General features: G+C 35.3%; 1 protein-coding gene across 1 annotated transcript; it reads left to right on the top strand.

Annotated features, from left to right (window-relative positions):
• Positions 1-35,856: 35,856 nt before the first annotated feature.
• On the top strand, positions 35,857-119,984 carry LOC128676342 (ATP-binding cassette subfamily G member 4-like). The gene is made up of 11 exons (XM_053756403.2): positions 35,857-36,672; positions 74,468-74,585; positions 78,609-78,798; positions 84,104-84,249; positions 94,401-94,560; positions 110,209-110,396; positions 111,888-112,041; positions 114,471-114,639; positions 115,523-115,623; positions 118,413-118,568; positions 119,381-119,984. Exons 1-11 carry the CDS (start codon positions 36,429-36,431, stop codon positions 119,768-119,770), a joined length of 2,016 nt encoding a protein of 671 aa, XP_053612378.1. The 5' UTR covers positions 35,857-36,428; the 3' UTR covers positions 119,771-119,984.
• Positions 119,985-121,896: the final 1,912 nt, after the last annotated feature.

A 121,896-nucleotide genomic window follows, 5' to 3' on the forward strand; every position in this document is an offset into this window, starting at 1 on the left:
TCAGCGATGCCTGAGCATCGTTGATGGTGTACGGCAGCCAGCCGACCAACCAGCCCAGCTCCTTCAGGAAGCTGACTTCCTGAAGAAGCTGGGCTGGTTGGGATTGTCAGCAGCTCAGACTCCGCACGCAGAAAGGGCCCAGACAAGAGGCCTAATCGCGGAAAATAGTCCTTGAGGGAAGTAATAAGAATTAAGTAAAATATTCTGTTCACAGAGATAAAATATACAATTTAAATCTATAAATTTTGGTAAACCAAAAAATCCAATACATGTCATTGTTTTATATTGAGCTCATACCTTTGTTCTTGTAGAACACGATTCCTGTAAATATTTATTTTGTTTGCATCTTTATTTATTTTTGTATTAAATTATTGTTGTATTGTATTAAAAAATCTGTACGGATATTAATTTCGATAAAAGTATTTTTTTTCAAACATACCTTTCCCGGCATTATATACCGTAATATTTGCGTTCCACGAAATTAGGTTGGTTCAAGGTATATTTAAAAATAATGTTTCAATGACATCGAATAAAACAACATCTTTCTTATCATATTATAATTGAATCGAAAGGAAAGAGCATTAACTATAAAAAATAAAGACCCGAATACACGAGGCACTTTTATGCGCAGTGATGTACATCACAAATCAAGTACCGCAAAATAATTGTGTGCGGTTATGAAAAGCTAATTAAAAGGCATATTGATACCTGCTAAGCATTATATAATAGTAGCTTTTGCCTAAGGATCCGCCTCGAATCGTCTGATAATATGATCTGGACTAAAAGGAAATCCTCACAAGTAACTGGCTTTAGCCGGTATAATAATCTTTATGTCATTGAAATAGGAGTGAGAGATGCAGACATTCCTTGCCAACATTAAGCGAGCACTTCTTGCCTCCTCTGGAAGGACATAGAGATTTTCCTTGTAATCTTCGCTGTGGACTAAAAAGTCAACGCCGCGCGCAGCAGTTTGGCGACTTTTGTTCAGATGTTTATCCGAACTTTCGTACGAACTTTTCTCCGAACTTTTCTCCGAACTTTTCTCCGAACTTTTCTCCGAACTTTTCTCCGAACTTTTCTCCGAACTTTTCTCCGGACAAAAGTCCCACGTATGTTCAAGACTTAAAGCAAACAAAATAAGAAAAAATCACTGCGACCCGACCGTTCATATATAATGAAGGATAACGCTGTCACAGAGGTGGAATTTGCGGGAATGGCCGATTGCGAGGTCCAACGAACCGTTCAGTTTTCTGGACTACCCTGGCATACTTATGCTTGAATAAAATGGATCAAGAGCTAAAACAGAAAATACGTTAAATATTTTATGATTTATCTACGTATTTATAGCTTACTCGCCTTTGCGTTCGGCTTCGCCTCCGTGAATTTTACATGAGAAAAGTACTTTTTCCGAGATGAAAATAAATAATAGACTATGTACTTTTCCGTGCGCCTAACTATATGTATAAGAAATTTGAAGAACATTGGTTAGTAAAGCCTGAAGAGATAACAAATAAAAACGAAGCTAACAAATTAAGTTAAGATTTGATAAGCGAACCGATTTTTTTTTTAATTTAATGGCTCTCTTTTTAATTTGCAGGCCAAATAGTACCAACCTTATTTTACGTACGAGTACTATTATATAGTATATCAAATAAAATCGAAATCCGTCCATAAAAATTTGCGTGATATCCATCTCTTACTTGTCTCTTGTTGCATTAATGATGGCAAGGAAGATACATCAGTTTTTCAGTCTGCGCTGAGACCATATCAATTCTTAATTGTCCAATCGCCCGCGCCGCGCCCCGCCAATCATAATTTCAAAAAATAATCTCTTCGTACGAGTATGAATAATAAATAGCACAATAATGACTCGTGAATAATTAACAATTCAATATCTGAAACTGAAATCGATTAACTATCAATTTTGGAGCCACATTAATTAATCATTTTTACGATTTCAATTTTCTCTTTGAGTATTAAACTAACCGGTGAGGCCTGTTTACACGCATTCCCAAAGGTATAAAGTCGATGTGTCGACGGTCATAGCATACCGTTTGTGATTTTATACAGTCAACCGCGTGTAAAGTTACCGCACTATTCCGCGATAATAGCAGCGAACTTGCATTCACGATTATTTTAGACTAGATGTTTCCCGGGGCTTCGCTCCTGTGGGAACTTTGAGATAAAATATAGCCTATAGCAATCTTGGATAATGTACCTTTCTAATGGTGAAAGATTTTTTGAAATCGGTTTGGAAGTTTCGGAGATTACCCGCCTCAAACATACAAAGTCACAAACTCACTGTCGCTTACCTCTTTACCTCGTGGCAACACGTAGTTTTTATTAAAAATCAAAAAATTGAATGAATTATCATAGAGTTTCTTTCAACATCGAAGGAATACCACTTTATTGACGTCATTAAAATTACTTAAACAAAGTCTACGGCTAATTTACAATGGTGGGTCTTACAATGTTGACTGCATCAAATGTATTATTAGTATTGTTTATGAATATTAACTCCACCAAAGTATAATTTTCTTTTACACATTGAATTTCCACTCGTAGGGAACGAGTGAAAATTCTCCGGTTGGTTTAGTATCCGAAGTCTTTTACTGCGAGTATAATTTTTGTGTAATTTTTCACTTCGACGGAGAGTTTCGAATAATGTTTGCACGTATGATTTAATGCAATGTGCGTTTTTGTTTTTATTTTATTTTCTAATAGTAGTGTAATTTTATAGAAAATAGTATTTGTCCGCGACTTCGCCCGCCTAAATTTCCCACGGTAACTGTTATTTTACTGGGACCTTGATCTTTGTCCTTCTCCTCCAAACTACATGTATGCAAATTTTCAAGAAGATTGGTCGAGTAGATAGAACGTGAACAAGTAACAAACAGACTCACTTTCGCATTTTAAATATTAGTTAGGATTTCTCTCACATAGGGCAAAAGATTTGTTATTGTCGAATTATAAAAATATATATTCTTAGCTTCTTTCAGTCATTCCTTCATCACACTCGCACGAGGTACTTTTTATCCCGAAATTCCCACGGGAGCGAAGCTCCGAGGCGTAGCTACTTAGCTCATAATTTTTAAGTAAATGAAATTGCAACCGAAGAATCTAATGCAAATAATCTCATTACCAAAATATAGTGTTATACATTATGTAAATAGGGACTCCCGCGTTCCATTAGTCAAATTATTATACCCTTCACTACCCACCTGTGAAATTGTCCCCAAATACCTATTCGAAATTCAGAACATTCGGACTTCCAAGAAGGTACAGCAATTAAACGGAATACATTATGATTATCCCCATATTTGCATAAGTCCACCATCTTGTATGCTAAAAGGATTACAAGCCCTTCTTGGCTGTTAAATTTTAGAATGCCTTGAACACAGAATCCATACTTTCGTACTTATTAATGCGATAGTCTGTCTATCTGTTCATCGCTTTCACGGCTAAACCGCTGAATCGATTTTGATGAAGATTGGTTTGCATGTAGTTAAAGAACCCCTTTCTTATAGTAATAGGTTCTTTTTTAAATCAACCCCCAAATTTTAAGTTAATATGAAAGACATGTCTGTTCCGCTTGGCTAAGAACTGATTTGGATGAAATTTGGTATTCATGTAGTTTGATTTCATTTGGTATTCATGATGTAAGACCTTGTTTAAACATAATTCCGAATTTTAAGAAATAAACAAATGTGTAATGCTCACTTTTTCACATCTTTTAATTACATTTTTAATTATTTTCAAACGCGTTTCATTGTAGCTGTGTTATGCTATATGTCTTTGTCATTGCACTACATATTTTCTAACAGAATCATGTAAATGTTTCGATTCAATTCGCCACATAATAACAAGTCGTCAATATAAGATATATTATTGTAGGATAACTGGAATAAGACAGGAAGTTTTTATGATTTAAACTGAATACTTAATTAGAAGCAATGTTAAAGCCCCAATTTGTCTGCAGGTGGACACAATGTTGTGCCAATGATGAAAATAAATGTGTCAGATACGCTCTCGAGAATGGCTACCTATAAACCAAGTTTTGCCTTTGTGTTGGTATATTAGGATATAACAATACCATTGTATTCGATATATATTAACCATTGTAAATGAAAATGAAATTTAAAACCGGTTTAATTAAAAACTATAATATTTAATACCTTTTTTAAACTTCATCTTTTCTAAATCTATTCATTCATTTTTGATAGGGAAACAAAACAATATAAATCCTTGCAAATCCAACCTCACGAATAAAGCAAATGTTTGTGATATTATTTTTGTTACCATTCTTAATTTAAATTATATTAATTATCAAATATGTCTGTGATATATATTGTTACGAGTTAAACTACATAGATATCAGGGCAAACCAGTTCAGAGTTTTCATTTTTCAATTTTGGTTTTTAATGCTTTTTCATCGCTACAGTATCCTTTTTTAATTGACCCATGGTGTCCCACTTTTGAGCAAAATCCGTTATAAGTTAAGCAATAAAATATAGTATCGTTGAATTAGTATCCCATAACACAAGTCTCGAACTTACTTTGGGGCTAGCTCAGTCTGTCTGATTTGTCCTAATATATATTTATTTAATTGCCTCCAATATTTACAATCACGCGTCTTCGTTTTTCACTCAAAGTCAACCATCATGTTTAGCACAGGAATCCCGAAGACCCGAAAAGTTTATTGCCTCCCCAGACTGCTCTCGGAACTTGTTCATTTTCTGAATACCGCAAAATAAAGTTGAAATATTATATCTTCAAGTTACGACGCTGCTCAAACTTGTCACGCAACTTGCCCAAAATTGTGATGCCATTTCTTTTAAGCGATCCAATGTTGCTTCTCGTGTTTGTATCGTAAATACCGCCAGTACAGTCAACAGCGCATTGAGTTACCGTGCATGAACCTCTGTAATGGTGGCGCGGTAATGAATTTGGGTAGGTTACTATTAGGTTTTTCATGCCGTTTTCGCCAATAGATTGTGTGATTTACGAGAAATGGTTATATATGCAGCATGGACGGTCCCTTAGTATCTCTTCATAGTCGTATTCCTCATGACTGAGGGTCATGGTCATTGGAATTAAGCGAACACAACAACTTTCTTGACATTAGTAATGGAGTGGTTTGCATTGCCTTCTCCATTTCACACACAAGTTAATAATCAACCAGTGTGCAGGTTTCCTCACGATGTTTCCCTTCACCGGGAGCAAGTGGTGATCGATGAAAACAACTATACATGAGTCAGATTGGTATACAAAGTCATGTAGCACGAGTAGGATTCGAACCTGGGACCTTTCGATTCACAGACGGGCGTCTCAACCATTACACCACCACCGCCCCTAGTAGCTATATTATAAAAAATCATCAGAATTATTAATTGTTTTTAGTCCAATTTTCTGTATAAAGCCAAAAGCATTACCTTTATACCACTACACCGCAATCTTTATAGGAACGTTATACAACCTGGAATATTGTATGATGTGGTGACGTAAAACTTGAGCAAGTGCATATTATAATATGCATCTTGCTTATACTAAGTTGCCGCAATATTTACGTAAGCGCAAATATTTTTTTATTCATCGTACTAATATCCTACTGACATCATAGATGCAAAAGTTTGTGAGGATGTGTATATGTATGTTCGTTACTCTTTCACGCATGATCTACTGGACGGATTATTATTAAATTTGGTACAGGGATAGAATATAACCTGGAATATCACATAGGGTACCTCTTATCCCAAAATTCCCACGGGAGCGATGCCCCGGAGCGAAGCTAGTTGTAAATATGTATTTTGATTGAGAAAAATAAATAATAAATTATGTATTATCATCGTAGGTTGAACAAAGAAGTTTCTTTCATAATGTAGTCTCATTATAACACAAGAATTTATAAGCAGAGAAAATATTTATATCACATAAGAAACGTAAATATAACGAAAATAAATATTTAAAGAGTGGAAAATATTTATCATTACTAATATTATAAATCGCGAAAGTAAGTTCGTTTGTTACCTCTTCACGCTCTATCTACTCAACCAATCTTCTTGAAATTTTGCATACATGTAGTTTGAAGTACGGAGAAGGTTATAGGGTAATAACTGTAACAATAATAAATCTCACATTCATTCCTACCTTAATAATAAATTTTCGCATTTACAATAATAGTTAGGATGAATATTATGAAAACTATCCAATAAAGATATATAGACGTGGAAAATACATTAAAATATACAATGGTATATTTTAACTGATTTATTTAAACTATTGAGTCCAAATAAATCAGTTAATGCCAAAACTAAAGCCGCAAGTACAGCAGCCGTACACAAATTACGCAAACTTAGTCTGAATTCTGAGTCAGATAGGTATTACACCCAAACCATACCCATTACCTACGAACATACGGTTTCAGATAACATAATTGGGACATAAAGGACATATCACAATGGAAACATAATACCTCGAAACTTTGAAGGAACAAAAGTGGAACTGGGAACAATGCTTTTCCGGATCGCGTCTCGAGACTTGAATTTTGTTTATCTACAATTTTATAGCGCTATATAGCACGCTCTAATGTAATAGAATACAGTATCTTCTGCATAAAATCTTGCGCATGTTTGTTTAACATATTTCAGATTTAGAATTTTGAATTTTGGAATGGAATCTTAAAATGCAAGCTGTACAAATAGTAGTTTGTTATACAAGGTTCGAAAGGAATCGTTTCCTATACGAGGTATTTACGGTAATATCAGAGTTCGAATTTTAAATACTTAACGAAACAGTTAAAATCTATATTATATATATACATATATATATATATATATATATATATATATATATATATATATATACGCCCAGCCTAAGCCATCGAAGTATACGCTATTCAACAAAAATAGGATTTCATAACATTTGACCTCTATAGTGTAATTAAATGAGGGTGAAAAGAAAAACGAATATTGAATTCACGTTGTTACTGTTGATGGTTCGAATCCTGGACTTTTTTATTTTTTTATGTATAATGTAAAATTGTTCCCAATCTATGTTGTCCAATCTATTCTCTTTTTAAAATTTAAAAAGATAGGGCGGGGCGCGATAGCGCTATTTTCACATTAAATCGAATAAAATAATTGATTTCTTTTTTTTAATAATTCGTTTTTATTAGTTCTAATTTATTTTAGCTGTATATAGTAGCTTAGGTTCAAATAAATAAACGTATATTTAGTTTAATAAAACCGAATGTTGAAAATATTAAATTTTAATACTATTCCAATTCTATCCATGCTGCGCCTGCTACTTGCTTTATGTCAAGCATATATTACACAGCTACTTATATTAAATAAATTATATACAAAAATATTATAATGAAGAGCAGGGCCCCATCGCTAAGTTATAACTTCATTTACATACTAGACAAAGTCTCAGTAAACGCATAATCAAAAATGAGACAATTTTCCTAATTGAAGATTGAAAATCAAACAATCAAAGCAATAGAAACATTTCATGGAAAATGTGACGAAATTTGAAATGTGCGCGAAACGAATCGGAACGAGTCGGGTCGAGCACATGCCAACTTCGAAAGTTTTGACAATTGCTCTTCGGAAAATCTGTTTTGTCTCTTGAAAGCGAAAAGTTCGCGAAATATTTTACGGATTAACTTAACACCATTTTCCACGCCATTTTGTGTCTTTTATGTTTCTTTTTAACCACTTTCACGATAAACATTGCGTTTGTATAATACTTGTGTATATCATGTCATATTGTGACTGCAGACGAGAGAATCGAATTTTTGAAATATACTTTGTTGATAATATTTTTAAAAAAATTATATTATAATAGTAGTTATTTTTACTTAGTATATTATGTGCTAGTTTTTGTATTTGTATGCTTTATATTCTGCCAAGCATGTAACTTTTTATGTCAACATTACTACGCAAACATAGCATGGAGGCACAAAGGATAGCTATCCTATATCCCGGTGCCAGCTATTTCCAACAAAAGCGATTCTTAATGGCACGATAAAATCTTTTATTTATTACTGTACTTACAACGCTGGACCTATAATCTAGACTTGGCTCTGTGAACACAGAATCTTATTTTGGCGTGTAATAAAAAATATAAAAATGCATGCAATGCGTGTGCATTTTTCAATCTAAATCAAGTATTTATTCAGAAACTAGCGCTGATGCCCGCGACTTCGTTCGCGTGGCCAAACAATTTTTGGTAAAGAGTCAAAATTGTTAGAGAAATTTAACTGTACAGACTATAAAGAAGATGCTCATCAGACTGAAACAAACATTATATTTCCTATAGTTTAGTTTAGTTTAGGATCATTATGACTCTTCTTGTAGTGATGATGTACTGATATTAGATGATATTTATATGATACTAGCGTCTCACCCCGGCTTCGCTCTGGTAAAAGCATAATGAAAACTAGCCAATGTCACTTCCGACTTCTTTTTTTCATTTTCAATTTGATCAAAATTGGCCCAGTAAGTTTTTGAGTTAATTTATTACAAACAAAAATACAAATCTTTCCCCTTTATAATATTAGTATGCATTGATATTTTACATATTTTTTTTAAAAGACCTCAACCCTATTCAACCTCATAGAACGTAAACCGCTCAATAAATTTGCCTACTGAAGTTGACGAGCAAACAATTAGTTTGTGTGTTTAGGACCATGGTCTGGTTGCTTACGGCCTAATTTGAGGTTAGAACCCCATATGTTTGTCTAGTATATCATATTGTGGGAGAGTAAATGATATTCTACAAGGCAACACTGTCTCTCTCGTGTGATCTCGATAGATTTTTACAACCGATGGTATTGTTAACTTGTATTAATGACTAGCTGTCACCCGCGGCTTCGCCCTCGTAAATTTTTCACGGGAACAGTTATTTTTCCGAGGTGAAAGTTACCCTATGTCCTTCTCCATACATCAAACTATATATATGAAAAATTTGAAGATGATTGATTCAGTAGTACCGTGAAGAGGTAACAAACAAACTTACATTCGCATTTTCGTTTGTTTGTTACCTCTTCACGCTCTATCTTCTCAACCAATCTTCATGAAATTTTGCATACATGTAGTTTGAAGTATGGAGAAGGACATAGGGTACATTTCATCCTGGAAAATTATAGCTGGCGAAGCGGCAAAAGCTAATATCGAATAACCCATTCCATAGTATCCATCCGGAAATAAAATTTAAACTAGATTAAACCAAACAGAACTTTGTCACTCAGGTGCATATGATTAACTCACGTACTAATTTCATACAGTTGCCTGTTCGGAAAACTGTAAACTAATTTTGTGCATGTTGAAACCTAATTTCAGCGTCAAAGCTTTTGTCTTTTCTATAACATTATATATAACATTTGTTGCGTAATAAAATGTATCACGCGAAAGAGCAATTTATCAATAGAATCTTTAGTTTTATCCGTCTATGTGATAAAGTATATTTATTTGTTTCTATACATCAAATTTTCATTCTGGATTGAATTTCACGACTGTTTGAACGGGGCGTGTAGCGTTTCATTGGTGTCGCATATTTTTTTGAATAAAGAATCTTTTAAAAAAAATTAAACATTTATAAAATTAACATCGTACCAGTACTTTACTTATTAATAAAATAATATAATTAAATTGATTACTGTGTATGGTACAATTTAATAAACACTAATGATAGCCCACGGCGGCGTTCAGAACGCTCGTGAAATTTTCCCCTTTATAGAAGTGTCCGCACTTTGACCTTTGCCCAGCACTGGGACAAGAAATACATTAAAAAAATATATATCCATGAGATTAAAAAAAAACTAATATGATAATGATGCAATATCAGCAGTTCCATACAGAATTAAATAAATATTTACCTAATTAATTAATTTGACGACCTCGGTGGCGCAGTGGTAAGGTTCTTGCCACTGAACTGAGAGGTCCCGGGTTCGATCCCCGGTCGGGTAATGATGGAAAATTATCTTTTTCTGATTGGCCCGGGTCTTGGATGTTTATCTATATATGTATTTGTTATAAAATATAGTATCGTTGAGTTAGTACACCATAACATAAGTCTCGAACTTACTTTGGGGCTAGCTCAATCTGTGTGATTTGTCCTAATATATTTATTTATTTATTACATAAATTTATGGATCAACCGATGACGTTTTGATATTAAATCCACCTATGTTACATATATATTTTTTTATTAAGTATAATAATTTTTTTATGTTGTGTAATAAATAAATATATTAGGACAAATCACACAGATTGAGCTAGCCCCAAAGTAAGTCCTAGACTTGTGTTATGGGATACTAACTCAACGATACTATATTTTATAACAAATACATATATAGATAAACATCCAAGACCCGGGCCAATCAGGAAAAGATAATTTTCCATCATGACCCGACCGGAGATCGAACCCGCGACCTCTCGGTTCAGAGGCAAGCACTTTACCACTTCGCCACCGAGGTCGTCATAAAGTTTAAATAAATAAATATATTTCGGGGTTACCTCTATACAAAGGGTGAGTACATGGTCAACTTTGACGTTAACTTTAATATTATGGACAGAGCATGTAAACCAACGGATCCCAATAATAGCATATTAAATTATAAATAGGTATTATACATTAACTACACTGGATACTCGAATAACTTGGGATGTTCTTCCCTCTGGTATTTTTTCTAGTGAACTGAACGTCAAATATTAAATAAAACTCCCAAAGTTAACTGAACTATATTTCCATAATCACAGCGAAAAATGTAACAATTCAATTGATCACAAAGAACTAAAATTAGCGGGAAAATATAGTTCTTTTTTTTTACATGTCATTTTTATTTTTTAAACTATAATCCTATTTTTTAATTTATTTGCGGCCAATGTATTTTTATAACTAAACTGAAAATTTATACATACACTACGTTTAGTTAAATCTATATCTGCGGTTCCACCTTCTTGCTTCACTTCGTTTTATGATGGTATTGGCCTATATTTTCTTTTAGATAAAGATCGTTGAGTTTTGTTGGACAGTTTTGGATTTCCCCACGGTAGCCTTCGGGTTGGTAACTTAATTTTTATTGACTGTGTGTGTACGTTACTTACACAATCTCAGGCCTACCATCAACTTTTACAGAACGATTCCAATGCAACTCAGTTCAATTTAGGCACCTAAAATGAATCGCATTCATACAAAAAATCAAGTCGATGGTACGAATTTGCGATGCAGTTCAGTTTAGGTCGTAAAGTGGATCGCGTTAAGAGATGATAATGTAAGCCCCCTGGTCTTTATATGTTACAGCTAAACTTCGAAGTGTGACTTTATACATTAGGTCCAATAAGTATATTTTGCTTTTGAGTCGAATGTTGAAAGTCCAATAATAATAATAATACAGTCGCAACTGTGTTGTGTACAATATATAATACATGTAGAAAGAAAGAAAACATTTATTTGCCAAAAACATACAAATATACAAATTGATGTCAAAATGAATTAGACCTACACGTTTTACCGAGTATAGGTATGCAAATATAAACAAATAAAGAGGAGCATGCTATCCACTACAAATCCAAAACAAAAAAAGAATTATAATGTATACTAGCACTAAATTCTATCCGAGTCTATCATTAAAGAAATCATTTAAAGTGTAATAACATTTATCAGTTAATAAAGACTTGAGGTGCTTTTTGAATAGATTTAAATTTAAGCTTTTATATTGATTTGGAATTTTGTTGTAAATTTTCGGTGCCATACATACTATGCTATTACCGAGTAAAGCAGTTTTTGATGATGAAGATGAAGCATAATCGATAGATATCTCGATGATTCCTCAATACAACATCAGCTAGACGAGGGAATAAATGACCATTGGTTTTCACAAATGCGATATATATATATATATATATATCGATATATATAATCGATATTTGTGATGTTTATTGCGTGATATTAGGTTTAGCCGGTTAGATAAGTCTAACGGGGCGCGGTGATTTATTTTCACATTAAATCGAATAAGAAGAACAAGAAACAAGAAATCAATTATTATTGATTTCTTTTTTTTTTAATAATTTGTTTTTATTAGTTTTAATTTATTTTAGCTGTATATATTAGCTTAGGTTCAAATAAATAAACGTATATTTAGTTGAATAAAACCTAAGGGTGCTACCGGATTTCGATAGATACATCTAGGTGAACGGATTGTTGTGAAATTTGGTACACGGGTAGAATATAACTTGGAATAACACATAGGGTACTTTATATCCCGAAATTCCCACGGGACCCAAGCCTCGGGGCGCAGCTAGTCCTGTATACAAGGTGTTTGGTCAATGGTATATAAAGCCGAAAATGGTAGATAGGGTATCGTATCCACATTCTCAGAAAAACATTTCCATGTGGGTAAAACGTCACAATAGGGAGTTAATTAAGATTTTAGATTATGGTAAAATTAGTGCAGTGCCAACCCTGGAACAGCTGATTTCATTCATCTGTACAACTTATTGTTCATTGACCTCAGTACCAGGATTGGTACAAATTAGCAGAGAACCAACATGAGAGCACCGTTTTATCTACATCCACATAAAGACTAAAATAACTAAAGCCTATTCTCAACATGTAACAAATTTCGTTATCAACCTCCGCTTCACAATACCGCACAAGACGCGATAAAATTATTGAATTACATGTATCTGTGTTGTACCTATTGGACCTTCAACATTCGACCCAAAAGCAAAATATACTTATTGGACCTAATTTATAAAGCCCCAGCCCCTGCCTTAAAAATATATAATACCAGCTGCGCCCCGGCGCTATCCCGTAGGAATTTCGAGATAAAAATTACCCTGTGTTATTCCAGATTATAATCTACCAGTGTAACAAATTTCATAACCATCGGTCCAGTAGATTTTGCGTTAAAGAGTAACAAACATACATGCACACATAAATCCTCACAAACTTTCGCATTTATAATATTGGTATCATAATAGGAAGCAGGATTTGATCATAAATTCTTCTTTTAATTAGCCTCGTATGTATTAGATTCTATTTTCAAGATTAGATCCTGGTACGGCTTAAGCGTCAAATCGAGCAACAGAAAACTAGAAAATCGGCATGATTTATATGTTTAAATATGGCGTAGTAAACGAAAATTCGCCTCATGCCGCGTTCACAACTCACGAAAAATGCAACACAAAATTCAGCAAATCGGGTAAAGAAATTTTTTTAAAAGGGATTTTGTTTAATGGAACCTCGAGGCATATGAGGTCGAATACTGGTGGTCCAGTAGGTACTAGACCCATGTAACGACGTAGACAATGTAAGCGAACTTTATTTAAACTGCCAGCTGCCTTTATTAGAACAGATTATCGGCCGCCATTGTTTGGAGTTCTGGAGGTATTGTCTTTGTTAAAAACAGACACAAAATATTGTTAGTACCTACAGAAATATCCACGGGCCAAGACCAAGAAGAAAGACCTGATGTATCAGTGGTAAAGTTCTTGCCTCTGAACCAAGAGGTCCCGGGTTCGATCCCCGGTCGGGTCATAATGGAAAATGATATTTTTTCTGATTGGCCCGGATCTTAGATGTTTATCTATATATGTATTTGTTATAAAATATAATATCGTTGAGTTAGTATGTCATAACACAAGTCTCAAACTTACTTTGGGGCTAGCTCAATCTGTGTGATTTGTCTTAATGTATTTATTTATTTATATATTTACTGATGTCAAAAAATTAACTTAAACTTAAATTTACGCCAAATCTACTGACAACTTCCAAAGCGCAGGTGAAGAATCAAATAAAGGGGTTTATTTCATTTTCAATCGGAGCCAAAGCGCACCCTTGTATCTCACTAGTCTGCTTCAACAATATATATTTTAAATGTATTTGTGATTGTGTATCTGTACCCTACTTCATTTTGCACTGCAGGAACAGTGTTCCCGACACGAGTGTTACATTATACGTAGGTACTTTATGTCGTCGGTTACTTGGCCTTTACATAATATAACCAAATTCATGCTATAACTACGTTCATATTTCTTTAATCTATGATGTTTATCTTATAATAAGAAACCAGAAAGGTACCTAACTTTCAATCAAATTTATTTACGTAAAACGGAGAACGTACTTATTGTTTTAATCGCAGATCTATATTTAACAGTGCAATAGCCATTTTTGTTATGAATACATAACGGTAAAATACATATCTAAAGAACTATCATAATCAAATGAATCAAATTAAAAAGTCATCAAAAAAACATTTTCAATTAAAATACTCATCAACAAAATAGAACCAATTAACGATTAGCCACAATTGAGTCTACTTCTAATATATAATATAAGTTCTAAAAGCACAACGAGCTGTGGGAGTTTAGAGCGAACCAAAACAATAGGTACACTAACATTGGGCAGTTAGTTTTATCACCAGACATGTGTGGTTCTCAGCGCGTTGTCGCGCTGTCATTACTCAAATTATTCAAATTTTAACAAAGACAAGAATTAGTTTCACAATCTGACTTTAAAATCATTAATCTATACTGTGGTAATGTCAATTTTATTAATAATTAATTTTGAAAATATTATTCCTTCCTCAAGAAAATTGACGCGGATCGTAATGACAGCGCGGTTGCAGCGCTCGAAACGCTCTGAGAACCACCTACGTATATAATAATTACGGCAGATTTTTCAATGGGAGATTGTGAAAATCCAATGTTTAAAAATAATCGCTTCGAAATAAGCAAATGTCTACAAATCGCATTCAAAATACCTTCAAGTGACAACTGGAATTACCATAATAATACCCACAAATCAGAAATACACGACCCAGCACCAAACCCTCAACTTCTAACTGGGTAGGGATGTCAGAATTTCGATGAAAAGGTCACTTCAAAAACCAGCTTATCGATAGAACAGTCGATGTTTTCAACAGACTGGAAATAAATGTGATAATTTAGATAATATTAGTATTGGGTGTGTAATTTTGATGATCACTATGCATGATATCGATAATAATATGTTTTTGATATATTCACTATTATTTGTATCAATCATCATTTTGAAATAATAACTTTTTTTTCTATACTATTATTATTTAAATAGGTAAGCGTTTGTGACTTCGAGAGTTTGAGGCGGGTTAGTAATCTCCGAATCGACGGAACCGATTTCAAAAATTATTTCTTTAGGAAGGTATATTATCTATAGGCTATATTTTATCTCAAAATTCCAAGGGAGCAATGACCCGGTCAACATCTAGGTACTAAGTAATAAACGTACATAAACATGAGCAAAATATATAATCCTTTTCAATCGTAGAACGACCAGATTTCCAACACGACGAATTATGACGATTGTCACTAGTTAAAGAGAATCATCATCATTTGATTGGATCGATAGTAATATCGATGTTCAAGCATCGAGTGGCTTCACTAAAAGTGGCACAATTGTCGCAAATGGGCCGCCAAAATCCCAAAATCAAGAGCATCTTCCGATCCAATTTCACCAAATGCGTACGGTCTTTATAAGTGTAGGGTAACGTAATTGAGACATTGCAACCGACGGCAGATGGCGCTCTCGCGTAAACAAAACATTTTATTAGCTTGCGAACGGGTTGAAACTATTGCTTCTGTATTGGGACCTAATTTGGTATTGTGTCGTGTCTCGTCCTAAGTGTTATTAAACGTGGCTAATTGCACGGAAACATTTCACTGGGCTGGTATTATTTCAGTTAATTGTACTGTAGGTACTTTTATTTACGATTTGCCACACTTGGGACATATTTCACCGCTTATGATGTATCAGATAGTCTATGAATCTATGTGTCTAAGGTGCCCGATGGGGCACCTTTGACTAAAGTCAACCTGACCAGAAACACGCAAATATGGCGTTTTTTTCTAAACGATGTCCGCGCGTAGGTTGACTATTGCAATGTTAATTGTGTTTCACAATTTTTGATACGGCTAAATTCACATCAAGCTGATGTGGCAAGCAATCTGCCTAAATCCACAACAGATTTTAGGCATTAGGGTGGAGTCATGGCGGAACTGCGTACCCCACTCGTCTGCTTCCGCCGCGCGTTACACAACTATTACTAAAGATATGTATTTCAATAAAGCGTCTCCTCTATGTTTTAGCTTCGTGAATATTCTCTATTTCAAAGTTGAAATTAAATCGTTTTACATAGCATTTTTATATTTATGTTACGGTGGATTTCATTTTGGATAAAAATTAATTTTACTTTTAATAGAATATCTTTTATGAAATATATATATTTACCGTGACATACTGCGTGTTATACACTGTCGTCGAACAGATTGCAAAACATTGCTGATTTCCCGTTGCAGTAAATAAAAGCGCGTTCACGCATTCGCGTCGGCATGTGTCTGAATTCGGCGACAGTGTGGAGCTGGCATTAGAATACGTTTATAAAATATCCTGGTTTCCGCTTAACATTAATGGCCAGTGTTTGTTGTATGCCAATTATTTTCCCGCAGTTTATTCCCAGTCCAACTACAGACTTTTTTGGGAAGAAATTGGGACAATATTGGACCTAATCCACGCCTAACACTATCTATAGGTATACACGGCAAATTGTATCGTAAAATATGTGCTTATCCTAATGGAATATGATACCTTGGATTAACACATATTTAGGTTACTTTTATCCAGAAAGTACGCGATTCCGATAGGATTTGGTCAAAAAATCTAATAGTAAATGACGCTTTATACGAGTAAAGTAGATCCATAGGATTTGGTCAAAAAATCTGATATTCAATGGCTCTTTGATGTAGATGGCGTTACTGCGCATAAAATTAAAAACGTAAATATATTTTTTAAATAACTACAACGTTCAAATTATTACAACGAATGATAAAACATGGATAAAACCACGGGGTGACGTAGCGTTACGTTAGTAACTAACTTAATATACTGAAATTGTGTTTATTTACACTTTAGCTACTTCGAAGCAGTGTTGATGTTGATTACTTAACAACCAGATGCCTTCATTTTGAAGAAGTAATCATTTTAATGTTAATTTTATTTTCTTAAAAGGTTCGCTAACAGCTCTCTTTGTTATAACAATCAACAACATTCTTTGTCTAAGGAATGCTGTCTTAAAATTAAAGTTGCCGTTTCACCTGGATTATTATAATTGTTTATGTACATATATAGTAAAGACAGGCATATATTTTCCTAATCATACAACGTTACATAATATTATAAAAATAAGTACTTTCCCCACTTTCAAAAACGGATGAATTTTTGTACGGTTTTCACCAATAGATGGTGTGATTCCTGGTTAAAGTTAGAGGTTTAGATATACATATAATGTACTAGCCTATGCCCGCGGCTTCGCCCGCGTGAATTTCCCACGGGAACAGTTATTTTTTTCAGGGTGAAAGGTACCCTATGTCCTTCTCCACACTTCAAACTATACGTATGCAAAATGTCAAAAAGATTGGTTGAGTAGATGGAGCGTGAAGAGGTAACAAACAAACGTACTTGTTCGCATTTCAATATTAGTTAGGATTAGGGTCCTAATTCTTCAATTCAAAAGTAATAGTAGAGTAATTAATTACTTATACTATTTTGTCCGTGAAGAAAGAAGATGCGACACAAAAACATTTTTCAAAGTACATAATCTTTTCCAAAACGAAAATTGCATTTTATATGGAAACTAACCTCATAATTTTCATAACCTAATTAGTTAAAAAAAATCCGCTGCGGACAATCGGTAGTACCTATACCTATTTCAAAATTGTTCATAGTTTTTATTGAAAGCAAAAATACACGTTTTAGCGTTGCATTGCGACGCGCGAAATGTTTGGAATTATTTGCCCAAATCCACACTTAAAACCAAAGATACACGTGGAAATTCAGATAATATCCCTGCATCATATGCCTTTATCGTAATGCTAAATTGATGTACAGAAAAACTTAGGATAAGGCCCGTTGCGTTAGGAAGGTTTAAGAAAAGGAAAAATATGTATGGACAGCAGAAAAATTACAAAATATTCATATTAAGTATATACATAATTATATAATTCAGTTTCAAATAAATTTTCGCATGACCCAAATAGCCTTTCGACCTAACTTTCGTTTGTTTTTTTATAAAATTTTGCTGAGAAAAATAAAGATTTAAGTAGGTATTATTTATTTTTCAATGTTGCCACTTTCATTATTTAGTTACAGACATATGACATTTCTTCGCTCGGCGAAACCAATATACCTAACACCAAAACCTTTCTAAGGGATCACACTATCTATTAAAAAAACCCGCATCTAATTCCATAGCGTAGTTTTAAAGATCTAAACATACATAGGGACAGAAAGCGAGAAGCGACTTTGTTTTATACTATGTAGTGTGGATATAGTAACCGTCGAACGCCTACTTCGGGAGCAGACACCAGATGGCGCTTCGTAAATAAAACGTTTTATCGGCAGTACGACTCATCAACAGCTAAAATAAAGTTTTGTTTTGCCCGCGACCCAACAATGGGTAAGTGTAAACGGAGAGCATTCTGTATTGGTCACATAATACGGGTGTTATTGTTGGTGGAAAAGTAAATTTCGATTTCTATTTGTTTATGACGGGTAAAGGTAACTTTAGATAAATACAGGTGGGATTCAGGTGTCGATGATGTGGCAGGTGTCAGTGTGTCGATGCACACCAGTAATTATTGATACTTAGTTGGGCCAGTTTGAATTACCAAATAAATAAATATATGAGGACATTTCCTATAGTGTAGTTTTGTTAGATAGCTCTTTCAAAGATAAGGTGTGCTAAGAAAGTAAATTATTAAGCTTTAAAGTTCCAATGTTCATTAGAGTCAAGTGTGCAAATATATTTTTAACTAGATGTCGCCCGGGGCTTCGCTCCCGTAGGAATTTTGAGATAAAATATAGCCTAGAGCAATCTTGGCTAATGTAAAGTACAATCTAATGATGAAAAATTTATGAAATCGGTTCGGTAGTTTCGGAGATTACCCGCCTCAAACATACCAAACGCTTATATCTTTATGAATAGATTGGGATAAATAAAAAAAAACTATATACCTAGGTATAAAAGATCATTGCTGGTAATTATAACTCTCGATTTACCAGAGGTGGAACTAGGCACATATTAACATAATATTTAAACTCGACCATTAGGTAAACTATAACTAGACGGACGGAATCCCGATTGATGTCAAAAGTTACTATTTCTTGCAATGTAATCCTATAATCAGTTGAAATTATTTCTGGGCGTGTGTAAATCCGTAGCTTAAAAGGGCACACAGAGGAAAAAATTGAACGGAGAAAACCGATGAGACTTTATTTATTATTTACTAGATGTTGCCCGGGGCTTCGCTCCTGTGGGATTTTTGAGATAAAATATAGCCTATAGCAATCTTGGATAATGTATCTTTGTAATGGTGAAAGAATTTTTGTAATCGGTTCGGTAGTTTTGGAGATTACCCGCCTCAAACATACACAGTCACAAACTCACAAACGCTTACCTCTTTATAATAATAGTATAGATTTTTAGTTTTGCTGTCGGTACAAGTCCAAGAAGTGTCCACACTGTCTACTTTGTCATATTATTTTATGTAAATTTTCAGCCCTCACATACTCTGGGGAAATCTATAGGATGGCATGCATATTTTTATTGGAATAAAGAACAAAATCAGAGAGTTTAACGACTACAATGACCGCCATGTCGTAAATACCTACAAATGTAAAATTCATGTTGAAAAATGGTCCATTTCCCATTTCGTAGTAGCTTTGTTTGCCGTGTTTTAACGTGGGAAAACATTTTATACCGCTACGAATGAGTTTGTGATGGAGGAATGCTTTTTTAAGTAAAAACACCATTCGTGAAAGTTTAAATGTGGCCATTTTAAAAGTTCAGAGGAAAATCTACTTGAACATCTTACTGAAATAATATAAACGCGCCACTTTTTTGTATTTCCTTGACTAAACCTTCAACCGGGGGGATTTCATTCCATGGAAAATCTAAAATTTCAATCAAAGTACTCTTTGAATATATTATACGTAAGTACCTACATTATATTATGGGATACAATAAAGTTTTGCTATTTAATGTTTTTAGGTACCTACTTATAAATTTTAATCGCCTGTTAAAAATAAATAGCAAATGTTTACGTAAATAAATTGTTTTGCTTCACCCATGAACAGGCTCGCAGCAGGCGCTGCCAGTCGTTATTATATCATAGGGCTTGACAAGGCGCTTAAATAGACTTAACGTCACCAAAAATAAATAAAATAGAGTATAATTCATATCTTTTCCTAGGACTTCACCATTTTTGTAGATAAAAGTTAGTCTACACTGTTTATATAACTAGGTAGGTACCAATAATATAATTGAACCCTTCGTAATCTCTGTAGAGATTAAATAATGTAAATTTATTTACTTCATTTTCGGAACTGTCCAACCCAGTTCTGAAAATGATTGATCAGAAAGCAGCATTGTACTTGAGTTCCAAAAATGTTATTCTGATATTCTCACGAAGGCGAAGCGGAACAAACTATGGTGCCCAAAATTAATCAAATCTAAAGGCATCAGACACGATAGACTTCTGCCACTATTAAGGGGCAGGTAGTTGTTGTTCTACTTCACCTGGCAAGATTATGCGGTCATTTGATGGTCATTTCACTACCGATTCACCATCACATCCTGATTGATGGGCACACGTTGCGGTATACCATTTTGGCGCATAATGTCCAATTCGCAAAATGGCCGATGGCGCGTCGCAATTCACAATTTTAATTTAGACCCAGCACATGAATTTATGTTTTAATTTCTTCAGTTGATATACAATTGGACACGGATCGTCTGCTTAATTGTTTTTTTTTTCAGACTGATTACCGTATCATGTCATGTCATATATAATATATACCTTATTTGAGCGTGAGGTTCCCGCCCTGCAACAGGACTACCCGTCCGCCTATGGATGTCATACAAGGTGTTTACAGTTCAAAGCCTGTACCGTCTAATCGGCGTAGAAGTTATTAGCTTTTGCAACAGTTTAATGATATTTATTTAACATTTATTTACATAGTATGGTAAATAGTCAAGGTAGCTCAAATTAAGTATTTAAAAAAATGAATTAGTTACTATATGGTATGGTAAATAGCAGTGAAACGCAATCAAATTAAGTATTTAAAAAAAACACACCACCATAGAATTCATTCTATATCGAAATTGTATTTCTATAATCTAAGTCTGTTACTTGATTGAAATATAATAGGATGATTATACATCACTTTAGACATCAAACAATTACTTAAAAGTAAGTGCCGACTTCCAATATATAATTCAATCAGTGTAAATACGCTTTTGTCGCCGCCGCCACATAGAAAGTTTAACATGCACAATACAAGATACCAAAATTGCAATTCCGAAATCAAAATGGACGCTCACGTTCCATTACGCGTAATGAATCCCGCGCTACCACAGTGACAAATCGAAAATTTGTTTGTCCACTCTGCAGGTCGTCACATTTCATTCCACGCAAATATTTTACCCACTTCCGACAGAGATTAAGCCTTTGTTTATGAAAGTACTCTATTAATTTATGTGGAATGAAATTACGTAATTAACTTTTCCGACGATTTTCGGTACACATTAGTATTTTGTTCTTCTTCTAAGTATATTTAGTGTTCTTTACCAAACGAAATCCTACATTTATGAATGAATATAAGTATAAATATTCTTTGTGAGAACTTCCGTATCATTAATCTCGTTTATATATGTCACAGTAATAGAAGTTGAGTATATAAGTCACTGTAATATAAGAACACAGAAAAACTTTAATAGACAAAATATTTAAAATAAAAAATGTCTTCAAAAATTCAAATTCAAAATTCTTTATTCAATTCAGGATGATCACACTTATTGACGTCAAAAAATTACTTGAACTACTACCGGCTTACTGCCTACTGCCGGCTTCTAAAGCGCAGGTGAAGAAGAACCGGCGCAACAAACTTCACCGCAGCCTTTTCTCCAAACACGTCAATTAACAAATATAGGTCTTATACATTAGGAGTCTTATAAATATAGGTCTTATATATACTTATATACTTATATATTAAAAATTAGGAGGACGAATTTACATCATCATTAAAAATGACAAAATTTGATGAATAAACAAAATAAAAAAAAGTTGTATTTCCAATAAAATTATTGAAAATTGTCACACAAAATATATATATAAATAAAAAGCTAAATGTACAAAACGTACGTAATAATGTCATAAATCAATTACATATGTTATTAAGATACTGCACCATGCTTGGGCTAAACATTATTGTCGTTCACATAATCATCAGACTTGTAATATGCCTTTTTACAAAGTACCTACTTCTTTTATATAACTTCTAAATTTTTTGTCCGGCAAATCAAGAATCCATTTAGGCAATTTCATTTAAAAACGGATACAGTTCCCAACAAAAGACGATCTAACTTTGGCCAACCGATGCCCGGGGACAAACAATTTATTATTATGCATAATGTTATAATTTGATAACATTATGGGAATGAATAAATACTAAGGGAATGTTATCATTTGATAACATTATGCATGTCCGGATAAATTTAAACTACATATTTATGTATTGAGAGGGTAAAGTTAAAATATTAATATTTAAAAATACTCTAAGGGAATCCCTTCTCCTCAAATCATATATAGCACGGATTGCTCTTTTTTATAAAATGAAAATAGTGTTAATGGTGCGTTATATACCTAGAATTCCCTTTGTGAAGTGTTATTATCTTAAGTACTATTTTTGTCATTGCCCGAAAATTAGCACAAGTCAGACATATATATATATATATCTAAAAATGATATATATATATATCTATTTTAAGCGGTAAAAATGGAATCGCAAGTGTTGAATCAAAATTCCCTTGGTGCAGACAATGAGACGTTTGATCGGTATATTTTAATTAGACAAAGCAATGGATTTAAAATTGCCAAAAGGACTTTTACACTTTACGATCTTCTTCATTTTCGAGTGTGTTAATTTCTAACACAGGTGTAAGATTTAATATAAATCGCCTAAAGGCATGTGACATCACATTAACGACTACCTAATGCGTCTAGTGGCAAGTAGTCGTATTACTAATGAAATTAACGGTCAAACAGTGTATAAGTTCCCTCACGAAGTTTTCCTTTACCGGTAGCAAGTAATAGTGTACGAAAACTACTATAAACACGAATCAGATTGGTATACACACTCATGTGGCACGAGTAGGATTCGAAACTAGGACCTTTCGATCAAAGGCGGACGGTCTTACCACTTGAACACCACAGCTTCACGATGAATATTACTTTTAGCTAAAGGTGTCTACTTTTTTTATACGATTGTTTTATATTTTATTGTTATTGATCCAAACTAGATCAATAAAATAATCTGGAAGTACATTCTATAGCGAATACAATAGAAATAGTGTTTAGCACTTGCTGAACATTTTGACCTGGGGGCTTACCATCATCTGTCATGTCATGTTGTATTTAACATTTTAAAGCCATTAGTAATTAAATTGTTAAAATAGAAAGTGTAATCCTACTGCAGGCCTATCATCAACTTTTACAGAACGATTCCAATGCAACTCAGTTCAATTTAGGAACCTAAAATGTATCGCATTCATACTAAAAAGTAAGTTGATGGTACGAATTTTCGATGCAGTTCAGTTTAGGTCGTAAAGCGGACCGCGTTAAGAGATGGTAGCCCCCTTGATCCTATCTACCTATAGAATCTTAACTAATATTATAAATGTGTAAGTAAGATTGTTTATTTGTTATCTCTTCAGGCTCTATCTACTCAACCAATCTTCTTGAAATTTTGCATACATGTAGTATGAACTGAAGAGAAGGACTAATAGAGTACCTTTATCCCGGAAAATTAACGCGGGCGAAGCCGCGGGCAAAAGCTAGTGCACTACAAATGCGAAAGTTGGTAATGATGTACATGTATGTTTGTTACTCTTTGACGCAAAATGTACTGGACCGATTATTATAAAATTTGGTACATGGGCAGAATATAGCCTGGAATAATACTTTAGGTACTTTTTATCCCGAAATTCCCACGCAAGCGAAACCTAGTATATTATATAACTAAAAGTTAACATAATAATTTTACACTTTTTGAGTTGAATTGACATTTTGAACAGTTGACGAATCGAGCTGACACGATCGTACAGTGTAAAAGCCCTTATGGACGAACCGCCAAGCGGGTCGGGTCGCCACAACTCAGTAATTTCACAGAAATTGCGAGATGAAATTCTTATTAGGCGATGCTAATTTATTTTAAAATATATTCCATTTCACGCAAAATAATGGGGTAGCCGTCAAATTCAGCTGAGACGACTGTTGCGTTTGAAAGGCATTCGTGAAATGTTCACTCAAAGAGAATAATAATTGTAAGTTCTACTTTAAAGAGATGATATTTTCCCTTTGTGTTTTGATGTTAATTAATTGGTTCGTTCACTTACGAATTATATGCCTAATTAAAGCTATTTTTCTTATAAATTTGGATCAAGGATTAAATTTTATATAAGTTCCCTTAACCGACTTGAAAATATTCTGTTGTTACCTTTAACACACTAAAATAGAAAAAAAATCTTCCTTCTCGCCAAACCTACTACACATGAGTCAGGTGAGTATACAAACTCAAATAATATTAGTAGGATTCGAACCTTGGACCGTTCGGTTCACAGGTAGTCGTTTTAACCACTGGACCACCAAGGCGCAAGACAATAAAGTATGTTTTAAACTACAGCCCACCTTCTGTGACATGTATATTTCCTTGGGGAGAACCCACCGCAATTTACATAAAGCCTGTAATCGTACATCGTACATATAAAAAGGGAGTTTATGCCCAAAAGTTGAATTAGAAATATATTTATGCGTTCCATTATGCCACTCGTAATGAGAACCATAGCTCTTGTATTAAAAAAATATTTTGCGTCGAACATTTTGAGCTTATACGAAAATTGCAAATAAAATGGTATTATCTGTTGTTTTTCTTTCTTTAGGTATACCTACGTCACCGTAAAATTGCAAACACAGTTGTTTTGTATGTCATTTCGAAAATATAGTAAATTCTTACAGGTCGTTAGGGCACATAACTAGTTTTAACATATAAGTTTTAGCCTTGGCCTATTAATTTAGAGGCTTGACATGTTTAAAGCCGTTGGAACATCAATAGAATGGTCAATATAGGTTGATAAAACACCCAGTGTGAAGTACGCTAGATTTAATCCCAAATATATTAGTAAATAACTACTAAAATAAAAGCTTTAGTTGTAAAAACTGTTAAAGTAGGTGTTTGAAATTCTAAACTCGAAATTAAACCAGTCTAAGAACAGTGTCTCGGTAGGTAGATTAAACTAAAACTTCTTCTTGTTTAATTTAACTTTGCAACGCCCCCCCCCCCCCCCTCCACTCTGTGGGAACTTGCAACTGTAACAAATTTAATAACGCGGTAATAGTAATTTCAAATTTAGAACTGTTAGTTGGACTGGCTGGAATTTATCCGCACCTTGCACCCACAAGCCACAATTTAACCACAATTTAAATAAAAAAATAAGCTGAGAGAGTACAAACCATGGAATTAGTAGGTACTTGTACGAAGTGCTTACTAAATCCATGGTACAAACAAGTACCTAAACAAAAAGCGACTGTCAAAGCGAAAAACTGAATTTCGTCGAACAGTTTGCCAAATATCGTTGAAATCGGTATACATTGCTGGTTTCTCATTGCGGTTGTCGGCATGTGTTTGAGTTCGGCGATAGTGCGGAGCTGGCATTATAAGTACACAAGTTACTATAATCCTCGGCACATAAGTTGAACCAAAATGGCGACCGTCAGCGCAGGTTTAATTAGAGATAAAAGTGTTATTTATGGTATTTTTCGTGGTTACCCGTGAAATTCAAAATACTCTATAATATAAAGTTTATTTTTTCATAAATAATAACCCTTTAGAAATCCTTTCTAATACTTTCATCTCTAATTAAACCTGCGCTAACGGCCGCCATTTTGGTTCAACTTATGTGCTGAGGATTGTGCTCACTTAGATAACCAAATTCTTAATAAAAAAAACAAATGAATAATTGTTTATTCGAAGTAAACTAAAACACACACAAGTTATTTACAGTAAATACAAACAAAAAAAAAGTTTAATATCCTTTGTGCGTTACAGCTGTTTGAAAAGAACATGACCCAGCAATCACCATCAGCAAAGCGCTGTGATATTCTGTCATAACCCGAAAGACCAAACGTAACATGAAACGATGAACGTGAAATGATTTTGTATTTGTGCGTGTACACATAAAATTTTGTGTAATAAATGAATTGAATTCTGTGGAATTTTTCTCAATATAACTTCCGATGTCACAATACGCATGGAATAAATTGTCTTTTTCTTACATGTAGTTTATATTTTATCGCTTTTTTTACTTTTTATTGTGAATGTGTGTCTTTTTCGTACAAATAATAAATGCATTTATCTATCTAAAGTATTAATCAATACATATAAAAAAATTGAAGAAAGGCCAAATTTGTACATTGGATATATTGTTTAAATTCTTCATGGAATATACTTAGTTACTGATATAGATGACGACAATATAGTTTTGAAAATTTTTGTCTGTCTGTCTGAACGCGCATCACTCGAAATCTACTGGACCGATTTGTTTCAAATTTGGTATGTAGGTACCTTATATACCGAGTTAACATCTTAGATACATTTCATCCTGGTAAATGGTCAGGTTCCCGTAGGATAATTGAAAAACTAATTATGAATCAAAAATGCCTCAGAATCCCGGGTGTTAGATGTTAAGATGTTATCTTATAGACATTTAATCCTGGAAAATGAGGAGGGTCCTGTAGGAAAATTAGATACATTTCATCCCGGTAAATATACGCGATAAAAAAATTACTGAGATTTTGCTATGAAATTCACGCGGGCGAAGCCTCGGGCAAAAGCTAGTAATAAGTAATAATAAAATGCGAAGACTTTGTAAAATGTATTGCAAATTCTTTCTAATTCTCCTTTCTGATTGGTGATATTTCCCGCCAGATATTCGTCGCGACCACTAAAAGCGTGTTTTGTTCTTTTAGGTAGCAACTGCATTGAACAGTCAACTGTAAGTTACCCCGCATAGATCTCTATGTAGCGGTAATAGAAGCGATTTTGCAATGTATTTTTGTAATTCTGTGTGCTGCTGACCGTATAAGATATACAAGAACGCCCAAGCTTTTTCGTAGTTTCGGGCGATAGCGGTTACAACTTTGCTGAAAAGCTGTGTCCTAATATAGCGACAAAAGTAGCAAGACAGCGTGACGCTTCAAGATGTGGCAAGATCAAATGTGATCTTATTTTTGGGTAGCCTATGTGACCGCCGTATACTCGTTGTAGAGCCGCAAAAACACAGCGTCGTGAGTTCCGTCGCTTACCTAGGACGGCGGGCAAAGACCCCAGAACTCCCTCTTGGCCTTAGTCCGTGATAAATTGTGATAAAAGGATTTTGTTTCTAGTATTTTTCTGGATTTAACTAACAATCGCCAGTGATGAAAAACCTTTATTTATCGCGAGCAGGCGCGGTTTCACTTATATATAGAATTTTGGTATTAAATGTAACTGTATAATTTATTTCAAACTAGCTGTTCTCTTCTTCATAGTCGTATTCCTCATGGGTAAGGGTCGTGGTCATTACGTGGAATTAAACACACACAACAACTTTCTTGGCATTATTAATGGAGTGGTTTGCCATTGCCTTCTCCATTTCACACACAAGTTAATAATAATCAACCAGTGTGCAGGTTTCCTCACGATGTTTTCCTTCACCGGACGCAAATGGTGTTAGATGAAAACTACTATACATGAGTCAGATTGATATACAAACTCATGTGGCACCAGTAGCATTCGAACCAGGAACCTTTCAGCTGTTCTAGCTTTTCTATACTACATATATTATTATAAAGAGGTAAGAGTTTGTGACTTTGTGAGTTTGTATGTATGAGGCGGGTAATCTCCGAAAGTACCGAACCGATTTCAAAAATTCTTTCACCATTAGAAAGGTACATTATCCAAGATTTCTATAGGCTATATTTTATCTCAAAATTCCCACTGGAGCGAAGCCCCAGGCGATATCTAGTTATTAATATTATATCCATTATTAATATCATTAAAATCAGCCCATATGTTATGCCGTGAAAATGTGACAGACAGGCAAACTTCCGCATTTATAATTATATTTTATATGTAAAAAAAAAATTAAAAAACTCCTGTATTCGCGAGGTTTACGTTCGCGGCGAACGTCTAGTATTAGTAGAGTATGAAAGGGTTTCTATGCTTGGTCTCCAAAATCATCACTTTCATATAATGGCCATATAATAAATGTTCAATTATCAGAAAATATCTGACTTGATGAAAATTCACAGATCGTGATTTCATTAGTTTCGAACTCAATTTAAATCTCATCAATTTATACCAAACTCGGTTGTTTGGAATTGATATTGATATTCGTATGTGTGACTTGTTCGAAGTTTCAGTGGCATTGCTTCAGCAGTGTAGTATGATGAGACATAGACATATATATCACAATAGAGAGGACACTAGTACACTTTTGCTTGTTTATTTAGTCCACGATCCAAATTTTGTCCGGCCTTACGAGGAAAATTTCAAACAGCGAACGCATGAACGAATATTTGCAAGTATTATCAAATATCTATAGGTATATCTGAGGGCGAAGTGCGGGTTTCCATTTCACTTCGATCGATTCGAAGTGAGACGCAGCGAACCAATCACATTGCGGTGTGGTTGTCTTTACCTCACAATGGCGGACTATGATTGGTTAGCTGCTTCTCACTGCGAGTCGACTCGATGGTGATATGTGAATAGCAAACCAGCAAAGTAATAACTTTGCTTATTTTCCATAAACCCGGTTGTGAACCCATCTCTAATACTGATTTCATTTCATATTAATGAGTATTGTATTAGTAACGTAGTATTTTTGTATTGGATGGGTGACCAAAATTATCTTGAATTCCTCCATGTTTCGGAAGGCACGTAAAGCCGTTGGTCCCGGTTGTATTTGCAGGCGGTAAAACCCGCCAATCCGCAATGGGCTCACGTGGTGGGTCATGGACAAAACTCTTATCTATTTTAAAGGAAGGCCAGTGCCCCAGCAGTGGGGATATTTAAATGGCGATTGATGTTTAGTAAGAAAATAGCTACGTATTTTTAATCCATTTTTTAATAAGCTAAACAGTTGGTCGCTACGTAAACATTTATAAACATTTACTACTTATAAAATATGGCGACAGTCGCAGGGAAAATGGTCTCAATGACCACACAGCCGAAACAGTAACAGCTCAAAGGGCTTCCAAAGGGGGGGGAGCATTTCTTTTCTTACCATCAAATCGATTCGAAGTGAGACGCAACGCAACGAACCAATGATGTCGCAGTGTGGTTGTCGTGCGTCACAATGGCGCAATGTGATTGGTTCGCTGTGTCTCATTTGTAATCGATTCGATGGCGGGAAGAGAAATGCTATCCCGCACTTCGCCCACAGGTGGGAACGAACCTCGGCTTTGGGCGTTACTCGCAAAAATGTCTAGGTATATTGCTCAAAACGCCTGAATTTTAAGGACTGAAGAGCCATCGGGCGGTACCAAGTGTACGATAAAATTGTGATGGTTTTAATACACTTCGATACTCGTCTACCTCAATAAATATCTATGTTATGAGATGAGAGTTTACATTGGTTTAGTTTGATAACAATCGAATCGTAGCCACCCGAGTATTTTGCTATCTCGACTATTCCAGCAATTGGAACTACGCTAATTATTCTTGTGGCTAGAAGATTTGTGTCGAATTTCAATGGATATTTTCCCTTTAACTCTTCTTATCTCATCTTAACCATTACACCACCACCGCTTCAGTACTTACCTTAATAAAAAAGCCAATAATTTCTCACAAAAGGGAACTTTTTTTTAACATTTTCACAGCCAAAATTCGAGTTTTCTCATTATACTCGTTAATAATTCATTGCGGATTCGGAACGCCTAATTTCCCTCTGGGTTAAATACTTCGGTATAACCTGAAGATTTAAGGTAAACATTATATATTGAAATCTTACTTTTTCATTTTAATGTGTTTATCTGTTACGGCTGAACCTCGAAGCTAGGTTAAGACCTAGGTTAAGCGAGCGTACGTGCAGTGCAACCGATCTGAGTTGGTTGCACATAGGATAACGGCTAAATCTACTTTAGCAGCAATATATCCAAATCATCCTAAATGGACAAAGATTATTAGATTAAATTTGCAAAAACATAAGTTTACATTTTTTTAAATGTGGTTGTTAAAAGAAAAACTTAATCCTACATGTTTCACCGTCCACGGGTATGTAAATTTAAACGGAGAGCATGCTATCATCACACAAAACAAAATCGAATAAATAAAAGTAACTAAATTAATTAAAATTTTTATCTGTGTCTATCATTTAAAAAATCGTTCAAATTATAATAAAATTTCTCACACAATAAGGACCGGAGGTGCTTTTTAAATAAATTTACATTCTGATCTTTATATAGCTGTGGAAATAGACGCACATACACATGGAAGGCAATGAAATTATTATACAGAGTTGTTTTATCGATTTCCGAATGCTTTAAATAGGTACAGTTTCATAAAAATTATAAATTTTGAAAAAAATATAGAATATGTATAAACTATTATGTTACAAGCTGACCCCTTGTGCCGAGAAGTACACCAGTGTTGCCTAGTCAACAGTAAATAACAGTTGACAGTAAGATATCAATATCTGCCCTCTCTTTCCTATCTAAATTGTACCAAAATAGCCTTTTAAAAACAACAATCTTGTACACCTACTTTAAAGCGAAATATATGTACAGACAAAACTCACAAACTAACATAAAGATTCTAGAGTTATATGTGCGAAACTTCCAGCCGCTGCAACGCAAATGAACTAGCTTTAAAGCGGTGTGTGTATAGCTGAATAGCGCTGTATAATCGTTATTTGTAAAGGCAACCGCCAGCTTAAGTTCAACAATGTACACTCCACGATCTTGCTTAGTATAACTCAAACATGCTACTATTTAGGGTGGGTTGCACCACTCAACTTTGACGGGTGGATCTCCGTGGCGTTACGACCGCTGCGGACGCGCCGACATTACATTTTTTCAAATTTTAACATAGACAAGAAATAGTTCTACTGTATGACTTTAAAATAATTAATCTGTAATGTGGTAATATAATTTTGTGAATGTGATTAATTTTGGAAATGATTCCTTCGCCTAGAAAATAGATGGATCGTAATGACGCCGCGGCAGTCGCAGCGGTCGAAACGCTCGGAGATCCATCCGTTAACTTTAACTTTAATTTATAAATATTATAAAATGTTATGTTTAATTTATAAAATATAAAGTTGAATGCATAGGCAGGTTGGCTTACGTCAACAAAATTTTTTCTTCGCTGCTGATAGAGAGCGTTGGAGCCCAGGATCCGTTTTCCTCCTTTTTCGTCTCCACTTTGAACGTTTAGTACAGTCAATAGCATATCAAGTTACTGGCGTTACTTAAGTTATTAGCGCGCAATACCGGCAATTTGGGTAGGTTGATGTACTTTTGACTGTACACGGGTAGAATATAACCAGAAATAAAACATAGAGTACTTTTTATCCCCAAATTCCTACGGGAGCGAAGCCCCTGGGCGCAGCTAGTAATAAATACAGTTAGGAAATTACTAAGGAAATATTACAATCGTCAACAAAAGCATTTACTAAATAATGTTGTCGTATTACGTAAATATATTCAATGTTGTTAATAGCCATAAAACCTATTACATAAGAACTAGTGTACCTTGACTCGGGAGAAATACGGACGTGCTGACTGACAACCACGACCCGGAGACCTTGACCAAGCTCTCGTTTCAAACAAATAGATTTAACTGTTTATTTGTTTGTTTGTAAATAAAATTATAACAAATATCTTATAAATATATTCTTTATTTATAAATAAATAAATAAAATAAATAAATAAATATATTAGGACAAATCACACAGATTGAGCTAGCCCCAAAGTAAGTTCGAGACTTGTGTTATGGGATACTAACTCAACGATACTATATTTTATAACAAATACATATATAGATAAACATCCAAGACCCGGGCCAATCAGAAAAAGATCATTTTCCATCTTGACCCGACCGGGGATCGAACCCGGGACCTCTCGGTTCAGTGGCAAGAATCTTACCACTGCGCCACCGAGGTCGTCAAATATTATATATTTATATTTAATTTATATATTTATTTCTCACTAATTGTATCATTGAAACGGTGGTGGTGTAATGGTTAAGACGCCCGCATGTGCACAGTTTAGTTCACTAGTGTGTATGCGAATACCTGCCACTAGATGTCGTTAAGTAGTCGTAAAAGTCATGTCAGATGCCTTTAGGCGACTTGAATAAAATCTGACACCAGTGTTAGCGATAACACACTCGATATGATGATGATTGCATAAATAAATCACTTCTCATTCATGTGGTAGAAAATCATCGCTCTTACTGCAAGTTGTTGTTACTATTAATTTTTGACGACCTCGGTGGCGCAGTGGTAAGGTTCTTGCCACTGAACCGAGAGGTCCCGGGTTCGATCCCCGGTTGGGTCATGATGGAAAATGATCTTTTTCTGATTGGTCCGGGTCTTGGATTTTTATCTATGTATGTATTTATTATAAAATATAGTATCGTTGAGTTAGTATCCCATAACACAAGTCTCGAACTTACTTTGGGGCTAGCTCAATCTGTGTGATTTGTCCTAATATAAAATAAATAAATAAAATTCCAGAACAATTTGAACTCTAGTTGATAATTTGCGCCGCTGACTTGACGTGTTTTTCTGCACACGTTAAAGTTAAAGGTGCAACGCACCCGTAGTGTGTGAAATGGAGAATGACAAACCACTCCATTAAATATATAGCTAAGAGATTCGTTGTGTGTTTCATTAAACTTATACAATAATTATATACTATATTTTTATTGTCAAATATTTTAAGTTTGTTAACTTTATTTTATTTTTAGTAGCCTGTGGTGTCCCACTGCTGGGCAAAGACCTCCTTCACCAACCATCCATGCCCGTTGCGTAATTTTTAATTGTATCGATAAGATTTTTTTTTACTATACATATATTCCAATACGGAAGGTAATAAATAACAAACTAATTTGTCACGAATAATTAAATTAAATCCCTTTTTGTCAAAAGTAAGTCATAATTATAATCGCATGTAGGTATTAATAAGTTTATTTTGTATTAATAATTTTGGAATTTTATTCATTCGATATTGGAATGAAAATGGTAATTGGAATCTCTTTGTCATGGTCGAATCGAGGCAAAGGTCGAAGGGCGATTCATCTTCGTCGTAAACCGCGTACTGTCAACAAAACAAAGTTTTTACAAGCTTTTATTTAACTAACAATCTATGTAAGTCGGGTGGAATCTTGTAATTCAATTTTGAAGCAGATATCTTCAATCGATTAAACTGAAATTTTAAACACACGTTTAGTTTGGATAACAATGCAATATTATGATAAGCGTGTTCTGATGTTGCGCTCAGGAACGGCTCGCGACGAGGGAACTCCAAAACAGTTTACTGCACGCACATGACTTTTTGGGCACGCATTTAATTCAATCTGACAACAACAAAAGCTTGTGCCGAAATTGTCTTTTTTGTAAAAAAGAAACTTTTTTTTTACTATGAGTAACTACAAATTTTTTTGATTGTAGACAGACAGTCTATCGGTAGCTATACAAAAAGTAAATATAAATATATAGTAACAAATCACACAGATTAAGTTAGCCCCAAAGTAAGTTCGAAACTTGTGTTATAGGATACTAACTCAATGATATTATATTGTATAATATATACATAAATAGATAAATATCCAAGACCCGGGCCAATCTGAAAAATATCATTTTCCATGTTGACCTGACCGGGGATCGAACCAGGGACCTCTCGGTTCAGTGGCAAGAACCTTACCACTGCGCCACCGAGGTCGTTTTATGATTGGAAATATTTTTTTTGTGTAAATGTAAATATGTTAACACTCTTGATACCAAAACAATCGATAGCTATACAACACTACATCAATGCGAGGTTTGACATGTTGGCTGTACGCATTGACGGACAAGGAAACGATTTTTATATCGGTAATTTAATTCACGGTGTTTTTGAAGATCTTGCCGTAATAATATGGTTGTTTTCTGATATACTGCGTCTTCGGCGTACTTCCTTCATATTATGAACAATGTCCTCGACGACAGTTATACGTCTGTCTGAATGTATTTATCTGGAAAACTACGGATTGCCGCTTGGTTTTCCTTGTGGAGAATGTCATTTATTAAAAAAAAAAAAAGAGCTTATGATTCACTAAATTCTCAATGAAAGTCTACATCGGTCGTAAAACCACGGTTGATCTTCAAAAATTAGGTTTATTTTTCAAGCGGCCTCTGAGGCGTCGCAGCCGAGAATACAACCGAGAACACGTCCATATGAGGGAAAATTTTAAATTAAAATTCAATCGAATTGTCTGAGTAAGAAACTTTAGATTCCTATGACTTTAGATTTTAGAACTTTAGATTACTATGACAGGCGGCGGAAAAATGTATTATCATATGTACAGTCAATAGCACGTAAACCTACACAAATTCATTGAAATTTCGTCCTTATTACCGTGGCATATAGATCCATCAATGATAACTTGACACGGGGTCAACGGAACTTGCACACACTTCAACGCATTTTTGGAAGACATTATGATCACCTTTCATACTCACATATGTGTGCATTTCCATTTAATGGGATTTTTTTCAGCACTGTCAATAGCAAATAAACTGTCACATGTTCATTGCAAGTCACCGTTATTAATGCCATAGACAGGATCACGCCCGTCGTGATTCGCAGTAGACTGTGGCACAGATTATACAATACCCCCAGTAACTGAAAATAATTGCATTTTTTTTTATACCATACCTACATATCTATACACGAAATATTTTTTTGTGAAGACAAATCTTCACATAAAAATATTTCATGTAGGTATGTATAGTCGTTTTGATAGACCACCAAATGCTTCCAAAATTTAAATATCTTTAACGTGTGCTTCAAAATATAGATGAGAGTATAAAAAACAAATTTCGAACCCCATAAAAACTTAAACACAGCCAATTCAGTACAATATAAATCACTTAGGTTGGCCTTGACCTCGGCCTTCCCACACCGAAACACATCAAGGTCACATTCGTTATGGATTTATTGCATCAGGTTGACCAAAACAGAAAAACGAAAAATTAAAAAAGAAAACATAATTTTTGTGCTAATTTTTGTGGACTGGAACGTTATTAAAACAACAAAAACATGCCAAACCCGATTTGAATGGTGCCTGTAAGTGGTCAATATACAAGGTGTTACAAAATACCAATATACCTAGGTACATACCAAGTGATAAGATACACTACCTTGGGTAGATGTTTTAATCGAAGTTTCAAAATAATATAAACACTTTAAAACTTTGACGACCTCCGTAGCCTAGAGGTCATCGTGCCGGACTATGACACTATCACGGGTTCGATTCCCGGCCAGATCATGGTGGAAAATGATCGTTTTCCGATTGATCTGGGTCTTGAATGTTAATATGTATATATTATAGAATATAGTATCATTGAGTTAGTATTCAATAACACAAGTCTCGAACTAACTTTGGGGCTAGCTCAATCTGTGTGATTCATCCATATTTATTTCTTTTTTTTATTATTATTTACTTGTAATATGTAGTCATCAGTCGCGTCCACTTTAACGAACACGAAATCATTACGAGCACCCTTTATATTAACATTAAGGATGTGTTTATATTAACTTGAAACGTAGTCACACCCCGACACACTCGAAACATCAAAATTTTAATAAGATTCTACTCAAAATCCTAATTGGAGTATAACAACTCCGATTAATTAATCAGAAACATTAACAACAAATTACGACGTCGTTTGTATGAATTAGTATCGCAGCGTCTTTTTAACCGTTAACACGCATGCGTCGTAGACCTGTTTTGTTGTATAAAATGTCCGCGCAACTATGAACACTGGCCAGGTGTAAAACAAAACAAAATGTTCGAAGTGTTACAAAATAAAGTGCAGTTGTTTTCGCTTATAAAAAAAAAATAGAAACTATTTAAAACAACAGGAAGTGAAGTTTTTCTACGGCCAGTCACATGTAATTTCAAATATAAACGAATGAACTGTCAAAATCCTTGCCATAAAGCAATCCAATTTTTTTTTTATTAATACAAAAGGCGCAAACGATTCATCAGTTTGATTTTGTGTAGTGGAAATAGTTGTAGACAAAATGTCGGAAGTGCCCTTAGTACGTCGTGCTATCGTCCGCGCTGCCCATGCGCACGCCCATGGTAGCTCCAACCCGGACCAGGGGAACCCGCTGGTCATAGACAACAACCAGCCATCGGACCAGTGGACCCCTGCGGCTTTGGAAAGAGCTGGGTCCACTTTAAAAGCCTTGAATCGAATGGCTAAACGACCCCCTGTTCACATTTTGTTTGAAGATGTGGGCTTTACAGTTAGCTCTCATAAAGGTATGTTTTTTTTATTATTTATTTAACATTGTTACCCTTTACATTTACTTTAGATTTTTTTTTATTTATTTAGGTTTTTTTAAATCTGTGTCTGATTATCTACATTTTTCAGTATTTCTTCCCAACAGCAACTCCCAATTTTTCAAGAAAGCAAAGTGTTGCTTTAATTTTTAAGTAATTGAATTGCTTTTATCGCGACGCACTTAAAATTAATGTGGAACTCTGTCGTCCTAATAAAATAATTTGTAAACATCAAAATGGCTAAAAATAACAATTTTATTTTTAAGCTGGAGATTGAGAAAACGAAACAAAATTAGAATAGTACAACTTCTATTAGTATAAATGTGTCACACTGGCTTTAAGTTCCCAATACGTGAAATATAATTTCTTTGAGAGATAAAGAGTTCTTTAACCGTATAGTTGTCAGAAAAATAACTCTATGCATTACTCACAACGATATTGGGCAATATCAGTTATTGCCTCAATCATATTGCTAACAAATTCTTACCTATCTTCCGCGCATGTTGAACACACGTAAATCATTCATATTTATCTAATTTTCTTTGAGAAAATATTTATCAATTACAATAATTGAAAAAGAATAATGGAATACCTACGTCATTTACGAACACGCGATATGATAAATGCTGTACTTAATTATATAAAAAAATATGTCAATCTAGTTTCTAACACATATAATAATTAGTTGTTTGAAACCTTAACGCAAACGACGAGTCAGGAAAAATTACGAATTAGAGATTCTCGTGAAATTTACGAAAAATTATGACGAATCGAGTGTACAATCAATTCGGAAAATATTGTCCTGTTTCTGTGTTTGTCTCTCGAAATTTTACCAACGCATAAACTATAGTAGGTACATATAAACTGGATTTTCGTATTCGCATTTCAGTTACACCTTTATTACATGCATCACTGGTTTTAGACAATAGTGGCCACCTGGTTACGGCTGGCTGGCCACAGCTCAGGTATCAAATGCTGAAAGTATAGCCTTACCTAGATTTGCTGAATTCACCACTATTACCACCGCAATAAGGACTATATTGTTACAACTTACCCTATATAGTCCTTGTAGGATAACTGACAGTATCTTCAGTGTTAGAAACTGAAACAATTAGCTTGGACGACCTCCGTGGCGTAGTGGTCACACCATTTGCTATCTGGAAGTCCTGGGTTCGATTCCCAGCGCGGGCATTTATACTTGTGATCAACATTGTTTGCGGTTTCAATTGAAAGTTAGTGAGAGTGCGTGTTGTCCAATTTTGTATCCATTTTATAGTAATTCATGTCGATGTCCAGATTTATTTCGACCATAAAAGATAATAATTCCCATGGGGAACAATGGGTTTTCATACAATTTTTCAGGCCGGTTTTTGTTCGACTTCAATTAAGTACTTTCACTTAAAAAGTTCAAACATGAAATTCGATTCTTTCAGATCTGGTGTCGTATTAAATGTAAACAACACAAAAAAAAAAGATAATATTCTATTCCAACATTATCTGTTAATCTACATTCTAGAATACTCTCATAAATTTTCACGGCTAACCATATATGAACCGCTTATCCTCGACGACCACAATTGTTTGTTATTAATTTTTCGCACCATTTACTTATATAACAACCGTGTTTATAATTACTGCAGTCATTATTTTTGATTAAAATATTTTTTACGATTATCCTGGTGTTTTTTTCTACAGCCGGCTCACCTCGTAACGTTTCTACTCACATGATGATCAATCCGTTTTTTACTTTAGTTTAAAGTGTATTATTTTCTGTAACATTTAATGCATATATGTAACTATTTATTATTAGCCTAAATTAAGAATCTGTTACATTCATTGCTACCTCAGTTCTCGTCCGCGCCACCTCAAAGGTGCCAGCTGAAAATCATCTGTTACTCTTCTGGGTAACATATAGCTGAGATGTAGCCTTTTTGTTACTTTATGGCACTATGTAATTGTTAGTTTTATGTATTTTTTGTTATATTATTTTTCTTTGTCTGTAATTGTGTGAAACAGTAACAAATAAAGTTTTTATCTATCTATCTAATACACTGAAACGAACTAATATATTTCTTTATGGAGCCAATAAACTCATTATTTTTTCGACCTTATCACGTAGGTAATAAAAACCAACAAAGAGACTATGTAAGAGCAATGCCAGAGCCACGCTCTCACTGCTCCATCGTTTTGACGTACGTCAAAACATGTCAATGTCAAAACCTACAAAACAACGGAGTCACAACGCGCGGCTTCGTTGCAACGGAACACGACTGAACAATGATGCATGGCTCTATATCTTGGAGCGAAATTAAACATTTTATTAGGTTTCTTATATGTTTAGGCGCTGCTTGTGCTCCCGCGCAGATTATAAACAAGGATAACAAAGAAAGGATTATGTAATGGAGATTCTTCTCGTTGAATAGGCAATAATAGCACTCTTAAAGAGGGCTCACGTATGACCGTTTATATATAATAACCCTAAACTATCGCGAAAGTAATGTATTGCAAATAACACCCATATTAATCGATACATAGGCGTGTATCTAATATATAAACGCACACATCAACTTATAAAAACATTATATGTCGCCCGGGGCTTCGCTCCCGTGGGTATTTTGAGATAAAATATAGCCTGTAGCAATCTTGGTTAATGTACTAATCGAATGGTGAAAGAATTTTTGAAATCGGTTCGGTAGTTTCGGAGATTACCCGCCCCCAAACATACAAACTCACAAACGCTTACCTCTTTAAAATAGTATAGCTGTGACTCCTTTTTGAGCACTCGAGTAACTCGACATAATGTCTAGACAAAGACGTCATTATAAAAGAATTTACATTTCTAAACATTAAATACCTATTAAAGGCATATTAACAAAAGCATTAGAATATGGTTACATTGATTAACTAATTAAGGCTTCTGTCAAGGGAAAATATATATATATATATATATAATCAATTTGACAGAAATATCGAGGTCATGTGTATACATATATATGTCTACAATTTGTGTTTTATGTGTTTTTTTTTATTTCCGGAGAACCTTGGCCTAATGATTGTAACAGAAGTAAAATTTTTTGTACGAAGTTTTTAAATCGAAAAAACAAACGCGGCTTGTTCTTTGTGTACAGTCACCAGGACACCAACCTGCACAAAATCATTGAAAATTAGCTTTAATATTAAGTTGCAAGATTTCAACCAAATAAACTTATTTATACATAGTGCACGTGAAATAAAAGCTTATAATCGCTCTCATCGGAACATTTTTCCGGTTTCTTTCCAACAGGTGAACGTCGGAGCCCAGGGGCCGCTAGTCTATATACATACCTATAACAAAACTTTAAGCGGGCTATGTCTGTACATAGGAGATTTAAATATATATTATACTTTATTGGACTAATAGAAGCCAAAATAATATATTAAATAAATATTTTTTTAGATTTTTTTTATTGTCTGTATGTTTGTTCGCGTATCGTATAGCGGATGGTATAACTTAAAATCTGATATAGTTTTCATTGCGATACGTTGCTTAGAACCTGAGACATTGACAATGATAAGTTGATTATAAAAAGACGAATATACTCGTATTCGTGCGTACGCACGAAATTAACGCGAGTGAAGCTGCGTGCAAAAGCTAGTATGAAATAAGTAAAATTATGTATTTAATTAAGACCTGTGATAATGTTGTAATATATAACAAAAGCAATGGAGGTAAATAAATACTTAAACAGCGAGACGGATGAGCCCAATGAACGTCCATAGAACTAATGCACTTGTAGGGTCGACAAAGATGTTTTGAACTCGAAATAGAACCGCTATTTTCTCCCCAATGAAGGAGCTGTATTTTTATTATTAACTAATTTTATTAGGTCATGTCTCATGTAGATACCTTCGTCAGTGAAGTTTGTTGCGCCGCTTCTTCTTCACCTGCGCTTCGGAAGTCGACAGTAGACTTAGTTTAAGTAATTTTTTGACGTCTATAAGTGATGTGTATCATCTTAAATTGAATAAAGAATTTTGAATTTGAATCAGTATTAAGTTTTCTTATTTTATTTCGGAGTTTTTTTTTTATTAACTATTAAGCTTCAGAGAACCCCCGACGCAAGTAGAGGGCTGTTATAAGTTTAACGCGTCTGTCTGTGTATCTGTCTGTGACATCGTAGCTTCCAAACGGATGAACCGATTTTCGTTTAGTTTTTTTTTTTGTCATAGATAATTTTATCCCGAGTGTTCTTGGCCATGTTTAATGAAAGTCGGTTCAGCCGTTCAAAAGTTATATCGAAATTAATATTGAAAGTCGGGTGTTTTGTAATGATGTGAAAAAAAACTATTGATAGCCAGCCCTGTTTGGGAACAGTTCGGAACGACTTGAAGCCCGTACTTCACACATAACTAATGAATAAAGTTGAAGCTCTAAGCTATTGTTTAACTTTCGCGTTTAACGCCCCATTTTGTGTACTTTTCTGGTTGCGTCATTAATTTTATCGGCGGGTCCATTGATTTCCGTACATTCTGCTGATTAAGCTTCACAAGTCATAAATTTGAATGGGTTGTGGCGTAGTGGGACCGTACGCCTGTGATCGAAAAGTCCCAGGTTCGAAGCCTCGTGCACTTCAGTCTGTATACCAATCTGATTCACGTATAGAAAAGAGAAGGAAAGTGTTGTGACAAAAATCTGTGCTTCAGTTGATAATTTAATTTATAATAATATAGTATGTCAAATGAAGAAGGCAATGGCAAGCCACTCCGTTAATATTGCCATGAAAATAGTTGTGTATTTCATTCCACATAATGACCACGACCATCAGTCATGAGAAATACGACTGAAAGGAAGAAAATGAAGGTCCGAGCAGAGATTTCACACACAGTTTACTGTGCCGAGCTACAGGAAACTCTGGAATGGAACAACGATTATATAAGTATAATACATTTCTAATTGGCATTGGGCGAAGATTGCTGGAGAATGATGCTACTTTTGAGCGGAGTCGCGGGGAACGGTTAGTGGTAATATAATCGATAAAATAACCAATATCTTAATTAACACCAAACTGATGCTAATAATGATATTGTCTGCGGAAGATTCTTGGAAACCATTAGGCAATGTAAGGCCATGTAAGGCAATGTTAACATGTTTATTACCCATATATATCCACATATTTATTTTTAAAAATATTTACGTTTTTAGCACAATAGCGCCATCTACTTCACGAAGCGCCATTGGCTATCAGACTTTTTTCCCAAATCCTACGAGAATCGCGTACTTTCGGTATAAAATAAAAGTATTAATCCAAGTTATCAGCTACCTCAATACCGAATTACGTACATAAAAATTGATCCATCCATTTGAGCGTGAAGATGTATAATATATATTTTATATTGGAATGGCTTGCCATTATTTCAAAAACTGCTTTACTCGGTAATAGCATAGTATGTATGGCACCGAAAATTTACAACAAAATTCCAAATCAATACGAGTATAAAAGGTTAAATTTAAATCTATTTAAAAAGCACCTCAAGTCTTTATTAACTGATAAATGTTATATGTGTTATTAATGTATATATTGTATACTTTAAATGATTTCTTTAATGATAGACTCGGATAGAATTTAGTGCTAGTATACATTATAATTCTTTTTTTGTTTTGGATTTGTAGTGGATAGCATGCTCCTCTTTATTTGTTTATATTTGCATACCTATATTCGGCAAAACATGTAGGTTTAATTCATTTTGACATCAATTCGTATATTTGTACTCATGTTTTTGACAAATAAATGTTTTCTTTCTTTCTTTGTCTCTCTCTCTCTCTCTCCCTCTCTTTCTTTCTTTCTTTCTTTCTATATTTTACTCTAAACCCGAACTTCGCAACATCACAGTCCCGAATGCGACCGGGACCACACGAGTTTTTAGCGTGATTGAGTAATAAACATCTTAAAACCAAAATGTCGCATCCCAACTTGTATTTCAAACGCAAAAGTAAGATTGTTTATTTGTATTTTAACTGTACACTTTATCTACTCCCTATACTCAACTCCATTCACATCCCTCTATTCACATCACCATTTATTGGTCAAACCACCACCACAAATGGTCAAACCGGTAGCGGCGTCGTGGATCGGGTCGGGAGGTTCCCTCTATTGTGGTTGAGCTTCGCGATGGCTGACTCACGCGTCAACTCGTGAACGGGTGCTGCCGGGGGAACTGGTCAGCTCGATCTTTTATTAAAAGTTTTTTTGTTTGGTTAATTATACTTATATATATAAGTATATATATGTTCCTTTCATCAGCACTTGATCACAATCATAATATGTTTCAGTATACCTTTTGACCATGTACTTTATTGTGTACTTACATGTTATATTACTGATAAAAAATTATACATAAATTTATATTTAAAAAATGGTAAGCCCTTCTGGCATAATAGGGACCAACACTGTTTGAATGAGTTTCTTTCGGCATTTCTTCTCAGCAGTGGTCGTTCCGAAATGCTAGTAGTTTGTAGCTTTGGTAAACATCATTTAATTTAGAATATGACGTGAAAAAGTGCCTGTGAAGGCCTAATTTCTGAATAAATGATTTGATTTGATATTTACATGTCCTGATTTATTCAATCCACTCGCGAATTTGAAGTGACTAAAAATAAAATAAAATTGAGACGAATTTTTGTAAAGCATTGCTATTTCGCCGTCCTTTCCTGCACTGGGTCTGGAGCAAAATGACGCTGACTTTTCTCAAAACGCACTACACAAAATAACAATTTCGCAATATGTCTAGCTGATGCAATAAAAGTAACTCCAACAGAAAACAAATAATCTATACCCAGGTGAAACCAATTAATACAGGTTGTACCTAGGTTTCCCCGGCTAAACATAACATGCCATGCATAACATAAATGTATTGGCATCCAAATTCAACGTGTATGGAATTTGGATGCCAATACATTTATGTTATGCATGGCAATTCAAATTCACCAGTTTCTGATAAATTGTCATACTGCAATCTGACAGGTAAACTAACTACTACATATATCTGCCTGGTATGATTAGCCAGTAAGCCCTATCCAGCCCTTGTGAAACATAATTTTAATGCTATCTGCTCGATATGTTACTTATATGCTATCAAGTACTTTATCAGCAAGTGGTAAAACAGGCCCTTAATGTGAGCAATGTAACATTTAGAAAGAAAACCATATTTTTTAATTTTTAGTCTTCCCGTTGTCTCCCAGTGGGGACAAAGCTTATTGGGCAAAGGAAATAGCTAGATTTCGTAAACTCCCATATTGTACAAGTCAAGCGATCCAAATTTATTTGGCAATGCCAATAAATACCGTATTCAAGATTCTGCAAATCTTTTCTATTTTCGATGTAAAATCCAGTTTAGTCTATTTTATTACGGAATCCTCACAATTTTCGCCGAATTGTATTGCATAAGATTTAAATAGTTACGTATGTATAGATGTTTAAATGTTTGTTTGTAATAACTTTATGGTACGAGAAATGACTACATAAACAGACAAAATCATTATAGATACGAGTATATGCACAACGGCGGAATTATCCCCTGTAGGATCTCTGTCAACCGGCGATTAGTTATTCTTCTTCTTTACAACAACGGCAGTTACTTATTTCCCCAAAACTGGCTACAATTGCAGCCCCCATTGGGTACGATATTTCGTGAAATGAAACACTCTAGTTTTGTGGATTGATTTGTGCAAACTACAATGATTATTTTTACTATGAACCCGGGCCTCGCGACGTCACAGCCCAAGCTACAAGCGATGCAATAAAGTAAGATTTCTTTGATAGACACATGGCGCGACCATATTTTCAAAGTTTCAAATTGGTTAGTTTCATTACTATTGCGTTTCACAGGAAAATATATTTATGTTCCGAGTTCCTAGTGTCTGTGTTACGAACACGAACATAAATCTATGAAAGTTGTTGGATATAACAAAAAAATATCGTTAGCTATGATAAAATGAATACAATCCGAATGGAAGTTTGCGCCCGACTGCACCGGCCCACGCTACCTTACCTAATACAAACTCTTTCGTTTACTGGAAGAGTCTTCCACAGCGGTCTTATCTTGTAATGTTCATATGAAAATGAAAAACGAAAAAATACTAATTCTTACAGCGTTGTGACAATAGTAGCGAAGTCTTCTTTTACGTATACAATACCTGTGTTAGGAGACTCCGCTCTTTCTGGTACATAATGTAAGTTTAAAACGAACTACATTAAACATAGAATTTCAGAAAAATATAGTTCATAGGATTTCAAGAAGTGGGCCCTCAGTCCACACGCACATTCTCATGGTTACTACACAAACACATACATTGAATACCTAAGGTAGCTGCCGGAGAAACATACCTTTTTTCCGTAAGATATTACTCTATCGTGACGTCACGTTTTAGTGGTAGTCATTTGGTACGGAGCATTTGAACGAGTGCAAAAATATGTGATTTTATTTTTGTCATATCTTCGAGAGCAGTTTTATTATCACAGTATTTCTTTCAGTGGTGTTTCAAATAAGGGTTCGATTTGTCACTAAAATAAATAATTGTCATCTATCCTATGATATTATCGACCCGTGCTCATAATTTCATTTATTAGGCGATTCACTATTGTTCTAATAATTTACTATTGTTTGTTCTAATTAAAGTTGGAATGTGGTTGGACTCCAAAATTGTGATGTCACAGGTATATCAATGTCATACAAGTTACATATTTATTGTTAATCATATTAGAAAATAAGTAGGTACTTGTTTTGACTTGTTTGAAAATAGCCGCTGCTATTGTATTAGCGTATTAGCAAGATCTATTTCAATTACAATTGAAGCAAGACTATTATTACTCAAGCCAGGCAGGAATGGCGAACCAATGGCACACAATATTCTTAAATCTTAATCTTGTTCTTCAACCATTGCCCAGCCAATACTGATTGTAGGTCTTTTCGTGCCTTTCCCATTACAAGTTACGACATCGGTCCATCTAGTCAGAGATTTTGGACATGAAATTCACAAAAATAAACCGCCCGAGTGCAATAAATAATAAATAAATATATTAGGACAAATCACACAGATTGAGCTAGCCCCAAAGTAAGTTCTAGACTTGTGTTATGGGATACTAACTCAACGATAGTATATTTTATAACAAATACATATATAGATAAACATCCAAGACCCGGGCCAATCAGAAAAAGATCATTTTCCATCATGACCCGACCGACCGATGACGGGGATCGAACCCGGGACCTCTCGGTTCAGTGGCAAGAATCTTACCACTGCGCCACCGAGGTCGTCAAATATTATACATAATACATAAACCGTCCCATTTAATTATTCTGTCTAATTAAAAAAAAACGCATCTAACTCTGTTGCGTAGATTTGAAGATCTAAGCATACATAGGGAAGCGATTTTGTTTTATAGTAATGTTAATGATAATAAAGTCAAACTTATTTGATGGCACGAATATAAAATCCACTATTTATATTTACATATAAATCTGTGATAAAATCATTAAACATTTCTTAATGCATAAAGGTTCGCCATCCCTGCTATACGCAATACATAGGCGTGTTAGATAAGTAGCGTGCTGAAAATTATGGTTCATGGTCTAACAAGCATATTACCTATTAATTAATTATCACAACAGTCCTTTGTGACGGAAATACAAAGGTTTCATTTCTCAGCATATAAACTTAAAAGTCATTTGCAAAAAAAAAGTTGTTGACAGCATTGTCAAGAACTTTTTTGTCATTTGCATGGATGCAGTAAGTACTTCGTAGTACCTACTAATTCCATGGTCATTTGCAAAAAAATATTGTCAAGAGCTGTCAACTATTTTTTGACACACATGATTTCCTCCACGCCTAAGGGGAAAATATATTGTTAGGCAGCTGATAGGCAATAATAAAACACCTAATTAGGGTTGAAGCATGAGCAATCACGGCGTTGAGGTCGCTTCTCCACGCCGTGATTGCTCAACTACCTTCCGTGGATAGATTCCATGACGATTTGAGACGATTTTTGTATGCGTGTATAAATTATTTGACATATAACAATAATTAATGTATATTTTTGGCTCACTGCACGCCTTGGGCAACTGTTAGTGCAGTGAGTGACTTTATAAATAAATAAATAAAGACTGGAAGGCAGCCGGTAGTAAAATCAAAGTTGGATCATCGATATTTTAAAGTTATTTTAACGGGGACTCCCGTCTTCGCGGCGTCACATCCCCGAACGTAGCCGGGGATGTGACGCCGTTCAACAATAATATATGTTATATATAGATAAACATCCAAGACCCAGGCCAATCAGAAAAAGATTATTTTCCATCATGACCCGACCGGGGATCGAACCCGGGACCTCTCGGTTCAGAGGCACCGAGGTCGTCAAGTTACTACACTATCCCGGTTAGGCTGGCGCATGGGTTCGAAGCCCGATTGGGTCGTAAATCTATCATTACACGATATGTTATAGTTTTTACTCATAAAAATTCAGCATTGTGAAAGTATGAAATTCAAACGAATCTACGCGAAAACGTGAAATTCCAACATTCAATTTCACGACACAATCTGCATACAATTACCAATATATCTCCAGTTATGTGACTAATACTGTGCCACTTCTAGAGCGCCCGTACTCGTTCCATATCCATATCGATATGCAATTTGGGTGTTTCGTAACTGCCCAGACGAAAACGCTGTATTCCTGTGGTTGACATTGAGTTGTACTATCAAGGAGTGGGCTAAAACTTAGTAATCATCGCGAAATATCATTGTGGTTAGTAGCGGCTCTGCAGTAGACCCATTTTTAATTACAGATTTCGACAAATCGTCGAAATCTGTATTGTCGTTAATATTTAAAACGCTTTGGGGATTCACAGCTCCGAATTAAACTGGAAATACGCGAAATTGGAGACAGAGAGAGATTAATTTTCGCATTTATTAGAAAAAATATATAAATCCGAATCTTGTCTACTTTTGCGTCTTATCTCAATGTCTATATCATAGATTCGCACGTCCGATATATTCTAGAAACGTGTGGATACGTTTCGTTTCCACGTTTCGGGATAGCTTTACATAACCATCTCCTTTTTCGTATCTCGGTTGCAAGTTGATGGCTGTCTGGTGGGCAATTCCATTTCAGTACAGTCTTCGTTTAATCCTAATAATATTTGTGTTCGTAACTTCTAATTCGATGTACCTGTTTATTTTACGTTTTCAAAACGAAACTAAATTAAGGTAAATAAGATCTGTCTAGATAGAAGAAGTCCTAACATGTTATACATTCGTCACCTCTGTCAATTTGTCACCTAAAAACTTTATATAAACTCGATATTCGTTTTATTCTTAATATTAATTGTCTCAATATTCTATATTTATACTTTTATATATATTTTTTTCTCTTCTAGCACTCGATCACAGTCATAACACGTTTGTTTTGGATGCATTTTGACCTTGTACTTTATGTACTTTGATATACAATTAGGAAAATAAATATGTAAGAATCATTAATTATATGTTCTTCTGGCACGATTGGGACCAACACTGTTTAAATGAGTTTCTTTTAGGCTTTCGTCTTAACAGTGGTCGTTCCGAAGTGCCAGTAGTTTGTAGCCTTTTGTGAAATTACTATGTAATATGAAATTTTACGTGTGCGTGTTAAGGTCTAAGTTTGTGTGTCATTGATCTCGTAAAATTGGGAAATTCATTTTAAAGGTAGAAGCATACAGATTGAAAAGTTCATTATTTGTAAATTTTTCCAATTCCGTTTTAATATATTGCAATATTGTCATTCAAATACAATATTGCCGGGGCCTGTTACATTATCTTCAACACATGTTTGCTGACCATTACTGTGACATAGTGCTGCAGTAAACGACAGATGCTATCTGCGACTGGCTAATGTTGATAACGACCAGCCACGGATGAGACATGGCTAGTTAAAGTTATTAGCTAATGCTGATAATGGCTATCGTATGAGATATTGCTAATAGTAATAGACTGGAAAGGTGGTCGTTGAAAGATCCAAGGTTCAATATCAAAGTGTTTATAGACAAATAAGTAAATGGATAACACTCAACGGCCCACACTAGATACACTAAGGTCGCGGGTCCGAAGGATACAAACTTAGTAACGGACACAACACACCCAGAACCACAGACAAATATATTCGTGATAACAAGTACAACTGTTTGCCCGCGCTGAGAATCGAACCTCCATACAGAGGACGGGCGTGATGACCACTAAGCCACGGAGGTCGTCATTTTGATTCTTGAAATTCACCGTCGGCTAAAAATTTGACGGTTGACTTCAACAGACAACGCTGCTTTTCCTTGCGCTAATACAAAACTCGCATATAAACTACTCAATGTAGACGCATTGATTCCCGTCCGAATCCGTCCGAAGCTCTACCATGATTAATTTTTTTCATGATTTATATCACGTTAGTTTTAATCCATTTAATGTTACTTAACATTAATTGGATTAAAACTAACTTATTTTACTCATTTGTATTCGCCGAAATATAAAATCTCTACGGGTGTTTCATTCCATTTGGATTTGTAGTGGATAGCATGCTCCTCTTTATTTGTTAATATTTGCATACCTATATTCGGTAAAAGATGTAGGTTTAATTCATTTTAACATCAATTTGTCTATTTGTACTCATGTTTTTGGCAAATAAATGTTTTCTTTCTTTCCACTAATATGACCTAATTGAGTATAATTATAGGAAGAGGGTTACACGTCTGAGCAATATATGCCCTGAACCACGATTTCGATATAAAACTCTTTAATTGTTTTAATTGGAACGCAAATTAAGGCCACAATCTACTAACCTCTTTTAAATTCTTAACAATTGAATAGTCATTAACCATTTTCCTCGTCTAATCTCTCGATTACTTGTTAATGTTGAACAATCAGTGATTCACGTGTCTTTCGAGAGTCAATTAAAGCATACTCGTTAATAACAACGCAATTTTCACCTGCCGAAATCTTAATTTAGTTTGAAATGCGACGTATGACGTAACACATTTTTTCTCTCCTTCTATTTAATGTTTTTTTCTATTTTTCTCTCCCTCTCTTTATAAAAATGAAATTTACGTTTTAAGTAAATGTCAATGTACACAATTTTCTCAGAACTTTTAATTCAAATTACTAAGAATAAAATAATCAAAAATATTAAGCTTGAGTAACGTAAGAAAATACATAAATATAAATAAATTAATATATTAGGACAAATCACACAGATTGAGCTAACCCCAAAGTAAGTTCGAGACTTGTGTTATGGGATACTGACTCAACGATACTACATTTTATACATATTATATAGATAAACATGCAAGACCCGGGCCAAGCCGAGGTCCTGGTTTCGATCCATGGTCGGGTCATGATGGAAAATGATATTTTTTCTGATTGCCCCGGGTCTTGGATGTTTATCTATACGAGGGCTGCTATTTATGTATCCGGAACTGGCCAATAATTCTAGAATATTTAAAAAGTAATTACAACATTTGAAAATAGAACTCTTCGGCTAGAGAATAAATATTTTTCATGTCCCTGTCATTTGTTTTTTTCAATTGGCGCCAATTTTGAAAATAGCTTGTCTTCATTGCCATGGATTTAACTAGTGAACATTTTCGCGCGATGATTTATTATGATTTTCGGCGTGGATTAACTCAAAAACAGTGCATCGAACAACTGATTTTAACTTTTGGAGATGAAGCACCATCGAAAACCACTGTGTATTATTGGTTTAAGGAATTTCAACGTGGACGGTCTATGCTCACGGATGAAATTAAGGAGGCTCGTCCTAAATCGGTAGTGGTACAACAAAATATTGATGCTGTGCGACAAGTAGTAATGCAAGACCGTCATGTTACATACCGCGAGATAGAGGCGTCTCTGGGCATTAGTATGACGAGTATACACGCGATATTACACGAACATTTAATTGTTAAAAAAATTTGTTCGCGTTGGATTCCGCACAACTTGAGCGTAGGTCAAAAACAGGCTCGTGTCGACTGGTGTAAGAAAATGATAAAAAAATACAACCGTGGCACGTCAAAAGCTGTTTATAATATCTACACAGGTGACGAAACCTGGATCTATGCTTATGACCCTGAAACTAAACAGCAGTCAACGGTGTGGGTCTTTCAAGATGAACCGAATCCAACAAAAGTTGTTCGTGCGAGAAGCACTTTAAAGCAAATGGTCGCTTGTTTTTTTGGTATCAACGGACATGTAGCTACAGTGCCACTAGAGAATAGTAGGACGGTTAATTCTGAATGGTACACCACCATTTGTTTGCCAGAAGTCTTTGAAAAAATACGAAAGAACAACCCACAACGCAGAATCATACTTCATCACGACAATGCTAGCTGCCACAAGTCGGCTGAAACAAATAATTTTTTGGAGGGTCAAAAGATTGAATTGACGGGTCATCCGCCGTACAGCCCCGACCTGGCACCCAATGATTTTTATTTATTTCCAAACATTAAAAATAAATTACGTGGTCAACGTTTTTCGAGCCGCGAAGAGGCCGTTGATGCGTTCAAAACACACGTTTTGGACATACCTCAATCAGAATGGAAAGTGCTTTGAAAATTGGTTTCATCGTATGCAGAAGTGCATAGATCATCGCAGAGAATACTTCGAGAAACAATAAAACCATATGTAATAATATATGTTTGTTTAATTTTGTTATTCCGGATACATAAATAGCAGCCCTCGTATAATATGTATTTGTTATAAAATATAGTATCGTTGAGTCAGTATCCCATAACACAAGTCTCGAACTTACTTTGGGGCTAGCTCAATATATGTGATTTGTCCTAATATATTTTATTTATATAAATAATAAATACGTAAATATATAATATAATAATATTATAAAGGTATTTATTTTTTGTTTATAGCTTTTTCTCTTTTTGTATCTTTTTCTTTTCTCTTCGTTTTGCACGTTATTACTCCTAACTAGGTACTTTTTTATGTCCTCTCATCCTACGTGGGATAAGTCCACCGTTGTACAATGTATCTCGTATTAATTTTCATTTATTTACCTACTAATTATAATACAAGAAAGTTATTACAAACAAATACCGCAATCATTTGAATTTCATATTACTATTTACTAAGACATATGTAAATTAAGTACAGCGTCTGAATAGTAGTCACGTTCACTCGAAATTACCGCGAAACGGTTAATTTGCCTTTTCAACTGTCTATTAAATCAAATACTTAATTAATACGACAGAAGTTAAATACACAAGAAAATAATTAACATAATTAATTGAAGAAATTTTCGTAAATAATTAGTTAAGCACTCGTATGTACTGCCAAAGAAAGACCGTCCTATCCTATTTATCAACCCCCGACGCAAAAAGTCCCCCGGGGTATTATAAATTTGTCCGCTAAGTGTGTATGTCTATCTGTGTCATCATAGCTCATCAACGAGTGAACCGATTTGGATGCGGTTTTTTTTATTTGATAGCTAATCTTTGTGCGGTGGTTCTTAGATATGTCTGATCAAAATCGGTTCAGCCGTTCAAAAGTTGTAGCGAAATGAATATTGAAAGTCGGAGGTCCTTTAATTTGTCTAACAAATACTTGTTGTTTCTTATCATGTGTGGTATTTCTGACACTTGTGTGAGATTTTACTCAAGTCCCAAGTATATATATATATATTTGGTTAATTATATAGTTGACGCGTGAGTCAGCCATCGCGAAGCTCAACCACAATAGAGGAAACCTCCCGACCCGATCCACGACGCCGCTACCGGTTTGACCATTTGAGTGTGCATGACATACTCGATCTCCATAATCTAACATAATAGATACCTATGTTACTTTCAGACACTTGAAGATCACAAATCACGTATATGTTTTACAAGTAAATGTCAAAATATATGCAATAAACATGTCAAGAAAATATATAATGTGCATACAGAATGCGTTGGTCGCCAACGCATTGGTTGGCCAACTATTGGTCAAAACTGCTTTAGTCAATAGTCCGATTAGTCACGTCGATATAAATAAGAAGAGTCAGTGCCGGAAATCGAACCAAACGTCTGTTAAGACCTAGTGACCACTATGAAAAGTTTATTTTATAGAATACAATCAGCCCGCCCCGGATTCGCTTGAATAAAACCATAATACAAAGTAGCCTATGTTACTCCTGAAGCTTTCGTCTATCTCTGTATAAAATTTCATCAAGTAAACAAAGAAACAAAAATACAAATCTTTTCTCTTTTTAATATTAGTATGAAGCGGTGTAATGGTTAAGACGCCCGCCTGTGGATCGAAAGGTCCCTGGTTGGAATCCTACTAATGCCACATGAGTTTGTATACCAATCTGACTCATGTATAGTAGTTTTCATCGACCACCACTTGCTTCAGGTGAAGGAAAACATCGTGAGGAAACCTGCACACTGATTGATTATAATTATTAACTTGTGTGTGAAATGGAGAAGGCAATGGCAAACCATTCCAATAGTTACATTCCTCGACCCTCAGCCATGAGGAATACGACTATGAAAAAGATGGAGTATGGATTAGACTTCTCCGAATGTCTGCTGTAATCTAACCTAACTTTTTACGTTACGTATCCATCAAAACGGCGAAGATCCCTTAGGGATTGGAAATCGAAGTAATTTGTTATGGCTACCCATGAAGCACCAATTTCCTCACTGGATATAGACACGGAATTTGAAATGTTGAGACAGTAGAAGTCATTTAAAAAAATGGCGGTGATAATGTGGACTTGTTTAAATTATAGATTAGATAAAGTGTGAAAAGGTACACAAATAAAATATTTTACTTTTACGTTTGAAATACAAGTTGATATGCGAATGTTCGGATGTAAAAATGTTTATTATTCAATCACGCAAAAAAAAACTCGCGTGTTCTCGATTGTATCGTGGCTGTAACACTATGAAGCCTGTATGAAGTATTAGAATATTATTTGTCACACCCTAACATCAGCAATAGGATTCTCACACATACGTATACTAACCTACAAACTTATGCTATTAATACACTTAAGAAATAAGTTTTTTTTACATACTTTTATTGTCGTCAGGATCTTGTTAAGTTAGATCTAGCATATCACAATAATGCATTATCATCCAAGCTAAATGTGCATACAAATTTTCAGCTCAATCGGCCGAAGATATCTGATTCGAAAACGAGTTGCAAGATTTCACCCGAACAGCTTTGTCCTTCTGTTCAGGTGGAATTTTGCGGCTCATTTTTGAAACACTCAAACATGCATTACATACATATATTGCTAATTATATAAAAGCTTGTAAAATGAGCATCATGTTTCTGCAGATATCACTTCTATGTAGGTACCTTATATTCTAAATTCTGTGCTATATTCGCAATATTGGTTTTTCTCGTCAATTTCTTGCAAGTTTTCGGCAAAATCGTTTTGAAATCATCAAGTCTATACTTCGATAAGTAATGGCTATCTGTAAAGTTGTTATTTTTTACATAACTAGCTGCCTCTCTGTGCTACGCTCTCATGGGAATATCATAATATAAAATTTACTTTATGTTATTCAGGAATACTAGTTTATAATTTAGTGGCAAATAAACTATTTTCAATTCTATACAAAAACGTTATATCCTACACAAGGGGCTATTACTGTTCGCATCAAGTCATGTCTAAAACCTCTTAAACAATCTGTGCTGGTGATTTGAACATTTTTATCATATTGTTACATTAAAGTATTCACAAAACCTGAGGCATTAGAAACTACTAGAATGGAACAATATTTTTTAATTAATTACCAGAACGTAGGTAATTTAGCAGTTAAGCAAAAAAGTGGTACAGACTGGTTTTTGGGAATTTTTCGTTTCAACCTATTAATGCGAAAAACAATTAAAGAATTGTCACTAAGTAAAAAATTCTGAACAATCACTTCGTAAAAATATATTGTTAACTGCAGTGATTCTTATTTGTTACACATGCGTTCACTTTATTGTTACAATTTGTATTCGACTAGGAAAATAAGCGTTAGAACCTTATTTGTAAACAATGCCAACAAATTGTAGTCAGTGTTGCCAATTTAATAAAACATCAGTCCTTACTGGTGTGGTCTGATGGTCCGATCAAAGACCATCAGACCACACGTCCGACCATAACATGTGGATTTGTAATTCACTCGAGTCGATTCGCAGTGAGACGCACCTAACCAATCACAGTACGCCATTGTGACGCGACGACAACCACACCAGTGTATTATGTGAATTATTATAGTAATGTTATCTAATCTAGTCGATTCGTAGTGACACGCATGCCACTGCCAATCGACCAGAATAGATAGAATAGATGAGATATATCTCATTGTGGTCGATTCGCAATATGAATCGCAATATACACTTTGGAATGGATATGAATTGATAAGCCATATATCGCCTTCCTTTGGCTTCATGGTGCCGTGATATAACTGGCTAGGATGTAAAATCAAATCGCTATATAGGTAAGTGGATGACATAATCCGCTTATATGCCTCACTAGCGGTTTGATTTTCATCGGGATTGGTTCAGATATGACTCAATTTCACCTGAAATAATCGAATATACCTAACGTGTTGAATTTCACACTTCCTATTTATGATTTATGATACATAAGAACAGAACTTAATCTAATAGTATGGACTTAAAGAACATTAATTACTATAAGTTAAAATTAAAACTAAATAATAAATACTAAATACTAAATTAATTTAAATAAAAAATTGATACTAAATCGCCGTCGTCGTGCGGTAAAGTTGCCAGAAGGCTGGCGACATTTCCTCTTTGTATGGCCAAACTCAAACGTTGGCCAAAATAGTCACCAGCCCTTGGTCCCCAGAGACATACATACACATTAGGTTCAATATACTATGACTAATATTATGTAGATGTAAAAGTTTTATTTTCGTTAGTAAATAATTTTCCTGTTCATTAATAAAAAAAATTTTATAAAGTTCAATATAGTGACAAAACATTTTCAACTTTTTAATAAATAACGGGGTTAAAGTACTAGACTGATTTTGATAAAATTTGGCGCACAGATAGACTAGACCTTTAGATCGGTACCTGGGTTCCAACGCTCAACGACTATCGATGTAAACAGAAAAACGCTCAGACGAGAAAGGCCTTCCAAAGTCACATATTATGCTAATCGCGAATAAAGGTGAACGAAGTCATGCCCGATTTAATAATAAAAAAACTTATAAAATACATTATAGATACAACGACCTTGATCGTGAATGTTTTTTAATGAAATATTTAAAAACATTCACGATCAAGCCGCATCTACCAGACATAAAGCATTTCGTCTTCTGTCCTTTCACCGGTCGATGGCATGAGGAAGCGCCATTGTTCAATAAAAGGAGCGATAAATTTCACAAAAAAAAATTAACTCCATTGGGAAATCCCACATTTTTATAATTATAACAACTTCTTATTCATAAAAAAAGATAAAGCGTACTTATAGTTGAAATAGATTTTGTTACTTTGCAAAACTTTTTGTCATTTTACAGTACGAGATAATTACATTTTTGGTAAATTTTATCTGTAATGTATGTACCTACTTACGTATACTTTAACTGTTTTATCAATAAAAGGAAAAGTAAAATAAAAACTACATCTAGCTATAAAAAATTAAAACCATAGATTTTTAAAGTCTACACAAGCGTAGACTACGATTTAACTATGATATGAGATTAAAACAAACTATTATTTGCGAAGTACTATTGTACCTCAGGGATAACACTATCTATTGGTGAAGATCGCATTGAAATCCGGGCAGTAATTTTTGAGTTTATCGCAAACAGACTAGATGCGGCAGAGTAATTTGTTTTAGGATAATAATAATTAACAATCATGGCGCCTCCATATAATGATCATTTATCCAATAATAATCATCCATTTTCACAAGTCAACGTCAATCGATAACGTACAACGAAACAAAATCATGATAAAAGAATTTAAAAAAAGAACTATTCTTAGTGGCCGGCACGTGCAGGAAATAAAAAATATTAAAAAAATCTTAGTGGCCAGTGCATTTCATGTGTTCAAATATAGAATAATTTTAAAAAAAAATGCACAAGACAGAATACAGAGAGGATGGCGGGAAAGCTCAGCTTTTAAAGCTATCCCTCCGAGACCGCATTCATACGTGATCTTTCATCCCTTTATCTATAGTACCTATTGATTTAGAAATGGTCATGCGCTATATAAATGTAGTACTTACTGCTCGTTAGTATTGTTAACATTTGTATGGCTCCGTTCTTTTATCTCAACTAATACAAATGCAAAAGTATAGTTTGTATATTTGCTTGTTAATTACCTCTTCATGATGTAATTCCAGGTTGTATTCTACTTTTGTGCCAAATTTCGTAACAATTCATCCAGTATATTTTGCTTGAAAAATTAACAAACATACATACACACTTACATTGTCACAAACTCACATTTTTATATAGTAGTATTCTAAAAAGTTTATTTCTCTACAATCTTTCTGCTGATGTAAAAACGTATTTTGTGGTTCCGTTATAATATTTATTTTATTTATTTTTACGAAGCGCTCGTAAAATGTCGAGAAAACCTTGACGGAAATAGTGAAGATGCAATGGATTTGTGCAGTTTCATATAGTGTTGACTGTACCAGATGATAACGGAGAATATTCCGTGCTACACGAAGGGTCATGTGTCTCGCTGAGACGTGGCCGGTAATGTCTGTCGTATATCTTGTGATATTCACACAAGGCGAGCGAAGTGCGCTAGTTTGGAACACATTAAATTGTGATATTCACACGTGGAATTTTTAACCTTAGTTTAGAGTATTTTTTTTTTTAATTGTATTGAAAATAAATATTTATGTTTTTTTTTTTTTCAAAATATTTTTTTTGTAATATATCTTTATAGAGTGCCTGATTTCGTTGCCCTGCGAGAGGAACTTCCGCTTGGCCATGATCAGCCCTGGCCCACTTGGAAGTGTCTAAACAGATTGCGCACTCGAATGGTCCGGTGCAAAGACAATCTGGCTAGGTGCTTGACCATTCTCAGAACATGTGCGATTGTGGTTCTGCCCGCAATCGATGGCTCATCTCCTCGCCTGTCCCGAGTGTCCGAACACCTGTACTTGGGCTGACTTAATGGCAGCATACGATGAAGCCATCAAAGTGGCTCGGTTCTGGCAAGAATATATTTAGGTAGCACCCAATAGAGCGTTGATTTGCCATCGACACACAAAGAAGAACAATACATCCGATGACAATGTTTTTATTATCTCCACGGTTAAACTATAAATAAGTAATTAGGACAAATCACACAGATTGAGCTAGCCCCAAAGTAAGTTTGAGACTTGTGTTATGGGAAAGTAACTCAACGATGCTATATTTTACCGGGGATCGAACCCGGGACCTCTCGGTTCAGAGGCAAGCACTTTACCACTTCGCCACCGAGGTCGTCACTTTGTCATATACCAACACTGACTTTTTCACATACCAATGTGAACTTTGCCTTATATCTTCGAAATCGTCGACCTGGCGAATATGCTTTTACTGTTTAAGGCATTCATCACACAAAACGGTGCGACGCGCGCCGAATGGCCGAGTTCACACTGTGCCTGATTTTTATCGCAAATCATCCCATTTGTAGACCCGGACACGTGACTCTAATATTGTTGAAAATTAAAGCGATATGTCTTTACGAGTGACTATGCACGGCTTTACAGGAAAACGGAACTTTTATGTCTGTATAGCCGAAAGATTTTCATATAAAATACTAGCGAGACCTGCTTCGCACGGGGCTGAATTTCACACGCTGAATTAGTGTCGCACATTTTTTTCGAATAAATATATATTTTTTAAATTAAACATTTATAAAATTTACATTGCACCAGTACTTATTTAAATAGGATAATTAAATTGATTTCTGTGTATGTAGTAGGCACAATTTAATAAACACTAATGACAGCCCGCGGCGGTGTTCAAAACGCGCGTGAAATTCACCCACTGGTGTAATGAATATTACATAAATATAAACTATTCATCTGAAATCACTGTATCTGTTAAAAAAACGGTCGGGTCATGATGGAAAATGATCTTTTTCTGATTGGCCCGGGTCTTGGATGTTTAACTATATATGTATTTGTTACAAAATATAGTATCGTTGAGTCAGTATCCCATAACACAAGTCTCGAACTTACTTTGGGGCTAGTTCGATCTGTGTGATTTGTCCTTTACGGATCAGGAGGTTTTGGAAGCTAAACGTCCTTGGGTGCACACCGACTGCAATATATAATGCTCAGAGAGCAAAACGTCCTTAATTTAAAACGACTGCTAGTTTTCAAAGCAAAAGGTCCCTTATAAATTTATTAATTTATTATGTCAAGAGTCGAGAATGTGACGACAAAGATTATAATGTAACAGATAAGTTAACATCAGACAGGGAGAAGTAGAGAAGGATGACATGCTATTCCGATCTTACATAAAGTCGGCCCTTATACCACTAAGTGTACTGGACCGATAATGATATGATGTCAAGAATCGAGAAATTGAAAGCCCAGATTTAGTTGGATAGCGCACTTCAAGACTTCATAAAAATAATCTATAGTTTCAATTGCAAAAAAAAAATCTGTTTAAGCGTCGGTTAAGGAGGTCACTAAGAACATTTGTTTTTATTAACCTCTAGTAGCTTTTGCCTGCGGCTACGCCCGCGTAGATTTCCCACGGGAACAGTTATTTTTCCGACATGAAAGGTACCCTATGTCCTTCTCCATACTTCAAACTATACGTGTAAAAAATGTCAAGAAGATTGGTTGAGTAAGAGCGTGAGTAGATAACAAACAAACTTACTTTCGCATTTTTAATATTACGTAGGATTTAATTTACAAAAAAGATACTACTGTAGGTATATCAAGTGTGTGTATGTATGTATATACATTATTTGCGTTTGTCCTGCGCTATCCCATAACTGTTTCCGAAATTTAGCGTAGCATTGCGCCGAACAGCATTACATCGCTCAGCGTGGGCTCCGTAGGTGTTAAGTTATTGGCGTTAAATTTAATAGCCTACAAATTGAAGTATTACGTCATACCGGACAAATACCAACAAGATGCATAGATAATTAATCCTCCGTGAGCCTTTGAAGATCATATATCAAACAGTTTTCCTCAATTTAAATTTAATTAGAAGATGTATGGTAATTCTTGGACAAAGGGATCATTTAATTTATCCAATGATTTATCATCTTGCAACTTGTCCAGCGACGAGTCTTAAGATCTGTTGATTGTTTAGTAAAAAAAATATCATTAATTATCATCTCAACAGTCATTTAAACGTCACCTCTGCTGGCACAGGCCTTCCTTATGGGTGAATAAGGAGTATGAATAAGGAATATGCATACCAAATTTCATCAAAATCAGTCCAGCGGTGTAGCCGTGAAAGCGCAACAGACAGATAGACAGACTTTGACATCTGCGCATCGCATCATTTCTTTTTTAAATTTAAATTTGTGTATAATTTATTACGGTTTACGAGCGAAGCCGGAAAGGGCGCTAGTGTCATTAAAATACGACTTGACGTTACTATAACAATAATATTAGGTTTTTCAAATTGACTTAAAGGTCGCGAGGTAAGTGTTTTATCGCATCTACAACATTGAATCGTTCTCTAATTGATATGCAATCTTGATCATCTTTAGAAATCGTCTCTCATCTTCGCGGGTTGCATTAGGGGCTGCGATGTTCCGAAGCCTGGGTTCAACGCAGTTAATAAATCTCGCCCTCACCCATCTGCAGGCCACCTCATTGAGGGCCGGCTACTGCCGCGATTTTTATCTATCGAGCCGCATTTTTATGCCCTTTGCTGTTGAGACGATGGGCCCATGGGGTCCTGAGGTAAAATATATTTTTTTAAAGAGATTTCAGCGCGTCTCCGTGAGGTAACGGGCGTTGCAAGGGCGGGCAGTTACTTGGCACAAGGGATTGCCATAGCAGTTCAGAGGCGTAATGCATTCTTAAAACGCTTCTAAGCTGCAACGAGCTGGAATCTATTTTGTAAAAAAATATGTCCTATGTAAGAATTGTTTGTATGTATTTAAAAAAAGATATATTCATAAATTTTGAACATTACACACACATCATTATCACACGGCTGGTATGTTACAACCTGATGCCAACCCGCCTTTAGAATGCTATTGTTGCCTTTAGCGGCCAAAGCTACTTATCCCTCGGTCGCCTCGTACCTCCGATATCTACGTGATGATATGTGTCCTATTCTAAGGCAGAACTTCTGTCCTGCTAATATTACAGACCCCAACAGAGAAAGAGAGAATGAATGAGCAAAATATATTTTAAAACAAAATAAACTCATAAATTATGTAAATGCTGACTTTTGTCTATATCGTGTAATATGCGGTCATGACAGACGCTTAAATTTCTACAATGTTAATTAATTACTAATTGTTTGACGTCGTTACTAATAATTATTATCTACTAGCTGTTTAACCGCGGCTTCGGCCGCTTAAATACCCTCGGGAACAGTTTTCTCTTCGTATTAAAATGGGATTAGGATACCCAATTGAAATAAAATAGCCATAGCGCATTTAAAATATACACAGCGCCATCTATTGTTTTTATTGCAAAGTTTATAGTATTAGCATTCAGCGCCATCTATAACAGAATACAGTTATTTCGCAAATTCCACGGGAATTGTATTTTTTTCCGGGATGAAAGGTACCCTATGTCCTTCTCCATACTATTAATTACATGAGAAATTTCAAGAAGATTGGTTGAGTAAATAACGCGTGAAGAGGTAACAAACAAACAAATTTACTTTCGCATTTATAATTTTAGTTTAATTTATTATTATTTATTAATGTAATTTCTATATTTCTTTCCGAATATGTTTAATTGCTAATACTGGTGGCAGATTTTAATCAAGTCGCCTAAAGCATCTGACATGACATTTACGGCCGACATACATTGGCAAGTAATTGCATACACACTTGTGAGCTAAACTATCAACCAGTGTGCAAGTTCCCTCACGATGGTTTCCTTCACCGGTGCAAGTGGTGGTGATCTATGAAAACTACTATACACCAATCAAATTGGTACGAAATTTATGTGGTACCAGTAGGATTCGAACCTGGCATCACAGCCAAACGACGAAATATTGGATCACCACTGCTATTTTTTAATCTGAGACGAAGCGCTTCAATAATTCAGGACAAACTAAAATATTTTTTTGCTATGTGGTATAACATTTGCGACGAAAGAAGATTAAAAGGGATTTCTCACTTCACAATAATCTCACACCTTGTGGAGTTGCATACGATCATGATTTGATGGGGTCGTTTCACAATCTCGCTCGATAGTGTGTGTGAAGACTATTAATTTTTGGCGTGATTAAATCACACAATTGATAAAAAAAAAAACAAGGAAATCGCATATGAAGATAACATTATCTTTCGGTGTTATATCGGCTTAAGAATATCGGTGATATCTAATCTTACATAATTAACAACCCACAAAAGAAACATCTGTTCAGAGATTCCCTCTAATCCTAAGCAATTTGTTCTTATAAAAAGCTAATGTTTTTTTTATACTTTTCTTTCACACTATAACTCAATAAGTTGCCACGAAAGAGGCGAAAATATAAAACCCCACGATTATTTTGTGTATAAGCTTCTTTAATAAGTGACTGAGTTCTGTCCGCGACTTCGTCCGCGGGGATTTTACTGTTGATATCTCATCTTGTGAAGAGGTGTGAATGAATGAATGAAATTAAATGAAAAAAAAAATAACTTGGAACGTAGTACAATTGTGCATAATACAAGACGTTATGCATAAATAGATAATTTTATGACTTCATATAATCCGCAACGTGTCATGTAATTGCTTTAAATTTTATGGATCTTTTGCACTTATAAACTCATTATAATTATATTATAATTAATTGTTATACAACAGGCAAAAAAATTAATATTAGTATTATTATAAAATCTAAATATGAGTTGTATATTTATTATAATTACTTATAAAATGAAACGCCAATCAACAATGAAAACCAAACAAATCGCATCAAATTTCATAAAGTCGTTTTCAAATGACACTTAAAATTACACAGAAGCATTTCCTATATAAAAATCATTAAAAACCGTCATACATTATATTTTCTTAAATATATTTTTATCTAGTTATTACTTTTACTTGGTCCATTAATTCTTTACGCTTTCCGAGCATCACAAACAATGAAATTCGCTCCACAATTTCTTCAAAATGATCATTCTACTTAATACTTAAAGAAATAAAATCCTAAACAAATTGCGGTCTAACTTAATTTAAAAAAAAAGAAAATTAAACAACAATTGAAACTGATATAATTTGAGTCGGAATTGCTTCGGAACAAGTATCTTTAGACCCTGGAGTTCGGTTCAATTAGTATAAATTATAAATAAACCTCGACGTAAAACTTTGGTATCAATAAATTGTGTGGAACTTATCTCGAGTGTATAAAAGAACTAACACACTTGAATAGAAATACAATTGAATACTTTGAATTGTATTGAAAAATCCCAAAAATATATTTCTATTTAAAATTTAACCCTACTTATATTAATCCTCTGTGTGGGTTATATCTTAACAGTGTACAATCACATTCGAAATGATAAAAGCGAAAGTAAGTTTGTTTCTTTCACGCTTTAAATACTCAACCAAGCGTCTTGAAATTTCACATACACATAATTAGGAGTACTGAAAAACGACATAACTATATATCCTTGAAAAAAAAAACTGTTTTTGTAGGAATCGACGCGGACAAAGACAAAAGCTAAAAACATTCTAGTAAGATGTTTTGAACACTTTCTTTGCAACGGTAACGCATATCGGGTGCTGATGTTGATTAGCTCTTATCAGGCAACTCGCATGCTCGTTTGCCCCACTGAGCTGTAAAAAAGAAAAACCTATGATTTTTAAATGTGAATAGAAAATTTTCCGGCCAGTGTAAAATAACCCTTAATTATTTTGCGAGTATCTTCTGTATTCGTATAGTAATTGTTTTCTGTTGTGGTTTAGTGACGTGGAATAAATAACGACTTCTTATTGTTATTTATCTGTTTAACTGTATGTAATGCGTAGGTTGGAATTTTTTATCGCGAAATTCTCACAGATCGACACATGTAGTTAGTATGTCGTCGACTTGTTTATTGGACATTTACTTCCATCGAAGACTATTTTCCGCAAGAAGTCTGAGCCGCTGACTATCCCAACCGGCCCAGCTCCTTCAGGAAGCTGAGCACCGCGGATGGTGTACGGCAGGCTTTGCTAATGGTCCCTGGATTTCCCAGGAACTTTCTTCTCTTGTTTATTGGACATGAATGAAAACAAATTTGAATGAGTTCGACATATTGCAAATTAAAAAAATATATATTTTGAGTTCTGTCAGTCAAAGCTATGTATAAAGTAGGTAGTACTACGTACAGTCAACCGCATGTCGTGGCAGAGTACCACGGACCTTTATATAACGGTAATAATGGCGACTTTGCTATGAATTTGGGTAGGTTGGTGTGCTGTCTAGTCTACTGTACAACGTATTAAAACCGTAAACATTTATTGCAATTAAAATCACTTTTATTGTAATTCAAACATAATGATTTGGAAATGAGTAACTTTTTTTTTACTTTCTATAGGTTTATCACCGAGCCGGTCCGAATGGAAAATGGAAAGGCTTTTGTCCAACACTTGGACACTTGATAGCTTAAAGTTACTTGAAAATTAAGTTTTATTTTTAATATAATTAATTATAAATTTCAGTTAAACGAAAATGTTTGAGTTTTAGTTATTAATATCTCGTGTCGAAAAACAAGTTAGAAATTAACTTACCGTAAACAGCTTGATTTTATCATTCTTAGCGGAAAAAAACATTTTTAGACTATGACAGGTGAACTTAATAAAATAACCGTCAAACCCAAACTCCCATAAGTTTGTATTCTATTGTCTATTGATTTGGTTATAAATCTATACTATTATTATAAAGAGGTTACCGTTTGTGAGTTGTATGTTTAAAGCGGTGTTGGTGTAATGGTTAAGATGCCCGCCTGTGGATCGAAAGGTCCCAGGTTCGAATCCTACCAATCTGTGACTAATGTATAGTAAGTTTTCATAGACCACCACTTGCTTCCGGTGAAAGAAAACATCGTGAGGAAACCTGCATACTGGTTGATTATTATTAACTTGCAAAGGAACATGCCAAGAAAGTTGATGTGTGTGTTTCATTCCACGTAATGACCACGACCTTCAGCCATGAGGAATACGACTATGAATGTTTGAGGCGGGGTAATCTCCAAAACTACCGAACCGATTTCAAAAAATCTTTAGAAAGGTGTACATTATCCAAGATTGCTATAGGCTATACTTTATCTCAAAATTCCCACGAGAGCGAAGCCCCGGGCAACATCTACTATAAATATATAGGGACAAATCACACAAATTGAGTTAGCTTTGGGGCTAAAGTTTGAAACTTGTGTTATGGGATAACTCAACGATTGTATATTCTATAACATATACATATATACTCGTAGATAAACATCCAAGACCCAGGTCAATTTGAAAAGATCATTTTTTGTCTTAACCTGATCGTGGATTGAATCCGGGACCTCCAGTGGTAGCTGTCCGGCACGATGACCATTAAGCCACGGAGGTCGTCAAATTAATGTTGTAATATTCATATCAAATTAATGTGTGGCAATTTTGTAACGATGCTTCGCAGGCTCTGTTCTCAAATAAAAGGAAGATATTTTCGATTCTTCCTACCGTCAGTGTGGTGTGAGTCTTATGTATATTCTACTTGGAAACAAAGAAGATTTAGGCAAATACCTGTTAAATCGATGTCTTTGTTGTCTCCATTGTATTTGTGTTCGCTATGATTTCATTACATTTTGTTTATTGTACTTGTTTACCGTTGTTGCTACGAGAATTCGGGAAAATCTTTTTTTTTTCTATTAATACAATATTTATAATACTTTGAAGCGGCGGTGGTGTAATGGTCTGAAGACGTCCGCCTGTGAACCGAATAAGCCCAGGTTCGAATCCTACTCGTGCCAATGAATTTGTATACCAATCTGACTCATGTATTTCATAGAGCACCACATGACTCCAGTGAAGAAAAACGTCGGGAGGAAACCTACACTCTGGTTATGTAATGTAAAGATTTTTATTTTGGAGATTCGGCTCTACCGGCCACTAAACATGGACTTTCATCACCCTTAGTCGCCTCTTACAGATACCTTAACTTCTTTTATTCTCACGTAAATATTTATATAGTCGGTCAACCAGAATTAAATATATAATATAAGGTACGCTATATTAAATACCTATACTAACGATAATTGTAAGTACTTAAACATACATTATAAAAACTGTGTTTTTAAAATGATGTCAACACTTTATTTTTGTGGTACGCAATGTAACTCGTGACAGTCGTGACTTTGTGTTAGTTATATAAAACTAGCGGCCCGCCGCGGCTTCCCTCGGGTAAAACCATAATCTTTATATCTTATATGTATAAATATATATAAGAAATTTTTAAAATTCGACCCCTAAAGGGGTCAAAATTGGGGGGTAAAATTTGTATGAAAAATAACGAAATCCTTTACTGATCTACTTGAAACTTGGCATAAATGCTATGCAACAAAAATAATGACAAAAACCCGTATTTCAGGATTTCTTAAAATTTGACCTTTAGGGTAGTTAAATGAGGGTGAAAAGAAGTAACGGATTATACGATATTTTTTCATTCAAAATTTCGTCATCTAAATATATGAGTAGACAGCTCAGCTGTAAACACCATTGAATTCACGTTGTTACTGTTGATGGTTCGAATCCTGAACTTCAATTATTTTGAATTAAATCTGATTACCTATAGGTTGATTACTGTAAAAGTTTTATTATGGTTTTACCCGAGCGAAGCCGCTGCTAGTAAATTATACAACTAAATCTTCCTCAAGATTCACACTGATGAAAACTGTACCAAACTCCGTCGTTTTTGAGGTTATTGCGTACATACAGACAGACGCGACAAGGAGACTACTTTTATAGTATGTAAGGACATTGTTGATGTTGTGATGATTGTTCTACAGACTTATGTAACAGCTTTATTGTGATTTACTGAATGATAAGTGAGGCGAGATACGGTATATCTTATCTTATGTACCGACCTCATCTTATAATATACTAGCTGTGCCTCGAAGCTTCGCTCCCGCGGATATTTCGGATTGAAAAACATAGGTATCACGTATACCAAATTTCTTCGAATTCCATCTAGAAGAATTCACGTGATTGACTTACTTAATTAAAATTTAAAATTCTTTATTTAACTTAGGATGAAATATGTACATATATCACTTGTAATAGTTACATCATTTGAGTATAAATTAGTAAGTTAGGAGATATGGTAGAATTTTAAGAAAAAATGATAGTATAGGAAGAGCAAAGAAGGATAGAATAGGAAGTACGATACAAAAGATATTTACCCGTAAATATTACAATATCATTGATATTGAACTTAAGAACAATAAATATAATTTACTAGGCAACATAATATACATAACCATAAAGAAGGAAAAATACTTCATCTCACGAAACACTACTAAAGCAGACATTAAACCAGAGTTCTTTTGCAAGATTTTCCTTTTCAATTTTCCTTGCGTATTAAATATGAGTAATACTGAACCCAGGTAATTACCTATGAATATTTAGTTTTCATTTCTCATATTCGGAAAGTAATGTATGTCTGTCTGTCGGGTGGGAGATGCGAAAACTCAATGAAATGCTTCGCTCTCAACGGCGTAAAGTGAACTTCAAAAATACAACTGAATTTAGCCTATAATGATTTGGCGTAAATAAGAAAAATATCACAGCGCGGCCGCAGCTGTCGAAACGTTCTGATAACCGCATCTACTTTCGTGGGTGGAGCCGCGGGCAACAACTAAATAGTAAAGTGCATGACCTGTGGCGCTAAGCAGTGCACTTAAGATGCTTTATGAAATACGTATGCACATGTGAAATTCAAAGGTTCGTGTTACGACTGTGTTGAACTTTGTTGCGTTTGGTTCATCGTGTCTAATGTCTATGCGCAATTAGCACTGTGGACCTGTCCCTTATTACTGTATTGCATATGAATATTGTATGACTGTCGGCAAAAGATATGTATCTTATAAGCAATTTCCTTTTGTGTATTTTCATAAATAATCACCCGTATTTCATCGCTTTGTTAATTTCGAAAATCAATCCTGAGGAGGTGAAATATGGAAATATGATTTTGGGACACACAATGAGGGTGATTATACAGTGTTACTGGTATCAAACGCAATAACCATTCGGAAGGGAATCAATAAAATCTTTGAAGGCGGTTTGGACTGCCCTATCGGCCCTTTCGGCAGTTTGGACTGCCCTTTTTTCCCTTGGAAGAAGTAATCCCAATTTCGAAAAAATTGGTAATCTGTTGGAGCAGAGAATCCGTTTTTCATCACAAGTAATAATTTGATTTAAAAACCCTTCATTATTGTGCCGGTTAAGTAATGTAACGCAGCAGTCAACACGCGTTTGCCGGTTTGCTTCACTCAATTAGTGAGGTACCTACCTTTCAAGTTTCTTAATCTTCCCAATTTGCTTCAAGTGGATTTATTTTTTAAGGTTTATCGCTAACATCGAAGCCTGAAGCTAACTCGGACGTGGTTTGCAATGGATGCACTTCCACAATAGCCTTCAATTCTTCATTATCAATTAGGGTCTCCGGCCGTCCACGGGTCTTCTTCTGCAGGTCGAAATTTCTTACTGCACTTAATTATTGTAAAGGTGCCCATCCACCAATGAAATGCTTGCCGAGAGGACAGACATAGCAATTAACAATCGTAAAAAAAACTTATTAGAAATTAATAACGGATAAAAATACACTAAAAAGCTGTTTATATAGTGCCTTATTTATTTGGGGGTACGGCAGTGCCCCCGCAAGTCGAGCAAAAAAAAGACACGGCCGTACCATCCTTTTCTCGAAGCAATTCAGGCCAATTTCGAACCCCAATAACTTCGTTGCGGATAAAACAGGAAACCTGTATTTTCAGTAATTAAGCAGGTATTGTATAAATACTGTAAATTTCAAATTTCATTCAATTTGAACCAGTAGTAAAAGAATTTTAACTTGTTAAAGTTTCTTGATTTTGTCACTCACTCACTCACTGACTGACCGATCATCAAAAGTCTAAGGCACTTCTAGCAGACATAGAAGCTTCAAATTTAGAATACAATTAGTGTTTAGTGTCCAAATCAATGGAAAACCTAAAAATTTTGAAATTTCAGTCCAGTTTTCTAGATACACCAACTGCATTAATAACTCCTGTCTATCGATCTATTTATTTAAAACCTAAAAGGTTTTTAATATTGATATGGTAATAACTTGCATTATTTAAGACAGAAGGTCCTTTAAGTAGGGACTAAATAAATTAATCGACTTGGTAACATGGATCTCACAACTTTTTACGGTAGAAAAACTGAGCTGCGAGACTTGGGTTTTTTGCAAGATGTTTTTGATGGCATCATGTTTACCACCGAATATTTTAGCCCTGGAATAAATAAACACAATCACGTTAATGTACTGAAATGGAAGCCAAGAATAGGGATAAAACCGTGAAACAACATTCGTTGTGGACACAGCATTTCATCAGAGGTATTAATAGCAAAAAGCTAAGCTCAAAAAAAGGCTAAAAACACACGGATGAAAACGGAAAGCGACGGAAACAATATGGATTCTGTGCGTTACATTCATGAGATTGAATATCAGAGGCGGCCAAAGTTTCTCCTATTGGATCTTCTCATTCGTTCCACATCTTTTTTTAAAGGACTCCTGTTAAAGCTGGCCGCTTGCCAACCTCTAATATTTTTGATAGATCAAAGCAATGAAGATTAAGCAGTGGTGGTGTAATAGTTAAGACGCCTGCCTATGGATCGAAAAGTCCAGGTTCGTATCCTGCTCGTGCCATATGAGTTTGTATACCAATCTGATTTATATATAGTAGTTTTCACGGACCACCACTTGCTTCCGGTGAAGGAAAATAACGTGAGGAAACCTGCACACCTGTGGACAATTTAGGTCACTAGTGTGCACGCGACTACCTGCCACTAGAGGGTAGGTAGTCGTAAAAGTCTTGTCAGATGCCTTTAGGCGACTTGAATAAAATCGGACACCAGTGTTAGCAATAACACACTCGATATGATGATGATTATAGATCAAAGAGTATTATAGCACATTATACTAAATTATATAGACATTAGGCATTTTATGATTTTAACAAAATGTTTCAAAAACAGATATATATATAGATATATTATCATGGCGTTGACTGCGCTGACTTTTATGTCAAAATGGAAGCGAATTTTGCGTTATCTATCATTATATGCTCTGGTTAAAGTTAACGTAAAAGTTGATAGTACATATGTTTATCGAAAAATATTTTCAATTGAGAGTCCAAAAGGGAACAAGCGCGTGCGTGGGTTTGAAGGCAAAACGGGAGACCGTAAGGGCAAGCATCGGCCAAAACTAACCTTTTTCAATTCAGCCCTATTTAAACCCAAGGGCTTAAACCTGGGCGCGTTGAAACCGACCTTTCAGGGCCGGATACGGTTGCGGCAAAAAATAGGGACCTTTATTGATTGGTTACAATCCGATCACCCTTGTTAATACTGAGGCGTTAGGGTGTCAAGGGTGTCAGTCTGTCTAGCCGGACACTGACTTGGTAAAACAATTGAAATGTTAATTATGTAAAATTGCTATTTCGAGACATTTTATGAAAACTAATTGAGAAGAAGTAACGTTTCTCTCTATTTTCATCAAGTGTGTTTCTCATGACTGTCAGCTCCACACTCTCGCCAAACTCAGACATGTCGACGCGACGACTTTATTGTGTACTTACATTGTTATATTACTGATAAAAAATTATACATAAGATTATATTTAAAAAATGGTAAGCATTTCGGGCATAATAGGGACCAACACTGTTTGAATTAGTTTCTTTCGGCATTTCTTCTCAGCAGTGGTCGTTCCGAAATGCTAGTAGTTTGTAGCTTCGATAAATATCATTTAATTTAGAATATGACGTGAAAAAGTGCCTGTGAAGGCCTAATTTCTGAATAAATGATTAGATTTTGTTTTTTTTTTTTTTTGCGAATGCGTGAACATTGCGTAGATAGTTAGTATGAGTGCTTATTAATCGCAATGAAAAACCAGCAAGTGAAGATATGCTTGCCAATGTAACCTTATATAAGGATAAGGATAGGGAATGAGTCCGTATCTTTTATTTAGGTACAAAAGACTTAAATTATGTAGGTCTGAGTAGCAAACACGAGAAACCTATTTCTCAGCGGAAATGGTCGCTTACATTTGCAACAAGGCTCATGGCACCATTGCGTCAAAGTAGGCGAGGCACCAGCTTTTCCTTTCGCGTTTAGTAGGTACACAGATACTTACAGTTACGTAAGCGGATCTCAGTTATGGGAGATTGCAAACTATAATCAAACATGTATACTAAATTAGAAAATAATATTATAATACTACTATACATGAGATATAATCAAATTCTAAAATTAATTCGAATTTCTTAATTTATGTAGGACTTGTCTAACATGAGCCATTGAACCATCTTTTTAGGATATCGTAGAGTGTAAATTAGAAGCAGTGGTGGTGTAATGGTTAAGACATCTGTGGATCGAAAGGTCCCAGGTTCGAATACTACTAGTACCACAGAGTTTGTATACCAATCTGACTCATGTATACCTAGTAATTTTCATCGACCAGAAGAATCGATGAAACAAAAGAAGTAAACTCTAAAACGATACATCATGTCAAAATGAATTCATTTATAATAGAAGTACTTTTTAGATTCTAGGTATCTCGAAACTTCGGAATATAGTATCCGTTAAGTTTAAAACTAGTGTAGGTAGTATTAAACATTACCTCCGTGCCGCACTAGGCTAGGCCGCATTTCCCTTCGTGTAACCTAACCGCGGGTCTGCATAACTTAAAGCTCACATTTTACTAGCTTTTAGTAGGTACCTACTTAAAATTGCATATATGTAGGTAGGATGTATGATGTACGAAAGAAAGAAACGTCTTCTTTCTTAAAATTTGTCAAAAGAATGAATCAGTTACGATTCTAATACAATTTACTTGTTTCAAATTCAAATCATTTATTCAGAAATTAGACCTTCACAGGCACTTTTTCTCGTCAATTTTCATATTTATAGTTATTTCTTACAAGCTCCAAACGACCACTGCTGAGAAGAAATACCGAAAGAAACTCATTTGAACAGTGTTGGTCCCTATCACGCCAGAAGGGCCATTACCATTATTGTTTCTTACAATTTTTTTTTTCAAATAATATATAAAAGTAGAATTTGATGTTTATATATATATAGTTCCCTCTGGCAGCACCCGTTCACGAGTTGACGCATGTGTCAGCCATCGTGTAGCTCGTGTCCCTGTTTATTCCGGTGGAATCTCGCAACATTTCTTTTATCTATGCTTGCAACTCAATATGTAGCCTTTACACACGTTTAGTTTGGATGAAAAAGCGTTATTATGATTAATACTCAATCTTTTTCAAATTTCGCACACATGTGGTTTGAAGTACGGAGAAAGGCATAGGATACCTTTCACACACAAGTCAAACATATGAGAAAATACGAGATAGATAACTAAATATAACACTATTTACAGCACCTGTTTTTTGGTGTTTATGCCTATTGCTCAATCGCGCTCCGTCATTTTAACCTCCGTCGACGAACAACACAGAACAACGCAGAAATTGTGTGAAGTTTCGACGCACGTCAACGCACGTCGGTATCAAAACCTATAGAAAACAACGTAGCTACAACGTTCTACTTCGTCGCAACGGAGCATAACTAAGCAATGAGGCATGGCTACAAACAAAAACACATGTTTCTGACGCAAATCTCGTTGCAATATTTATGGGTTTAGGTATCACAATAAACACTGAATAAATTACCTACTGTATAGATGAATGAATTGCTAATTAAGTTGGTAGCTTAGTACTAACGGCTAAGTATTTTCCGCCATTAAAAAGTTAACCTTTACTCCTTCAATAATGAGTTTACGTAGAAACTGACCAGTAATTTCATACTTATTGCGCCAAATGATGGCTCTCGCGCTGTCAACAAGTCCGGGCTAATACAAGACCTTTCCGTAGGTCCTATTGCAAGACCAAGACAGACAAGTAATGTTTACTTCAGCCAAACATAAGCGTGTTGTAATTTTATTCGACAAAAACATTAATACATCTCAACTAATTTACATCCGTCTTAAAATAACACAGTAGTTTCAAATTTTATCCTAACTAATATTACGAGTATAAATGCGAAAGGAAGTTTGTTACCCCTTCACGCTTTATCTACTCGACCAATCTTCTTGAAACTTTTTATACATGTAGTTTAAAGTTTTTGGAAGGATATAGGACACTTTTCATTTTGGAAAAATAACTGTTTTGCGAAATTTACGCGTAAACATAAAACATAAAACGAGGTCCCCCTGTCGCATCTGTATGTATGAACACGATAAACTCGAATCTAAGGAACGAATTTTTGGACAGTTTTCACCAATAGATAGCGTGATTCCTGAGGTAGTTTTGGTGTATAATTTATTATGGTTATAACCGAATGAAGCCGGGTAGGGCCACTAGTATTTATATTATACTATATTAGGCTATAGGTACAAATTTAAAATGTCAAAATTTTATTCATGCACTTTATGCGGGTTGCGTATTGTTCTTTTTGAATAAGGCCTGTTCTGTCAGTCCGTCCATATGTGTCACGTGTGTATCTTCACGTGGATAATGATAATAACTCATCATTTATGGTACATTGAGGTTTGCGGTCAGGGCGACCTGATGGTACCTTATTAACTAGACTATCTGCTTCCCGCAGATCTGATCGCATTAAAAATATCGGTCGAATTTTTCATACAAATTTTAACCTCCCCATAGTTTTGGTCTCTAGGAAATATTCTGGTTTCAGTAAAAATAAATGTCTCCAATTAGACTTATTTTTAGTTTACCCTAAAAAAGTAAATACAAATAATTACCATAGAAGAAAACATGTCATAACATAAATAAAATAATTATATTAGAACAAATCACACAGATCGAGTTAGCCCCAAAGTAAGTTCGAGACTTGTGTTATGGGATACTATATTTTATAACAAATACATATACATATAGATAAATATCCAATACCCGGGCCAATCAGAAATAGATCATTTTCCTTCATGACCCGACCAGGGATCGAACCCGGGACCTCTCGGTTCCGAGGCATTCAACATAATAATGATAAATAAAAAAAATGTAAATCATTATTTATTTATTTAGCTAAATACAATATGTATCCTTTTAAAGGATTTAGTAAGAAAAAATAGTATATAAATAATATCAAAGGTTAAAAACACCTTTCTTTGCTGCAGAAATTTTAGCACTACTATAAAACAATCCTTTAGAAGGCGAAAAGAGTTAAATAGGAATCCGCTACAAAAGATAATTTAGAAATTAATTTCTATTATATTCTATTATCTAATTGGAAAAAAATAATTTCAACCCCTCGATCGAGGGGGTGAAAAGGGCGTCCCCTTTTCACAACTTGACTGAGAGGTGCCCCAAAGCAATATATCTCTATAATATATATCTATCTATCCTGTTTCCTGACGTGTTTGTTTGTGACAGGCGAACGCAGAATTCTACACAACGTGTCGGGCGAATTCCGCTCAGGTGAGCTGACCTGCATTCTCGGACCTTCGGGCGCTGGCAAGTCTACTCTGCTAAATATACTGGCTGGATATACGTAAGTGTACTACCACATTAATGGACAATAACAACCGCCTTATTTATCACATCACCTGGACTGGAGGATGCACGTAAGCATTCATGTGTTCACCCTATGTAAACCTTGAATCAATGCGAAAGTTTATGAGGATGTGTGTATGTTTATTACTCTTTCGCGCAATATCTACTGAACCGATTGTTATGAAATTTGGTACACGGGTAGAATATAACCTGGAATAATACATAGGGTACTATTTATCCCGAAATTCGAATGGGAGCGAAGCCCCGGGCGCCGCTAGTTAAATATAAATATGTTTTATAACTAATTGTTGCGGATCAACAAACATACAAACTATTTATAATATTAATACTATTATTGCACAACTTGCAGAGATAACAATGGATGGACCTTACGCAACATCCTTTAGAAAAATATGTTATTTATCTACGTGTCCATTGCAAATAAATAATTAACATCTGTATAACATTAACACGTCCCATACAATAGTAAAATCCGGAAAATCGTATATCCGTGAGAATAACGACGACACTTCATTGTCTTTTTCAAATCCTTATAAATAAGCACATTGTAATAATGACGATTGTTATGTGTTACTCAAGAAATTATTTGTCTTCACCTTGCGCAAAGAATGTAAGTAATTTATCGTAATTATTCTAGCTATAATTATATTAGAAACTCATCCAGGTTCTCGCACATGTTCTGTTGAAATATTAGGTCGTGTCATTTCGTGCATTTCCATTAGCATAGATATCTTTTAAAAGATTTTTTCTCAAATATTTCAACCGCTAAAAAATATCACGTGGTTTTTTTCTGTTGCTCTATACGCAGTCGATCTCTAAATTGTAGCGGTGGTGGTGTAATAGTTAAGATGTTCGCCTGTGGATCTAAAAGTCTCAGATTCGAATCCTACTCCACTCGTGCCATATGAGTTTACCAATCTGATTCATATATAGTAGTTCTCATCGACCACCACTTGCTTCCGGTGAAGGAAAACATCGTGAGGAAACCTGCACACTGGTCGACAGTTTAGTTAGTGTATATGCGACTACCTGCCACTGGATGGGGGTAAGTAGTCGTAAAAGTCATGTCAGATGCCTTTAGGCGACTTAAATTTAATAAAAATATATTGTAATAAATATATATGTGAGGTTTCATCTCTTATAAAGATGTAAGTATTTGAATGTTTTTTTTTTTTATCAAAGTCACTTTAGAAAATAATAAATGACAAAATCATTCGTCGGGTCGCGCTCCCCGAAAATTCAGGACTAAAGCCCTCAACTTTTTTATCTAATTTTATTACTTTCAAAATGAAATGTTTTTATTTATCAGTGAGTATACAGCGCTTGAAAAATTATCAAGTACCTAAATTCATACTAATATTATTTAACAAGAAAATATTTGTTTTTTTGTTGGTACAAAAGCTACTAGACCGATTCGGTGAAATTATCCTCCAAGATAGACGAAACGTTCAAGAGTAACATAGAATACTTCATGGTTTTACCCGTGAAGCCGAAATCGGGCCGCTTATTAATAATCTTAATTAATCAAACACCAATTACAGAAACATATTCCGTAAATATATATAAAATTTGTGTGAATGTGTGAGTGTGTGTCAAAAACTGCTTTACTCGGTACCGAAAATTTACAACAAAATTCCACATCAATGTAAAAGCTTAAATTTAAATCTATTCAAAAAGCACCTCAAGTCTTTATTAACTGATAAATGTTATTATACTTTAAATGATTTCTTTAATGATAGACTCGGATAGAATTTAGTGCTAGTATACATTATAATTCTTTTTTTGTTTTGGATTTGTAGTGGATAGCATGCTCCTCTTTATTTGTTTATATTTGCATACCTATATTCGGTAAAACATGTAGGTTTAATTCATTTTGACATCAATTTGTACATTTGTACTCATGTTTTTGGCAAATAAATGTTTTCTTTCTTTCTGTGTTAGTATGTATCGAGGTAGCATTAATGGATCCAAGTGATTTCTTTCAGTAATGTACTCTGTACACTGTGATAGCGAGCTAAAACTCGCATAGTGTAAAATGCGCTTTAGTGTTAAACGGTTTTAGCAACTATTAGGTCACGGTAAACGTATTGTAAGTATATAATAATTTATTAAATGCCATTGACGAGCGAAGAGTAACATGAATGCATTTATAATGTAACGCCATTAACATTTATGTAATACAATTAGTTTCAAAGCATGACGTATAAGCGTGACAATCTGTCTGACTACCAAGGGCGCCAAGTGGAGACATGTGGGAAAGCGCAAGCTGATGGGCTCCGACGCTTTGCGGCTGAGGAAGTAACCGGGAAATAATGCCGTACCTTATAATATACCTACTTTGCTATCGAAAACTTATCTAAACACTAAAACCGCCATCTTATTTATTTCAAATTATTTTTTAGCAAGATAATCCTCACAAAAAAAAAATGAAAGTTTTAAAAAAATCTTAACAAATTATAGTTACACTTGATAAAAGATTTTATTACAAAGCACTCAGGAGTTTTCCTGAAAGTCGCTTCTCGCTGTCTGTCTGTCTCTATATATGCTTAGATCTTTAAAATACAGAACTGATATTGATGATGGGATTTTTTAATAGATATAGTGGTTGAAGAGGAAAGTTTGTGTTGGGTGTATTTGACGACCTCGGTGGCGCTGTGGTAAAGTGCTTGCCTCTGAACCGAGAGGTCCCGGGTTCGATCCCCGGTCGGGTCATGATGGAAAATGATATTTTTCTGATTGGCCCGGGTCTTGAATGTTTATCTATATATGTATATATTATAAAATATAGTAACGTTGAGTTAGTATCCCATAACACAAGTCTAGAACTCACTTTGGGGCTAGCTCAATCTGTGTAATTTGTCCTAATATATTTTATATATTTATATTTCATTTTACCCGAGCAAAGTCGAGATGAGCCGCTATGCAATAATTCTAGGCAAGATCCAGTTTACAACATGTAAATTAACTATGATAATATTAATACACAGACAATATGAGTAGATTTTGCGATAATCAATTATAATTACGCGATAGTTATATAGCTGTCTGCCACGCACCAATATCATAATACTAATAATTGTAATTTAATTATGTTATGATCATTTTTATGTAGATACGTAGTGTAATTACTAGCTGTAGCTGTAGCTTACTAAACACGAGTATTTTTACGCGACTGCACAAACAATACAACAAAAAGATGTGTTATGCCTTCGGGGTGCATGGTTATATGCATGTGTGTTTCTTTGTTCTAACGATGTGTTAGGTATAATAACATTCATTTTATCAAATAGCATAATATGGCTATTAGGCTCCGCAGTTCCGCGCACAGAAAGTGCCCGAACAAGATGCCTATCAGCGAAAAAGATCCTCATAGCAAAGTTGTACCGCACGCCCCCACCCAGCAATATGACGTTCATTGGAAATTGAGCTTTAAAGCGTACTTTGTAGACTTACTTTACAATGACAACAAAATAGCGGACTGCTCACTGCCAGCTCTCGTGTTGTCAATGTAAAATATGTCCACAGCCGACGATTTAAAGCACATTTTTCGATGAACGTCATCTTGCCGGGTGGGAGCGGTGCGATACAACTGTGCTATGACCTAGACAGTCCTCGAAAGGAAGTGACGACCTCGGTGGCGCAGTGGTAAAGTGCTTGCCTCTGAACCGAGAGGTCCCGGGTTCGATCCGCGGTCGGGTCAAGATGGGAAAATGATCTTTTTCTGATTGGCCCGGGTCTTAGATGTATTTGTTATATTACATAATATCGTTGAGTTAGTATCTCATAACACAAGTCTCGAACTTACTTCGGGGCTAGGCTCACTGGCTCAATCTATGTGATTTGTCCTATATTTTATATAATATATATATATATATATTTTAAAGTATAGAAGTGGCTATTAGTTGTCATTATAAAATTAATATGGCGGAATTATCTTTCAATCCTCAGTCTTCCGCCGCAAAGTTAGGAACAAAGTATTAAAAGTTGTTAATCTTTCCAGAACAAACGGGGTGAATGGTCGAATCACAGTGAACGGTCACGCGCGAGACATGAGGCTCTTCAAGAAGCTGAGCAGTTATATCATGCAGGACGATTTGCTGCAGCCGAGGCTGACAGTACAGGAGTCCATGCGGGTTGCAGCTGATCTCAAGCTTGGGAAGGAACTGGGCAGAGCGGAGAAGGAACTCATTGTAAGTCATCTGGCATCAATGCACAATATATTTGAAATATATACAGGGTTACTGGTATCTAACGCATAACCTACCAAAGGCGCATAAGGTGCATAGAGACTAACATCTTTTGTTCTACGACTTTTGTCTAAACGTAATAAATGCAAAAAGAAATATTTATAAATATATTTTTTATTATAAATATTATTATTATAAATATTTATATATATAATTTATATATATATAGTTTTAATGTCGTTTCTATAAAACGTTAACTCTATATTCGATTCCGCTACAAAACGCTACTGATACTGCCTCGTGTTGCTTGGCTATTACATAGAGTTAAGATGTGTAGAATTGTAAATTAGATTGATTTTTTTTATATGAAAAAAAAAACTACGAATCACGAAAAGACGTAGAACAAAAGTTGCTTGTTTTGATGTACCCAAGTAGTCTTTAGGAGGTTTTGCTTTGATACCAGTAACCCCGTAAAATTTGATTTGGTTTGACTTGTTACTCAACCATTCCTCTTGAAATTTTGCATTCATGTAGTTTGAAGTATGGAGAAGGACATAGGGTGCCTAGGGATATAGGATGCAATCGCGAGCAAAATCTAGTTCAATTATATATATAATTAGCAATGTTAAACATATAAGAACCTCTTTTGGTGGCGTTCGACCTGTGATGATAAAATTAAAAGTAAACAGCCCGTATCTTTACAATATTCAATGTCTCAATGATACAAGCCAAAGGGAATTTGCAAATACATTTCTACGCCAAATATCCGGGTTACCAGGAAAGGACGGGACGTACAAACATGCTAACTTATTTTGCTGTAAAATAACGAAGAGACAGGTCTACAATTTGTGCAATGTCAAATTTGTGACGAACAAAATTGTTTTTTAACCCCCGACGCAAAAAGAGGAATGTTATAAGTTTAACGTGTCTGTCTGTGTATTTCCCAAACCTTTATTTAGTGCTTTTTTGTGTCATAGATAATTTTATCCCGAGTGTCCTGAAAATCGGTTCAGCCGTTCAATAGTTGTAGCGAAATTTTAATATTGAAAGTCGAGGTTTTTTTTAATTTGTCTAACAAATAAACTTATTATATCTAATTTACTATACTGATGACGGCGCTATAACTAACTTTCACATTTTTTAAAGATTAGAGATCATACCTAGACCTCCAACAGGATCATCATTTAATGAATTTTTGTATGCCTATATAGGCTGAATGCATGGAACTCATGACAACCACAACCCAACACAATTTGTACCCATTCAATGCAAATAAATACTTTCTTTCTTTCTTTCTTTCTTTCTTGGAGGATGGCTATGTCGAGCAGTTGATTCAATGCGTTTGAAATGATGAGATGATAATTATATCCTCTGTCCTATTACGGCCACTAAGCCGTAACAGGACAGAGGATAGAATGTAATCACTAGATTCCACCCTCGTATATGACCACTCCATATTCTTCCTTGGATATCTTTCGAGGCGAGTGAGGGACACATAGCTTGGACAACTATAGCATTCACAAAGGTTAACGTCATCATAAAATCGCAGCCGTACCTTAAAAACTTTACGGTTATTTTTAACGATTACCTCGGTCTACTCAGCGTCACCTGTGGCGTCACAACACCGAAGCCGAGACACCTCTGTCTCCTCGTCACTTCAAGTTACAAATAAGCTAACATTTGCCAAGGAACCTATGAATCACTGTACCGCTGCCAAGTATTGATTGAAGGACGCCGATTTATCATCGGAATATATTTGCAAGACCTTTGCATTGTTGAGACTGCAACGTTCGTACTGACGAAGCATTCAATCTTTTGTTGAAAAATCAAATCGTTTTTCAAGTGCATATAACAAGTGGTTTTACAACAGTCATAGACGAAAATCAGTTTACCATCAACCTTACTTATGAGTGCTAATGTTGCCTAATCAAAAAGTTGAAAAAAATAATTAAAATGTATGCAACTAGACGCACACTCACGTCTTCGCCTAGAGTCACGCGACGCACGGGTATGTTTCCTGAGGTAGGAAGTGAACCAAACACTAAGAAAAGTTTAGACGACCTATCTATAGTTTTCCCGGCCACTCATAATATATATACGAGGTAGAAACAAACCACATAAATAAATCAATCAATCAATATATTAGGACAAATCACGCAGATTGAGCTAACCCCAAAGTAAGTTCGAGACTTGTGTTATGAGATACTAACTCAACGATACTATATTTTATAACAAATACACATATAAATAAACATCCAAGACCCGGGCCAATCAGACAAAGATCATTTTCCAACCCGGGACCTCTCGGTTCAGTGGTAAGCACTTTACCACTGCGCCACCGAGGTCGTCTATAAAGCGCTGTGTCCCGTTTCTTCTCGTTTATTTCTTACAAGCGACCTACGACCCACTTCAGACGGTTGCAATATTATACTTGTTATTTAGGTATAAACCTCTTGAATCAAGGAATCTCTTGAAGCTATTAAAAACCCCGCATCAAAATCGGTTGCGTAGTTTTAAATATAAAGCATACTTAGGGACAGCAGGAAGCGACAATGTTTTATACCAGGTATGTAATGTAATAATGATACGCGTTTCCTTTTGTACGAGCGAGACGAAAGACGATGTCTATACTTTCCTCTGTCTACGTTGTGAATACAGAACCGCTCTGTCTATATTTATGGTCGCACAAAACTCGTAAATATTCATAAACCCAAGGTGATATAGATGTGTCCTATATGGCTGCGGTTTCGTAATATTGTCGATCTTATTGCCGTCTCCTATAGGGGTTATGCACACATTTTTTTATTGCTCTTACTAGTGACCCGTTCCGGCTTTATTTGTGTAAAAACATAATACATTACACACCTTTCATGTAAATGAATATGGTGAAAACCGCTTGAAAATCCGTTCAGTAGTTTTTGAGTTTATATCGAACAGACAGACGGACTTTTTTATAAAATGTAGTTAAGGATAAGGATAATTAAATTTTGAGCAGCAAAATTTAAATTTTATTTTTCAAACTAGCTTTTTCCGCGGATTCGCCCGCGTTTAATATATGCGTGCGTACAGTTTTATGTTATCTCCTATGATATTAAACAGACACAGGAGATATTAAAGAAAAATAATCATATCTGCACAAACTATACGTACCTACGTACATACAGCAAAACATTTAAAGTTATAAAATTTCGCTGGTAATACCTTGATGATTACTAAATTAAAAACCGATAAACGTAGCCAAGTCGACCTTGAGTGACCTCAGTGTGTTGACCCCGTTGCATTTTTTTTTTTGCCGTGAGTCGTTGCATTGTCAGTCACAATCACAACTGACATTTTGAGATGTTAATATATTCGATTGTGCGAAGACATGCATGTTGTCATTTTGAATAAATTGGCATTTAAATAATTATTGGCCGGACGGTTATAATATGGCCGTTGGTTCAAGGTCAAGGTCACTGGGTTACCGAAGATGCTAAGCGCGAGGGCTCATACACACTATCGTTTGCGGAGTTTGTATGAGAGGTTTTATTTGCCGCAATGAAAACCCAGCGACGTATGTCGAATCCACTTAAGTATATTATAATATACACACATTAATAAACATACAGTATGATTATGTAATAACGATAAAATATTCCGGCACGGTAGATCCGGCTAAAGAACTGAATCAAAGTTAATTAAAATTAAATTATTTCTTTTTCTTTCAGCTACATACATGATGACGTAGCTATATACTCATAAATTAGAGAGAGAGAGAAACATAAGTCCTTTTCCTCTTCAAGAAGAATTCTTAAAATTGTCTGTTCATCCATATTTCACTTCAAGTCCGTTCGCATTTAGCGCGTGCGTGAAACTGATCGCAATTTGCGATGGAAGTCGCATCCAATTGGCCATCGGAGGTTTAGGAAGCGTACGAAATTGTTGCAGATCACCTCCTAAAACTTTGTTATAAAATTGTTTATCTAGTGTGGCATAATCCGTTAAAATATTTCGCTAAAAATAAAACACATTGATTAAATTTATACGGTTGCACGGTACCCAGTTTATTAGCTCTCTAGATTGTTTTACATTCTGCGTGGGAGGAGAAAATGCTTAAGCAATCAAAGCTTAGATCTACATACACATAAAACAATACAACCTCATCAAACAAAACATATTGTTAAAACAACCTACTTACCTTAATTGGATAAATTGCCAGCGTCGGACACAAAATGACCCATTTCGGATACCTTCAAAGATCAGCAATTAGATTGCCCCTGTAACGTCAAACGGCCCAGGCGAAAACTGACCTATTCAAGACTGCCCAGTTATAGCCCTATAGACTACAATGAGGCTGTAATTAGACTTTTTGAATTTGTCCAGCTCTGGCCGGACGTGTTGCCCATGTTCAGATTGCCTTTTTTAATTCGGCCGTCAAGGCGAAACGTGACGTTTCGAGATCTCAGATTGTGGATGTTTAGGGTCACTGTTGATGGATACTGTAATTTTTAGGATGCTTTGTGATTACTTAAAATTAACAACATTGGAGTGTTAGTTGTCTAGCTAAGATTTTATAGAAAAAATGATAATTATCAAACTCCGACGGCGAGCCGTAGTTAGGGACTATATAGTTAAAATTATAGGTAGAATAGATACATAATTTCTGTAATGAAATAGCATGTAGCATGAGTATTTGTAAAGATATGAGATATGAAGTCTAATATAATTCTTCATAGTCGTATTCTTCACGGCTGAGGGTCGTGGTAATTACGTGGAATGAAACATACAATTAATGGGGTGGTTGGCCTATGCCTTCTATTAAACCAGGGAGCAGGTTTCCGTCACTTGAAACAAATGGTGGTTGATGAAAACTACTACTCTACACATGTGGCACCAGTAGGATTCGAACCTGTGACCTTTCAATACACAGGCCAACATCTTAACCATAACCCCATCCCCGCTTCATACAATGAAGTATGTAGCTGTTAATCGTAATATGTAGAAACGTATAATATTATAATAAATAAATATATTATGACAAATCACATAGATTGAGCTAGCCCCAAAGTAAGTTCGAGACTCAACGATACTATATTTTATAACAAATACATATATAGATAAACATCCAAGATCCGGGTCAATTAGAAAAAGATTATTTTCCATCATGACCCAACCGGGGTTCGAACCCGGGACCTCTCGGTTCAGAGGCAAGCACTGTACCACTGCGCCACCGAGGTCGTCATTATCATAATTTCTCGTCGTCATTCATTCATCGTCATTGTGTTGATTAATAAAGCATTTAACATGATACAACGATTGTTGTCAACAGATAGAAGAAATCCTGCAAACCCTTGGACTATGGGACCACAGGGACACGAGGTCGGAGCGCCTCTCCGGCGGGCAGTCCAAGCGGCTGTCGGTAGCCCTAGAGCTTGTCAACAATCCACCAATCATCTTTCTGGACGAACCGACAACGTAAGTTTTTCATCCTTATACATATTATAAAACAAATTCCTCTGCCGCGTCTGATTGTTCGCGATAAACTCAAAAACTATTGCACGGATTTTCATGAAGTTTTTACCAATTTGTGTGATTCTTGGAGGAAGGATTAGGTATATTAATTTATTATGTTTGTAGGCAACTTACCTATTATTATTTAAGAAATATATAACTCTTCATAATTACATCTATTCTACTTAAAACTATATGCCTAAAAATTATTATATCTTAATATTACATAATATATTTATAATTATCATAATATATATAAAACACATATATAAATATCATACATAATTTACATACAACACATTCACACGTATTTACAATGTTTACTAAAATTAAATCAACAAGTAAAGTCAGGCGGCATTACTAATGCAGCGATTCCGCGTCACACATGTATAACTACAACTAACAGGTAACTCGATGCGCTGGACATTACTAGCCGATGTTCGGACCTCCAGTCGAGATCTGCTCACGCGCAGCGAAGCCCACGTCACTTGATGCTATACCGCGCCTTATCGTTCGCTTATCGTCTTATTGGTTATTTTCTCAAACTATCGCTAGTGCTCAGAACTTATCTATCTTCTTGTGTCGCGTTTGGACTATTCTTACCCTGTTTTCTATCTCTTCTGTTCTCCTTCTATATTGCTATAAATTGTACGTGTGTTTAGGACAATAAAGTGTATATTGTGGATGACATTCTTTTCATCATCTCCTGCACACAACTCCAACCACTTCATGTTTTTACCCTAGCTTAGCCGGGACGAGCCGCTAGTTTAACTTATATAGCTCAGTTTCGGCACACGTCATAAAATAGTACTTGGGATGTGTGCACACGAATTACGTAATTAACGTAATCTTAAACAAACATTGATCATTGAAACATTGATCTAGCTGAATAAATAAATAAATATATTAGGACAAATCACACAGATTGAGCTAGCCCCAAAGTAAGTTCGAGACTTGTGTTATGGGATACTAACTCAACGATACTATATTTTATAACAAATACATATATAGATAAACATCCAAGACCCGGGCCAATCAGAAAAAGATCATTTTCCATCTTGACCCGACCGGGGATCGAACCCGGGACCTCTCGGTTCAGTGGCAAGAACTTTACCACTGCGCCACTGAGGTCGTCAAGTGAAGATTAACACGATTACACCTGGGTGTATCCAACGACGGTCGGCCGCTCCTAAGGCTAGCTGAAATGATCTGCTCCTAAAATGATAAAGACTATATTCAGACCAGGCTGCATCTAGGTCCATCCGGCTAAACCTATATGTAGCCGCACTTCGGGTTTTAGCCGTGACACACAAATATTGCTCGTTTGATTGTATACGATTTAACAGTTTTTCAACTGATCCGAAGTTTGAGAAATTAGTTGAGATGTTGTAAAATCGTAGAAATAAAGTTTTAATTGCGTGTAGTAATATAATTTCAATTTATTTTTGATTCAGAGATTGTGATCAACAAGCAAATAGACCTTTATGAATACTTACAAATTCTTATCTAACTGAAATTTCAAAATATCATGTCACAGACAAAAGCATGGCTCTGGAATCTGAAACCGGTGTCAAAACAAATTTGGTTTGCCAAAAGAACAGTTAATATTACTATAACTAATCCCACGCAGCTGCGAAGAAGCCAGAATTATCTAAGAGTAATTGTTATAATTAATAACGCGCGGCCTTCTCCAAACCAAAGGAAAAATTAAGACGCTACACTATGAAAGTTCAATATAAACTAACCAACTAATCGTTTAGTGGTGCAGCATGAAAAAAAATCACTAGGACATAGACAAAGACAAAAAGACAAAGATCGTTTATTTGCAAAAACATGAGTTTACATTTTTTTACAATGTGGTGTTAAAAGAAAAACTTAATCCTACATGTTTCACCGTCCACGGGTATGCAAAGTTAAATGGAGAGCATGCTATCATCCCACAAAATTAAATTAAATAAATAAAAGTAATTAATAAAATTTTTATCTGAGTCTATCATTAAAACATCGTTCAAATTATAATAACATTTATCAATCAGGAAGGACCTGAGGTTTTTTTAACTTCGAGATATAAATTATGTCCAGAATAAAAATGACACAGACAACAAAAGTGCTGATTGTTAGCATCGAATCTAAATGTTGAACTTACATTGGAAATTAAAATCGTTTGGTGTTTTTCATTCAGTTTTCCAATAAAATTTATTACATTTGCTAATAAATCATTATCATTGATCTTCACTAATTTAAAAAGCTTTCATTAATTTCAAGCGGTGGTGGTGTAATGGTTAAGACGCCCGCCTGTGGATCGAAAGGTCTCAGGTTCCTATCCTACTCGTGCCATTTGAGTTTGTATACCAATCTGACTAATACCTAATGTAATGTATAGTAGTTTTCATAGACCTATGCTTGATTACCTATGCTTCCGTTGAAGGAAAACATCGTGAGGAAACCTGCACACTGGTGGACAGTTTAGTTCACTAGTGTGTATCCGACTACCTGCCACTAGATGGCGGTAAGTAGTCGTAAAAGTCATGTCAGATGCCTTTAGGGGACTTGAATAAAATCTGACACCAGTGTTAGTAATAACACACTCGATAGGAGTAAGATTAATTTGAAAAATAACAAAGTAATTGCTCTATGACAATCACTATTTCTAGTAACATCGTAAATTGCTGTTTAAAAAAAAAATATTTCATTTCCTATCCACTATAGTTATAGTTTTTTTTTTTTTAAGTTTGCACTTTTACGTTTATACATACTTCAGAATATTTTTGTTAATTTTTCTCTATGTGAATGTTATTACTTATCCCAACCAATATTATAAATGCGGTAAATTTGTTTGTTACCTCTTCACGTATTATTTACTAGACCGATTGTTATGAAATTTGGTACACGGGTGGAAAAGAACCTGGAATAACACATAGGGTACTTTTTATCCGGAAATTCCCACGGAAGCGAAGCCCCGGGGCGCAGCTAGTAAAAAATAAAGTCCTAAAACGAGAATTCATTATAATCAACATCCTCTTTGTGACGTCAAGCCAACGAAGTACTTTAAGTATAATTAAGTAACGTACGTTTCGTACAGTTTCCGTAATGGTAGGTTAAGTTTGGTCAAGTAAATGAATTTTCTTATTCCGATTTCCACGGCCTAACCTAGATTTATGTTTGCTTTTTGCAAAACTAAAGTACTTAATTTGATTGGAACAATGCTCTTATCGTGTTCGATTCTACACGACCTTTTTTTGCGCGACGTCTTTATATAATTCCTGACCCGTCAGTTCTCTAATACAATTGCGGTCGGGGTTATGTGGTATAAGGATAATTAAGATAATGTTTTTATAGCTGGGAATATATCAATTTTCCGATACCCATTACTTTTTCATGCCATATATCCTCTTGTATTGTATTATCGTAATTTGTAGGAATTCGCCCTCAGGGTTACGTAGGCGCTTAGAAAAAGTTTTCCAGTTAGATATTATATTTTAACCCCCGACACAAAAAGGGGTGTTATAAGTTTAACGTGTCTCTGTCTGTGTATCTTTTGATCCTCCCAAACGGAGAAACAGATTTTCGTTTGGTTTTTTTTTTGTGTCATAGATAATTTTATCCCGAGTGTTTTTAGCCATGTCTCATGTAAATCGGTTCAGCCGTTCGATAGTTGTAGGGAAATGTATATTGAAATTCGGGGTTTCTTTTTAATTTGTCTTTAATTAATAAACTTGTAATTATTGTTCTTCACTACTTGAAAATCAATATGGAAAGTGATACAATGTTCACGATGTAGCTAATACGTGAACTAACCAATCACAGTACGCTGTTGTGACGCAACGACAACCACACCGCAATGTGATTGGTTCGAATCGACTCGATAGTGACAGGGAGCATGTAAACCTCGCCCTTCGAACCTTCCCCCTCTGAATACGAGCTACTTTTACGATCTATAAAGCCTTATTAGAGCAGCAGGCCTACCATCAACTTTTACAGAACGATTCCAATGCAACTCAGTTCAATTTAGGCACCTAAAATGTATCGCATTCATACTAAAAATCAAGTCGATGGTACGAATTTGCGATGCAGTTCAGTTTAGGTCGTAAAGTGGATCGCGTTAAGTGATGATAGTGTAGAAGATGATAATATTTATTACTTAATATAAGCAATATAAATTATATAATTGTAGTATTAGAATCTTCTCATTGTGAATTTGAGACTGTTTCAATTAATTCCTGGAATAACCTCTTATAGTCTGATATTGACAGTTTCCGATCTATACTCACTAGCGAACCGCCCTGGCTTCGCTCGGGCACAATAATATCATTCCAAACTCTCAAAATACTATCCCATAAGAAATTATATCTCTTGATTCAGTCTATTGATTAAACCCACATCAAAATCCATTGTGTAGTTTTAAAGGTCTAAACATACATAGGGACAGACAGATAGCAAGATACTATGTTTTATACAATGTAGGGGGGGCTTACCTGATGGTAAGTCTTTTAATGCGAATACGTACCATCCAGTTAATTTTTAATACTAACGCGATTCATGAGCACGGAATGTCATTTTTGCTCGCACAAAAAAATTAATTATGCTGTCAAAAGTGAGACGTAAGTCCCTAAGTGCTATTCTACGCTGACGAAGTCGCGGGCGAACAGCTAGTAGGTACTCATTTGTAGAAACAATAAGTATATTTACTTCGCTGGCTCAGCTCAGCGACCCACAGAGGATCCTCTGGCCTCCTTTACTAGAATTAGAAACAATATAGGTAGATAAAATTGCATTAGTTTCATATAAACTGTAAACAAACATACATAAACAGCTATCCTAACAAATATTAGAAATGTGTAGGTAACTTTGTCTATTCATATGTTTGCTTGTTCAACAAATCTTAAAAAATTGCATAAATATAATTTGATGTATGGAGAAGGACATAGGGGTACCTTTCATCCCGGAAAAATAACTATTCCCGTGGGAAATTAACGCGGGCGAAGCCGCGGGCAAGAGCTATTACACAATAATCTGATGCTGACAAGGTACGAACTTTGATGAGGGTCCCAAATTAATATAATACCGGAAAATCAGTACGCTCCAGTATGTTGTGTTGAACAATAAACAGGAAATAATAAACACAGCGCTAAGGAGTTTAATATACGCCAAAATAATGTTGATTATACTCGTAACTGGCGATGGTGTCCGTGTGAATCAGGCTTCAGTTGGATTTTGGTGAATGATCACGGATAAATACAGCCTGTCTCATTCTCGCGTGTTAACGGCTTCTTCCCGGCTGTGACGCCCCGAAGCGTACGCGTGGATAATAAAACAGATGAAGCTGTGAAAATTACATTATTTTCCACCCTATAGGTTTTGATACACGATTGAAAAATATAAACAACGTTCGTATCTATACTAATCATAAAATTTATAATGAATCGACTACCTAACACAAGATGTGATTTTGGTCAAGGTTCTGAAAAATGATAAGTACCCAAGTGATACCGTGGTACTCATGTAATTTCGTTCTCGGAGTGCAGAAAATCTCTCGCAGTCTCATCAAACAACGTCTGTTCAAATTGTAAACACTCAAATTGAGTACGATTAAATACGGTTGTTTTATCGATTTTATAAGAATAGGGGATGAATTATTTATTTAACATTTGTTTGCACGGGTTTTTTACTAATAATGTTGAAGTGAAAAAATTTCACTGAGGCTTGTAACAACATAAATAATTTCCTTTATTTGTTTACAATTCCACTTAGTGTTAGATCTACCTTCGAACAGTATCAGTGATGATACTCTCGCTTTCATCATCGCATATTCGCTTCGCATTCGGGGTTTTGGTGCCGCGAAACACGAGTTCAGACCCCGGCTGCCTAACTGACGTCAACCCTCCTTGGGAATGCAGGAAAAGGAAATGAAGTAATCCTATACTAGACACTTCAGCTCTTAGTGCTTTACCATCCTGGAATATGGAATCTCAAATGCGTGGAGCTGTGGGCCAAAGCGAGTGATTTATAACATTAGTTTAACTAGGAAGTATGTATGAATCCATATCATCGTCGATATAATTAGCATCCCTTTTATTAGTCATCTCTTAATTTATGCTTTCTTTTTCTTATAAAATGGAATCAATTATCTTTCCCGTGTTCGATACCACTATCGACTTTTCTTATGTCGCCTATACATTATCGACAGATCAGACAGAACATTGGTCACCGTACATTGCAAGTTTTTTCTTGCGGTAAATAAAAGCTGTCATAAAATCTACGCAACATCACAAAAATCCGCAAAATCAATTTTTTTAATCAGATACTAGTAGGTCTTCACAGACACTTTTTCACGTCATATTCTAAATTAAATAATATCTATCAAACTATCACTACTTGCATTGATATGTGTCAGCTCGGCGATAATCGACCCATTCAGCCTACGGATGTCCTACGCTTCGTTTGCCACAATTTTGAATCCACATAGATTACGCCAAATCTCGATGAAAATTAAATTAAATTGACTGCCCAAGAGCCCAGTTAATGGTATAATAAAGTCTTACGATACAATTTCAATCGGAAACCGTTACAAATCAATGAATAATTGGATAATATCGCGGACAACTTCAGACTCAATCGACCAGCGTAATCTCCGCTGGTTTCTGTTTGCCGGGTACAAATATGTCCTGCTCCTTTGTCTTCTATCTTATCATACACGAGCTTTTAATAATAACACAGCAATCGAGTACTACACAACAATACAGGATAGCATATTATCATGGAATTAGTAAGTACGTTGTACGAAATACTTATTAAATTCATGCATTTTATTATTACAAACGTTTTAAGTCACGACGTAGGAGGTTTAATTATTAAACACTGTTTATTTCGCTCTTTCGGTATTGTATGTTAGAACTTTGCATCTACCAAACATCTTGCATAATATTTAGCAGTTTTATTTCTCGAAAATATATTACATATTTATTGTCAGTGATTGTGGTTATTAATATGTATTACAATCGTAAAAAAAAACTATAAAACACTACTGAAGTTGTATATTGGATACTAGCTGCCCGTCCCTGCTTCGCTCAGGTAAAACCTTAATAAATTATACGCCTAAACCTTCCTCAGGAATTAAACTATATATAAACAAAACCCGCATCAAAATCCGTTGCGTAGTTTTAAAGATTTAAGCATATATAGGATATAGGGACAGAGAAAGCGACTTCGTTTTATACTATTTAGTGATGATACATAGTATATCTATGTCCAAATATTTATTTACCGAATTTCATCAGAAATTATGAATGAAATATTAAAAATAAGGATCTCCAGGAACAAATCTGATAAACCATATAGAATAAACCACCCACTTTGGAAGTTGGACAGCCAAAGAGCTCTCGCCTCCTTTAAAATTGGATAACAAACATTAATCCCAAACGACATTGTGGGTTCAAGGATTAATTGTATTAATTCTATCATTTTAGCATTTATATTTCAGTTAAATTACTTTTTATAGTTGCTAGTTGTTACTAAGACATTAATATGACCTAATTAGGCATTGATTTGAAGAAACTAACGAACTATGTTTGTGTGATAAATTAATCTATGCCAATAAGAGCTTGTAAGTTAAATTTATAAAGTCATACTTTTTAAATGAGACACAATATATTTTATATCACTAACACTTTACTAAGCTTTCTCCTTCGCAACATTTTAATAAGAAATTTCCTTGAAGAAAGTTACTACACTGAACGCGCGCCGCTGAGCGTATGAAATGAAATCGGGGTCGTTAGGCGAATGGGGCCGCATCACACTGGGACCGCGGTCCCAGTCGCCCGGGCACTATTTCAGAATGGGACCAGGACCACCCAAGAACTTTCTGTAATCGGTCGATCGGATTTATGAGAAAATATTTTGGTTTTACGCCGAAACATGAGGGCATAAATTTTATGAGAAAAAAACATGCAGTTTTAATACGCGGTATATTAAATTTATTTCCAGTCGAAAAAGTATATTGGCCCAATCGGACCGCTCCTACCACTAAACTCATCTGTCCATATATCTAGTGGTCCCAATCGCCCAACGACCCGAAACAGAACATGTTGGTATTTAATTTGTTGAAAGCTGAAATTCGCAGACAGATAATTTCGCCACTGTATTATCGTGTTACTAGGCTTTACTGAAATGAAATTCTAATATTACCTACTTATGCTACTTATAGACCCTTCGCTACGGCCCTTTCATCAGAATATTGAATTTTCTTTAGTTAGACATTTTTGTAATCATTTCAGACATAACCTGTAGACATGTATACCTACTTTTCTAGAGCATCATACATAGTACAGTCAACAGCACATCAAGTAACCTTGTGTGAATAGCGGCGAGTTGGCAATGAATTTGGGTAGGTTGACGTGCTGTTGACTGTACCTTCAAAACAAAGCCGCTTCCCGCTATATCTGTCCCTATGTATGCTTACCTAGATCTTGAAACCTAAGCAATGGATATTGATGCGGGTTTTGTAAATAAATAGAGTGATTCAAGAGGAAGGTTTAAATGTATAATTTATTATTGTATATTATATATTATTAGAAAAACATTTGTAAGAAACAATAATGGTAAGCCCTTCTGGCATGATAGGGACCAACACTGTTCAAATGAGTTTCTTTCGGCATTTCTTCTCAGCATTGGTCGTTCCGAAATGCCAGTAGTTTGTAGCTTGTGAGAAATAACTATTTAATATAAAAACTCACGTGAAAAAGTGCCTGTGAAGCTTTAATTTCTGAATAAATTATTTGAATTTACATTGTCAGGATCCACGAAGCCGACAATGTTGTCCACAAATGGATTGATGGCTTGCCTCTCGATTTTTAGTCCTAGTTTGTGTTGTATGGAAAAAAAAAAACCATTCACAAATAATAATTTGAATTTGAATTGTTTCACTCGAGCGAAGCAAATTCAAATTCAAATTTTCAAATTCAAATTCAAAATTCTTTATTCAATTTAGGATGATATACATCACTTATTGACGTCAAAAATTACTTAAACTAAGTCTACTGCCGGCTTCCAAAGCGCAGGTGAAGAAGAAGCGGCGCAACAAACTTCACCGCAGCCTTTTCTCCAAGGACGTCAATTAACAAATATAGGTCTTATACCGCCGAAGCCGGGACGGGCCTCTAGTTAGTCAATTAATTTACTACTAATAATTTCGTTAAGCGATACCTTATATACGCGTACGGGCGGCTCTGACGCAGACTGTGCACTTCGCAAAATGTGAACTTTTTTTGCGTCAGACCCGTACGGACATAATACACATTTTTCTGTATGCTGAGTGATGGTGTCATATGTAGGTACCTAATACCTAAAATTTACATCAATATTGTCTTGATTTTTTTCATAGTTTCAAGCATATTCTCTATCGTAAAAAGCTATGGATACAATAGGATAAATTCGCTATAAAAAGAAGTTGGAGTCATATTCAGAGAACGACTGATGTAGAAATAGTTTTTACTTATTGGTGTATTGTATACATAAAATGCTTATCCTTAATCCTTGTTCTCGATCTACTCGAAAACTACTGCACAAATTTTCATGCCATCCCACCAATAGATAGTTCATTCATTAAAAAAAATTACATAAATAATAAATAAATAAATAATAATAATAAATAAATATATTAGGACAAATCACACAGATTGAGCTAGCCCCAAAGTAAGTTCGGGACTTGTGTTATGGGATACTAACTCAACAAAACTATATTTTATAACAAATACATATATAGATAAACATCCAAGACCCGGATCAATCAGAAAAATATCCATCATGACCCGACCGGGGATCGAACCCAGGACCTCTCGGTTCAGTGGCAAGAACCTTACCACTGCGCCACCGAGGTCGTCATTCGTTGAGGAAGGTATATAATTTTATTATGTTTTTATTATCTTTCACGCAATTCTAACGAGCTGGCAAACATTATAACTTGGGGTTTTTATATTTATTTATTTTTTAATTAAACATTATAGAAATGTTAATAATAGGTGGACTTAATGCCATAAAGCGATCTCTGCCAGTCAAGCCTTGGGATCAAACAGAAAAAGGCAAAAGGGGTAGTGCTTTATATATATTTTTTATTACAGGGGCCTAGACGTGGTGTCCATCAGGCAGCTGGTGGTCCTGCTGCGACTGCTGTCCCGCCAGGGCCGCACCATCGTGTGCACCATCCATCAACCCTCAGCATCTTTGTTCACCCTCTTTGATCGCGTTTACGTGCTGGCCCGGGGATTATGTTGCTATCAGGTTTGTGTCATCATTATTTTGTTTTATTATTTTCCTGTCTTGTAATATAATAAGCCGAGAAATGACCATACGAGTAAGGAGCTTTGTAGCCGCACACTAGCCCCACCATCACAATTTCATCAATAGGTATATTTTATTTATTATCGAAAAATAAACAAGTAAAACCATATCAAATTACATTTTTTGCAAAAAGTTAAAAAAATACCTACAAGAATTAACAAAATTAACACTTCAAAATATAATAATGCACTTCGAGCCACAAAATAAGTTCCAGGATTCTAATTAACTTTTCTCAGTCGAACCTTAACATGTTCTAACTTAATTCAACTTTGCTTGCACACGAAGTTACATCGCGAAAATTAAATCGAATAAGTTACATACTTGAGACCCCGAGTCATACAGTATATGTCATCTCGCCTTACAGAATAATATTAGCAAAGATTTCGCTTCTCAAGTTTGCGCAGTTTATGTCAAATCTAGAAATTCAAAGTAAAATTTTAAATTGTTTATGATATGTTTTTATACGTTGTTACAAAAAATTAATTAAACCGGAAACAATATTTCAATCAAAAGGCCACAACGTCAAAAACCTTTGCATGTATCATCCCATACATTAAAACATTTTCACGAGAAAATTGTAAATAGTGAAGCAGTCAATATACATTTGGTTTACTTATTGCCATTGCGCCAATGAAATGAAAATATCAGAATAAACATTATAACTAAGCATTTTTATTAAACTCATACATAGGGGTTCATATGAATTACGTACCTACGTACATGCATAAATAATTTAATCAAAATCGGCCAAGCAATTTAGCCGTGAAAGCGGAACAGGCAGACTTTCGCATTTATAATATTAGTATAGATTTCATACTGGATATGAGCAAAGCGCCCAATGCGACTAACAAAGTAGACTTGTTTGGGGAACGTATGGGAGTGTTTTTAAAAAGTTATAAAATTAATGACAATTAAACTTATTTATTTAAATTAATTACAAAAATTAGATTGTAATAATTACACGGGACGTCTGTCGGAGGTTTACGACCAGAACAGTCTGTCTAATGCAGCAATGCATTCGGGCTCTATGCAAGTCCCTAAAAGTGCTGACATGAACTTATTTAGTTATACATACTTAGTATTTAGGGATTTACATAAGCAACCCTAGTAGAGGGTGATTGCATGACTAAGTCGTTACACATAGCACAGTTTTGGCACATGCCAAAACTTCGTTCACATCAAAACTATATATATAACTACATTGACGTTTGGACTGGTTACTTTTCGTAAACAAAAAAAAAAGGTAATTCAAAAAAGGAACCTTTTCTTTTCATTCCGATGATCGTAATCAGATCCCGTGATTGGTTTGGCGGAAAATCGCTATAAATATTTATGATCAACTGTACTTACCGCCGAATATCAGAGTGTATCGGAAGTTCCGGTACGTGCCGAAACCGATAAAATCCAAATACAGCGAGGGGCACGATGTTTTTTCCAATTAAATATAAAATACGCTTCGTGGAAATACTCGTTTGCGGTGTGCCTGTAGAGGTAGCTTTATCTGTTTGTGAACAAAAATTCAATGCGTGTCTGCAGGCCTACCATCAACTTTTATAGAACGATTCCAATGCAATTCAGTTCAATTTAGGCACCTAAAATGAATCGCATTCATACTAAAAATTAACTCGATAGTACCCATTTGCGATGCAGTTCAGTTTAGGTCGTAAAGTGGGTCGCGTTAAAAGATGATGGTAATCCCCCTGTTTTAATTCACCCCACCCACTCAGATTGTTTTTGTCGCTGTAATTAAAGTAAAGGTTTTTGTCGACGGTGTTCAAGTTGTGTATGTATCAGTTGACTTGACAACAAAGTATAAAACAAATTCGTTTCCCGCTGTCTGTCGTCATTTATGCTTAGATCTTCAAAGCTACGCAACCGATTATGATGAGAGTTTTTTAATAATTAGATAGAGTGATTCCAAATAAAGATTTATGTGTATAATTTATGGGCCGCCATTAAATAATAAAATAAATAAAGTATACTATAAATAAACATCAACTTTTACGGAACGATTCAAACGCATCGCAGTTCAATTTAGGAATTAGTGTGAATACTATTCATTTTATGTTCCTACATTGAACTGAGTTGCATTGGAATCGCTCCGTGAAAGTTGTTTGATAGGCCTGCAGGCCCACCATCAACTTTTAGTGCTAAGCCCTCTGCTGAATGAATTGGTACGAATTTGCGATCAGTTTTGCTACTAAACTGGTTAGCCCCTGGGGGCTTACTATCATCTCTTATGCGATCCAGTTCAGAACCTAAACCGATCTGCATCACTAATTCGTACCATCATCGCATTAGTAATCAATCGCATCCAATGAAGCGCATTAGTATTAAAAGTCAGCTTTTTAATACGGTTCCTAAATTGAACTGTGCCGCCTTTGATTCATTCCGTTCCGTAAAAGTTGATGTTTATTTATTTTATTTATAGTTTATTTATTTTATTATTTAATGGCGGCCCATAAATTATACACATAAATCTTTAAAACCGATATTGTTGAGGTTGAAATGGGACTATTGGGCAGGGCATATGGGCCAGGATGTAATATCAGCTCACAGTAGACACATCATGTTCGTCGATCATCGATCGTATTCGTCGATCGTGTTCGTCGATCGTGTTCGTCGATCGTGTTCGTCGATCGTGTTCGTCGATCGTGTTCGAGATCGTGTGAGAGTCTTGAGTACCTACCTAATGATGTCGTTTTTTGAACAATATTTGCATGCGATGCAATTCCATCCAGTGATTTGTACCTGTAAATTTTCTCCGATGGCTGATTTTGTTGATTTTTTAATTTGAAATACTAATTTAATACCCGTATTAAGTAGGCAGTGAATAATAAAACGCGTAAGTCTAAAATTAGTCATAATTAATGATTTTTTTTTTCTGTTTTTAGTGTAATTAATTTTGTAATTTACTTATTTCCTCCTTTGTCTTTTTTGTAATTTTTTTATATTGTTTGTAAATATTTTATTTTTAGTGTTCTATTTTGTTATTTATAAATGATCTTGTAAATATTTTTGAGAATATATAATGACATCTAACACTAGATATTGTATATCTATAGATCTAGAATCTCGGAACTTTATCGTGTTCCGTGAATCGAATCCTCTTGTCCCAACTTTACAAACGAGAATAAGTAGATGTTTTTACAACATCTGCGGGGCGGCGCGGAGCGTACCGGCGTGATTTTTAAAACGTCACGTCAAAAACGAACGATAAATTCCTGCTCGATCAGACAAAGAAAAATTGCTCAGTTGTGATCACAATTTTCACGTGGCAACATTACTCTGGATGTGACATCAAAAAAATAGACAGATGACAAAAAAAGTGGAAGTTAGACCAATCAACTTTGACGTTAACTTTATCCTGCGCAGAAAAACGGCAGTAGGCATGCCATTAAGTCAAAGTTAAAACGTGCAACTCACCCGCCGTCATCTTGTTTAGACGTTTTTACTGCGCAGATTAAAGTTAGACGGCGGTGTCGGCGCGCAAGTTAATATTAACGTCAAAGTTGATTGGAATAAGAGAGAGAAAACAGAAAGAAAACTTACAATATTTTTTGCGGTATGGCCCAATCATGTGGTATCAGCATCAGCGTAAAACGTCATTTTAATTATTATTAACGCGCGCACAAGTAGGTGTACCAAATACTTTCAAGGTGTTAACTGGAAATCAGCGGTTTTGTGAAAATTTATATTGTGTTTTAATTTTAATTATCTGCTGTTTTTAATAGTTGTAACGATTTAATTATCTATCTAAAATCAGACATGATCGAAAGATGCCAAAGACTGAGCGAAGTGAAGGATAAAATAAAGGAAAGCGCATTCTGAGCTCCAACGCTCTACGGTGGCGGAAGTAACCGATGTAACGCTCATACAAGGAAAATAGGAGGTGCTCTTTATTATTTTGTGCTATTTATATAAATGTGAGTTCATGTGTGCCACATCTAGATTGACGAATCAAAGAAAAATGTTTCGTAAAATATTCCATTTACTTAGACGACGTATTTGCTGAAAAAACTGTGATGAATGGAGAATTCAATAAGGCAATTCAATTCTTCGTTACTTCATGCACCGTTTTATTAAATTATTCACGAAAATGTACTCCGTTCTGTTAGATTCTTCTCTGTTGGTATCAAAGTATGTTATTAATTCAATATAAAGTCGAATTTCATAACGAAATTCTTTAAAAATGGGACTGAATTATTTTTTATAGACCCTAGGATAGGACCACTCCATATCCTCCCGTAAATGTCGTACAAGGTGACTAAAGGACAACTGAAAGGCAACAATAAATATTCCCAAATATAATACATTTGACGACAAATGACGTAACGTAAAATGTCGGTAGGAAATTCAATGGTTTGTGATATGGGTCATGTATTTTACAAGTGCCTTCAATAAATGATTAATAGTCAAATCTTCATATAATTGTAATTTGCTCACTCGAACGCTTGGCCTCGTGGCATCATAGCCTTAAATATTACAAGAATTTATTTGTAAAGAGATTTATTTGTATAAAATATGATACAAAATAAATTATTCACTAAATGGACGTTGAGTCGAAGGCAAACGAGTTCCGAGAAAGTTTCAGAAACACAAAGGAGCTAGCTTTAATGCTAAAGTATCGAATCTCTCCCTTAATTTTATAGCGCGGCCACTCTACAGTCCCCCTTTTGAATAACCATAGATGTATTATTCGCTAGACACCACATACCGACGCCATAGCAGAGATGAGTTTACTTACGGCCATTATTTTCTCAAAAATTCTTTCAAAAACCCAACTTATAAATGGGTTATAACATGGTTTGACCCATCTTCACATTCAAAATTAAAAATTAATTAGTGTGACATACGGACAGACGGACATGACGAAACTATATGTAAAGTTTTGTTATTGCCATTTGTCTAGGTGTGAAGGCTGGAAAATTTATTTTCCTCCCTTAAATATTTTTTTTATTATTAACACTGGTGTGAATGCTCAAATGTGAGAGCTCACATGAAACATACACGATAAACATAGTGTTAGGACTTTTTGAAAAAAAAACGGGAAATTCAAAGTGTAAACCAGTAAAACATCTAAATATGCCATTCAAATAGCTTTATACATATATATTCATATTTTGCAGTTTCATTTTCACAAAAATAAAGGAATTAATACAAAAGAAAATAAAATGTAGTACCTAATCATTTGTAAAAAATCTTAAACAAGTACTTGTTATGTTAGTCCAATTAAATTGACATATTTGGTTCAACGTTTATGGAATAAAATTAAATATGTATACTAGATATTGCCCGGGACTTCGCTCCCATGGGAATTTTGACATAAAATATAGCCTATAGCAATCTTGAATAATGTACCCTTCTAATGGTGAAATAGTTTTTGAAATCGGTTCGGTAGTTTCCAAAACTACCCGCTTCAAACATACAAACTCGCAAACGCTTACGCTTACGCTTACGCTACCTCTTTATAATAATTAGCTCGCTATAATATTTTGTGATAATGAGGCGTCTAGCTTGATTTGAATCTATGTCTCTAACTTATTCCCCGGCTGAATTATTTTAAAGTAGTTTAGAACAGAGGTAATTTATAAAATCTGGCACAAAAGATAACTTGGTGGTTTTAAAATTAAAACAATCGAGACGCCAAGAATCTTTGAATTTTATCGCTTTAGCTATCATTTCCGTTGTACACAACTGCCCAAAGGGAGTGTAGTATTTTAAAGTAGTAGTTCAACAAGAATCATAAACAGTAAATAACTATGTTTATACAATACCTGGTTAGTTACTGAAAATGCAGGCTTCTATTGGCAGGATGTTATTGGGGTTCGAAATTGGCCTGAATTGCTTCGAGAAAAGAATGGTACGCCCGTGCCGCTTTTTTGCTCGACTTGAGGTCGAAGTGTGGCTTTGCATTTCACTTCTCACTAGCGAATCGATTCGAAATGAGACGCAGAGAACCAATCACATTGCGGTGTGCTTGTCATTGCGTCAGAAAAGCGTGCTGTGATTGGTTAGCTGCGTCTCACTGCGAATCGATTCGACAGTGAGATGTAAATATCAAAGTCGCACTACGCACACTGTAGTCATTTAATAATGCACAGACACGCAGAGCGGCACGTGTAAGTGCCGCTCTGCGTGTCTGTGCATAATGGCATCGAATTTGTTGAAATGTTCTAATTGTAACATTGTAATTAACGAAGTGTTGGCGTTCATATCTAACAAATGTGATGTGATGGTCGAGGATAATTTAGTTCGGCTGTGTTCCACAAGTTTCTCTTCGGAGGACATTACGACTGCAAAAAATCTTCTTTTCAAGTCGGTGCCTAAAACCACTAGGCGCAATATCACCAGGAAGAGAGAAGGAAAAACTGAAAGGGAGCTGGAGGACATGATATCCTTTTTTAAAGTAACTGATCCTGACGAAATACCTACATTCGTCGCCCGTGATTTGCAGAAATTGCCGCCCGTTACTTTCGATCACATTGACGTGACGCGGCTGTTGAAAGATCTTGTTTGCATGAAGCAAAGTATAGAAGATATGAAAGAACAATATGTGCCCATGAGTGAGTTTCAACAATTGAAGGATGAGTTGGCTAACCTCAAACAGGCATCGATCGTCAATAATTTTCAGTGTGACAAGTATATCACTAAGAAACGAGGTGCGGCTAATTTAGTGGATAGTTATGACTGTGATAGCGGGCCGTATGGTTTTATAAACGTATCACACAATTCGAAGGAAACTAGCAAACATCCGTTAGATTCATCCTTGGTGAATAAAAACAGTACGCATCTACCGCAAGCGCGGAGTCTGCCATCCCGCTCGCCCGCAAAGGCGGACATGTTATCTATCGCTCAAAGTCAAGGACGCTTGGAAGCCACCGCCGCAGCAGATAATTTGCACAATATGAATTACGCGTCAATAACAGCTGACTGCACTGATAAACATCTGTTAGAAAGTGATAAGGGGCAGGTATGGATAACGGTCCAGAAGAAAAAACGAAAAAATCGTTTTATCGGAGAAAAGGGGACGTCAAGTACGGACGGAAAATTTAGGGCGGCGGACATGAAAATTCCGTTGTTTATTAACTATGTTCACAAGGACACGTCGGAGGAAGATATATGTACATATATACAAAGCAAAACTAGTATAACTGTGTCATTACAAAAAATAAATACCAAAGAACAACGAGAGTACAATTCATACAAAATCTTTATACCGAAAAATAAAATAACGGATTTTTTGAACAAAGACCTGTGGCCCGAGGGTATAAGTTTTCGACGTTTTATTGAATTTAAATATAGTAAAACAGACAGAGCCCCGGCTCGGAATAGCGAAGCACCGAATAACTAATTATGGATAAGCCCTTTACAATGATATCATTCAACTGCAAGGGAGTTAAACGGTCTACTGATTGTATTGGGAAGCTATGTGCGAATGCGGACATCATCGCGTTGCAGGAGACCTGGGTTATGCCGTATGACGTTGGTTGCCTGGGGCAAATTGATGACCGTTTTGCATTCTTCGGTAAATCAGCAGTGGATATTTCGAGTGGAGTTTTTAGGGGAAGGCCACACGGCGGCGTTGCCCTACTGTGGAGAAAAAGTATACTTGGTTCTGTGAGCGTTATTGAGTGTAAAAGTGTACGGCTGGTCGCGATAAAAGTGATGCAACAGGAGCGTTCTTTTCTTATATTCTCCGTATATATGCCTGTTGATTTACAGGAAAATCTTATTGAGTTTACCAGTGTGTTAAGTGAAGTGAACGCCATAATTGAGACAAATAATGTGGATTCCGTGTTCATATTAGGGGACTTCAACGCACACCCTGGTGAGTTGTTTAACCTTGAACTTTTACATTTTTGCTCTGAACAATCATGGACTTGCGTAGATCAGGAATTATTACCAAAAGACACTTATACGTTCGTGAGTGATGTGTACGGTAGCCTGAGCTGGTTGGATCACTGTTTGGTGACTGACGCTGCGTATTGTACTATTAGTAGTGTAGAAGTTTTGTATGGATCATACTGGTCTGATCACATGCCGTTACAAGTGGTTTGTAATTTGCAATTGTTAAAATCCAAAACGACAATAAATGTGAATAGAATTAATAAAGTAATTTGGGGTAAACGGGACAATGCCCAAATAAATGACTATAATGACTACTGTCACGCACGATTGTGTAAAATTGACTTTCCTTCCGAATTTAATAAATGCAGTGATAAAATATGTACTAATAATAATCATAAGTTAATCTTGAATAGCATATATAATAACGTAATAAAAATCTTGTCGGATGCGGCTGAATATTGTTATGTAAACAAAGGTAGGGCACGTAATAAAAAGAATTACATCACTGGTTGGAACGCTCATGTAAAGCTTGCTCATGGGGAGGCTCGTCTAGCATTTCAAGAATGGTGTCGCCAGGGTAAACCTAAAATGGGATATTTATATGAAAATATGAAAAAGAAACGTAAAATATTCAAAAAAAAGCTGAAATGGTGTCAAGACAATCAGTCACAAATTCAGATGGACAACATAGCTAAATTCCATAAATCAAAAGATTTTGCAAAATTTTGGAAAAGCACAAATAGTTTGAATCCTAAACCGAGCCTTCCCGCGAGTGTGGCGGATGAGAGTGCGCCAGTGGATATTGCTAATTGTTTTAAGAATCATTTTAAAGTACATTCTTTGCTGGGTCCGTCATCGCCGGTGATCGAGTCTGGGAGGTCGTGTAATGACAATCAGCTGAGTGTCAGAATCTCAACTAAAGAGATATCTGATATTATTAATGGCATGACAAGAGGGAAGTCACCTGGCCATGATGGACTCAGCATAGAACATTTGCAGTACGCTGGACTACATCTGCCCAGAGTTCTATCAATGTTTTTTACATTATGTATAGGGCATTGTCACCTACCCGATGACTTAATTAGAACAGTAGTAGTCCCTGTTATTAAGAATAAGACGGGTGACGCATCTGACCTCACCAATTATAGGCCTATTTCTCTGGCCACCATCTTGGCTAAGGTGCTGGATGGTGTGATTGACCGGCACATGTCTGACCGTATAGAGATACATGATGCTCAGTTCGGATTCAGACCAAATCTCTCTACAGAAAGTGCCATACTTGCGGTCAAGCATACAGTTCAGTATTACACGCAAAGAAAAACACCTGTCGTGGCTTGTTTTTTGGATCTCTCCCAGGCTTTCGATCTGGTGTCCTATGATCTTTTGTGGACGAAGCTGAAAAACGATACACGTGTGGCTAGCGAAGTAGTGTCGATACTCCAATATTGGTATGGTAGACAACGGAACCGAGTGAGGTGGGCAGGGGTCCTTTCTGACGAGTACGACTTGGAATGCGGGGTGAGGCAGGGGGGGTTGACATCTCCTCGGCTGTTTAATCTCTACATGAACGGTTTGATTGAGGAACTCAGTAGGACTGGGATCGGCTGTCATGTTGACGGAGTATGTGTCAATAATGTCAGTTATGCGGACGACATGGTCCTGCTGAGTCCCTCAATCAAAGCAATGAGAAAATTGTTGAGAATCTGTGAATCCTATGCAGAGGCCCATGGGCTCAAATACAATGTGAGGAAAAGCAATGTTCTTGTCTTTCAAGCGGGAAATAAAAAATACTCGGACCTGCCGGAGGTCACTTTAGATGGAGCAACGCTTTCCAGGGTAAACAAATTTAAATATTTGGGCCATTGGGTCTCTGAGGATCTAAGCGATAACTTAGATTTAGAGAGGGAACGCAGGGCGTTGTCTGTACGGTGCAATATGCTGGCTCGCAGATTTGCAAAATGTTCAAGGGAAAGTAAGATTACCCTATTCAAAGCGTACTGCCAATCTTATTACACGTGTAGTCTGTGGGTTAGCTATACGCAGCGGGCATACAACGCCCTGAGAGTTCAGTACAATAACTCGTTCCGAGCGCTGATGGGGCTGTCGCGGCGCTGCAGCGCGTCGGGCATGTTTGCGGAGGCGCACATAGACGGCTTTCATGCGATAATTCGTAAGAGGTGTGCCTCCATGCTTAGGCGGCTACGTGACAGCTCCAACTGCATATTAAAAATGATTGTGGACAAGTGGAATAGTCCATTGCTCATTCACTGGAACAGGTTGCATTGTGGGTAGTTGGACTGTTCCACTTGTTCACCTAATCTATTTTTTCCTAACTTTTTTTAACTTAACTTTTAATATTTTTTTGTAGCTAAGTTCCGCACTAACCTTAGTATAAGTAAATTGTTACTAACAAAATGGACACATGTCTGAAATAAATGATTATTTATTAATTTATTATTAAAAAATAAGTCATATAGTAAATTAATATAAGTTATCATATGGTGGCTTTCTATATACATCCATGAATAAACAGTTAAATGCCGAAACCGATTAGATTGTATGATTTAAGTGTGACTTTCAGGCATTCATATTGTAACTAGTAATTCTAATCTTAACTCATTACAAATACGAAGGTACGTTTGTTTTTATGTTGCTTTTGTCAACCTCAAATTTTTAATATTCTAGAAATTTTGTATACATGTAGCTTGAAGTACGGAGAAGGACATAATATCCTTCAGCCCGGAAAATCAACTGATACCATAAGAAATTCACGCAGGCGGAGCCGCGGGCTGGTACACTTTTGTGGATGTCTGTGTGTGTTTTATAAATATTATTAACTCTTGTACTTTTACCATTTTCTCATCTCACATAAAATAAGAACAAAGAAGTACGTTAACTTTCCACTTTAACTAGCTTAAAGTTAAAAATTCAAAAGCATTTAACTTCATTGTAAACTAGAAAATGCATTATTACTTACAGCCGTCAAGAAAGTAAAGAATTTAAATGAGGTCTTCTGTTGGCTGGCGACACTGAGTGTTTATCAACCAATCTTGATTATTATAATTATTTGGTATTGCAGTGGGGTAAATATCATTTTCTTTTTCTTTTTGGCAATCAGACTTATGTAAGTCTGATATTAACACGCTTTTATTAGGTGGACCTGTATCTATGTAAGAAACTATGTAATGGTAATCTCAGGTAACTAGCTTAACCATCTTCCAAGGATCGCGGCGTCATGAAAATTGGCAGCTGTATATAGTTCTGATGACAATACAATATTATGGTGCTGTCGAACTGATCTGATGATGGAGCCGGAAGATATGATCTGGAACTTCACGATGGAACATCGTATAGTTGTGTTTGAACTTGTTAGAAAAGTCTTGTAATGATTTTGACCACGATTAAGTATCAAGATCTGTTTCTGGCTTTTACGTGCGTGCACTTAGCTTTCTAGTGTTTTTTCACTTATTTTTCTAGTGTTTTTTAAACTATTAATTTATTTTTATAATACCTACTTTCCGTTGATAGGTACATGGAAACAAGACAACTTGACTATCTGAAAATATTAACTACAAAGTTATATTTTCATTGATGTATTGAACAACCTAATTAAAAGGCGTTTCAAACCAACTCATACAAACAATTTTGCTATATTGTCTCGCAGGAATTTATATAAAGAGTCGCGGGATACAAAATGAGCAAGACAGCAAGACGTTCTCATTATTTTTTTATTCGTTCTATTCTAACGCTCCAGTTCACAGACTACAGAGCATTTGGGATTTTGATGAAGTATATTTTATTGCTTGAAATATTTAAATAGAATTTCTCAGTTTTCAGGATTGCGTGTCCGAAAAGAATCTTATCAAAACGTCTTTTTCTCAAAGAGATAAGCGACCATGAAAATGTGTACTCATTAACAGATTGTGTTTTATGTGCGCATAAAAGTATATTCCCAAAGTTGTTTCACTCAAAATCTACTGGACTGCTTGAAATTTGGTATGTAGGTATCCCGGTAAATGGTCAGGTTCCCGTAGGATAATTGAAAAACTAATTATGAATCAAAAATGCCTCGGAATCCCGGATTAACATCTTATAGACATTTCATCCCGGAAAATGAGGAGGGTCCTGTAGGAAAATTAGATACATTTCATCCTGGTAAATAGTCAGGTTCCGGTAGGATAATTGAAAACTGATTAATATATATATATATATATTTACGTGATACTTATGTTCACAAGGCAATTTTATTTATTTTCGTTGTATTCATACAAAAATTGTAGTCAGTTGTCAGAACGACTTTCTATGTCTACTTAATAATTAATTCTTTATTAAAACCAAATTTACAATACAATACAAATTATATTTATTGCCCATAAAAATATTAGTACAAAATAATACAATTGTGCATACATATGGACCAATGGTGGGCCTATTGCTAAGCAATCTCTTCCAGCCAGCCTTTGGGTAGTGAGAGAGGATAACAGAAGAGGGTGGGCGCATTGTATCAATAAGTATATAAAACTCTTCCGTTACTGAGTGACTGACTGACAGACAACGTACACCCGAAACTGCGGATTGGGCGGGAAGCTGAAATTTGGCATGTAGGTGAGCACTAAGAGAGGATTTAAGGAAATTCTACTCCGAAAGGGGTGAAAAACTGTAAATATGAAAGTTCTACACCGTTGAAGTTAGTGACTTGAAAATTTGGATTTTGATTGCTTACAACAAAGTAATGAATACGTGTTTCAGATTTTTCTGAAAATTTACCCTCAACTCCTTCAAAAGGGCGGTGAAAAATTGTATGGGACTTAATACAATTTTCAAGATAAAAAGCAGAAAATTGGCACACTTACTTTTTGTTGTAAGTAACAGTAATAGTAAATACAAAAATGTTTAATCTACGTTTGTGGTTAATAAAAAACCGGGACGCAAACCGTCATAGAAAAGGGACGGCACGCGTTGCAGAAAGCGGAAGTGGGAGTCTCACTGAGTCAGTGGAGTCAGTCACTGAAGCTAGAGGTCCCGGGTTCGATCCTTCGAGTCGGGTCATGGTGGAAAATGATCTTTTTCTGATTGGCCTGGGTCTTGGATGTTTATCTATACTGTATGTATTTGTTATAAAATATAGTATCGTTGAGTTAGTATCCCATAACACAAGTCTCGAACTTACTTCAGGGGCTAGCTCAATGTGTGTGATATGTCCTAATATATTTATTTATTTATTATTCAAATTGTGTTTATTTCGATACGATGAACATGTAAAAATCGTAATGTAAATTGTATAACGTTCTGGACGCTGCGTCACAAGCTCGCTTAGTGCAGAGTCCACAGTCCAAATTATAAATTGTAAATCTAACTTCTAAAATGATTCTGTCAACTATTGTACTTTTTTCTTTGGTGAATAAAGTTATTATTATTATTATAGTACGCGATAAAAAAATTACTGAGATTTTGCTATGAAACGCAAGCGGGCGAAGCCGCGGGCAAAAGCTTATACACAATATTTGGGGGAAGGTCCAACAGTTTTAGACTGTGATATTATTATTTTTATCATTACATAGTACTTGCTTCCCGTTATGTGTCTGTCCCTATGTATGCTTAGATCTTTAAAACTAAGCAACCGATGCGGATTTTTAATAGATGGTAGGTACTATATACTGAAGGAGGTTTTAAGTGTATAATTTTTTTACGGTTTTACACGTACAAAAACCTTTTTAATGCCCCCATTTTGACCGTAAACCGCTCGCGCGATAATAGCATGTCATAACTTTCGATCGGTTAGCCTAATACGCTTGAAAATAATGGCTTAACCGAAAGTGTTTTCCTATCTCGTGTTTTATCTAGAAACTGTTAGGGTGGTGCTCAATTGAATCCTTTCTTTCCTAGGATGAAAAATGAGTATTACTTACTAGCTTCCTAATACTTATCTCGAATTACGACGTTTTTCCCTTTGACCCTACTACCTTTTAACCAAATCAATCAAAATCAAATCATTTATTCAGATATTAGGTCTTCACAGGCACTTTTTCACGTCATATTCAAAATTAAATGATATTTACCAAAGCTTGATTGACTGATGAATTGAGTTGATTTAACGCCTCAGCTGCAACGGCGAGCGAAAACCATGTGCGACGACTAAACTCGCGTGGGCCGCCAGAGCCCGCAGCGCCGGAGCCTTGACAGAAGCTTTATCTGCGACATTAGTATTTCCTTATTTCCATAAAATAAAAACGTCTTTCCTCATTCAATACAAATCCCGAAATACCGAATAAACTTAAGTAATTCTTATAACAACAAATCCCTCAAAAGATTTCCGAACAGACATGACAATATTCACAACGTCCAGCCAATGTGATAAATATATGGCCTAAATGGCTTGACCATATTCAAAGTGCCCGGGCATTAATAATAATGATATAATTATTCACCTGTTCCAAAACACAAATACATAAGCTCGTGTTGCTAATACATATAGCCCCTCCATTTTGAAATATCTAATTTGTAATTATTTTATAATATAACTAGCGGCCCGTCCTTGCTTCGCTCAGGTAAAACCTTAATAAATTATACAACTCAACCTTCCTTCAGGAATCAAACTATATATTTAAAAAAAACTCGCATCAAAACCGTTACGTAATTTTAAAGATTTAAGCATACATAGGGACAGAGAAAGCGACTTTGTTTTATACTAAGTATGTAGTGATGATGTAAAATTCTCATGTGTTTTTATTTCTCCTTGTTCGATCGCGAACAAACACATATATCAAAAGACATCTCATAATATACAATGTACGTTTAATGCTTATGATATTCTATGTGCTTAACGTTAAATAAGCAGAGATATCACAAAAATGCTCCGGTAATTAATAACGCAAAGTGCCTTTGCAGGCAACATTAAAAAAAAAACAAGACCTTTAGAAAGCCATTTTTTTTTAATAACTGCGTTTTGTAGCTTCAAGTTACGGAAGTAAAATATAAAATTTTAACTCCATAAAAAGAGGCAGTAGGTATTTGTTTTCTGAAAACGTTTAACACTTTAGTTTCCATAATAATACATTATTATGACAAGCATATTCGATCCAAGATCAGTTCCAAACGAGAGAAATCCTGAATGATTTTTACGCGACATCTGTGTCGCTGTTGACGAGTCGATACGCGCGCGGCTTGACCGATGGAGAAACTCGCGCATTTGCGAAATTCTCCAAGTCCGTGGTATAGCAGACAAACTTCGTAGGGAACAACTGTCTGACTGTGTCGGTCCCGCTTAACCTAACCCAATACGTGCTGGCTTGATATTGTGAAGGATGATATGCGGCTGATACCAACTCCACACTGTCATCGAACAGTTTGCCAAACTTTGTCAGATTCTTTGTAAATTTTTCATTGTAGTAAATAAAAGCACTCAAACTAACTACGCAATACTCACGCATTCGCGTCGGCATGTTCGGCGACAGTATGAATCTGGCTCCACTACGATACACGGAACTCATATGCACAAATACAGACGACAACTAGGAATACCGACGACCGTGCGAAGTGAAGACAAAAAGTAAGAAAATGCTCAGATGACAGAGATAGTGTACTCCTCTTCTTCTTCTCAGTCGTACACTCCTAACGGAGTGCTCGTGGTTATGGATCATCCGTTCAGCTAGTGAGTAGATAGTGTACTAGTTGATTTGAAAACATTCTTTTTCTCTTCCATTGGGTCTGGTATATTTTTACCTTGTTTTTCTTCAGGGCGCTGCGCCTCTTCTAGTCCCGTTCCTGTCCGAAGTGGGCCACGTGTGCCCCACGACACACAACCCCGCTGATTTCGTGCTGGAGACACTGCACGGCGACTTGGAGGTACCGGCTCTCATGTCCGAGCTGTGTCAGAACGGGAAGCTGTGTCGCAAACTGGACAGGATCACCGCTAGAGGGGGACGGTGGGTATACATTTTAAATGGTTTTGATGACAAAGCCATGACATTACGTATGTATTGCTTTTAGTGAAAATGTTATAGAATTAATTACATGTTAATGGATGTAAAGTACTTACTCCATGGCTCTTCCGACCAGCGTAGAAGCATACCTAGCTACAGATAATAATCCTTACATAATATAAAACAAAGTCTTATGCGGCGTCTGTCTGTCTATTTTTTATGCGCATTTCACCAATAGATAATGTGATTCCTGAGGAAGGTTTAGATGTTTGTTTTTACCCGAGCGAAGCCGGGACGGACTTCTAGTATCTAATAAAAAACTTTATTATCGTTACGTATGTGCCGCTGTGATACAAATTGGAAATGACTCTTTTTAATTTCGTGGCTCCATCGTTCGCCACAACGATGATTTTGCCAACGTCAAGGTTGAGATTGACACGGAATATAATATGTTATAATGATATATGAAACACGGTTGATATTATTTCCTCGATTGACATATCAAGAAGTATTTGAATAGCACCCTTCTTTGACACCTGACCTGATAGTCAAAAGAGAATGAAAGGTTGAACGATTATAGAATGGTGAATGATGATTGAATGATGAAAGGTGAACCCGTTCATGTCAGGCAGTCGCCCGGTCAACATATTTATTTGTACGTGGGCTTCGGGCGTTATAGCCAAAAATCCTGCGACTATCGCAAGGACGAGAGAGAGGGACAAGCACCATTAATATTCATATAGTTGGGAAGTGGATCTTTAACTCGCAACATTCGATTAAAAACAGAAAGTCGGAAAACTAACTAAAAAGTTGTAAGATATTACTTTAAATCCCTTGCAAAAACGGCAACTCCAAACCGTCCACTAAAAGCATCGCGCTGCTGAGCGCAATTTATAATTAGTGGTTTCAACAAGAGTTCCAAACTCTGCGTCATAGACTTAGAATAGGCTAGATGCCGCATGATGCCCGCCATTTGTCCTAATTCCACATGATCGAAATTAAAAATGGCGTGTCGGCCCGCGCTTTAGGGCAGGACCTATTTATATCATTACGTGGATATGCAGCTGATAGGCAACAACAGAATTCCCAAGGAGTGTTGACATCAGGCAGGGGACCTGTACTATGACATCAGGCTGTTCTAAAGTACCAGCCGAATCTTTAAAATCTTTACAGCCCTGAATGCAACCGCAAACATGTGAAGATGAAAGAAAGAGGTCTAATAAAAAAGAATTTATTGAAAACAGGCATAATAAAATTTATCTAGCGTGCTGGCTGGAGGAAAAGCTGGAAAGAAAATAAATCATTTAGAAGATTCGGACTGCGATCGTATTGTTGTTCCATTGTCTCTATTATCTTCTGGCTCGAAGGGTGTTTGCCATTAGTTTATAAGGTTTTTACTTGTAACACGAAAGTTTAATACAAAAATACATTATGAAGGTGCGGTATCTAGCAATTACAAATCTGTGTTTTATACTCAATTTTCGTTTGTTACAGGAAACCAGTACTGCACTCGGACGAGTCTATCCAGAGGATATTTGTGGAACACGTAGCCAAGGAGCAAATGCAGAAAATGGAATTTGCCACTACCTTCCTCAGTCAGTTCCTGATTCTCTCAAAGCGAATGTTCATTCAGACTAAGAGGAATTCTGTAAGTATTTCATTTATAAAATTGTACCTTTAATAATGTGAGTGACACTATACGGCTGAGGAAGAAACCGGGAAAATGATATGAAAGAGAGAAAATCTTTACAAAATTATGGGACTTTATAGAGACAAAAGACAGATTGACATAGAAAATACTTTATTGACATAATATGGTTTTATTACATTTTTACAATATTAGGGCACAAATAGTTTTACATAAATCAAGAAATATAGGTAGGTGGGGAAGTATGTATGTATACTTATATCCGTGCGAAGCTGAGACGAAAAAGTAGGAAAGCGAATCCTGGTCTCTGATGGTCAACGAAAATCAAGAAATCTTGTACACACACAGATGACAGAGAGATATATTTTCGTTGAGTTAGTATCCCATAACACATGTCTCGAACTTACTTTGGGGCTAACTCAATCTGTGTGATTTGTCCTTATATATATATATATATATATATCCATTATATATCCAATCAAAATAACCAGAATTAGGGAAACCCCCTTAAATTCCATTGCAAACAAGTCAAGAAATCGAACTGCGACAAAAAAGTATAATTGGGCTTGATCGAAGTCGATTCAACAAATAGGTTATTCCTAACCTATTTCAAATTTCAAAAGTACAGTCGATTTACAATGCAGCTTCTGGCTCGCGGAAATTCCAACTTAGATTTGTAACTCTTTGTTCGACGTTTAGATACAGTCGGCTACATTGTAGATTTTTAAAAAGATACAGGCACAATATTACTTCTTTAACCCTTACGGGGTAGACAGAGACAGGAGTTTTGACGCCACGTGGCCCAGAGTTAAAATTTTAAATTTTTAAGATAAGAATATAATGAGAGTTAAAAATACTGTTATTTGATTCTCTACACTCCCATCTCTGTTCCCCATTGCGTTCGGGGTTATGACGCTGCTTCACAAGCTCGTGGTCAGCGTAAAAAGCTTTAAAATTTTGAAAATTCAGCTTGGATTTTCCCCCTGGCTTCGCCAGCGTAAATATCCCACGGGAACAGTTATTTTTCCGGGATGAAAGGCACCCTATGTCCTTCTCCATACTTCAAACTACATTTGTATACAAATTTCCAAGAAGATTGGTTGAGTACCTAGTTAACGCGTGAAGGGGTAACAAACTAACTTTCGCATTTATACTATTAGTTAGGATTATCTGCGGTCGACTGTACTAAACCTGGAATTCTCAATAAAGTATTTCGATATTAACGTTACTCGCTCCGGTGTATATGTGCGAAGTGCATTTGTATGATGAAATATTATACGAGCAGGTTACGTTTATTAATTTGCCTGCACTTTCATTATACATACGACTAATGCACTGCAGCTGTATATTCTGGAACGTTACTGATATAGCAGTCGATATCACAGTCCCTTTTTTATGTGTGTAAAAACGGTTAAAACCTTCGTCTCATCCTACCATCCTACATCATAACCTTCGCTGACGACCTAGGTGGCGCTGTGATAGATTGATAGATAGATAGTACTACACTCATATAGGCTATATACATATAGGCTCAGCTTTGCAGTGCAAATTGGCAATTCTGCCGGCCTTTTGGGTACTTTGCCGCAATATAACGCGCGTGATGGGCTATATTTAAATAAGTATACATTTAATTTTAGTTAATTTTATTTCATAAATAAATTACATAAGTACTGTTTTTGAATGGCGAATTAGACTACACTAGCGACCCGCCCCGGCTTCGCACGGATACAATATTCACCTTCATTCAAATTCATATTCAAATCATTTATTCAGAAATTAGACCTTCACAGGCACTTTTTCTCGTCAATTTTTATATTTATAGTTATTTCTCACAAGCTACAAACTACTGGCATTTCGGAACGACCACTGCTGAGAAGAAATGCCGAAAGAAACTCATTTGAACAGTGTTGGTCCCTATCATGCCAGATTGGCTTACCGTTATTGTTTCTTACAATGTAATGTAAAAGTACATAATGTACATAGTCAAAAGGTATATCAAAACAGGTTATGATATGTGTTTCACATCGATGTGATATATATATATATATATATATATATATATATATATATATATATATATATATATATATATATATATATATATATATATATATATATATATATATCCATGACCTCACAATTACAAATCTTATTCGTCGAAACAGAAGTACAATTCAGACACTTGAAGATCACAAATCACGTACATGTTTTACAAATAAAATTTTAATGTCACAATATAAATAAAATTATTATTATTATCTGGAATCACTCTATTAATTATAAAAACCCGCAACTAAATCTATTGTTTTAAAGATCTAAGCATACATAGGGACGACAGCGAGGAAGCGACTTTGTTTTATACTATGTAGGGATAATAACTACTGTCTTAAAAAAAGGAACTTGATTATAACAATATGTATATATTTCAGCTGAGCCTCTGGATTCAATTGCTGCACCACGTGGTCTCAGCAGTCTTCCTCGGCAGCATCTTCTTCCTCGTGGGGAACGACGCGGGCGCACCCATCACAAACTTCAAGTTCTGCTTGAGTGTGCTCGTGTTCTTCATGTATACGTATATCATGATCCCCGTTTTGTTGTGTGAGTGTCTTTACTTCATTACTTCTATTTTCATGCGGTCCCCGAAACTCAGTACCCGCGTAATGAAATTAAACCCTTGAGTTTTGACATATGGTAAGAAGTGGAAGCCGGGAACAACTTTCGCATAAAGTTTTTTCAGAGTGAAAAGTAAATTTCAGTTCGTTTCAACATGTTGTTTGTCACTTATCACATTGTTGCATGGGTTGTGACGTCCCACAGGTACAGATACCGCATGGTCTTATTATTACGGAGATGAAAAATATAATAAATATTTATTTAATAACTTACAATAAGGTAACAACATTGTGGCTGGAGCCTCCCTTTATGTACATAATGTACTTGTGTTTGCAGTATCCGCTCTTCCTCGTTAGAGATATTCCAATGCAATAGGGTACTTAATTAATTATATAACTCCTTACAAATCTAATTAATTATTATTAATAATGTTTCTAAGTTCGTGGGGCAGTTGTTTTTTGTAAAAAAAAATATTGTGTTCGCTTGGTCTAAGTTCGCGGCGAACAACTAGTTATATACCCAACTATAATTTTATTTGTTTTGCAGTAAAAATATTGTATGTTGTGGCACCTAAAATTTATAACAAAACTCCACAACAAGTTAAAGATCAGAATTTAAATTTATTTAAAAAGCACCTCAATTCCTTGCTGATTGATAAATGTTATAATTTGAACGTTTTTTTTTTTTTTAATGATAGATTCAGATAAAAAATTAATTATTTTAGTTACTGATAGCACGCTCTCCATTTAAATTTGCATACCCGTGGACGTTGAAACATGTAGGATTAAGTTTTACTTTTAACACCACATCGTAAAAAAAAATTTTAACTCATGTTTTTGCAAATAAATAATATTTGTCTTTGTCTTAGTCCCAACCGAAGTTCGCCTGCTACGTCGCGAGTACTTCAACCGGTGGTACAGCCTCAAGGCGTACTACGCGGCACTGTCCTTCTCCTCTCTACCCGTCATGGTAAGTGTTATGTGATATTTGACGACCTCAGTGGCGCAGTGGTAAAGTCCTTGCTCCTGAACGGAGAGGTCCCGGGTTCGATTCCGGGTCGGATCATGATGGAAAATGATCTTTTCTGATTGGCCCGAGTCTTTGATGTTTATCTATATATGTATTTGTTATAAAATATAGTATCGTTGAGTTAGTATCCCATGACACAAGTCTCGAACTTTGGGGCTAGCTCAATCTGTGTGATTTGTCCTGATATATTATTATAATATATTATATCCTACTGTCTCACTTCTTCTATTCGAATCTGGCTATATATATATTGTATGAGTATGTGGCTACTTTTATTGCTTTATCGTTAGCATAGATAAAATTAATATATATTTCTTTTATCTATGGTCGTTAGCCTTGTAGAGGTCCTTCATGATTTATTGCTATTTCACTACCATCTGAACAATTCTCAGCCAAAACCTTCATGGCCGAGGGACAGTGTTCCTACTATTTCTTCTCCATTTCACACGATCCTCAACAGGCATGCTACTATATAATAAAATTAATTTATAATCAGAATAAATAAGATTTACTTTTAGGACCTTTTTCACCGCTTACTGATAAAGTATCTCATATTCTATTTATGTAATATGTCCAACAGATAGCGTTAAAAGTTGTCGTTCACATGTAACATCTAACTGACCTTTCATATTCACACCTGGGTGATTTATCAAAATTTTAGATAAATCTCCCAGGTGCATGTGAAAATGAAATATAAAGTGTAACTGGTATCTAGTTCTAACCTCTTAGTTTCTAAAAGGTTATACCTTTTAGAAACTAAGAGGTTAGTTTATCTGTCAAATTATAATAAGTATAATATTTTATCGGAAAATGTTGAAACGGGCTAATTTTAATTTTGTGGTTATGACGTACCAATAATACCTACTACCGTAATACGAACGTATTACGTACCTACCTCCTACCAATTTTTATTTTAAGACAACAATGTCTCTCACATTGTGACAAAAATAAATATACATATCGTTAAAAACTTGGAATTTTCTTAAAATATTGTTTCTATCAATGTGGCCAGTGTCATTCCCATACAACAACCTAGTATTCATATATCCATGGGGTCACAAGATAACCTTTGCATACGACGTCAATTAGATGGGCACAAAGCGAACATGTCATACAGTAAGTAGTGTATAAAATACTAGCTGTTGCCCACGCCTTCGCCTGCATATATTTTCCACGGAAACAGTCATTTTTCCGGGATGAAAATGTACCCTATGCCCTTCTCCATATTATAAACTACATTTATTAATTTCAAGAAGATTCGTTGAGTTGAGATAGAACGTGAAGTTACAAACAAATTACTTTCGCATTTATAATATTACTAAGCGACCTGTCCTTACTTCGCTCAGGTAAAACCTTAATAAATTATACGCCTAAACCTTCCTCAGGAATCAAACTATATATAAATAAAACCCGCATCAAAATCCGTTGCGTAGTTTTAAAGATTTAAGCATACATAGGGATATAGGGACAGAGAAAGCGACTTTGTTTTATACTATGTAGTAATAGTGAAGTTAGCATTTCTATGCAGATAAAAATATCTGTTAGCCATCGATATATAAACGTACAAATATAATATAGTTCAATGCTATTAGGTAATATATTACAGTAAAGGTTTTGTAATAACTGCATTCGATATATTGTTAGTTCTAACCTCACGAGATAACCTGCACTGAAATAGCATATTTTTTTGTTTCGTGATAACATCCGATACTATACTGATATTATCATGAGTTTTTTTCATGATTTTTATGCATTAAAAATCTTATGAAGTTATAGCAGAGGTTATCATAGAATTGCGTGCAATGACTTTTCTAACCTCTGATATTATGAACGATTTCATAATTATATACTTTTTGCTTTGCAAAAAATAATTACCTATATCAAATAGGTATGGTAAAAGGTTATCAAAAATTATTCTTGTAGACTTTTCATAATAGGTAACATAAGTACCTACTTCTAAAATTATTCTTTAAGAGGACATGTAAGCAAAAACAGTTTGTACGTGCAGCGCCGAAAGCATAAAGTTAAACTACGATTGTAAATTTCCAAAATTCTTGGAATCATCGACGTGGAATTCGACGAAACGAAATAAGTAGATATGAAATGAATTTTCGAGTTCAAATTTTCGATATCGTATCAGTAAAATGTAGATATTATATGTTGTACATATAGTTATATTTTATTATAAGTAGGATATATGACTAACTGTAGTATTGTTATTATATCTCAATTTCATAAATAAGACGGCCGTACAGTTTTCGAATGCTGTGGCTCTTAGCTCTGTCTTATCCGTAAGGGATAAAGACATGGTTTTTATGTTCTAATGGTGCACCTAGGACCGGTACACACCTCCAACGAGATAACTTCTCAACGATTTACTGCAGTGACATGATTTCTGTCACAAGTTGAATGCAACAAGAACTTCATAGGCACTTTTCACGTCACATTTTATGTTATATGGTAATTTCTCCAAAAGCTACAAAGTACTGGCATTTGGGAACAAACCCGAGGAACGGGTAAACTACTAGATTGTCTCTTGCATCATTGTAAAAAACATAAATAATATCCTCTCAAACTATCGCTGATCGACTGGAAGAGATCACTTCATATGTCCACAATTTTATATTTTACCCTCTTGTTATGTATGTATACTTTAACATGTTTTCTTTGTTCAACAAAGATTTTATTTTATTTATTTTTACAAACGAACAAAACATTATTTTTCTCAGGTAATCCTAGGCTTGCTGTTCATAGCGATCTGCTACCTGATGTCGGGACAGCTGCTCGAATGGGACCGGTTTGTTTTGTTCTCAGTCAGTGGGATCCTCACGGGGCTGTGCTCCGAAGGCCTAGGGCTTGCTGTCGGCTCAGCTTTCAGTGTTACGGTTAGTATTCTCAGCTTGTGACTTTTTAGTTGTGAAAAGTTCTAGTTTTGAAATGTATTAAGTGTATTGTTGTACTATATTTTATGCTCATACGTATTTCTATTTTTATAATCGTCCACCCACACGTTTGTGATATATTGCGCGGGCGACGGCGGCGCTATCGCCCCTGACAACAACGTGGCCGGTCCGTTATTTATAGTTTCATATATTGTCGTGGTACTTTCGTGTGAAGATCGATTGTGACGATCGATCGAGTGACCGACATTATATTTTATGCCGGCTAAACATTATCGCAAAACAGTTCGCGAATTATTGCTGAATTATTTAATACCTTGCTGGTTTTTCATTGCGGTAAATAAAAGCTCTCATACAAATTATTATAGCTACATCATACGTCGAGACTTCATACAACTTCTGCGTTGTTCTGTGTTGTTTGTCGACGGACGTTAAAACGACGGAGCGTGAAAGAGCATGAAATTTATGGAAAAGCACATCTTTTATCTACATGTTTTTTGACGTGACAACGTCTTAAATTAGGTTGCGGCTGGGAGTCACTTATGAAAAAGTGTAACGCCCGGTAACGTTACGATGAGTCACCGAACGAGAGAGAGGCCCGCCGAATGCCTTGCGTCTCTCTCCCACTCAACTATGATCGGTTCATATATCATCATATCATCGGATCATTCAATTCCTTGTTCCTATTGTGCAATTTCATTATATTCATATCAATAAATATTCTACCGAGAAAAAGACGTTGTCACGTAAAATCTTCGCCCGTAAAACCGACTTTACAGGCAACCATTTTTTTTCAGAACGGTTCCATAATCGGTCCAGCAACAGCGGCGCCACTCCTATGTCTCTGCTGCTACGGAATGGGGTTCGGGCCTCACATCGAGAAAACCATGAAAGCCTTGATGTCAGCCTCGTACTTACGATATGGGCTTTCTGGTTTCTCCTTAGCCCTGTACCAACACAGAGGCCCAATGGAGTGCAAAGAAGATTTCTGCTTATACAACGACCCGAAGTTAATTCTGCGTGATGTTGGTATGGCGGATGACAGTTACGGAATGCAAATGGCGGGATTGTTAATATTCACTTTCATACATAGACTTTTAGCGTATTTAGCGCTGAGGTATCGCCTCACCGCTGAATTCTCGAATAAATTTATGGCGTATATAAGCAAGTTTTTGAAGCATAGATAGTTTGTATTCGGCGTATTAAATTGAATATTTAGGACTTTTAAGTAAACAAATATATAAAATTGTTTTAATTAGATAAGTATAAGGTTAATTTCAATTCATTTAGATATAAATAAACGGTGATGTAGGTACCATAAGTTATTGTTTAAAGATCTAAAAATGAAATTAAAACATATTTCTTTGTCATATAACTAAAAGTACAATATTATATTAGCACGAACCTCCTTTTATTTAATGGAACTGACGTTTCAACGTCCCTGCAGTCGCCGTGGTCGCAGACATACCTACTACAGTATTTGATGTGTGAAGTTGTAGTGGTGTAACGTCATCTATATTAAATTTAATAAAAAAATATATGTACTTATATGCTAAGTTCCGGTTATATTGTATGAAGTGTAGTTATTATATGTTCTAAGCGCGCAAGTTTAAAAATACAATTTCTTTGTCATCTAAATACGGTACAAATCCATTACTGGCCACACATTGGTTCACGCTGCGACAGAAGTATATCAGACGCGGCGCTAGACAACAACAACGTGGCATACCTGTTATTGACCGCGGGACTTCTTTATTGGCCAGAATACTACAAACGAAAACCTTTAAAGAAATTCTATGTATTCTATTAAGTATTATTACATCTTATTATTTTTGTTTTGTATGTAGGTAGGTCATCTTGCCAACTTGTTCAAAATAAATTTATTTTAGGTATAAGTAGGTACAGTTAGTTTTGTATTTTTACTATTTCACAACGTCGATAGCCATTAGTCTTAGTCGAGTGTCGGAAAAACTTGCGATTCTACGAGGATTTTTTTAATTTACTATACTTAAATCATTTTACAATGTGCTTAGTATACTTACATGGAATAAAATAACTTACAAATAAATTACAAAAAAAAAAAAAAAACAAAAAAAAAAGAACATTTTATACATACGAGAACAAAAAATGGTAATGTCTTTTTTAGGTATGGTATGGGAGAACAAAAATAAATTATATTTTTCTGACATTGATTTCTGATCCAAATCTAAGTACTTATTAATAAAATTACTGCATAATTATTATTTACATGTTTTTTTTATAATTGTGTATACATATTTGTCAAATATAGGTACTATAAACAGTTACCATCACGGATTACAATTTTACATACATATAGGTAGGAACATTAAGTACTAACAATATGTATAATTACTGATCATACCACTAAGTTTATCTGTGATAGCTAATTAGGTTTAATATTAAGTATTTTTTTAAATAGGCAATAATGTAATCGTATTGTAATGGCGGTTACCGTTCCGGGGACGCGCGCCCTTCTAAATAACCTTCTAACTTGCTCACTATATTTGGCGCCACTGGTTAGTGAGTTTCTGTCAATAAAACTAACATTTTACTTCTTTTCAAGTCGATATAGCAAATAAAATATATAAACTTAGACCAATACTACGTTTAAAAACACTAATAGCTTTTTTGCTTGAGAAAGAACTTTACTCGACACCAACCAACGCCCCTAATGGTGATGGTGAATGAAGGAGAATGAGGGCACTGGTATAGAGAAAGCTCAATGTTCATCCATGGCAAAGTGTGTAGGTCGTAGGTACGTAGTATTAGCCCGATTTTTTTTATGACAGCCATATAATGAGTGACACACTCGACCAGTTGCGGTCACTAAAATATAATGATAAACAAAACAAAATAAAAACTTTTATTGATTCTTTGCCTACATTTTTACAATATAAGATATACCTACATATAGATTAACCTTAAGTAAATCGTAAATCGTTATATCGCTGTCATTAAATTGACATTTTCACGATATAGGGTCCCAATTTTTTCTATTTTAAAAGATTTAACACAATCATGTAAAACAAAAAATGCAGTTTCGGCATTCACGGAAAATCACAATCAAAAAAATTCAATCGAACTTTTCAGTTGTCTAATTTGCGTAATGAAATAAATTGAAAAGAATTTCAATTTTATGAAATCCCAAAATTAGGCCCCAAAATTGTATAAGAATTAAGTTTTTTTTAATCAATAATGTTTCATATCCTTCGAGCACTACACTATCGTCGAATCCGACAAAGTTCGGGGAAAATTTTCCGCGATAGTGTAGAGTCGGTTCGCGAGTCCGCGC

The sequence above is a fragment of the Plodia interpunctella genome, chromosome 16 (genome assembly GCF_027563975.2).
Source record: "Plodia interpunctella isolate USDA-ARS_2022_Savannah chromosome 16, ilPloInte3.2, whole genome shotgun sequence".
In the NCBI taxonomy this organism is placed as follows: Eukaryota; Metazoa; Arthropoda; class Insecta; order Lepidoptera; family Pyralidae; genus Plodia; species Plodia interpunctella.

Excerpts from the sequence above, each read along its gene's own strand:
- LOC128676342 (XM_053756403.2), top strand. The coding sequence starts at position 36,429 with ATGTCGGAAGTGCCCTTAGTACGTCGTGCTATCGTCCGCGCTGCCCAT. Across the intron at positions 74,586-78,608 it reads AATATACTGGCTGGATATAC|AACAAACGGGGTGAATGGTC; the intron begins GTAAGTGTACTA and ends TAATCTTTCCAG. Across the intron at positions 84,250-94,400 it reads TTTCTGGACGAACCGACAAC|GGGCCTAGACGTGGTGTCCA; the intron begins GTAAGTTTTTCA and ends TTTTTATTACAG.